Source organism: Zalophus californianus, chromosome 6, assembly GCF_009762305.2.
Source record: "Zalophus californianus isolate mZalCal1 chromosome 6, mZalCal1.pri.v2, whole genome shotgun sequence".
Lineage (NCBI taxonomy): Eukaryota > Metazoa > Chordata > Mammalia > Carnivora > Otariidae > Zalophus > Zalophus californianus.
The window spans coordinates 71372743-71497331 of NC_045600.1; the positions used below are offsets into that span (position 1 = coordinate 71372743).

The window sequence follows — 124589 nt, forward strand, 5'->3', positions numbered from 1 at the left end:
TATAGATAATGTACAGAATCATAACTTTCCTAGACCCCATCAGAAAGCTGAGGCAACCACACGAGCTGAATGCTGAACACTGAGAAGACCAGTGAAGGAAAGATGCGACACGTGAACTGTTTCACTTTTGTCAAGGTAGGGGAGGAAGAGGCTGCCATAAAAGTGGGTAGGATGAAAGCAGCAAAAATTTTAATGAATTCTTTAAGACCGAGTGTGAGCTAACATGCAATCTAGAACAGAGTTGCTCAGCTTTAGCCCTATTGACATTTTGGGCAGGATAATTATTTGTTGTGAAAGGCTGTCCCAGGCATTGTAGAATATTTAGCAGCGTTCCTGGAGTCTCCCTACTGGATGCCAGTAGTACCCGCCCCTTGCCTCCCATTGTGATCATCAAAAATGTCTTCAGACATTACCAGATATCCCTTTGGGGGCAAAATGCCCCTGATTGAGAACCACTGGTTTAGAACCATGAACACCCAGACACAAGAGAGTCTGAACTCACTCACAACCTCTTTTCCAAAGGCCTCCACCAAGTGCTGATGAAAAAGACAGGGGCAGAAGGAACCCCACATTAAAAAGCAAAGATTGTCAGATTACGTACAAAACATGACCCAGCTAATATGTGGTCCACAAGAAACTCACTCCGAAAATGAAGAAAGAAAGGGTTTAAAAGTTAAAAGATGGAAAAGGGAGATCATGCAAGCACCACTCAAAAGAAAGCTGGAGGAGTTATAATAGTACAAAAAAGTACACTTCAGAACAAAGACTATTGCCAGGGATAAAGAAGAACATTATTACATAATGAAAAAGGGATCACATTAGCAAGAAGATGTAACTATCCTAAATGCGTATGCATCTAAAAACAGAACTTCAAAATAGATAAAGCAGAAACGGTTAGAATTAGAAGGAGAAACAGGATAATCTGCCTTTATTGTTGAAGGCTTCAACACTACTCTCTCAGTAATTGATAGGACAAGTAAATGGAAAAACAATGAGGCTATGAAAAACCTGAACAATACTGTCAACAAACTTGACCTAACTGACATGTATAGAACACTCCACTCAACAAGAGCAGAATATACCTTGTTTTTTCCAAGCACACATGAAACATTCATCATGATAGACCACATCCTGGGCCAGAAAACAAGTCCCAACACACTGCACAAGATTGAAATATTGCGGGTATGTCCTCTGGCCTCGACAAGATGAAACTAGAAGTAAATAACTAAGGTATTTGGAAAATCTCTAAACATCTGAAAATGAAACAACGCATTGCTAAATACCCAGACATCAACAGTGATTTACAAGAGAAATTAGAAAATATTTTAATTGAATGAAAATGAAAACACAAATATATCAAAATTAGGGGGATGCAAGTATCACCGTTCCCTCTCTCTCTCTCTCTCTCTCTCTGTCTCTCTTCCAAAACAATCTGTATTTTGAAAAACGATCCATTTCTAGTTGATAAAACACATCTTTAACACCACCTTGTCCTGGTGTTTTTATTGAGAGGGGGCAGGAAGACAGAGTTTGATTAATTATTGTTTTGTTTTCTCTAATAGTGTTTTATTTTTTCAAGTTTTCCTGATGCCAAACGATCTGCCAAACTGATGAGATTGCTCCTACATTTGCACTTTTCAGAAGGAAAGGAAGGTTACAAGAGGACGAGGACCCTCACTGGGATGCAGACCCACACCGCGGGCCTGGCAATCCCTGGCATGCCTCGTGGGATGATTAGATGAGGGGATTCCTGCCTTCTTTTGACAGCTCGGCCTTGGAAGAAAGCCTATGCCTTAACTCCATTCTAGATGACATGGACGTCATCCACAGCCTTGACACACAATAGGTGGGGACCAAGAATAGACACATCTCACCAAATGTTATTTGTACATTCTCTCTTTTCTTTGATCAGCTTTCCCCCCTCCCCCTGGTTTGTCTATTCTACTAGTAATTTTCTTTTTTTAAGATCTTATTTATTTATTTGAGAGAGAATGTGTGCGCGTGAGCATGAGTGGGGGCGGGGGAGTGGGAGGGTGGGGAGGACAGAGGGAGAGGGAGAAGCATACTCCTTGTTGAGAGGGAGCCTGATCCGGGGCTCAATCCCAGGACCCTGAGATCATGACCTGAGCCGAAGGCAGATGCTTAACCGACTGAGCCACCCCGGCGCTCCTTATTAGTCATTTTAAAAGACCCAGCTCTTAGTTTTGCCAGTTATCTCTATGGTTTTTTCCTTTCTATGGAGATGAGAGGATGATGGTGGTGGTTTGGTCTCATGTAGCTGTTGTTTGGTTTGTTGGTTTGTTGGTTTCAGTCTCCCCCCACTCCCCCTCCACCAGCATCTCAGTTCCCCTCCAGTGGCAACCAGTGTTACCAGTTGCTTTTTTACCTATCTGTTCAGCAAGATTTGTGCATGTATGAACAACTACGTATAAATCATACTTGTGTAGTTGTAACTCCTGCTTATGAAAGAGTGGCATATTGTGCACACTGTCCTGCCTGTTACTTTCTTCATTTAATAATATATTTTGGAGATGATTATGAATCACTACATACTGAGAATCCTCATTCTTTTTAATAGTTGCACACAGCATTTGTATTTTATGACTGTTCACTGAATTGTAATCAATCTTTTGCTTTTATAAATAATAGTATAATTAATAGCCTTTTTCATACATTGTTTTGTTTGTATCTGTAGAATAAATTAGGAGAAGTGAAATTGGTAGGTCAAAAGGAGTTTGCTTGTGTTATTTTCTTCCCTATTGCCAAATTGCCAAACTGTCAGATGTTGTATGGATTTGCACTGCTGCCTATTTCATCACACCCTAAACACCGGCTAACCCAGTGTTCAATCAACTTATTGGATCTTTACCAATCTGATCATTTTAAAGTGGTGAGGGTGATTAAGAGGTACAAATTTCCACTTACAAAATAAGTCATGGGGATAAAAAGTACAACATAGGGACTACAGTCAATAATATTCTAAAAACAGTATGGTGACCACTCTTATCGTGGTGAGCATGCATAATGTACAGAATCATCGAGTCACAATGTTGTACACATGAAACTAATATAATATCAGCTATACTTCAATAATAAAAATTTTTAAATAAATGAGTTAATTAGATAAAAATGGCTTTTCAGCATAGTTTAAAATTCCATTTCTTTCCGTACTGCTGAAATTGAGCATTTTCTCTGAACATCTATTCATATCCCTGGCCCATTGTTTTTTCTGAGTTTTTGTCTTTTTCTTATTGATTTGTAGAGGTTCTTTATGCATTAGGGAAATAAGGCCTTAGCCTATCCTACTTTCCTCCAGCTTGTTACTTTCTGTTTTAACTTTACTTACACAAAAATAAAGCCCCTTGGTAGAGTCTTCCCTGGATAATTATGTACTGTTGTTTTTATTCTCATTAATTCTTTATTGTCTTAAATTTCATATGGTCTGACCTAATATTGCTACTCCAACTTTCTTCAGTTAATAATTGACCACTCTTTCTTCTCCATCCTTGTATTTAAAACATTTGCAACCACTTTTCTCCCTCCGCCTCTTGTCATGAGCCTATAACTGGATTTTGTATTGCTTTATTTAATCCAATCTGTTAGTCTGAATAGATTAGTTTACCTGCTTGTGATGATCAATAAATGTGGAATTATTTCTACCGTACGTTACTGCATTTTCTGTTTATCATCTATACTAGTTTACTAAGGTTGCTATGACAAATTACCACAAACGGGGTGAACTTCAACAAATCTGGAAACTGTTTTGTCACAGTTCTGGAGGCGGAAGTCTGGAATGCAGGTGTTGGCAGGGCCAAGTTCCCTCCTGAAGCTCTGGAGGAGAGTCCATCCCTTGCCTCATCCAGCCTCTGTGGCCATTGGCATTCGTAGGTTTGCAGCTGCACCTCTCCCATCTCCGCCTCTGTCTTCATCTGACCAGCAGTCCTCTCCCTGCATGTCTGACACTTAGCATTGGATTTGGATTTAGGGCCCACCCAGATAATTGAGGGTGATCTCATCTAGGGATCCTTAACTTCATCCATGCAAAGACTTTTTTTAAAAAAAGATTTTATTTAGGGCGCCTGGGTGGCTCAGTTGGTTAAGCGACTGCCTTCGGCTCAGGTCATGATCCTGGAGTCCTGGGATCGAGTCCCGCACCAGGCTCCCTGCTCGGCAGGGAGTCTGCTTCTCCCTCTGACCCTTTTCCCTCTCGTGCTCTCTATCTCTCATTCTCTCTCAAATAAATAAATAAAATCTTAAAAAAAAAAGATTTTATTTATTTATTTGACAGAGCGAGAGTGAGAGAGCACAGGCAGGGGGAGCAGCAGAGGGAGAGGGAGAAGCAGGCTCCCCCACTGAGCTGGGAACCCAATGTTGGACTCGACCCCAACCCTGGGATCCTGACCTGAGCTGAAGCAGACGCTTAACTGACTGAGCCACCCACGTGCCACGTGCAAAGACTTTTTTTCCAAATAAGGTCACCTTTACAAATTCTAGGGATTAGGATGTGAACATATCTTTTAGGGGGGGACTATCATTCAACCCCCTGCATACCATCCTTATTCCTTATTCTTAGCTTCCCCCCTTCTTTCTTGACTAATGTCAGATTGATAAAGGTTTATCTTTTTACCTCTGTTTATTCAGAAGATATTAGATATTTACACTAATTTGGTCAGTATCCTTAAATTTTAACAGACATGTAGCCATAACATTTTCTAATGAATTCTGTATTTTTTCGGTATTTCCATTCTTTCACAGAAAAGATCCACCAAGGGGCGCCTGGGTGGCTCAGTCAGTTAAGCGTCTGCCTTCGGCTCAGGTCATGATCCCAGGGTCCTGGGATCGAGCCCCGCATCGGGTTCCCTGCTCCGCAGGAAGCCTGCTTCTCCCTCTCCCACTCCCCCTGCTTGTGTTCCTGTTCTCGCTGTCTCTCTCTCTGTCAAATAGATAAATAAAATCTTTAAAAAAGAAAAGAAAAGAAAAGATCCACCAAATTAGTGTACTTTTATTTCCCACCGAATAAATCCCAGCCCAGTCTCTTTTGTTATTTTGTCTAGAAGTGGTGCCCCAAATTTTCAAATATCCAATGACTAAACATTGAGCATCCATCTGTAATATTTATTTATTCCTTCATTTATTTATAAGTTATAGACACACATCACTTTCCAACGTATTATGTAATTTACAAAATATATACAAAAAGACAAAAATAGATAAATCTAATATAAAGATGACAAATCCTGATATTTTCTTTCTGGGCAAAAAGAGGTCATTTTACTGATCTCCTGGGGCTCGTGCACCCTATTTTGGATACCACTTGTTTCGAGATTTCATTTCACTTTCAAAATAACACACCAAGTATGTTAATAAGAAATTCATTGCCAATTCAGAATTACATTTATGAAAATGTTTTACATTTACTATTGCTTCTCCCTTCCTCCATCTTCCCTCTCAGCTTACTTTCATTTGGTGAAGTTAGGCTTCCAGTTGTCCAGTAGATGTATTTCATGTCTTTCAGTCTACTTTTGTCTTCTTTTCTTTTCTTTTTTTCTTTTTGCTTCCCCATACTACAGAATCTTCTAAAGTGTCTTCCAATTCACTTATTCTCCCTTTGACTTTTAATTTGCAAATATTCTATCTTTTTTAAATTCTACTTTCAATATAGTATTATCATGAAATGATTAAGCACCATGGAATCAGACTGCTGCTCTGTTTGGAATCCTTGTTCCTCCACAAAAACCCTATGAGAGCTTGGGCAAGTCATTTCATTGCCATTTTCTCATTTGTGTATGGGAATAATACTATTCCTACTTCATGGGGTTATTGTGCTGATTAAATGAGATTTAGTAGCTTAATATGTTTAAAGCACCTAGATTTGTGCCTGGTACTTATTTTTTTTTCTTTAAATTTTTTATTGTTATGTTAATCACCATACATTCTATCATTAGTTTTTGATGTAGTGTTCCATGATTCATTGTTTGTGCATAACACCCAGTGCTCCACGCAGAACGTGCCCTCTTTAATACCCGTCACCAGGCTAACCCATCCCCCCACCCCCCTCCCCTCTAGAGCCCTGTTTGTTTTTCAGAGTCCATCGTCTTTCATGGTTCGTCTCCCCCTCCGATTTACTCCCCTTCATTCTTCCCCTCCCGCTATCTTCTTCTTTTTTTTTTCCTTAACATATATTGCATTATTTGTTTCAGAGGTACAGATCTGTGATTCAACAGTCTTGCACAATTCACAGCACTCACCATAGCACATACCCTCCCCAATGTCTATCACCCAGCCACCCCATCCCTCCCTGTGCCTGGTACTTATTAAGTGCTCATTAAAGTGAGTTATTTCTGGGGCACCTGGGTGTCTTAGTCCATTAAGCAAGTCTGACTTCTGCTTAGGTGGTGATCTCAGGGTTCTGGGATCGAGCCCTGCGTCTGGTTCTGTGCTCACTGGGAAGTTTGCTTCTCCCTCTGCCCCTCCCCCCCGCTCATGGTCTCTCTCTCTCTCTCTCTCTCTCTCAAATAAATAAATAAAATCTTAAAAAAATAAATTTAGTTACTTCTATTTCTAATTTTGCTGAATTGAAGCCAGAGAACATGGTTGATTTTCTCTCTCTTCGGTGGAAAATTTTATTGACGTTTTCTCTGGAGCTTGACCTTGTAAAAAATTCTGTGGATATATTCTTGAATATTTGGTTTGCAAAGTGAAGAGCTACGAACAAAGCCAGGACCGGCTCTCCCTCTAGGGACTGAAAAAAAACTGGACGAATTATTTTTAATGTATTTTTAAAGTATCTGAAAGCCATCAAAAGCTACTGGGCTCAAATCTGAGGGATCAATAGGATAGTGGGCAAATAAAACTAGAATATATACATAAAATAGAAAATTATGCAGTATGAAAATGGCGTAACTAGATCCATATATATCAGCATGGATAAATGCAAAAACATTAAGTGAAAAGTATAAGATGCAAAATACTTTATGTTGTCTGATATTCTATGCATTTTCTGTGAGTACAAATATTTGAATAAAAAAATTTTTTTAAGTCTGGAAGGAAAAACTAAGTTCATGAGTGTGATCAACTTGCGTGTGGGGGAGAGGGGTTGGAGAGTTGAGTAGGAGGGTTGTCAAAGCGGCTTTAATGTGGGTGGATAAGCACAATGTAGTAAATATGTACAGTGGAATATTATTCAGCCTAAGAAGGAAGGAAATTCTGACACATGCTATAACATGGATGAACCTTAAGGATATCATGCTAAGTGAAATAAGCTAGTCACAAAAAGACAAACACTGTATGATTCCACTTATGTGAGGTACTCAGAGAAGTCAACTTCATAGAGAAAGGAAGTAGAATGTTGGTTGCCAGGGTCAGGGTAGGGGGGGATGGGAGTTGTCTAATGGGCACAGTGCTTCAGTTCAAAATGAAAGGAGATGGTTGGTGGTGATGGTTGCCCAACATTATGAATGTATTTAAGACCACTGTACCGTACACTTAAAAATGGTTAAGATGGTAAGTTTTATGTTATGTGTATTATACCACAATTAAAAACCTGAGGAAAGAAAGGGACTTTAGTGGTACCTCTAATGTTTTAACTTTTTTTTAAAAAGATTTTATTTATTTATTTATTTGAGAGAGAGAGAGAGAGCAGGGGGAGGAGAAGAGGGGGGAAAGAGTCCCAAGCGGACTCCTTGCTGAGCTCAGAGCCTGATGCAGGGCTAGCTCTCGGGACCCTGAGATCATGACAGGAATGGAAACCAAGAGTCAGCCCAACTGACTGAGCCACCCAGGCACCCCTATAATGTTTTAACTCTTAGAAAAACTAAAAAAAAAAAATTTTTTTAAAGACTAAAAGGAAAATAGGGCGCCTGGGTGGCTCAGTCGTTAAGCGTCTGCCTTCAGCTCAGGTCATGATCCCAGGGTCCTGGGATCGAGTCCCGCATTGGGCTCCCCGCTCGGCGGGAAGCCTGCTTCTCCCTCTCCCACTCCCCCTGCTTGTGTTCCCTCTCTTGCTGTCTCTCTCTCTCTGTTGAAAAATAAATAAAATCTTTAAAAAAAAAAGACTAAAAGGAAAATAGAATAATAACAATTATGTTACACTTAGTTCATCTGTAAAGTGCTGTTAGAAGCAGAAAAGAGGGGATGACAAACTGAGCCCTGGGGTCGGGGGCGGGGCGGGGAAGAACCAAGCTCCCCACGGCCACTGTCTACCACCAGGATACAGGGAAAACAGGGACCCTAGGGTCCATGAGGAGCTGAAGTCTGATTGTTAATAACACCTACACTGGTGAGGGCTTATTGTGTGCCTTCTTTTGTGTGTATCCAGGGCTTTAGATTTGTTATCTCAATTCATTCTCACAGCAGCCTTTTGAGTTAGGTACTATTGTTACTCCCATTTGACAGATAAAATATCTAAAGCTCAGTGAGGGTAAAGGATTTGCTGAAGTGACAAAGCAAGTGAGCCCTGGAGCTATGATTTGTATCCAGGCAGGTCTGACCCCAGCGCTCAGACACTTAACCATGCCATTGCAATGTGTGTTTTCTAGTAAGCAAAAGGGAAATGTCCACACACATATCGTGATGTTAAGGTGTAATCCAAAGCAAGAGCTATGTTAAGAGTATGTGGAATATTTTGTTCATGAACATAACTGTGTCCTTATAACCAGAAAGATACAACTTGCAGATGCCTGCCCTCTGAGATTTAAACTAGTAAAAAGAAATCTTTAATGGATGAGAGTAGCTATCTAAGGAATTCACCTCAAGGAACAGATCAAAGTCAGAAGAGACATGTGAATGCCAAACTTCAATCAAGATGTCTAGAGTGAAGTCACATGAAGGCATAATTGATGAGAGTGATTTGGATTTTAAAATGTTTGTATTCTTTGATGTGGTAATTCTACTTTTTGGAGTCTATACTAGGGGCATAATACCAAATACCGAAAGGTTTTATCCATAAATATATTCACCATGAAATGAATTTTAATAGTAAAAATGAAAATCAATCTAGTTATCCAACACTAGTGAAATGGTCAGTGAAATCGAATCCCCATATGATGGAAATTGTGAGCCTCACAAACACATATGAAGAATTCGTTACTATTTAACAATTTCATATGTATAGAACAAATTGCATGAGGAAATACAGTCAATGTGCTGTATAGAGACAGGGTTACCCTCCTGCTACAAATACAAAGAGATACTGAATAAGTGTATAATAATATTAAAAATATTAGTTGAGGAATGAAATAAAGGAGATTAATAAAAGGAAATTTTATTACAAAACAATAAGAATATAATAAATAATAGGAAATTCTCAAGTCCCAGAGGGAAATAAGGAACCCAAAGCCAGTGGGGTAAGAAAGATGAAGACACTAGGGCAGTCAGTATGGACCTGGAGCTTGGCCCTTAGGGTCTAGGGCCTGCGGTTTCAATATTCACATGGAGATGGAGATGAGGTGTCAGGTCTATGAAAGGCAGGGACCTTGTCTTGGCTGGATTGATACCCTCTAAAACAGAGGCTGAAGCAAGGATGAAAGAACTGGAGCCTTACTTGATGTTATTAGCCAAGGTTCTCCAGAGAAACAGAACCAGTAGGATGTGTATTTATATAGAAAATGATTTATTTTAAGGAATTGGCTCCTGCAATTATGGGGCTGACAAGTCCAAAATTTGCAGGGCGGGCCAACAGGCTGGAGTCCAGGGAAAGCTTGATGCTGCATTTGACTTTCGAAGGCTGCTGCAGAATTCTCTCTGGCTTGCAGGAAGTCAGCCTCTTGTTCTATTCAGGCCTTCAGTTGATTGGACGAGGCCCACCCACATATGGAGGATGATGTGCTTTACTCAAAGTCCAACTCATCCAAATTTTCATCTCATCCAAAAAACACCCTCACAGAAACATCCAGAAAAAGGTTTGATCACATATCTGGGCACCATGGCCCAGACAAATGGACACATAAAATTAACCATCCCACTTGGGAGTCAGAAGCAGGGCAGCAAAGATGAGGAAAGGGGAAGCGAAGCAAGAAAGGCACAAGGAAGTGTGAAATGGTACGTTGTCATTCTGGCTGACATTTCACGAGAAGCCTCCAAGATCACAGCAGGTTACTCAGCAAGCATGTTTGGTTGGCATATGGTTCCACTCCAAGCAGGCTGCAGAGAGAAATGGCCCTTTGGAGTGGGCCACGGGAGGGAGGAAGAAGGGGAATTTATCTGCAATCTCCCTCCCATCTCCTGTTTTCCATTAGCAGAGACTCAGTCGACAGAAAGTTGACTCCCCAGTAGTTCCAGGTTTTGTCCCGTGGCCTTTTCTATAGTGAGAATCCGTAAGGCATTTCATCCAACTCTGGAAGTTGTGGGAGGAGCCCGGAACTCTGTGTTCCTGGATGTTCAGCCTAGCTGCATGGTGGCCGTCAAGGTGAAGGACCAAGTGTTCCCAGAGAGAGTGATGGTCAGCCTCTGGTCGTGTCAGCAGAGTCCCAGAGGCTGTCCATGCTGAGGAAATCTAAGGATGAACATAGATTTGCATCAGATATAACCCACCCCTCCTACCTCTCCAATCCACTCACTCTCTATTATATTGACTCCTGTACTATATGGTAGAGATTTCATTTTTTGTGTGAGTACAAGATGCCCTGCTCCTTGCCCTAGAGGGAAGTCTGTGTCTGAATCAGTCACAGAGTCCCTCAAGGTGGTACCCAATTGCAAACTTCTGGAAGAATTCAGAAACAAGAGTCCTTGCTGTTGTAGCTGGTCCCTGGTCATACCTGATATTCACTACCTCTCTCTTCTACACCCATTCTAAATTTCCCTTATTCCTTGACAGCATTTCGGCTGGCCCAAGTTAATTGCCTGGTAGAGTAATCCAGACCTTTGGGCCCTTTCTTTTCCCTGCTTCGGTGGGTTGCAGTTGCTGGGATTCCCGTGGTTATTATAGGACATAGAAATACTAAGAGACGCCCAAATAAATGTCCTGAGTTCTGGAAATTCTCTTTACTATCCTTTTGTGTAGAAACAACCCTAGTTCCTCATGCTAATCAGGACTGATTGCTCAACCAGTGCAATAAATCTTTCCTGGTCCCCTGTGGCCAGATGATATCTACCACTCCTAATTTGGGGGACTCAGTTCTCTACCAAAGGTCATACTCCTGTCACATGACCTCAAACAGCTACCTCCTCTGGGTTCCAGTACATGTTTCGTGTCCTTGTCTCTTTATGGTAGGCACAGTAATGGCTCCCAAGGATGTCCCCACCCTAATTTCCAGAACCTGTGAATATGTTAGGTTGTATGACAAGGTGAGAATTAAGGTTGCAGATGGAATTAAGATTGCCAATCATCCAACTTTCAAATAAGGAGATTATCCTGAATTATCCAGTTTGGCCCAATGTAATCACAAGGTCCTTTAAATGTGGAGGAGGGAATCAGAAGAGTCGGAAATGGAGAAATGGCATCATTAGAAAGACTTGACCAGCTGTTGCCAGCTTTGAAGTTGGAAGTGGGCTATGAACCAAAGAGTACAGGCAGCTTCTAGAAAGAGCTACTACAAAACTACAAAACTATTCTTCCTTAGAGTCTCCAGAAACATGGCGCCTGAGTTTGGTTCAGTGAGACCCATTTTAGACTTCTGACCCCCTAGAACTGTAAGAAAATAAATTTGTGCTGTTTTCAGCTACTAGATTTGTGGTCATTTGTTACAGCACCGATAGGAAATCAATATACCCCTTCAGACTTAAGGGTGACAATGATTTCCACCATCCTACTTGGTTTCCTAAACCCCGCCACACCTTTGAGAGGAGTTTAATAAGAGGACTAGTCACAATTACCCAGTGTGAGTTGTTACCCATTTCCTGCTGAGCCTCTAACCCAATACAGAGCCCAAAGCATCATTGCAGGACGTAAGTGTCCTCAGCCAGGGGAAGGGAAAACAGATTTGTCTAAAGAATTCAAGGGTCAGTGAATGAAAGTTCTTGTTGAGGTGTCCTAAAGCACCAGGGACGAGCACAGCTGCAGGTGCCTAATGAATCCCAAGTGCAGCCTCACTCACCTCTCTCCTCCAACTCTCCCCATCTTCTTTCTTGCTGTCCCAAGAACGGAACCTGGACTAGACACTGGGAGTTCTGGTTTATAATCTGGTTTACGCCATCAAGTGTCTTTGGGAAGAGCAGCTAATTCCTCTGGGTTATGATTGCAGATAATACCACTTGGAGCCTAGGAAAGACTCAGTGGGTTATGGTGAACAACTGGGTGTCTTTGCCACAAAGGCTCACGCCGAACTCTTTCATCTCTCCACTCAAATTCCCATGAAGAGCCGAGAGAGCCCTCCCTCTCTAGCTCATCTAATCTCCTCCCACACCCCTCACTCCCCAAGCCCCAAACTCAGGGGCCTTCCTTCAATTCCCAAATCCCACCAAGCTCTTAACTTTGCTCTTCCTTCTGCCTTGTCACTTAGAGCTCAGTGCCCACATCACCTCCTCAGAGACCTCTCCTTGACCATCCTATGTCATGTTGTCCCCATGTGTCCTTCCCCCCCCCCGACACTTCTATGATATTGCCCTGTTGAGAAATAATGGCCGAGAGTTTCCAGAATTAAAGGGATTACACCCAATATCAAGCGATGTAATTAAAGACAATCCTCACCTCGGCTGGAGACATCAGAGTTTTATCACAGAACACCAAAGAAAAAGAACAACTTGACAGCACTTCAGAAGTGTTACTTCAGCAAAAAAGAAAATGAGCCAGAAAGGAAGAATGGGCTAGGAGAAGCGGTAATGGGCCAAGAGTGATAAAACATGTTGGCGAATCTAATCCCTGATGGGTGGTAAATCATAACTATTGAGAGGTTAAAAGCATCGAGGAATTAAAATACTAGACAACTACAATATGGAAGGTAGGAGAAAAATAGCAGAGGGAAAATAAGGCATTCTATGTCTTTAGAGGAGGAGAAGGATGACCATATTAATGAACTTTTTACTTTTATAGAAAAATATAGTTAGATATGCATATTAAACAAAAAACTTCACCTAGCCAAAAAATGGATGTGCACACACAATGTCCTCCTTCTAACCAATGAAAGAACCAAGGAAACCTCATCAATCCAACAAAAGACAAGAAAGGAGAAAAGAAATGGGGAAGAAAACCTTGGTAAAGAAGAAATATGTCCACATACAACAGGAATGGCAAAAAAAAAAAAAAATCTACAAACTAAACTCACTTTTTAAAAAAATGGGGTGTCTCAGATGGGCTTTTTTTTTTATCCAATTAAATGCTGTTTGAAAAGACACACCTTATTTCTACTTTTGGCTTCCCCCGTGACGGCTGTGGCAATGGCCCCTGTGGAAACTACAAGGTGGGCGGCCCCTGCAGCCACAGGTTAATGGTGATAAGCCCACTATTAGTGGAGGTCAGGACAGGAAATGAGACTGACCCACGAAGTGGGTGAATCCGTTCAGATAGTGCTTTCTTTTCTGACCAGAGATCATAGTAACTTGGAAGGTGTTGCTGAGGAGAGACAATTGATAATAGTCTGTAAGGGAAGTGGCCAGCACTGGTGAAAATCCAGCTCCAGCAGCATGGGAGACAATTTAGCAGGCCACCACGATGTGAGTTTTGTCTGGGTAAGGACCTCCTTTTGTGTTTTAGGAATAAATTAGGGAGGGATGCCTGGGTGGCTCAGTTGGTTAAGTGTCTGCCTTTGACCCACGTCATGATCCCAGGGTCCTGGGATCGAGCCCCGCATGGGGCTCCCTGCTCAGCGGGGAGCCTGCTTCTCCCTCTGCCTGCTGCTCCCCCTGCTTGTACTCTCTCTCTCTTTTTCAAATAAATAAATAAAATCTTAAAAAAAAAAAAGAATAACTTAGGGAGTTATTTATTCTCTGCAGGCCTGTTTCTTTACCCATAGAATAAGAACAACAATGCCATCACTCTGAGTTTGGGGGCTGTCTAAATTAGATTCCAAAGCATGGACACGGTGAGCCATTGGCACAGAGCAGCTCTTCCTGGTAAGGAAGCCGGAGAGCGGCGATCACACAGTACTGCCCCTCCCCGCAGGCAGTACCATCCCAGCCCGGGCTGGTTCTCAGTTCCCATTTTTACCCCCAGGGAAGCTACTCTGCACAAACCAAAATTATAAGAAACTGATGTGCAAACCCAAACGGAATTTGTTTTAAGTTCGTGTAAGTGCCAAGTAGATAGTTTCTCCCTAGACTCAAAAAGCAATTTTCCTTGAGGGACCTGACTGGCTCAGTCAGTAGAGCGTGTGACTCTTGATCTCGGGGTTGTGGGTTCAAGCCCCAGGTTGCATGTAGAAATTACTTAAAAATAAAATCTTAAAAAAAAAAAAAAGAAATTGTCCTTTCTCTCACCCCTTTCTTCTCCTGGGAGATCGGGTCCCTGATGTGGCAGGACCACTGAATTCATAGATTCCTTGAAGGTCCTCAGTAGGGATTAGGGTGTGTCCTCTGTACCTTTGCTTTTGGTGCCTTCTCTTCTCATCCACCGAAGTCTCCCTGTGTTAGGATTCACTTCTCCTATGACAGGAAAATAGACACCATCTGCCCCAACTAGAGTGCAACTCCCCGCCTCGACTTGTCCCCATTCCTGCTGATCCTGCTGATCACTGCAGATAGAGCTCCTTATTCTTGTGCTTTGGGGAGGGGAGGGAGCAGTTAGGAGCACCCAGATATGAGCCTAATCCCTCCTGGAACTCAGTTCTGTCTGCATACTGGGCCCCCCAGGACCTTCTTTTGTAAGAGATTCGATGGTAAGGGCGTAAGAAAGCACCAGGTGCTATGAGAGATTAGAAGCAGAGAACAGCAGCATCTGTCTGGAAAATGTATCTTCAGACCCCAAGTCACCACAAAGAGAGTGATGGCGCCGTTATCACTATGACCTCTGAGAGACACAGACTTTACTAGGTATTGGTAGCCAGTGACCAGAGGCCACACTCAAAACTGTGGAGGGATCGCCCTAACGTGGAATACAAGTCTGTGGGGGACGGGTCCATGGGCCACAGCTTACACTGACAGCTCTGAGCACATGCTCAGGATGATGTCAATAGGTAAGGTGCCCAGCCTCCAAGATAGCCCCAGTGGTCCCTGCCTCCTGGTATTCACACCCCTGTCTCCTCCCCTGAGTACCATGGTTGATCCATGTGACCGACACCATATGGCAGGGGCATGGCATGTCACTTCTGAAGCTAGGTCATAAGAGATATCATGGCTTCTTTCTTGCTCCCTCAGATCACTTGCTCAGGGGAAAGCCGGCGGCTGTATTTTGAACAGCCCTATGGAGAAGACAACTTGGTGAGAAATGGAGGTCTCTAGATAACAACCTGAGAAAAACTGAGGCTCAGCCAGGTAAGTGAGCCCTCCCAGAAGTGGAGCCCCCAGCCCCAGTCAAACCTTCAGATGTTGGCAGTCCTGGCCAACATCTTGATTGCAACCTCACGGGAGATCCTGAGCCAGAACCCCCCAAATAAGCCAGTCCTAAATTCCTGACTCTCAGAAGCTGTTTGAGAAAAGAAATGTTTTAAGCCACCATAACAACAGATAATAAAATAACATTCTCTAGCACAATTACAAACAAATGGAGTTGAATGTCATAAACCTGACTATGTAAATATGGACGAAACTCTAAATGCATATGATGGAAAGTAAAAGTTTAATGATACTAAGATGTGTTCAATATCATGGTGGGGGAAACTGTCTTATCCAAGACATATATTGGGAGGGTTTATAAGATTTCTTTGGAGACTGCTGATACTTTCTCACTCCCCCATCTCCAGGGAGGAGAGGACAGGAAGCTGCTTACCGACATAAACCACAAATATTGAGAGGGGGCTTCCATGGCACCTGGCGAGCTTGGTGTGTGTTCTCTGCAGTTTGGGGGAGGAGGTGGGTCTTTCATGCTTGCTTAACTCGGGCCTGAGGAGGCTGAAGCTGCCTGTGGGACAGGACAGGGAGTCTACATTTCCAGGGTTTGTTGGAGAGTTGAGGATTTTCCATGGAACAAGTGTTTGCCACTCAGCAGAGGGAAAGCCGGGCTGGAGCCATTTTATGCCTTCCCCCAAGAGGACCACGTGGCCTGAGGCTCGGATTGTCAGCGTGTTGTGGGCCACCGGAACAGGACTGAGCTGAGGCGGGTTAGCAGCTAGGGGAACAGAAGCCAGGGGAGGAGAGGGAAGAAGTCTTACCTTTGGATAAAGGGTGAAATGCTGATTATTATCTTGGTTGGAGTCCTCGTTAAGATTTTTTCTTATGAAAGTTTCTGAGCACATGGGAAATTGTCTATCATCTAGATTTAATGATTGTTAATGTCTGTATATTTGCTCCACCTTTTTTTTTTTCTCCTAAGGTGTTTTGGAGTAAATTGCAGACATCTGGCATTTCACACTTCTGAGGATTCCACACTGTCTTTTTAGAGAGCAGGAACATTTTCTTGTATGGTCCAGCAACACCGTCACACATAGTGGGATTAATGGTGGTTTTTTTGGAGTCCCCTGATGCCCAATACATATATGGTTTCCTTAACTGAGTCCAAGATGTCTTTTTTTTTTTTTTAATACAGTTGATTTGTTCATGTCTAGGAAGATAAACTGGAAACTTTTAATTTTTAGGTTGAGGCTGTTATTTGTAACTTAAAGTGACACAGGACTATTCCCAAAGAATGAGTAGAACTCCATTCAAGAGTGTAGAAATTTTATCCCTGCTGAATAATTCTGAAAGGACAGAAAACAAGGGGGAAATGTGTATTTTCATAATTTACACCCCCCAAAAAAGAGGGATTTATATTTTGTGAAGGTGACAGACACCGCTAGGGAGGTGCTCTAAGAAGTGTACTCACATCTTTGTAACCCCGATTGTGTAAACACTGCACAGAAATCTTATCCATTGCTGAGGCACGTGTACACTTGTGCCAGCTCGATGCAGGGGCATGTGGCAGTGTCTATCAAAATTTTAAAAGCATACACTCTTTGATCCAGCAGTCTCTTCCCCAGAAATTTATTCTGTACATATCCTTGCCATGTGAAATGACTAAGTAAAAGGATATGCTTTGCAGCATTGTTTGGAATAGCAGAAGATGGGAAACAATCCTACAAGTCCATCAGTGTGGGGCGCCTGGATGGCTCAGTTGGTTAAATGTCTGGCTTTTGATTTCGGCTCAGGTCATGATCTCCGGGTCTTGAGATCAAGCCCCACGGAGAGGGGCTCCGTGCTCAGCGGGAAGTCTGTTTCTCTCCCTCTCCTCCTACCCCTCCCCCCCCCACTCATGTGTACACACTCTCTCTCTCAAATAAGTAAATAAGTATTTTTAAAATAAAAAATAAAATTAAAATAAAAAGTTCATCCATTTTATACATATACGAGCATATCCATGTAGTGTGTATTCATCTATATGCTATACATGTATAATATATCATGTATGCTATTTATGTGCTATAGTATCCACACAAGAATCCTACCAAGTACTCTAGGTCAGCAGGAGACTGAGGCTAAAGGTAGAGGCAGACTGTACAGTGGGAAACAGTGAAACGTGGATCCAGGTGCTGAGTGCATGCGTAGGGGTCATGCCGCTGCTTGCCCTCCTCCCTCACTCCACCTCTCCTGCCCCGGGGGTCACCTCTCTAAATGACATCAACAGACTGTCTTGTCCTGTGGCTCTGGCTGGGTTCTCAGTATTGCAGCAAGAGGACAGAGGGAGGGAGGAAGGGAGGGAGGGAGGAGAGGCGGAGCGCGTATTTGTGCCCCCGGCCTCCTCTGTGGGACGCTCCGATGGCTGTGTGGCTCGCGGGAGTCGCTGTGCCATCTCCCCGCACTGTGGCTGGCCCCGGGCATCACACTCTTCCTTGTGCTTCTCCTGTGTCCTGTCCACACTTCTGTAAACCGTCCATTCATTGTTCTCCACTCAAATGACTCACTTTATGGGGGCCCTCTATTTTCTGTCAGGGCTCTGGCTGATAGGGGATGTGAGCACTTAGGTAAAAACAAAAAAAAGAAAAAAGAAAAAGAAGTGTTTGTGTTGAGGAGGGGGACACATGTACTTGCGCGTGCTTAGCGTCTCTAGAAAGCCACACGAGAAACCGCTAGCAGTGTTTGCTTCTAGGAAAGAAACGGTGGCTGGGGGTGGAGGGCAGGACGAAGGAGTATTCAGTTTCACTGCAAACTTTTCTTTGCTCCTTTTGAATATTGTACTCTATGCAGGTATTACTTATTCAAAAAATAATTTTAATTGAATTTTTTTTCGGAAACAATAAGAAGTAAAGACTGCAGAGGGACTTGGTACCAGAAGGCTTCAGAGACAGCTGTCCCCGCAGCACGTGGATCCCTCCTTCCCCGGGTGCGACTGTCTTTCCTGGCAGGTACTCCAAGCCACCAACGGAACAAAGAAAAGAAGAAACAAAGGAATAATGAACAGGCTTCTTCCACTGCACACTACAGACGAGAGGTACAGTATTTTGAAAAAAAAAAAATCTGGCATGTTAGTTAACTCTTAGACCATTTGCTGCTACTCACAGCCTGGCGCGGGGTTCGAGCTGATAGCAGCAACCTCTCTTCGGGCATCAGTGTCTGTGGGGCCCCACATCATCCTTCCCCAACAGCGGCCAGGCCAGAGTCTGCTCGGGCTTTGTACCTAGGCCCACTTTGTGTGTGTGTGTGTGTGTGTTATGTTAGTCACCATACATGACATCATTAGTTCTTGATGTAGTGTTCCATGATTCATTGTTTGTGCATAACACCCAGTGCTCCATGCAGAACGTGCCCTCCTTAATACCCATCACCGGGCTAACCCATCCCTCCACCTCCTCCCCTCTAGAACCCTCAGTTTGTTTCTCAGAGTCTATAGTCTCTCATGGTTCATCTCTCCCTCCGATTCCTCCCCTTCATTTTCCCTTCCTTCTCCTAATGTCCTCCATGCTCTTCCTTATGGTCCACAAATAAGTGAAACCATATGATAATTGTCTTTCTCTGCTTGACATAGGCAGTAACCTCTTCAACATTGGCCCTAGGCCCACTTTTTAATCCCTCCCTGACATCCTTGCCACTACGGAGCTCCAACTCGCCTGTGCCTGGTCTTGTCTCCGCAACACAGCAGAGCCTGGCTGGGGGACTAGACAGGAGGGCCCTGCCTTCCTCCTCCTGCTCCTCAACCACGGCCGGCCCATTACTTACCAGTGTCTCTATTTTTATCGTGCTCATTATACTGCAGTGCTCTTCATTTCCATCGCATTATTGTTGGCGGGGTCATCCGGAGGCTTGGTTGCCCAGGAGACGGGGGGGGGGGGGGGGGGGGGGGGGGCGCCTCACACTCGGCTGTCTTCCGAAGGCGTGGCTCATCCATCAGATGACAAGACACTATCTGTCGGGTCTCAGCTGGTTGTAGGGTGACCACCAGAGCCCAATGGCTTGTTGCAGCTCTTCCTCCTTCCAGAAGCGTGATCCTTCCTTTCTTAAACAGAGAGGGAGAGACATATCTAGATTTTATGGACAGATACCTAACTGACAGAGAAAATAGAACAGCCATACAAATCCCCTGTGTGAATCTGTCAGGGGAGAAAGATGTCTCCGGGTAACTGGCTGCTGTATTAGAAGCACGTGGGAAAGAAACCCTCCTGCCCTCAAGGACACAGGTCCCTGGCTGCTTCCCCAAGTGAATGGGGCATGGGGGCTGTGGCTAGAAAAGAAGTCAATGCAGCTCGTTTGCATAATGGCCTCTGGTACTTTTGCCCGGGACTCAGCTGCAGTGACATGAAACAGGTTAGGGTCTCGAGGAGGTGGCCACAGGGAAAAGGGGAGCAAGGCACTGCTGTGGTGAGGAACTGATGCCCTTTGCCTCTGGCCCCGACCCTGAGGGTTCTGCCTCCCTCGCTCCACACATTCTGCACTCCAGTGGCAGGAACGGAGGTCCCCGAGCCCCTCCTGTGATTTCTCTCTGCTGGAGCTGCTCCTACTCACCCTGTGAAATCAGATCTCACATGTTACCTCTTTACTGAACACTTCCGGGACCCCTTCCCTATATCCCTCTGGCAAAGTGAGACGTGCATTCCTCTGAAGTCCTATAGCACTTCGTTCCCGGATTGTTATGGTGGGCTGTCCACCGTCTGACTCTCCCACTGCTCTTGTATGTCGAGACTTTGCTAGGGGCCTGATGCACAGTGCATAGTTTAGTTGAATATACTGGACCTGCCGTGATAAATAGAGGTGAATATGTACGGCACCTCACGACTGATGGTTTGCTTTGTGCTAGGCACCTGTGCTGAGAACTTCACAGGCACTATCCCCCTCAATCCTCACCACAGCCCAAGAGGGGCAGTTGGGTGCCATTACTCCCCATCCTACAGAGGAGGAGACTGGAAGAGGGGAAGTAACCTACTCAAGGTCACGTGCGTAAGCCTTTCTATAGATTTGCTTTCACCACACACGTCATAGCAAACTCTGAATGCTGTTCTACACCTTGCTTTTTTCCCTCTTTAACTTATTTCTTGGAGATTGTTCCATTATCAGTAGTTACAGACCGAAGCCCATTCTTCTTCACACATCCAGAATATCCCATAAACGGATATACTCTACCTTATTTACTCATCCCCTGTTGGTGGGCATTTAGGTGGTTTCCTGTCTTTTGCTATTATATGTGGGGCTATAAAATGTACACCTGCTCACAAATCTCAGCATAAGTTATATTACATTCCATGCAATCCTTGAAAATTCTGGAATTTTGGCATAACAAATGAGGTAGGGATTCAGTAAAGATGTTGACCACTACTCTCCAGTGGCCGATTATCTCACCCGGCACATAGTAAGTGCTTGTAAATGTTACCAGTGATGGTGGTGATGGTGACAACCAACTGCATCCACTGTAGCACGCATTTAGCTCGCAGCACGAGGGTTGGCTACCTGGAAGTCTTTTAACCCTCAGTGTCTAAGTCCTAAAAGTCACTTACGCATCAGAATGAATGAGTTTGCAAAACTTCCCAAGAGCTCGTTTTGGCCTGGGGAGGGGAGAAAGACACCCCATGAATATGGTGATGGGCTGCACCAAATGGTGATGACCCAGGATGGAGGAGCTTCCGAAGACACATTCTGGGTGATGTGTGCGAGGCATTCCCTGAGGGCTAGTTCGGACGAACTGCTGTTGGTGGATGCAGGCTAATTGGGTTGGCCTAGGGCTGGCGGGAATGGAAGCATGTTCTCCTGTTCAGTGAGGTAATGTCTGAGAAGGTAAGGCCAGCAGGGGTCAGACTAGAGCTCTGGATGCAGAACTGACCTTAAGGTGAGAGCATGAACGGCCTATGGTAGGCAGTTGGAAGCTTGCGCCTGTGCCTGACGGGTGGAAGATAGGGGGTCCCACAAGAGAGAAAGGTGAGCTGGGAACCTCATCAACCTGAAGATGTCTGAGCAAGATGCTCTCTTATCCAGATGGGTTGAAGGGCAAACCCTACCAGCTGGGGGTCCCAGGGAGATGAGGATGAATAGCTCTGCGGTGGGATTGCCCCTCCCCAGATAGTCAGTGTACATGACAGCTGAGGGGCAGAGGCTGCTCCCCAGCCAGGAACAAGCAGACACCCTGCTGGGCAGGGCTGGGGAGGGGGTGGTCTACAGGGAATAACTGAACAGTAAGAGCTCTGTATGAGGACTTGGTACTAAGACATCATAATAACAGCTAAAATCGACCACAAACCAGGCCCAGGTGTTAATTCATCTGATTCTCCTAACAGCTCTGCAAATTTACCCCCATTTTATACATGAGAAAACAGTTACGGAAAGGTTGACCCTCCAGAATTGAAGTCATGTAACTTACATCTATTATCAAAATTTGGTCATCTGATGAGCCCTAGGGGATGCTCTTACAGATCACCTGCTGTGCCCTAAGCTGTGGCCTTCACGAGGATCACCCCCAGCAGGATGATCAGGCCAAAGGTCATGTCTGTGACTTCCCTAAACCCCTCCAAGACCAGGCAGATCTCAGTACCACTCTGTTCCTCCCCATCCTCCAGGGTGAGGGCTGCCTAGAGATAGAAGCTGCTTCTCTGAATAACCCAACCATGTAATAGTGGGAGTGAGAGCACTGGCCTGAGAGTCAGGGAGCCCAGGGCTGGGGGATTGACGGAATGGAGAGAAAGCCGGGGAGGAAGGAAGGAGAGATGGGCAAGCCTCCTGACCCAGCTCTGCAAAGTAACCAGCCATGGCCTGAACACCAAGGTCACTGGATCTGCCTGTGACAGGCAGGCTCCAGCAGGAGTCGGGCAAACACTGGAGACGGAGGGTGGGGTGGGGTGGGGGTGGGGGGCTCATTCCACAAACAAACCTCACCCACTGGATAAGCCAGGATGTTCCAACCCGGGAACCAGGATTTGGTTCACCTCAACTTGTCAGCAAGTCCTTTGCCTCCGCCATCCTGGGAGGGGTGGCGTGATTTCTGCAAACAAAGCGCTGCTCTAGGTGTGGGTCATCTCCTCAGAATGTGCTACTTTGTCCTCCCCAGCCCCACTCGCCACTCTAGGGCTAGACAGTTGTGCCCAGCTTGGGCTTTGTCATGTCTGCTGGCCTGGTCGGGACAAGCAAAATATGCAATCAGAAAAGAATGAAGCCGGGGCGCCTGGGTGCTCAGTCGTTAAGCGTCTGCCTTCAGCTCAGGTCATGATCCCAGAGTCCTGGGATCGAGCCCCACACCGGGCTCCCTGCTCCGCGGGAAGCCTGCTTCTCCCTCTCCCACTCCCCCTGCTTGTGTTCCCTCTCTCGCTGTGTCTCTCTCTGTCAAATAAATAAAATCTTTAAAAAAAGAAAGAAAGAAAGGAAAGAGAAAGAAAGAAAGAAAGAAGAAGAAAGAAAGACAGAAAGAAAGACAGAAAGAAAGAAAAGAAAGAAGAAAGAAAGAAAGAAAGAAAGAAAGAAAGGGAAAGAAAGAAGGAAGGAAGGAAGGAAGGAAGGAAAGGAAGGAAGGAAGGAAGGAAGAAAGAAAGAAGAAAGAAAGAAAGAAAGAAAGAAAGAAAGACAGAAAGAAAGACAGAAAGAAAGAAAGAAAAGAAAGAAAGAAAGAAAGAAGACAAGAAAGAAAAAGAAAGAAAGAAAGGAAAGAAAGAAGGAAGGAAGGAAGGAAGGAAGGAAGGAAGGAAGGAAGGAAGAAAGAAAGAAAGAAAGAAAGAAAGAAAAGAAAGAAAGAAAGAAAGAAAGAAGAAAGAAAGAAAGAAGGAAGGAGGAAGAAAGAAAGAAAGAAAGAGATGAAGCTGACTGTCTTTGGCAGCCGAGACCTCAATCCTGTCAGCCCCCCAGCCCACCCATCATGCCCATCCCTTCCTCACTGCTCACTGAGGGGAAGGCGGTCAAAAATCAAGCCATCCCCCTTTCATCAGCTGAGCCCGTGACAATAATAATGTCCCTGGACCTCTGTCCTTGCTCTGGTCTGTGAGGTGCTTTGGAGCTGTGCTTCCAACCCCCGTAGGTTGTCATGGTGTCTGTGGCTCAGACTCCTCACTGGACAGAGCAGATGACTGTCTCCATGGCAATAAAAAGAATCTGGGGAGGAAAGACGTTGGCCTTGGAAATGAACTCTCAGGAGCCCTCCTGGGAAGTTAGCTCTTCCTGGGAGGTCAGGAGAGATGCCCCTCCCGGAGACAGTGTTCCTTAGCCATTTCAGCAGCCTTGGGAAGCCCAGCTTTCTAACAGTGGGGCCACCATTTCTGTGTACCCTCCAGCCATGGAGGATGCCGACTCCAGAGCCAGGGATCAGGAGAGGAGAGCATGGTTGAGAGGGGGAGCCCCTGACCTGGTCGTGCTGCTTGGCCAGCGTCCCTGCCCACCCTGCTCCTCCTCGAAGTCTCTCTCCTGTCTGACGGGACCCTGGGCCCACTCCTGCTTGCTAAGCTGTGAGCTGATACAGATGAAAACGTTATCTCCCTTGCCCCAAGATCCTCGTGCGGTATCACACCACCTTCCATAATGACCCAACACGTCTCTACTGGGCCACTACAGTCTTGGGGAGACATTTCTGCCCTGCGTGTGTGTCTTTCTCTCCTGCTCTTCACAACATGCATCTCAGCTTCCACATAGTTCAAGCTCACTGGACAGCAGGGAGGGCCCTAGGGTTCTTTGAAACTCCTAGTCCCTTTCTCAACCCGCACCCGCGCGCCTGGCATCAGGCGAGGCTGGGTTAGGAGAGATGGCCTTGGCTACCTCTGCCTCCCAGGCAGGAACCACTTCCCCACCTCCCTCAGGCACCCAGTGACTCCTTCTCTGCCCACCCCTCCCCATCAATACTTGCTTTCACTCAGGGATTTAGAAACCCATTCACACTTGAATGTGAGTAATAACGGATGAAAGTATATTCTCTCAGGGAGATCAGAAGTTGAATTGTAAGGAATGAGCTCCTAAGTGGAATTTCAGGCACCAATTCAAAGGACAAGTGCCACAAGAGTAGGGTTTGGACTTGACTCTTAGAAAGGAAAAGAGAGAAGCCATGTGGATCTTCTTTCCTCCCAAGCATTTCTTTGCACTTGCTGACTCCCTCGGACAATAAAGGGTTTGTTTTGTTTTAACTTCTATTGCTAAAGCCAAGGAATGTGATTTCTCATAAAATTCTGCTACCCCAAAGCGAGGTGTGCTGTCACCACAGGGGACTTTACCTTCCCTGCCCAATGTCACTGCTTCCTTGCCAGCAGCCCAAGCTCCCTGACCGGGAAACCCAACTGCACTGGCCCATTGTTGCCCCCGGTTTGGGGCAACAGCGGGGCGGTGACGACAGAACGAGGGATCGAAATGGAGAAGGCGCGCCCTGCCTAATTTTTGGCTGGCCCCGCTCCACTGTTCCCACCGGACTTGAGGAGACTTGGCAGGTGAGGTCCAGGTTCCATAACATCTTTATTTTTTAATTTTTTTAATTTTTGAGCTGTTACTATCTTTAGAAGAGAGAGTTCCTGAGAAGCACTTAGCACCGTGCTTGAGCAGGAATAAAGGCTCAGTCAGCGGCATCTGCTACTCTTCCTGTAACTGGGGACAGTGGGGTGGCTTCTGTTGCACTAAGGCCCCCGGGGGTCTGTGCCTCCCCACCCCCTCTCTCTGACAGGACCCTGATCAGGTGGCACTGGCAGTCACTTGGGAGATGAATCCCAAGGAAGCAGCCTGAGTTCTGGGCCTAGAAAACTCTGCCAAGAGTTTTCCCTTCACAAACCTTTCTGGAGTTCACGAGGCAGAGACGGCTGCAGCTCCAGAGTAGCCCTGGGGGCAAATCTCGCTATTTCTAGAAGGAACCATTTCCTTGTACGGTTTGCCTCTGCCATTTCCAGGAACTTGGGGTCTAAGAAGGGGTTCCCAGAAGCAGGAAGGGCTAGACACACCAGACTGAGCCTCCAGAAGAGGACTTCCTTCATTCACCATTCATTCAGTTATTCAGCAAACCTTCGTTGAGAAGTTTCTGGATGCCGAGCTTCCTGCTAGAGGCTGGGGCTTCCGAGATGCAAGACCATCTCTGGAAGGAGAAAACAGAACACTGTGACGACAATGCGCACGCCCTGCGGCAAGTGCCATGGCAGCAGCTGCCCTGGAGGCCAGCTTCTGGCAAAGGCAGGTGTGTGCACAGACCATAAACAAGAGAGGGCGCAGCCTGCGGGCGGGACGGGGAGCCCTTCCACCAGCAAGAGTAAAGCTCCCGAGGGCAAGTGGTGGTTTAAAGAACAGAGGGACAAAGGAGACAGGTCAGCATCCAAGGAGTTGTACCCCACACAAAGGAATTGGCCCTCATCCTGAAGCTGATGGAAAGCCATCTCTACCAAAGGACCTACTCTCTACCCCTCAGTCCATCCCCTCAACACTGTAAAAGCTACAGCTTCTGCATCAAAGGTGGTATCCCCATCCATCCTGGAAGTGAAGGGAGAATCTAAAGCAACCAATAAACCTCTCTGTCAATAAAGTTGGGACCGCTCCTTAAAAGGCCACCAGCCATGGGGCTCTTTCTTCCCCTGTTTTGACTTACTGAAAAATGGTCCGCCCGGTATCCTGAGTCACCTTTATCATTTCACTGAGAAAGTTCCGTAGCATCGCCCTGGAGTTCCAGGTACAATAAATATTGGGTGGACAGGTGGATAAAAGGAAGGACAAATGATAAATGCAACTAGCACCAAAATTGGTAAATATACGTACCTGCTTGTACGTGCACAGACTGTCTTTGGGAACTGTGATGGCCCGGGAGGAAGGGAAGTGGATTCCAGGGTTCAAGGGTAGAAAAAGAGACTTACCTTTCACTATTCACCCTTTTGAAGTACCTCGATTTTTTACCACGTTCATTTAAAATACTTGAAAAAATAAATGTACAGACTGCCAAAACCTTCCAGCGAAAGGCTACCAGGAACACACTGTAGTCAAACAAAATGGGGTTTACTGACTCTTAGCAAATGAGGGAGAACATACCCCATGGGCAAGTATGGAGTTTTTCAGGAACAGAATATTAGAAAGGACTTATCATATTGGGCTTGTGTCAGGTGATGTTGAGGAGCATTCACAGAGGCAAGGCTTTGCTCTGGATTGGATACTGGTGTAATCCGACAATTGGGATCTTAATCTTAAGTATGTAGAAGGAGAGAAGAAAAGAGCAAAGTTACAGGGGCTATTGACAAAGCAGCCCCTGGCACTCATTATTCCGGATGGAGGATGGATGTTCAGATTTTTGTGGTTTGGACAGTCATTTGTCCGTGTTCAGACATGATTACAGAGTGATCTTGTTTTTGTCTTTATCCATCAAGGGAACAGAGTGGGCTTGTCGGATGTCTGTATCTCGCAGAATTGTATATGTTTAATAGAACACTCTGGCCTAGCTGGGAGGCCAGGCCGTCAGCACCAAGAGCCAGCTGACCGTGCCAAGACAGCTCCAGGTGGCCAGGGGCTGCTCCTCTCTTTCTCGGCACTTTTCAAACTAAAGGTACAGATATCAATTCAATTAGTTGTTTTTACTCTACTGCCTGAGTAGTATAGAAACTGAGCTAATTTTTTTTTTAAATATGGATTCAACACTAAGTAATGATCGCTTCAGCAGCTTTTTGTGAGATACCAGAAAGCTTTAATACAATATATTCTAACCCCTGAGCTGGGGCAGGTCCCTGACGATGGGGCCACTGGGGGTTGGCATAGATGGTCAGGCTCTCTGACTCATCACCATGATAGTGAGGTCGCGTGGGCAGAGGTTGGTGTCAGCTCCACAGATGTGGTCAGCTTGGGCTGCTATAACAAAGTAACATAGACTGGGTACTTTTTAACAAGTAGGACATTCAGTTGTTGAGAGGCAGCAGCTCTGTTGGTGCGTGATTAGTTTAAGAGTTTCCTCTCTCATCTTCCTTTCCTGTCTTCCTATCTCTTCAATCTTTTGGGAACCCTGTGGGACAGTCACATGAACCATTCAAACCAAACTGTATTTCTCACAGTTTTGGAGGCTCAGAATCTGAGATCAGGGAGCCAGCCTAGTCAGGTTGTGGTGAGAGTATTTTTCCTGGTCTGCACGGATGGCCATTTTTCTCACTGTATCCTCACATGGTGGAGAGAGAGAGATGTCATGTCGCTTTTCTAAGAGCACTCATTCCATCATGAAGGCCCCACTCTCGTGTCCTCATCAAACCCAAATTACAAAGGTCCCATCTCCAAAGGCCATCCAATTGGGGATTCAGGTTTCAAAATATGAATTTGGGGGTACATAGACTTTCAGTCCACAGCACGCCCTGTTCAGATCCAGAAGCTCCTGCCCTGGAAAAGAGAACTTCTTAGGGGATCATCAGTGTGGCAGGTAATGGGCCAAGTGAACCTGGCACAGGACTTTCTCATGACAAGCTCAGACTGAGGGTCAGGGGACCTAGTTTCTGGACCACTTCTCCTACCAGCCCACCTCATGATCAAGCCCCTTCCCCTCCATGGCCTTCAGTTGCCTCATCTGTAAAACGGCAGGAGAGAGAGAAGGTGGGAGTAAACCAGATCTTCCATATGATCTTTTCCTTGATTCTGAGGCATAACTGCTCCCAAGGCAGGTGATGAGCTGATTTCAACCTCTTCTGGTAAAGGCAAGAGACCAGGTGCACTGGAGACAAGCCAGCAGATCTGGCTAGAGAATCAGCCTCCATGACAAGCAAGTGGGTTTAGATCTTATGGACACTCGGAGGGCTACACCTCCCCACACCTGCATCAGTTCTTAACCCCCAGCAAATGAAAGCAAGACAGGAGGGGGCACTGAGCCTCCCTGAAAGATTTGACATGGAATTAGCTGATAAACTTCAGGAGGACAGTGAAAAGAAGAAAGGAGGTAGAAGAGAATTCTGGAAATGGCTCCATCTGACGTGGGCTGCTGGGGTCTGTTTCAAAGTTAGGTGGTGGGGGTGATGGTTTCTTTTGCTTGGCATCCCATACTCCCTCCTTCTGCCCATTGAAAGAAATTCTCCAGATGTGGGTTAACGGTGTTGTCTGTAAGCTGTTTAAATTGGCCAAGGGGGCCATTTGCTTTGGATGAAAGATAGTCATCTTCTTGGTAAAATCTGACCCAGGACATTCAAGACCTCCAAATGCCTGGTGTCCCAGTTGGGCTGGCTGCTGAGGTGTCCATTCAATAAACTCCAAAGCCCCACATCTCATTCCCACACCTGCGGTGCTTCAGGTCACCAAGGACCCATCCTTACCACCAGCATCTTTTGTCAATTGTCTCCAGAAGCTGGGTCACGAGAAATGGGACCAAAAGAGGCCCTGGATTCCTTCCCTCCCAGGACCTCACATTCTAAAACCGTCCTGATTTTTATGGAGAAGTAAGGGGAGTTTTAAAGTTAATATGTAAATTTAATGGCATTGAGGGTTGCAGTTTAAATTTTCATTTTTTAACAAGTAGAACATTAAGTTGTTGAGACGCCACAGCTCGTTTGGTGCGTGATTAGTTTATTACGAGTTTCCTCTCTGACCTTCCCTTCCTGCCTTCCTATCTCTTCGATCTTTAGGAAATGCTGTGGGACAGCCACACGAACCACTCAAACCAGGAACTGGAGATTTGAGATACGGCAGCTTGAAAGCCTCCAGTGAAAATTTCTGAAGGCCGTCCCTTGGGACAAGTGGATTAATTGTTATTTGGGGAAGAGGAGAGATTGTGTTTCTCTCTGGGGCCTCACAGGAGCAATGGTTTGAGAGTTTTGTCCCTTAAGCAAATGTGAGACCTTGGATGGTCCTAGAGACCTCGTATGGGACACTTTGGGTGCCCTGACTCACACCCTCTTGCCGTCATCTGACGGACTTCTGATGTGGTTGGGAGGGGGTCATTTCTGATGGGTCTGACTCACTGCACTTTGGATGGCTTCTTCCTCTTTGACTGGAAGTGTGGAGCAGTTAATAATCCCCAGGGGCAGCCACTGGTGGCTGAGAGATGAGAGGGCATGGATAAATGCTCCACCTGCCATCTTTAGGGGGGACACGCATGCCTGAGAGACGCTCTGTGCTCTCCTTGGGAGCTTCAGGGAGCTGTGGCATGCAGTGGCACCCTCCCTACCCAACCCTTCCTTTCCTGCTCACCCCCTCCCTCCTGCTCCCTCAGATCTCCTGTCTGAAAGCTCTTGTCTTAGGCTCTACTTACAAGAGAAACCAAAGTAAGACAGACATGCCAGAATCAGGCTGACAGAGCCCTGGCCATCACTTTGTCGTGGCAAGTGGCTGACAGACTTGGATTCAAAGCTCAACATTACCTTCCTATACATATCTACACAAGCTGCATGTATCTACACAAATTACCTTCTCTGGAGCAGGCAGCAATTAGGAAACGTCAAAGGTCCTCGTTAAAATGATCAGCAAAAGGGAATGCCTGGGTGGCTCAGTCAGTTAAGTGTCTGCCTTCGGCTCAGGTCATGATGATCCCAGGGTCCTGGGATCAAGTCCCACATCGGGCTCCTTGGTCAGCGGGGAGCCTGCTTCTCTCTCTCCTTCTGCCTGGCACTCCCCCGCCTTGTACTTGTGCTCTCTCTCTCTCTGTCAAATAAGTGAAATCTTAAAAAAAAAATTTTTTTTCTAAACATGTTATTTAAAAAAAAATGATCAGCAAAGGAAGTCATTTTACCCACTGGGATTCATGAGGACCCTCCCTGAATGGAGGACAGCATCTTTTGGCCTTCAAGAGCTAAAGGGACAGAAACTCTAAACTTGAATCCAGCCACCCAAGGCACACAAGAGCCCAGACTGGCAACTTCAGTCCCCCCACACAGTGTCCCAGCCCCGCAGGTGAGGAAGCCCAAGGGCACCTGTGGCTGTCATCTCCTGATCACTCTTTTCCTCCATTTCCATCTGATTCCCAGTCTTTCATTTATCCTGGTACTCAGCTAATGTTTCCCCTGCTGTTCAATTGCCAAGGGAACCATTTGCTTTAGATGGAAGGCAGTTCATCTTGGTAAAATCTGGTGCGAGATCTTCATGGTAGAGTCAGATGTGCCAAGCATAGCCCTGGGCATTCAGCCATATTGGTGCTCACCTCACCCCCACAGATCCCAGCCTCCACAGAACCTCCAGCCCACGACACTGCCTCCAGCCACTCTGGGACGACCCCTTCTTCTCCAGCACAGCCCCAGGACCCTCAAGCTGCCCTCCCACCCGTGAGTCCAGCCCCCACAGTGAGGCCTGAACAGACACAGCCAGGGAGGTTCAGCGGGACGAGGGACCCACTGCCAGAGTGGTCTAGAAAATAAATAAGAAAAAGCTGAGCCAGGGACTGCAGCTTGTGCCACTTCTCATTCCCATGGGGCCACAACATCCAAACAAGGTTGGGTGCCCTCAGGACTCATCGTAACACAGAGAATCCTCAGGCTGGATTGCCAGCAACTCGGTGTGTCATAATCCTTACCTGTGGCTGTTCCCAGACACGCTAGAATTCTGCATTGTCCTGGTACTGTTTTCCAGATCTTTCTTTAGGAATCAGAGATGAAGGGCTTAACTTGAAATGTATAAATAGAGACAACGTGCTCCCAGGTGGAGAGTCAGATATTCCAAGTCCCCAGCCCCAGAGGCTAATGATTCTGAGGATTTCCGTCCCACAGCTGGGGGAACTAGAAGCTAAGTGGTCCCACTCACTCCTTTCCCCTACTAACCCGGCTCCATTTCCTGCTCTCCCGCCTCCCCAGTCCCTCAAGCACACAAATACCCCAAGCCAGCAGAAACCCTCTGATATGCCAAACTTGATGGTGGAAGTTGTTTCTTTTTTCACTTCTTAGCCCAGGTGAAAGCATTTGAGTACCGCCCAAGGGCTGCTGGGAACGAAGTAAATACTGAAGTTATTTATCCCAAGGAAGTACTTATGTTGGGGTATCCATGACCTGCAGCCCCTGGCTGGAAACTTGACCTGAGGACTACAGGGGGAGGGAGGGGACTCAAACAATCTGGCCCTGGTTCTCACCCAGCCATTCCAGAGCCCTTGTCCACTTGGAAGGCCGTGAGGCAAGGAGAGCCCGGGGGCAGAGCACAGGGGCCTGTCCTCCTCTCTGCCTCCTGCACCCCTCCCAATCTGGGCGTGCCCTGGGCCCAGGGTGGGCTTTGCTGGACACTTCTCAACAGAGGAAGGGGTGAAGGCCATAAATCAAGTGCAAACTGTCCCTTCACACCCCATCATGTTCACCTGCTCTCTCTCCCAGCCCCTCCTCCTTCTGAGGTCAGTCCCACTCCAGCAGGGACACACGCACGCTCCCACAAACACAGAGCATGTATTGCTGACGCACCAAACCCCTCTCTGGGCGGTGCTCCATTGCAGGCAAAGTTCCCTTCTACTTGGGCCTCGACTCCCTGCCTCCAGTGCTGGGTCCAGAACCAGGGCCTTCCTTCCCAGTGCCATGCCCTCACCCTTCTCCCGGGGCTCTCATCCTGAGAGGGAGCGGGCTCAGCAAGCCCCTGCCCCACTCTCAAGCTGCTCTCTCCCCTTGGGGGTCCACTCTGGGTGTCCTCCTTGCAGGCCTAAAGACCTGTCCCTGCTTGCCTGGCCACTTCCCTCATTGTCTTTCCCTACACTCTGCCCTCTTAGAGTGTAGGACGAGGTCATGGGGCTGGAGATACGATAACAAGGCTCTGCCGATTGCCTTGGCTATTCAAGAGCTGTGGGAGCCTCCAGTGAGTCACCTCTTTGGGCTGGGCCTTCTTAGCCATAGAAGCCTGTCCTGCTCTGTCTACATCTCCCCCCCACACCTGGTGCCCAAGCCCCCCACCTTCCACAACTATTCCCCAAGACCGATGCCTTCAGTCTGAGCTTTATGCTCTTGGTTTACTGTTGTACTCTGATTCCTCACCTCAGAAGCCTCTGTCAGGCCTCTTCAGGTGGCCTCCTAGCCCAGCACCTGTGGCCTAGACAAGTCCCAACCCTAGGGAGACCTCACTGTTCCCATTTCTGCCACAGAGTACCTAAAGCCCTTTTAATTTCCTAAGTGATAAGGATGATAAAGGTGTCTTTTTTAAAAATTTTATTTATTTATTTGAGAGAGAGATCACAAATGGGGGGAGGGGCAGAGGGAGAGGGAGAAGCAGACTCCCCGCTGAGCAGGGAGCCCAACGTGGGGCTTGATCCCAGGACCCTGGGATCACGACCCGAGCCGAAGGCAGATGCTTAACTGACTGAGCCACCCAGGCGCCCTGAACTGGTAATCTGGTAAGAAAAATGGTTTTCTGAGTTCTGTGAGCCACTGCAGCAAACTCATCGAACCCAGGGAAGAGGTTGTTGGAATCTCCAAGCTATAGTCAGAGCACAGCTGACAATAAGGACTTGCGCTTAGCAAGTGGAGTGGGGGATGGTCTTGCAGAACTGAGCCCTTAACCTGTGGGGTCTCACCCTATCTCCAGGCAGATGGTATCCGAATTCAGCTGAATTGTAAGTCACCCAGCTGCTGTTAGAGAACTGCTTGGTATGGGGAAAGAGCCCACCATGCCTTAGAATTGAGTAAAGAATTGTACCCCTACCCTACTCTTTTGTCTTTTTTTTCTGTACCCATGTACCTACTAATACACAGTGTAATTTATTTTTTAACATGTTCATTGTTTATTGGAGATCTCCCCCACGAGTGTAAACTCTGCAGGGAAATGATCTTTGTTTTGTTCACGGTCGCCCTCTGAGTTCCTAGAACAGTGCCTGGCATAGAATGGTACTCAATTTATTGAATAAATGAATACATTCTGCCTTATTAATTTATCTTTAAAGATTTTATTTATTTATTTATTTATTTGAGAGCAAGAGAGAGAGCAGGGGGCAGAGCAGAGAGAGAGGGACAAGCAGACTGCGCAGAGCCTGGAGCTGGACGTGGGGCTTGATCTCACAACGTGGAGACCATGACTTGAGCCAAAATCAAGAGTTGGACACTCAACCAACTGAGCCACCCAGGCGCCCCATTTCTGCCTTATTTACTGATGAGTGTTTTAAACCCCTGTTCTCCTACTACAAGGGAGGAACTTAAGAGAGGTTGGGTCTTTTTTTATATTTGTGTTCTCCAGGGTGCCTGGCCCAATGCATGGTTTGCCGTAGGGAACAATAAATGTTTTGGGTTTTTTTTTAAGATTTTATTTATTTATTTGACAGACAGAGATAGTGAGAGAGGGAACACAAGCAGGGGGAGTGGGAGAGGGAGAAGCAGGCTTCCCGCCGAGCAGGGAGCCTGATGCAGGGCTCGATCCCAGGACCCTGGGATCATGACCTGAGCCGAAGGCAGACCCCTAATGACTGAGCCGCCCAGGCGCCCCTGTTTTTGTAATTGAATGAGACTCAAGACAAAGACCCATGCCCAAGAGGTCCAGAGAGGGGCACTGGTGAGCGTGTTCAGTGAGTTGAAAGCCAGAGGTCAGTTGGAAGCCTTGTCTCAGGTCCTCCCTTGGGACCAATTCAGGGCAAGACTTATGGATGGCACGAGAGGAAAAGAGGTGTTCTTAGGGCCACTGTTCCTGAGTCTGCTGAGCCTTGGATGTGCACACACAGAAGGATGACACCCTCGAACATGCCTCAGGACAATAGAAAGGGCCTTTACCAAGAGGAGACAACCTTAAGGAGAACTTCACACTGACTTCCCTCTATTGTATGAATTAGAAGTTGCAAGATTGTTGGGGGGGGGGCTTTTTTCGTCAGGGACTCAAAGTGTGTGGCCCAGAAAACATGAAGAACCACTAGCCCACAGAACCCCAGGGGGAAATGCCAGAATCCTCCCACCCCCTCCCACCTTGCTCAGCCTCCACCAGCCCCCTCAGAGAATGGAGCAGAGCCTTCTGAACACTCGCAGGCCACCACCATGGGTCCGTGAATGGGCTCAGGGCAGCAGAAGGCAGGAGACAGGAGAGGCCTGTCCTCAGCCTCATTCCCCTTGGCTCTCCCCTTACCAGGAGTTTCCAGGCTTGAGGAGAAATTGGGGTTTATTTTAGGAAAGAAATGTTTAGAGGACAAGTGGCAGAGAGAAGGAGCCGGATCCTTCATGGGCCTGAGTCTCTGCTCCTGTCCCTTATGGTTCCTCCAAAGTGCCAGCGCCATGAACTCAGTCGGCTCCACAGCCCCACATCAAGAACCCACATGTTGGTTGGATCACAGCAGCTGAATCAACAGCAGAATCAACAGATGAGAACACTGGGGTGGGGGGGGGTCCTGCCTCAAGCCTGGCATGAACAAGCCCCTAGGTTGCTTGTCTGGCAGAGCTTCAGACTTTACCCCCCTGACCTTAATGATCTCCCAGCCCACCCGTCCCCAGGCTCCTAAGCCCAGACCCAGAGCTCAGGGCCCCCTCATCCCCGTCAGAGCCGAGAGGAAAAGCCGGCCACCACAATGTTCTCGCCGGTTATGTAGCTGGCATCCGGAGAGCACAGGAAGGACACAATCCCTGCACAGTCCTCAGGCTGCCCTATCCTGCACAGGACAGAACACGTGTCAGGGATCTCAAACTCTGCTGCTCTGGTGGGAGTGGACTCCAAGGAAGGACAGGGCAGATTCAGCCGGGCCACTTGCACCCCGCAGGGCTCTGTGGAACCCAGACTTCAGCTAAAGGAATGGCCAGTACACAAGGAGGGGTTGCCCCGTGAGACAGACCAGCCACCCATCCCCAGCTGTACCCAGATTACCAAGGGTCCACACCCCACTTGCCTCTGCAGCTGGTATTTTTTCTTGGAATCGTTCCAGAAAACCTCATCCTTGTGTAACTAGGCAAAGGGAAGACGTGAGAGAGTCAGGGCTGCTAAAACAAGGAGCTGGGCGGGGCTCCAGATGATCCCGCGACAGAGCACCCATGGCAGATCGCCTTTCTCAGGGGTGATGGGCTGAGTCATGGCTGACTTCAAAGGACAATGAGGACCTCAGCTGTTAGGGACACTCATCTGAGGCTTAGCCCTTAGTCATTGGGGAGGTTTCCACCAAGCCGGGCTGGGAAATGGGGGATACGCCCGGGTCCTCACCAGTTTGCTGAAGTGGGTCTCTATTATTCCTGGAACTAGGCAATTCACCCGGATACCCTTGGGGGCCAGCTCCAGTGACAGTGTCCTGGTGAGGCCCAGCATGGCTGTCTTACTGATATTATAGGGGCCCAGTTTCTGGGAAGGGAATCAAGACAATGATTAGGATATGGGAAAGCAGGGGCGCCTGGGTGGCTCCGTCAGTTAAGCATTCGACTCTTGATTTCTGCTCAGGTCATGGCCACAGAGTCATGAGATGGAGCCGCACCATTGAGCCCACATCATCCATGGCTTGGCACTCAGCAGGGAGTCTGCTTGGGAATCTTTCCCTCTCCTTTTTTTTTTTTTTTTTGAAGATTTTATCTATGGGGCGCCTGGGTGGCTCAGTCGTTAAGCGTCTGCCTTCGGCTCAGGAGGCAGACGCTTAACGACTGAGCCACCCAGGTGCCCCTTTCCCTCTCAAATAAATAAATCTTTAAAAAAAAAAAATAAATAAAAGGATCTGAGGAAGCAGAGGAAAGTATCAATTGGATTTCTCACCTACAGATAATCCCACCCCTGGCCCAAGCGCAGAGCTCAGACACACTCTCCCCAGCCTGATCTGAGAACAGAAGCTGGATCTGAGGCACCCAGCAGCCACACGGGCATCAGCTCAACCTAGGGCAGGAGGAGTGAGGTGGGGGTCTGTCTCAGGCATTGTCCCTGCGACATTCTGGGGACCCCTTCCGCTAATCCTACCAGGAGCACCCAAGCAAGCACTCACCACATGTGGTATATAGGCTGCGATGGAGGAGACCAGGACGACTGCCCCTGTCCTGAGAGGAGACAGACACAGGAGGAGACAGGAAACCAATCACTTACCGTGGATTGAGGTGCTACTATTATTTTAAAAAGATACAGAAATCAGAATGATACCATTGTAATGACTCTAGTCATGGAATAATTCAATCCTCATGGCAGCAGCAGGGTTCCTGTTACTAGCCCCCTTTCAGAGCTGAGCGAACAGAGGCTCAGCAGGGTTTAGCTGCAGAGCCATGAGTGGTGGAGCCGGGACTCCAACCCCATCTCTCTGAACCTATGCCCACGCTCCGAACCATGACACTCTCTGCCTCTCCCCGGGGAAGCGAGAGCAGAAAGCCAGCTGCTTGGGGAAGGGGGCAGAGTGGGCTTGGTGAGGAGGCCCCCAGCGCTGACAGTGAATGCCTACCAATGGGCCGCCTCTGAGAAGCAGATGGGACAGGAGGAGACAAGAAATGAGAGTCAGTAACTTTTTCTTCTATCCCAGCCACTCCCGGGCCAGTTCCTAAAGGGGACGCCCAGAGCGAGTGGAGCTGGTCAGGGTGAATTTCAAACACCTGAGCCTTGGGTCAGGAAAACTCTCTATGAAAATTCTCTATTTATGGAAGAGGCAAATTGGAATATGAGACCCACCATTCAGTAGACAGGATGAGTTTCCCATTCATCCCCTGAGCAAGCACTGAGCGCTTGCAACATGTCAGAGAGCAGACCCAGGTTCTGAATGCCTGTACGCTGTCCTTGCCAGGCTGTGCTGAAGTGAATCTCACTGAGTGGAGGCTGGGAGGAGCCTGAGCCAGGTTGCAGACCCAGGCCTCCCGGAAACCCTCTGGAAGGAAAGGGGTAGGCTGCTGTAGGTGTGTGTGTGCGCAGGTGTGGAGGCAGGGTGAGGACCCTGCGTGGGAGACTCAGGTATGCAGACACTTTCCGATGAACTGGAAACACATCAGAGATGCTTGTGTAGGGGACCCTCTTTCACCTAGACCCCAAATTTCCCAACTCCACATCACTGTGAGCCCAGAGGCTTTTGCCTCCCCCAGTGGGAGTTTCCCTGCAGGGTCCTGAATCTGGGAGTCTGATCTGTTTCCTGCGGAGGCAGGTGGGAAGGAACGGTTGCAGCAAGGGCACTCAGGGACTTGGGATGTACTTTTCATGCAGGATAGTGCCGGGAAGCTGGTAGCTCTGGACTGAGGGGCCAGCAGACATGCACTTTCAGGAGGCTCTGGTGGGGGCTGACTGTCCACAGACCCCCATCAGTTCCAGACCTGCTTTGGCCACTCCAACGCCAAGGGACTCCTCGTTACTAAGCAACCCTTGTCATACCTACTGCATCTCCCTTGTTCCTTAGCAACCAACCCTTATGTAACCCAGTTCCCTCGAGTTAGGGGTCGGTATCTATAATGATCAGCGAATGGGTGCTGCTCAGGAATTATGGAGATATTTCAGATGAAGTATCAAGCTGTATCCATGTCATGATGAGGTAACCAGATGCTCTGCCTTAAGAGAGACAGCTTGGTTTCAAATTTATGTCTCTCCTGATACCATATTTCCAAAGTTACTCTTTGCAGGTCCTAGACCTCCTCATCTTTATGTCCTAGCTGCTGTCACCCTGCTCACTCTCTCTCATGCTGTCTCTCCTTTCTGCAAGGTCATATTTATGGCCTTTCAATTTGAGGGGATGAGGGGTTTCAGCTTCTGACTGTTCTACCTTCCCTAAACAGGACACCAGATTCTAAACACTGTTATGGCCCCTGGGGGACTTCTCTCCCCCAAGCCACGGAGCCCAGATTAACCCCGTCAAGTGTCAGGGGAATTGGTCTCCTTGGCTGGGAGGGCAGCAGGAAAAAGAGAAATCGCTTTTTGTCAGGATGGGCTGCCCCCTGCTGGAAGACCAGAGTTATGGCACTTCTGAGAAGCTGGTCCCATCTCAGCAAGTCTATGGCTGTTCCCTCTGTGGTCTACCACGGTTCTTACCAAGTCCTGCTCTTTGCTAACCTTACCGTGAGGTGGTTTGCAGGACAGCTGTCCTACTTGTAGGGAAAAGTAGCCCTGGTCTATTGCAGGTAGCATGCAGAGAGACTAATCAGGCCTCATCTGTCTCCCGTGGTCCCATTTTCCCAGGGCCTGAGACAGCAGCTTCTAAGGGCCCAGGCTCTCACTCACTCAGCCCTCATTCCCACTTCTGCTTTTCTTTGGAGTAGTCAGCTGGGCCAGCTAGGCCCGAGTCGACCACAGGTCCCGGGAGCTCAGAGTGGTCTCTGAGCCTGGCACTGCCCATTCTGATTCCCCTTACCATGCTGAGCAGTTCAGATGCCCAGAAATGGAGGTGGGAAAGCCAAGTGGACACACCCTCAAACTAGTCCTATCTTGGAGGTGTATGGCCTTCACCAAAGAGAAAAGAAAAGGGAAAAGCAAAGAAAACAAAGATTAGGGGCGAGACATGCAATAGTGAGAAACACTGGAAATCAGGAACAAGAGACGAGGGAGATGTCCACAGAAGGTGTGGGATTTGGGCAAGTCTGTTCCCTACTCTGGCTCCATCTGCACCTCGGTAAGATGAGGCGCTGAGCTGAGGGGCCCTAAGGGCTCTGACAGCCCCCAAGAACTTTGTTAGGAGAGTCAGAGAAGAAATAAAGGCAGCTGCACACAGAGCCAGGGAGAAAGAAGCATCAGCACAAAAATTTTAAAAAGCGAAGGTGGGCAGGTCCAGTGTCACGGACCCCCAAGCTACACAGCCCTACTGTGGGCCATATTGTCCCTGCCCCAGCCTTACTTGGCTGTGCTCTTGTGGTTCCTGAGCACAGGTCAGGAGCCCTTCCTCTGTGGAGTCTGCAGCTGAGTGTAAGGAGGTGGGTAGGTGACAGGCTGGGTTTCGGGCCCTGTGATTCTTCCCAAAAAACTCAGGGATTTGTGGAATTTACAGTCCTAGACCTATGAAAGGTGGTGATGAGAAAAGGCCTCCCGCACAGCTGGGAGTAGCCTGGGGGAAAGAAGAGGACTTGTTGCCTGAGTAATAGTCTGCAGAATGCTTGCGTGTACCTGTTACGGAACCTGGGCTGGATTGCCCAACGGAAGAACGAAGCGGCACCTGGAGATCTTGGAGGATAGGTTTATTTAATGCCGGGGGGCTCAGAGAAGAGCGGTCTCCAAAGGTCTGAGCCCTGAGCACAAAGGGGGCAATTTATACACTTCTACTACCACATACCTCTGGTGCGTGCATGAAGCGGAGCAGGGAGAAGAACCTGGAAGAGCCCTGGGGCAAGGACTGGGACTCGCTCGCTGGCTCAGTCGGCCATCTTAGGACACAGATTTTCCTTATCATTCCCTCCTTGGACGCCCCTTTAAACACCTAGTTTAGAGGGCATCATTTCTGTTTGACTCTGAGGGTTGACTGCAAGGCTTGGGGCGAATACGGACTTAATCATAAACTTAACAGCACACCAGGTAGCAGAAGACCAGGACTGACTGGGGCCAGGAAAACCATGGTGAAATGCGCTCAGGAGCAGACAGCAGAGGGCCAGTAAAAGTGGGATCCATGACCTTAGGTAGAAGCCTCTGGGGGAAAGTCCAGTCGGGGGGGCAACAGTGTAGAGTCCAACTTCCAAGATGAGGGAAATCATGCCGATGAGAGCCAGGGACCACGGTAAGCAGGTGTCCATCAGTCAGTGGGGTCTCGTCGAAGGTGAAGCCGGAGTGGGTTCGTGAAGTCTGGCTGGACTCTCCACTGGCTTGGCTCCTCATCCGAATGATAAGCTTTTTTCTTTCTTCCAATCTTTGAAGCAAACTGAGTCCCCCGTCTGGAAGGAGTATACCTGAGACCCTAAGGAGACTGGGGCCCTCTCAAAAGTGTACTTTTGTAATTTATTTAGGGTGGCCCCCAGGGCCTGAAGCTTCTCCTTTATCCCTTTATCTCCAACCTGATGCAAGTTTCCTGGAAGGATTCCCAAGCCCGGGGGAGGGAGAAACCTGATGTCCCGGGCATGCAGCAAGCATGGGGAGAGCTCGGGGTAGCAGATCCGGCCATGGGAGTTTAGTCTCCTGACAAAACTTGGCTAAGGTTCTCTTGAGGGTGTGATTCATTCACTCTACTTTTCCTGAACTTTGGGGCTGGTAAGTGGTGTGGAGTCTCCAGGTGATGTTGAGAGATTTGGTCAAGACCTGTACAATGTCTGCCACAAATGCAGGTCCATTGTCACTATGGATTGTTAATGGCAGGCCGAACCGGGGCACGATCTCCCACAAGAGGACTTTAGCTACTTCCCGGCTTTGTTCCATCCTGGTCTGGAAGGCTTCGACCCACCCAGGATATGTGCATACTATTACTAGGAGATATTTGAACCCCCTGCTCAGCTGCACATCTGTGAAGTCTACCTCTAGATCTTCAAAGGGGGTTGCTCCCATCGTCTGGACACCTGGCAGAGGCCGTGGTACAGACTGAGCATTATTTTTAGCACATTATGCATTGTTCACTCATTGCTCGGCATAGTGCCGACAGCTGACTGATGTAGTAGTGCTTTTTGAGAAGGGCCTCTATGCCATTTTCCCCAGATGAGTGAGTCAGTGGTGTTCCTTGACTAGATGCCCTCCAGTTGCTCTTGGAACAAAGATGCGCCCGTCTGGCATCATCCACCATCCCTTTTCAGTCAGGGTGGCTCCCTCAGCCATGGCCCATTCCTTTTCCTTTTTAGTGTAACTGGGTGGAGGGACTTCTTCTGGGGGTGTTAGGGCCATGGTGAGGGAAGGGGCTCTGTCCACGTCCTCACTGGCTGCGGTCTTGGCTGCCTCATCTGCCAGACGATTTCCCCACACTGTGGGGTCGTCTCCTTTCTGGTGTCCCTTACAATGCAGGATTGTTACTTCCTTTGGAAGCCAGATGGCTTTGAGGAGTCTCAGTATCTCCTTCTTGTTCTTGATAGCTTTTCCTGCTGCAGTTAGGAGGCCCCTTTCCTTGTAGATGGCTCCGGTATCGGGCCTACCGAGAGTCAGTATAGATTTTGACTTGCTTGCCTTCACTGAGGGTGAGGGCTCAGACTAAGGCATGTAATTCAGCCCGTTGAGCTGACCATCCGGCTTATAATGCCTTGGCTTCTAGGACTTCAGTGGTTGTGGTTACTGCATAACCCGCTTTCCGGGCACCCTCTTGTAGGTAACTGCTACCATCACTGAACAGTGTGAGCTCTGGATTCTTTATGGCTTGATCCCGCAGATCTGGGCGGCTCGTGTAGACTTCATCAGTCACCTCAGAGCAGTCATGGTCTGGTTCCCCCTCTTCCGTGGGGAAAAAGGCCGATGTTGGGACCAGGTCTTCACCTGCCACGTCTCCTCGAGTCCCGTGGGAACAGCGGAGCGGGGCTGGCCCGAGGCGCCCTGGGTGGGAGACGGCTGAAAATTAGGCAGGTCGCGCCTTCTCTGTTACGATCCCTCATTCCGTCACTGCCCCACTGTTGCCCCAAACCGGTGGCAACAATGGGCCAGCGCAGTTGGGTTTCCCAGTCAGGGAACCAAATGTTCGGAACCTGGACTGGATCGCCTGACGGAAGAAACCAAGCGGCACCCGGAGATCTTGGAGGATCGGAGGTTTATTTAATGCCGGTGTCCTCAGAGGAGAGTGGTCTCCAAAGGTCTGACCCTCAAGCACAAACGAAGGAGGCAATTTATATACATCTACTTCCACATACTTGGCACTTTGGGCGCATGCGCAAAGCAGAGAAGGGAGAAGAACCCGGAAGAGCCCCAGGACAAGGACTGGGACGCCCTCGCTGCCTCGGTTGGCCGTCTTAGGACGCAAATTTTCCTTATCATACCTACCAGAGACCCATGGTCCGTCCGGTCAGTCCAGCTGTCCCCAGACACTCACACAACAGAAACAGACCCATGGGTCTAAGCAGGCTCCAGACCCCACCCTGTGGGGCCTACAGGCTTAGCTGGCTGGGGAGGCAGAGCTGGGTACAAAGCCACCAAGATGTTTCTACATGCACCGAAAAGAGACTGCAGGCCTCAGTCTCAAAGCCAGTGAAACAGGCCCTCCCCGCTGGATTGGGGATCAGGTCCCTGGCACTATACAGGATTAACAGTGGTAGAGTGGGTGGGTGTCCACCCACCACCCAAGCTCTCACCTGGGTCCAAATATTTGAATGAGCACCAGCCTCCTGCCAGGACTGTGTTAAGCACTGTGAACACCAAAATAATGAAGGCACAGTCCCCACCCTTGATAAGCTTACAGCCTAATGGAGAAATCAAATAAATGTAGTGCAGAGTGCTACATTTTAAAATAGAAGTCAACTTGAGGCTCACCCAAGGAGAGGGTGGAAAAAGCCACATAGAGATGCCTATGGATATTTCAGAGGAGGTACCCAGGCAGTTGGATAAAGCATCCTGGCACTTAGGAGGGTAAGTCAGAGATCAGAAGAATGATTTGCAAACTATCGGTATGGGTGGCAGCAGCCTCATAAATGGATGAGATATCCCGGGAAAGTGAAGAGGAAGGAAAGTCAAACCTGGAAGAGTGGCAGCCAGCCTCTAAGATGGTCCCTGTGATCCTTGTAGGTGGATATTCACCACCTTGTGTAATCCCCGGCATAGAGGGCTTGGCAGAAGTAATGGTATGTCACTTCTGAGACAAGGATATGTAAAACTGAGTGTTCTGTCTTGGACCCTTTCTGTCTCTCCCCTTCTCCTTTGGGTCACTCCCACCTGCCATGCTGTGAGCACCCCTGTGGCAAGACTCACGTAGCAAGGAACTGCAGCCTGCCAATAGCCATGTGAGCAAGCTCAGGAGCAAACCCAGTTGGCCCCAGTCAAGTCTGGAGAAGACACCAACTTCACATCAGCCTCATGAAACATCCTGAGCCAGAACCACCAGCTACATTGTTCTCATTCCTGACTCTCGGAAACTATGAAGTAATACATTTCCAAGCTGCTAAGTGTTAGGGGGATTTGTTATGCAGCAATAGATAACTAGTACAGGGATCTTGGAGAGAATTAGCTCATTGAAGAGACAGAGCAGAATATGCTTTTAAAATATAAGATTTTAAAAAATAAGTTAGCCACAGGTAAAACAGGGTTGCATCAATTCATGAACAAAGAAATCAAAGGAGCGGAAGGGAAGGTTCAGAAATAAATACAAACACACTTGAGAACTTTACAAGTGATAAAGGTGGCATTTCGCAGCAGTGAGAAAAAAGATTTACCAATAAACGATGTTGAGACAACTGGCTAGCTCTCTGGGGGAAAAGAAACTAACTTAAATCTGTGCCTTTCATACAACACACCAAAATAAATTTCAGATGGATCCAAAATTTAAATATAGGGTACCTAGATGGCTCAGTCGGTTAAGCGTCTGCCTTCGGCTCAGGTCATGATCCCAGGGTCCTGGGATCGAGCCCCATGTCATCAGCTCCCTGCTCATCAAGAAGTCTGCTTCTCCCTCTCTGTCTGCCCCTCCCCCCCCGCTTGCGCTCTCCCGCTCTCTCTCGCTCTCTCAAATAAATAAAATCTTTTAAAAAAATTTTAAATGTAAAAAAAAATGAAACCATTAAAAACTACAATAATTCTTGGGGCACTTGGGTGGCACAGTTGGTTAAGTGTCTGACTCCTGATTTCGGCTCAGGTCCTGATCTCAGGATCTTAAGATCAAGCCCCACGACTGGCTCAGTGCTGGGCCTGCAGCCTGCTGAAGGTTCTTTCCCTCACCCTCTAAACTTCCCCCCAGCTTGCACACACACTCTCTCTCTGTCTCTCTCTCAAAAAAAAAAGAAAAAGAACCCAAAAAACAAAAAACTATAATAATTCTTTTTTACCTCTGCATGAAAAAAGACTACCTAAGCAAAGTCAAAAGAAAAGTACAATTTATGTGATGTTTTAGACTAGACAAAACTAATAGATAGTGATAGAAATCAATGGTTGTCTGAGTATAGGGACACAAGGGAATGTTCTAGGGTGAAAGATTTTTTTCTATATCTTGATTGGGATGGTGGATACACAGATATATGCGTTTGTCAAAACTCCAGGAACTATATACTTAAGGTGTGTGCATTTCACTGTATCTACAGTATACTTCAGTATACTGTAGGGTTGATTCAGTATTCAGTATTCAGTAGGGTTGATTTTTAAAAGAAAAAGTGAAAGGACAAACTGAGGGCAAACACCAGTAAGTATGATGTTTTATAAAAATAAGATTTTTCTATGGGAATTGATAGTCCTGGATCCCAACATGCTTCCAACCCCTTTCCTCTCCAGTGGTGACCCTTCCCCAGCTTCTCCTAGGCATAAATGATTCAAAGCTGAATTCCTACAACATAAGAGACTATCTTCACAGAGTTGAGATCTATATGAGGCAGTGCATTACTTTGCTTTGGTCTCTACACCAGTTTGAAGCATCCTCCAATCTTGGTTTCTTGGTTGGTGCTGGAATTAGACTGAATGTTTGTGTCTCCCCAAAATTCATGTTGAAGTTTAGTCCCCAATGGGATACTTTTAGGAGGTGGGGTCTTTGGGAGGTGATTGGGACATGAGGGTGGAACCCTCATAAATGGGATTAGTACACTTATAAAAGAGACTCTAGAGAGGTCCCTTATTCCCTCCACCACGTGAGGACACGGCGAGAAGACAGCCGTTTATGAACCAGGAAGCAGACCTTCGATAGACACCGAGTTTGCCAGTGCCTTGATCTTGGACTTCCTAGCCTCCAGAACTGTGAGAAATAAATGTTGTTTAAGCCACCCAGTCTGTGTCATTTTTGCTATAGTGACCTAACCAGACTAAGACAGATAGGTTAGTTGGCTGATTGGTCTTTTGGAAGGTTGGTTGGTTCACAGAGTGGGGAGATGGAAAAAGCAAGAGAGATTTCTCTATGGGCAAAAAACTGTAAGAGGGAAGAAAAGAAAAAAAATGAAAAGAGAAGAAAAAGAAAGGGAACACTGAAGAAAAGAAGGAAAACACCTAAGAGGAAAAAAAGGGGGAAAAAAAAAAAACCCTTAAAGGTCTGTCCATTTGAAGAAGATATTGACCATGGTGAAATTTCATAAGACAAAAGTGGGGAAAACAATGGGGAAAGTGGTTATATGTGCATTCCCCTGAGGGGGAGGAAAAGAGATGATAGAGAAGAAAGTCTGGCAACGACCTGTTAACACCCCAAGGAAACCCCTTAGTAACCATAGCCTTTGGTAGCCATGGGGTGGTGTAGACAGACAGGGGCCAGGCTAGAGCTCAGAAGCACGGGAAGCATTACCAGGTCCGTGATGCTGCAGGAGAGTTATGCTAACCTAACTCCAGAGGCCACAATTTGTTGAAGACATATGTGTGTTCAAAAACAAAGCAAAAATTCCCATTACAACATTTTATAACCTCCCTCCAATTCATTCCCTGCTTAGCCTTTTCGCCACAACATCTCAAAAGCTTGACCAGCTGCAAAGGCATTTATCAGGAGAAAAGTCCACTTGCCAGGATAACAGCCACCAACACTCTGCTCTCAGAGCTCCTTAGCTTATCCTCCGATGAGCTCTGACTCACAAAGGTGTCACAGCACACTCGAAGGAGCATCAGCAAGCTGCCAATGGATCTGGGTTCTACTCCACATCTTGGCACCTCCTTGATGTCCCTTTTATGAGACTGACAAATTTAGCAAATAAAAGGCAAACAAACCAGAATGCCCAGTTAAATGTGAATTTCAGATAAACCAAAAGCAATTTGGTAGTGTAAGTGTATCCCCAAAACTGCATGGGACATGCTTATACTAAAAAACTTATTCCCGGGTTATTTGAAATTCAAACTAACCTGGGCCCCCTGTATTTGAAAGCAATCTCCGTAATGATACCTGAAGACCTCCCCTGTTTGCCATGCTGGTGTCGCCATCTTGTATACATATGACGAAAGTACAACCATGTCACTGGGTGGCACCTTTACAGAATCAGCGATGTCTTTTCCCTTGCACCTCACCTTTTCCCAACGTCCAATCACCTACATCCATCCTCAAGAGCTCCATTCCCCCACCCCACCCCACCCCTGGAAAAAAACCCCATAAATACTCGGCTCCCTGCATCCTCAGGAATGTGGATTTGAGAAATTTTCTCCTGACTCCTTGCTTGGTGCCCTATAGTAAAACTCTTCCTCTCTGCCACAAAGCCAGTGTCAGTGTTTGGCTTACTGGGCATCGGGCCCCTTGTCCGGTAACCCCCTTGTGGGTAGGCGAGCGCAGGCAGGGTCACCATTGGCCACCTCTCAGCCCCCGCAGATGACTGACCACTGTATGACAGCCAGGGACACCCTGTAAGAGCTATCATGGCAGGTGTACAGGGCTGGGGGTGTTTTCAAAGTCTTCATGATTTACATTCATTTGCAGGTGCCCCAGCAAATGTTTATTCAGCACCTCTTATGTGCCAGGGACTGCTCTAGGTGATGGGGACACAGCAGTGAGTTTAAAACAAAAATCTATTCCTCAGGGCACCTGGCTGGCTCAGTCAGGAGAGCATGCAACTCTTGATCTCGGGGTTGTAAGTTTGAGCATCACGCTGGGTATAGAGATGACTTAAAAATAAAATCTTTAAATAAATTAAATTAAAAAGTCTATTCCTGGGGCTTCTGGGAGGCTCCGTGGGTTGAGCGTCTGCCTTCGGCTCAGGTCCTGACTCTGAAGTCCTGGGATCGAGCCCCGTATCAGGCTCCCTGCTCAGCTGGGAGTCTGCTTCTCCCTCTGTCCCTGCCCCCTCTCTCACACACTCTCTCTCAAATTAATAATCTTTTTTTTTTTTTAAGATTTTATTTATCTGACAGAGACACAGCGAGAGAAGGAACACAAGCGGGGAGGGGAGGAGTGGGGGAGGGAGAAGCAGGCTCCCCGCCGAGCAGGGAGCCCGATGCGGGGCTTGATCCCAGGACCCTGGGACCACGACCTGAGCCGAAGGCAGATGCTTAACGACTGAGCCACCCAGGTGCCCCTAAATCAATAAATCTTAAAAAAACAAACAAAAGTCTATTCCTGTAAGGAGCTTACATTCCTGTGGAGGGAGACAGGCAATCCACAAAGAAACACAAAGGGACAGGTTCTGACAAGTGCTTTGAAAAAAAATACAGCAAGGTGAGGTCAGGGAATACGGGATGCGGTGCTTGTTTCCTATTGGGCCACAGGTCAGACAAAAGGTGAGAAGGCAAAAAGTGAGCAGGACCTAAAGGAACAGGGGAGGACAGAATGTTCTGGACAGCAAGGAAAACTAAGGCAGAGTCAAGAGATAGGGCGTTTGCTGTAGCTCAGGAAACAGCAAGGAGACCAGGGAAGCTAGAGTGGACAGACCAACGGGAAGGATAGGAATGAAGTCAGGGAGGGTCAGGCTTCCTGGCCATGAGAGGACTTCCACTGTTGCTCTGAGTGGAGGGCAGTGATGCAGCTGATACTCACTATAAAAGGTTGCCTGTGACTACGGTGTGGAGAGGACACTGTAGGGGGTGAAGATGATCCCTCCATTCTTAGAACAATGTTGCCATAGATAGGAATACAAAGTCAGGGACATCTGGATGGCTCAATGGGTTAAGTGTCTGACTTCCTCTCAGGTCATGATCCCAGGGTCCGGGAGTCTACTTATTCCTCTCCCTCTGTCCCTCCCACTTCCCCTTCTCTCTCTCTCTCTCTCTCAAATAAATAAATAAAATCTTAAAAAAAAAAAAAAAGGAATACAAAGTCAGAAAAAAAAGGGGGCGCCTGCATGGCTCCGTTGGTTAAGCCCCATGTTGGGCTCCTTGCTGGGTGTGGAGCCTGCTTAAGATTCTCTCTCCCTCTCTCCTTGCCCCCCAGCCCTGCTCATGCTCTCTCTCTCTCAAAAAAAAAAAAAAAAAAAAAGTCCAACCCCAAAAATATAGGCTGGTGCTCAACTGGCTGGGTACCATGAATACTAGAAGAAAAGCTGTGGGTCAGAGTTGGCTACACCCTAACCATGAATTAGTAGTATGATGCCGTGTGGCAAACCAGGCAATCCTGGAATATGTGACATCTGACCCACAACGAGTGGGACACGGACTGTGCCATGTTTGGTACATACTAGGCCCTGTACCACACAGTTGCCTTACGTTCGAATGCTTCCCACCTGCCCTACAGCCCGAGCTGCACACAGGCCTGGTCCTTCCATAAGCGCTTTCTCCCAGTGTTTTCCCTTCTCTTCTGGCTGTGCTTTTAGTGCTGTCATTCATTCAGCAACGACCATGTGCAAAAACTTAACGAAGAGCGCCAGGAGAGAGTCTCGGATAAGTACTTGAAGCTTGAATCTTTTGTTAATTGCATCGAGCTGCTGTTGGCACAAATCTCTCTTTTTAGCCCCTTCTGGTTTATCCTCTCACGGACGGCTTTTCTCCACCTCTCAGCTGCAGTCTTGGGACATATGCCTGCCAGACAAAGGTCTTCTCTATGGCCCCAAATCATTGGATTCAGTTTGGGTCAGGCCTGGCGGCCTAGTCTCTGTCTGCACACAAGTGAAGATAAGCAGGGCCAGGGTGGACAGAATTGTGCAGGGAGTCAAGGGGTCTTTAACTTCTCCCCTCTTACCTCCTGACAGGTTGGGTCCCATATGGTCAGAGCACGGCCAAAGTGTAAGGGGCCCACGGCCAGTCTTTGTCCCTTTTCCTTGTAGGTAATGGAGAAGAGAGTCCCTGTAGAGCCCTGGGTCCAGAAAGAATGAAACCTTGAAGCAGGAGACACTGAGTGGCTGAGTCGGACCAGAGACTTGAGCCAGTTTCTACCCTGCAGAGGAGGAAGGAACAGCCTCCTTCTCCAATGCTTAGAGATGCCAGCCTTAAGGATTCCCAAGGGTCTGGGGCTCTGCATCCAGCCTCCTGCCCCAGAGCCCCCAGGCAGAGTCCTGCGGACTGGACACAACCAGCCAAAGGCTCTGAGGGACCGCAGGAGCTGGGGACGAAGCCCCCAGCCCAGACACTATGGCAGAGAGCCCCGTGTTAGCCGCACGGCCTCTAACCAGCAGGTTAGAGGCAGGGGCAGGGAAGAATGGGAGGCCAGGAGCAAGGGCCCACCCACTCTACCAGGCTCTGCCCCAGGCTGTGCAGCTTCATGCTCTTCACGCTCATGAGGCGTGACTATGCCCAACAGAACAAATAAGAAATCTCGGTCCCAGAGAAGTCACACAACTTTCCCAAAGACGACACAAACTACAGACTCCAGAACCGGCTCAGACACCCAGGCTGCTGAGAAGAGCCCCCTGGAGCCTTGTCAGGGGCCCTGGCCACCTGTGTTCAGCCTGGGGACAAGCTCAGGCCTAACATCCATGTCGCGTTGATCATGAAGAGTTACTGGACAGTTGAATGTCAAGTGACTTCACACCGCCACCCCCCCCACCATCACCACCACCCCACACCCCCGGCCACAGGGGCCCCAGGCCTTCTGCCCTTCCCACCCTAAGCTGACCAGATCCCCAACCCAACTGATAGTGGGTTTTATAAGCATGCATGCATTCCAAGGGGAGGAGGGTCCAGCCCAGTTGGAGCTACCACAGCTGCTAGAGGCTCGTCCCAACCTCTAGTGTGTTGGGCTTCTTTGTCCCCCGCCCACCAGCATTCCCTCTTCTTCCTGCAGCAGGTTCCCACGCCGTTGAAGGAACAGTCCCCAGCTTGTCACAGTTTTGCTGCACCCCCACACCCCATCTCCCCTCTCCCTGGCTGCCTCCCCCTCACAAGGGTGCCTATTTGGCTGGAGTAGCTTCAGCTTTGGGTTTCAGAACGAATCCAGAAAACCCAGTAAGCCCAGTTGGGACCTGGGAAGAGGCCAGCAGCCCCAGAGGTCATGTGACTGCCTTTGGCTTCTTATTGCTCCTCAGGCTTTGCCTAGCACCAAATTAGGGTCCCTGCCCTCTAGGGCCCATGGGTGGGAGATGGGGTGGGGGGTGCAGCATAACCACCAATAATACAATGTAAGAAACTCCAGAGCTGCCCTAGGTGTACAGTCCCGTGTTCTGCTTGGAGAGCGATCCATGCCACAGAACCGGGATGTGCTGGCTGCCCAGTTCTCACTGAAAGGCGAAATCCACTTCAACCTCTCCGCGTCTCACTCGATGGATCAGCCTGCACCATCGCGTCCTAGTGCAGGCTTGCTGGGAAGCTCTGAATCAAACAACAGATTGGACAGGTAAATGTGTTCTTCCACCTAACACTTGTGAAGGGGCCCGTTCCGGTCTCTATGGTTACCAAGAGCAACCTTGCCCAGGAGGACCTGGAGTGTAAACAGCAGGAACTGCATAATGGCTGCCGGGTCTGGGAGGACTGGCAGGAGAGGCAAGAGAGGAAAGGCTGGGGTCCCTGCAGGCTCCGGCCGGGGGGGGGGGGGGGGGGGGGCGGTGCAGATGAAGGAAACTCTTTACCTGAAAATGAATTTCACAGGTATGGAAATCTCCCCGCACTTATTCTTGGCATACAGCATTTGGAACAGTCGTTCCCAGTTTTCTTCAAAGATGTCACTTTTAAGATGTTTTCAATTTTTCTATTTTCATCGGAGAGAGTCCCCTAGATGTGAATGTGCCTTTAACATGGGCCAATTTCCCCATTTAATAAGGAAGTTCTGTGAGAAGAAGCAGTTGCAGTTTCGAGAGGTGAAACTACTCTGGAAGATAAGACGGGTGAACTACTGAGTCCAGAGTGAACACCAGAAACCAGGAAGCCTGAAGTCCAATGTCCTGTATGCACATAAGCGTGAACACTGTGGTTCAAACCGGCTGCCTCCTTCCCTTCGCCTGGCTGCCAAACACAATTTGCTGTATCTTAATGTACGGAGAGAAACCATTCTTATGAGATAAAATGGAGTACTAAACGTGGAATTTATTTTTCCTTCATGTCCGCTGTGTTGGATGACTCTGGCCTTGACTCCGCTTCTCCGAGCCCCCAGCTTCTCTCACTACACGGGGGCTAGCCTGCGCTGCTCTGAGAATCCCAGGGGCCCTAACCCCACCGCCCAGATGCGCATGCGCAGCGGCTGTCCCTTAGAGGCCGCCTTGGGGAAGTAAGATCAGAGCAGCGCCCTGGCCGAAAGTAACCTGGCTGGTTTCCTCTACCTCTTGTACATCTTGTCCCTGCCACCACCCATGGCTCAGAGGTCTGGGTTCCAAGACTGGCCTGGGACCATCCTTGCTTCCCCGATCCTCTGCTCCCTGTGCCAGTCATTTAAAGCACATAAACACGTGTACCTCGGTGTGAGCAGGGGTACCTCAGTGTGTAGCCAAATCTAGTGCAGCCCCGCTGACAGCTCGGGTGGCTGGAGTACAGACCAGCTCCCCTCCCCCATCCTATCCCACTCTAGGGAAAATTCAGGCTCGTTCTCTCAGCTCCATTGGATGATACAGAAGGTCCAACTCCTTAGCAGCATAACCCCCGAGACCACCCCTGTCTCCAACACTAAGCTGCTCCCTCACAACACCCACAGAAAGCAAATGGGCTTAGGAGGGATGAGGAGGTACCAGAAAATGCTGGACTTGAGGGGGCGCGGATCCACCTTTCAGAATCTCACAAAAAATATTGTCCTCTCCCCCAAGGAAAGGGTGGGAAATGGATATCCATGCCTCACTTGTCCATTTTCTTTGGGTCCCTCAGTCCATGGACCCCGGGCTAAAAATCCCTGCTTCCTACTGAACTCGGTCCCACAGAGAGTATAGAGAAAGAAGCAGAACCGAGTTCTCAAACACCTTTCCCTTTTCAGCAAGCCAAACCTGGGAGCAGAGAGAGGCGGGCGTGATCAGGCAGGGGACAGCCATCCAGAAGATTCTGGAATCACTGTCTGAGCAGCAGAGGGGAGCTGTGTGGGCAGCCAGCAGTGGCCAGACAGAGGAAATGCAGGGTCTGGCTGCTGTCCATTCTTACCCTCGCTCCCACCATCAGGATCTCTGGCCCCATCCTGACCCCTGGTGGCTGCCCATGGGATGAGGCCAGCACTCTTCCCAAGTTCCACCTTGCCTGGTCCCAGCATAGCAGGAAAACGGAATCCCCCACCCCACAGGTCCTGGCTAGGATCCCCAAGCAGTATTTTTTTAAAAGATTTTTATTTATTTGACAGAGAGAGACACAGCGAGAGAGGGAACACAAGCAGGGGGAGTGGGGGAGGGAGAAGCAGGCTTCCCGCAGAGCGGGGAGCCCGATGCGGGATCATGACCTGAGCCGAAGGCAAACGCTTAACGACTGAGCCACCCAGGCGCCCCAAGGAGCCCCAAGAAGTACTGGCGTGTTTCCTAGGAGTCCCTCAAGAGGGTTTACTCCACTGTAGTCCCCAGGTGACTTCTCAGTGTAAGTCCAGCAACCAAACAAATGTATATAAAGAAAGCACTGTCACCTGTTAAGTTGGCAAAAGGTGTGTTACAAAAGGGGTGTGTGTGTGTTATAACTAAAGGTCAGTGCAGGTCAGGGTGCAAAAGACCAGCACTCTCCAGCACAATGGGTGAGAGTACAAATTTGCACAACCCTTCTGCAAGTGATCCGAGCAAAAGAAATCCAAAATCTTACAAAGTGTTCCTACCCTCTGCCTCAGTAATTCTTCTGTTAGGAATCCGACTTCAAAAAATCAACACTCAAATAACATGATACCCAGAATTTGAATTGAATGGGAAAGGAAAAAACAAGATGAGCCGAGCATGATCATCGCTGAGGCTTGGTGATTGATGGGTACATTGGACTTCTTTATTCTGTTTTTTGGTTTGGTTTTTTTGTTGTGGGTTGTTTTTTTGTTTTGGGGGGTTGTTTTTTTTTTTTTTTTTGGTCTACTTTGGTTTATGTTTGAAATTTGCCATGATAAAACATTTTTAAAAGAAAGCATCAGAGATGCAAAGATTTGTATAAAAGATGTTAATTTTTAGGAGCAAAAAACTGTGCAAACAGCATAAAAGTGCTATGCCGGGATGGCTAAACAGATCATGCTGCATCCAAACAGTGGAATATTATGCAGCCATTAAAAATTCCAGGCTGTTTCAATGCCATAGAAAAATGCCTACAGCGTAATGCAAAGCAAATAAGCAGGATACAAAATGGATATGCTAATTTAACTAATTATATTAAACACCGCCTAGAAGGAAAACTATATGAAAATACACTAATATGTTTCTTATACAGTGAGACTAGGGGTGATTTCTATTCTTGATATAGTCCTTTATTTTCTTAGTTCAACAATAAGCATGTTTTACTTTTATAAATAGGGCCCCAAATTGCCTTTGTTGAAGTACACCAACTTGGGAGTCTGAGCTATATTCAACTCCAAGGACTCCCGTATACTAGCTGTGCAACGTTGAGCCAATTGACATCTGGGTCCCAGATTCCGCACCTATATAGCTGGCATAATGCCAGCCTATTGTTCAAGCCACCGTTTACCGGGTATTTACCATGTGTTACGCACTATGCCCAAAGGGTCTTCCCCTATATATAATCCCACACACTATTCATACATGATTGTTTCAGTCCTCACAATTAGCTCTGGAGTAGATTAGCATCTTCCCCTCTTAGAGCTTGCGTACTGTGGCTCAGAAAGTTAGGGAATGTGCTCAGGGTTACCCAGCTAATCAGCAGTAGAGTCGGGATTCAGACAGAGGTCTGTCCATCTGTGAAAGCCCAGATCTCGGCCTCCAGCCTGGGCTGCTTATGGTTACAAGTTTGTGGGAGGACTGAATGCAGTGATGCCGGCTAAGTGCCGCCCACAGTGCCTGGCTCGAGCACAGAGCTGCTCTATCCTTGTTCCCCTTTCTAGGACCCCAGCATAATGACAAATTGTGCCAAAAACCAGTGCACCTTCCAAAAGTGTCTCTGCCTGAGGAGAAGGGATTATAGGACCTGTAGGGACAGAAACAGATTGGGGCTGGAAGGCTGCCTCACCCAGGGAGGTGGCTGGGACCGTGTGCCCAAGTTCCAGGTACTTCTGTCAGTGACTTCTTCAGCCCTACGTGTTGATTTGCAGCCTAGAGTTCAGTACAGAGTCGCTCTACCAACAAGGCATCGCTCCCTACCTTCCATTACCCCTCCCACCCTGTCTTCCTAAAGAACAGGGCACAGGTCTCACCAGGCCTATAGGTTGCTTTTCTTCTCTTGTTGTCCCTCTTTCTTGGAGAAAAGAAGGCTTGAATATCTAAGGATGAACAAAGCGATGGAGCTTGGCCTGCTCCAGAATCCCTTCTGGATTCATCATAAATGCCTCTTTCCCTAGAGAGCCAGCCTAAGTTAGTTTCCATCCCTTCTCCCTATTTCTACCCCTCCAACCTGTTACAGCACTAACTACACTAGAGTTGCTTGTTGGTCATCTGTCTTTTTCACTAGTAAGCTCCATGAGGGTGAGACTGTATCTCTAGCACCTAGCAATGTGCCTGGTACACAGCCAACTATGTAAATGTTCGCTAAATGGAGAACTGGAGGGAGGGAGGAAGGAAGGGAAGGAGGACTTCTCTATCACCAGTCTTCGCCCAAGTAGACCCACAGCTGCCCTGTTCTGTGCAAAGGACTTTGAAGATGTGGTCCCTGCCCTGGAGACTTAAAAATATACACATTCCTCCAATTTTGTATCCACCTTTAGGAAAATAAATTGCAAGGGACATTCCTGTTTATTCCAAACCTCACACTATCTTACCAAAGTACTCAAAATGGAGCTCCTGAGTCTGAGGGAGGTTCCTAAGTACATGGAATCCTGGGAGGAATTACAGAGCTCAGAGGTCTCAAGTCTAGTGTTCTGGGGCGCCTGGGTGGCGCAGGTGGTTGGGCATCTGCCTTCGGCTCAGGTCCTGACCCCCAGGGTCCTGGGATCGAGCCCGCCCCAAGTCCCTTGCTCAGCGGAAGGTCTCCTTCTCCCTCTGCCCCTGCTCCTGCTCTCTTGCTCACTCTCTCTCAAATAAATAAAATCTTAAAAATAAATAAAGTCTAGTGTTCTAGCTCTGCCACCTCTGCCATGTGACTCTAGTGAGTGACTTTCCCTTCTGGGCCTCAGTTCTTTGTGAAATGGAGTGGATCAGACTTTGTACGAAAATGAAAGCAATTGAGTACGTCTATTTACCCCATTGTGGGTAATTGGACAGTGTCTCCCTCCTAAATGCTTAGGAGTGGGATAGATGCAGCATCTTAGCAAGTAAGCTGAGGGGCAGGGAAGATAGTATGTGCCTACTTCTGTCTGTAAACAATAAGGCCCAGGATGTGCTGCCCCTCTCGTGAGTGGTTGGAGGGTGGGAGGCTGAAGGGGGCTTTGCCACAGTAAGGGCCCACCCGAACATGTCTATGTGTCTTAGTCTCTAGGTTTGCAAAAGCCTCCAAAGCCCCAGAGTCTTCATGGCACTACCAAGCATGGCCCCTGTTCCCCATTCAAAAACAATTCACCCCTCATGCCACCCCTTCCCCTTCAGAGGGACAACCCAGGGAGAAATCGTTGGTGGGGGGGGGGTCTGGATAAGCGCTAGTGGGGCCAGCCTTCCTGCAGGGCCCCATTTCAAGCTTCCTCAAAAAGTGCAAGTAAGGGAGGCTTCTGGTCACCCTGCTGTGGTTACTTAGGGAGGACGGCGGACTTGGAGGACACAGGCTTCCTGGCTTCCAAAGGCTTCCTGGCTTCAGTCCAAGCAGCTGGCAGGTTCATCCTTCTCCCTGGAGGCCCACAAACACCACTTCCGGCCCTCCTGCCTCCGCTTGGGCTCTTCCTGCCTGGATTTCCATGCCCATACCAGCCCTTCCCTGTGCAGCGCTTTCTCTCTTCCTTACAACCCTTATTCGCTCTCACTCTCCCTATTTCTTTCCCCCTCCCCCTCCTCCCCTGCTTCTCTCCTCCTTGCCAACCCTCAGCAGCCCCAGAATGGGTCTCCCCCCTCCCTCCTTCTCCAGCAGCATCTCTCCCTCCTTAGCTCTCACCCCTGCACCTCTCTCTTTGTATTCCTCTCGCCCTCTCCCGGCCTCGCCTGCATCTCTCCTCCCCCGCCTGGCTTCGGCCTCCCCCAGCCTCCCCATCTTCAGCTCTGTCTCCTCCCTCTCGCTCTGCTCCCCTCCTCTCTCTCCCCCCCACCCTCGGTCTCACCCCACTCCCCGTCGGCATCCCAAGGTTTCTCTCCACCCTGGGGGTCTCTGTGCCTCTCATTCTCCCCTCTACCTGCCTCCTTCCTCACCTCAGGTTTAGCGGGAACCCATCTTTTCCAGCCTGGGCACCCCCCCCCAAACTGCTAACATCGCCACTGTGTCTTCTTCCTCTCCTCCTCTCCCCACCCTCTCCTCTTCTCTCTTCTCCCTGCCCCTTTAAATCTGCCTGGCCCAGCCTCCCCCGTGATGCTGGGATGGAGCAAACATTGATTTGTGCTGGGATGGAATCGGAATTTTGATTTTTTTTTTCCTCTCCCAACCATAAGAAGGAAAAAAATAATAAAAACACCCCCTTTTGATAGCCCCCTCTCTCTTCCCATCCAGTTCCCAGCTCCTCTTCCCTATCTCCATCCAAGGCAGATTTTTTTTTCCCCTCCACTATTCTCATTCCCCCCCCACCCCTGCCACTACCTCGCCCCCCACCCCCACCGCCTGCTCCTCCAGCTGGGTAGAGAGGGGACTCTCTCTTGCGGCTCCCCCACCTTCGGTCTCTGGGTAGGAGCAGTCTCTCCGGAAGGGGAGGGGGCTTTGGCTTGTCGGGACGAGGTGGGAGTGGAGGTATCCTGCCATGGATGCTGTGCCTGGGAGGCAGCCTGAGCCCCAGCCCACATGGTGAGTAACCTGCCCCCTCCCTTCCGCCTGTCTGCCCATCCCCACCCTCGCCTTTTCCCGCAGAGCCTCCTCCATCCCCATCCTTTCTCCCACGAAACCCACTGCCCACCTTGCTCCGATGCCCCCCCTCACATTTCCAACCCCCACCCCTTGCCTGGGAAGCCAAAGAACCAGGGCAGAAGGGTCCTGACAGCAGCCAGAGGAGCGGGTGGCCTACGACTCTGCCCAGCCCCCTCTGAGGACCACCTTTCCACCGCCCCCGCCAGCAACTGTCATCCACACTCGACACTTTGGGGTTCTAGGCTGGAGAAGCGGGACTACCGCTTGGGGTTGGGGCCCCAAGTCCTGGGAGGGGTCCTCTACAGGGAGGGAGGGGTGGGGGGAGCCCCCATGCCTCCAAAGCTTAGGAGCTGCTGGAAGACGCTGCCGAAGGGTGGGGGGTTGGGGGGCGGTGCTCATGCCCCGGAGCCACTGGGCCAGGGAGCGGCGGGCAAAGAGGAGGGGCCTCGCTCGCCACTTCCCCCCTCTTTCTCCGCAGCCACTCAGGATGAGGGTCCGGCCCTGCCAGCCCGCGCTGGGGCCCCCCCCGCCCGGCCCCGGTCTAACTGCCCCCGCCCCCAGGCCTCGCCCGGCTCGCAGGCCCCCAGCCGGCTCTCCAGCCCCAGGATGCGCTGAGCCGCCGGGGGGCTGAGGCCGCGCCAACTACATGCATGTCCCCCGGGGGCAAGTTCGACTTTGACGACGGGGGCTGCTACGTGGGGGGCTGGGAGGCGGGGCGGGCACATGGCTACGGCGTGTGCACGGGGCCCGGCGCCCAGGGCGAGTACAGCGGCTGCTGGGCGCACGGCTTCGAGTCACTGGGCGTCTTCACGGGGCCCGGCGGACACAGCTACCAGGGCCACTGGCAGCAGGGCAAGCGCGAAGGGCTGGGCGTGGAGCGCAAGAGCCGCTGGACGTACCGCGGCGAGTGGCTGGGCGGGCTGAAGGGGCGCAGCGGCGTGTGGGAGAGCGTGTCGGGCCTGCGCTACGCCGGGCTCTGGAAGGACGGCTTCCAGGACGGCTACGGCACCGAGACCTACTCCGACGGAGGTGCGGGGCCCGGCCCACTACTGTCTGTCTGCTCGTCCGCGTGCGCCTCCGCGTCCGCCTGTCCCGCGTCCGCCTTCCCCGCCATCGGCCCCCTGCCCCGCTGTTCTCCTGTACGCCTCCCCCATCCATATGCGCCCCCGGCGCCCATCTTGCCGCCCTCTCCTCCCATCGCGCACTCCTTCCTCCCACTCTCTGGCCCCTGCCTGCTTCTCCCTCTCCCCAGTCTGCAGTCTGCCTGCCCTCACCCCTTCCCTGTCTGCCTGCCCCTCACACCCCCCATCTACCTGACCCTCACCCCCCCATCTGCTTGTCCCTTCCACCCCTCCTCTCTGGCTGTCCCACACCTCCCCTCTCCCCCCACCCGCCTGTCCCTAACACCTCTGCTCTTGCCTGTCCCCTCACATCTCCTCAGTCAGCTTGCCCCTCATCGTCCTGTCTGCTTGTCACATGACTATCTTAAACCCCCCATCAGCCTGTCCCTCACACCCTCTGGACTAGCTGTCCTTCACACACCCCAGCCTGCCGGGCCCTCCCCCTTTCGCTTGTCTACCTGCACGACTCAAAACCACGGATCTCCTGCTGCTATCTGTCGGTCTTCGCTCTGCTCTTCCACACCTTCCGACCCAACCTGGCCCGTCCCCGATCCTAGTGCTCTTCCTCGACCTCCACGCTAACTGCCCCCACCTCTCCCTCCCAACACTTAAGGCCTCCAGGGGCGCTTGGGGCCGAGGGTGCAGGAAGCTGCGGGTCCTGACCCTTTCTCCCCGTCCTACCCCGCCCGCAGGCACCTACCAGGGCCAGTGGCAGGCCGGGAAGCGCCACGGCTACGGGGTACGCCAGAGCGTGCCCTACCACCAGGCGGCGCTGCTGCGCTCCCCCCGCCGCACCTCCCTGGACTCAGGCCACAGCGACCCCCCGACACCGCCCCCGCCCCTGCCCCTGCCGGGTGACGAGGGAGGCAGCCCGGCCTCGGGCTCCCGGGGCGGCTTCGTGCTGGCCGGGCCGGGGGACGCTGACGGCGCGTCTTCCCGAAAGCGCACCCCCGCGGCCGGCGGGTTCTTCCGCCGCTCGCTGCTGCTCAGCGGGCTCCGGGCGGGCGGGCGCCGCAGCTCCTTGGGCAGCAAGCGGGGCTCCCTGCGCAGCGAGGTGAGCAGCGAGGTGGGCAGCACAGGACCCCCGGGCTCCGAGGCCAGCGGGCCCCCGGCCCCAGCTCCGCCCGCCCTCATCGAGGGCTCTGCCACGGAGGTGTATGCGGGCGAATGGCGCGCCGACCGGCGCAGCGGCTTCGGCGTGAGCCAGCGCTCCAACGGGCTGCGCTATGAGGGCGAGTGGCTGGGCAACCGGCGGCACGGCTACGGACGCACCACCCGCCCGGACGGCTCCCGCGAGGAGGGCAAGTACAAGCGCAACCGGCTGGTGCACGGGGGGCGCGTGCGCAGCCTCCTGCCTCTGGCCCTTCGCCGGGGCAAAGTGAAGGAGAAGGTGGACAGGGCTGTCGAAGGCGCCCGTCGAGCCGTGAGCGCTGCCCGCCAGCGCCAGGAGATCGCCGCTGCCAGGTGGGCATCCGCTGCAGAGGCCAAAGCTGGGCTAAGTGGAGAAGGTACCCTGGGGACAGTTGGCGGGGCGGGGGGTGGGGGTAGGTAGTGCCTAAAGGAGGACCACGACCCAAGGCTTAGGACCTGGTGGGGAAGAGCAGGCCTAAGGCCAAGCAGTTGTAGCCCTGGGTGTTTGGAGTGTTTATATCTGAGGCTACAGGTGGATGTGGGTGTAGCTGTGGGTGGCTGGGTATTTGAGGGAAGCCGTGTTAGACTCTAACCGTGTCTTAGTGTCTTTTGTGGGGATGTGTGTCAATGTTGTGTGTGGGAGTAGCAAGGAGCGCCGGCTTGTGCAGGCTCAGAAACCTGTCCCCAGTGCTCCTCTTGCAGCTGGGAGGAGCAGCCCTGGGCAGAGAGACAAGGAATGTGTATTCCTAGCCACATCCCCGCCTGCCCACAGACTGATGTTATTTCAGCCTTGGGCCTTGGGGAGATCTAGTTTGTACAGCTGACCTATCCACGTGAGAAGATAGTTGCTCTCAGCTTTGCTTCCTCTGCCTCCCTTTACCCAACTGATGAAGGTTTGAGGGGAGGAGGCTCGCCTGTAAATGAAATTTTCTCTCCATAAATCAGATTACATGTCCATGCATTATCTTATTATCTAAAGTAGCACTGTGCAGTAGAAATATAATGTAAGCCAAATATGTAATTTTAAATCTAGTAGCCATGTGAAAAAATAAAAACAGATAAATGATTTTAATTATTACATTTTTTTAAAAGTAAGCTCTCGGCCCAAAATGGGGCTTGAAGTCAAGCAACCCCGGAATCAAGAGTCCCACACTCCACCAAGTGAGCTAGCCAGGTGCCCCATAAATAGTACATCTTTATTTAAACCAATATATCCAAAATTTGATCATTTCAACCTAGAATCAACATAAAATTACTAACGAGGGACTTTATATTCTCCCTTTTTTTTTTACTAAGTCTTTGAAATCTAGTATATATTTCATGTTTATATGCATCATTTCAGATCAGACTAGCCACATTTTTTTATAAATTTTTTAAAAGATTTTATTTATTTATTTGACAGAGAGAGACACAGCGAGAGAGGGAACACAAGCAGGGGGAGTGGGAGAGGGAGAAGCAGGCTTCCCGCGGAGCAGGGCTCGATCCCAGGACCTGGGATCATGACCTGAGCTGAAGGCAGACACTTAACCACTGAGCCACCCAGGTGCCCCCAGACTAGCCACATTTTAAGTGCTGGATTAGATAGCACAGATCTAAAGAAAGCCAAAAACCCATTTGTAATGAGGTTCACAGACCTCTGATTTATACAACTCATACATGTGAATTTGTGTATATTGGATTTTCTTTAAAAAGGAGGGTACAGTTGAAGGATTTTGTTTAAATTTGAGACTGCTTCAGAGGATCAGATACCAAGATATGTCCAAATATGCTGCAGTGAATTTGTAAAGGGGTGACCAAGGTGTCTGTGTAGGAATGTGTCATACCCAAAGTAGATGCCTGAGCCAGAGATGTCTATCTGTAGCTACATCTCAGTGTCTAGGTGGTTAGAGTCCAGGACCTTAAGCCAGGGAAGGGGGAGGGCAGGGCACCAGGGAGCACGTTAGTCTAGATGAGGAACAGGCATGGGCAGGAAAAACTGATCTCAGTAGCTGAAAGATCAGTCAGTGGGAGGAGGCTGGTTGGTCTCCCCAGCAACAGGCCTGGCAAACCTGATTGGTTGCCAGCTGCCATGGAAACAGCAGAGCCTCAGCAGCAGGTGCCTCTGCCAGGTAGCCTGAGCCTGGCCTGATGACTGGATCTACTGCCTCAGACTTGCTCATCTACACCCTCCAAACTCAAAAACACAGCCTCTTGTCATTGTTGCAGTTTTTGGCTGCCGACAGAACTCCATGCAACCCAAGACTGTGATCGTCATCCCTTGCACTAAACCCTGAGACCAGTTTAGTTTCAGGGCAAGGCTAGTTATATAGAGTCTGACAGCCCAAAGAGAGAAGAACAGGGTTATCTGAGGTCCCTCCAAACAGGCTCGAAAAGTCCTTGACCCAGCAGGTTTGAGGGGAGGAGGCTGACCATATCTCCCTAGGTACATAAAGAGGGGGTAGCCTTAAGACTACAGTGAACACCACCAGCCTTCTTCCTACCCCGGTACCCAGACTGCCTTCCTAAGCCAGATAAAACAAGCCTGGGGCCAGCAGAGGGGTCTGGATCCATTTAAGCCCAAGGATATCTGATTACCTTTACCTCTGCCCCGTTGTGCTCCACCTTCAGTCAGTATTACAGAACTCATTGAATGATCACGGGCATCTGCGATTAACAGCAGACGGTGAAAGGGAGGGGAAACTGAGGAAGCATCTGACATTAGAGGGAGAACTGGGAAACCACCGTGGGGAAAGGACTGATAGTGCTTCAAGGCTGCCTGTACCCAGGGAGCAGGGCACAATGGGAGGGGCATGTGGAAGGGAAGGAAACTAAGAGTTTCCTTGGAAGGTATAGTCACAACGGTGAGAAATGCATGGTGGCTGGGAGAGGGAGTAGAAAGAGCAGAAAGGGGGGAACCCAAGCTTACCCCAATTCGAGAGCTCAGAAAGGATGCGATGGTGCAAGGAGGAAGGGGCAGTGACCTAGAGGTGAGAAGAGTGTGGTAACAGACGAGGCTGAAGAGAAGGAGCCTGTGAAACTGTCACGTCAGGAAATCTGCAGGGAAGGGGCAGGGTTACGTTAGGGGGGTTAGCAGTGGTAACGGGAAAGGAGGCAAAGGCTCCAGGCACAGGGAGCGGGTGGCCCAGAACAAGGGGCAGGGAGAGCGAAGCTGCTGGGAAGGCTCAAGCAGGTGTGACTATAGAGAGGTGTGCGGAGGGCATGAGGTCTCATCTGTCCCTGGGAAGGGAGCAGGATGGGACTGCGATAACGGAGTGGAGGGCGGCCGGTGGCTGTGGCTGGAAGAAGGGACGTGATGGTGGCAGGTGTGAGGGGAGCCGGAGAGTGTGATGAGAGCAGGCACAGCCCAGGTCTAGGAGTGGTAAGCAGAGGCCAGCTGCCCCGCCAGGCCAGGGAGCAAGGTGAGCAAGACCAAGCCCTCCAGAGGTGACCTCCGATCCAGAGGATATGATGTGCTGGGGACATGGACCAGGGGGCTGGAGCATCTGAGCAGGTCTGCTAAGTCCCTGTCCCCGGAACCCGACAGGGCGGCAGATGCCCTTCTAAAGGCAGTGGCAGCCAGCAGTGTCGCTGAGAAGGCTGTGGAGGCAGCTCGAATGGCCAAACTGATAGCCCAGGACCTGCAACCCATGTTAGAGGCCCCAGGTGAGGCGTGGGCGGCCTGGGGAGCTGGAGGGGCTCAGGTGTGGGGAAAGGGGAGGAAGTCCCTGCAGAGGACTGGGGATGGAAAAACCAAGGTATGCGGGTCCAAGGGGACAAGGGTGGGGGCCAGACGCAGATGTTTGGGGAGCGGAACTGGGAATTTATAAAATAGGGTAATAAGGACTAGGGGTCTGGGGTCTGGGGTCTGGCTGTGAGAGGCTTTAAGCCTGGGAGGTGCTCAGACGGGGGGATAAAGCTCTAGCTTTTGCTGCCCGAGGCCAGTCAGGCCTCTCTGATCCTTAGCTATCCCTGCCGCAGGCCGCAGACCCAGGCAGGACTCGGAAGGTTCCGACACAGAACCCCTGGATGAGGACAGCCCTGGGGTATACGAGAATGGACTGACCCCCTCAGAGGGCTCCCCTGAACTGCCCAGCAGTCCTGTGTCCTCCCGCCAACCCTGGCGACCCCCTGCCCGCCGGAGCCCACTGCCTCCTGGAGGGGACCGAGGTCCCTTCTCCAGCCCCAAAGCTTGGCCCGAGGAGTGGGGGGGCCCCGGGGAACAGGCAGAGGAACTAGCTGGCTATGAGGCCGAGGACGAGGCTGGGATGCAGGGGCCGGGGCCCAGAGACGGTTCCCCACTCCTCGGGGGCTGCAGCGACAGCTCCGGAAGTCTTCGAGAGGAGGAAGGGGAAGACGAAGAGCCCTTGCCCCAGCTGAGAACCCCAGGGGGCTCGGAGCCTGAGCGCATGGCCACACCGGTCCTGAGGGACCCGGCCTCAAGGGGTCCTGAGGCCGGGTGCCTGACAGAAGAGCTTGAGGAGCCTGCTGCAACCGAGAGGCCCGCCCAGCCGGTGAGCTGCCCTCCGTCCCCACTTTGTGGCCCCTTTTCTCCTCAAAGCCTTGTCTCTCATCCTTTCCAGACCTCTCTCTGATCCCTTCAGGGGCTCTGATTTGGACTCAGCTTCCTTCCTGCCTGCCCACTCTTGGACCATATCCCACCTAAAAAAATAAATAAAATAAAAAATAAGGAACTTGTGAGCTGCAAGCAACCTTAGAGACCTTCACCTCCAGCTCCCTCATTTGACAGATGGGGGAACTGAGGCCCAGAGCCCTTAAAGTAATTTGCCCAAGGTTACCAATAAGGAATGGTAGAGCCAAAACATCTTTCCCTGTTCTCCTTCCATATCATTTCCAGCTCCTGGTTTCCTACTCCACCCCCACCCCCACCTCCACACTTTCTCTCTTTGGTGCCCAGAAATAAAAAAGGAAAAGCTTGTTCCCTCCCTACCCTGACTCTCCCTCCCTCTCCTGGGAAGAAGGGAAATGGGAAAGGAGGCAGAAAACCTGGAAGGGTGGAGTTTTCCCAGAAGCCTCTACTCTGATTGGACTCCAGGCCTTCTCCTGTTTCCTAGCAACCACATCCTCACCCCTTCATCCCTCTCTGCTTTACTGCAGTACGGACTGCTGCTGCCAACGTCTGCTACTAAGGCCAGGCACCTTCTGCCTGGGCCACGTGACATGCTAGTGGGCGGGGAGCGGAGGGAGGGGGAGGAAGGACCGTTCCCGACTTGAGGGAGCCAGAGGGAAGGAGGGGCCCTGCCTGGCAGGAGGGAGGTGTTTTTTTGCAACCCAAAAAAGGTTGGAGATGCCCCTGCTCTGACCTCTGGGGAGAGGTGCCTGGGACCCTTCAGCTTTGCCACCTCTGCCAGGGCAGGAAGGTGGGACCTGTCGCTGGACATGGTCCTCAGGGACTGAGACTGCCTTTCCCCCCCCATCTCTCTAGGGAGCTGCCAACCCCTTGGTGGTGGGAGCCGTGGCCCTCCTGGACCTCAGCCTGGCGTTCCTGTTCTCCCAGCTCCTCACCTGAGGCTCCTGCCCAGCCTAGTTCTGGCTTCGGTTGCTGCCTCTTCACTTCTTTGACCTGCCTTTTTCTCTTTTCCTCCACCTGGTTGTTTTTTCTCCTATCTTTCTTTCTCTTCTTCCTTCTGTTTCTTTTCTGTCCCCCTTTGGTTTTGTCTTTCGCTTTTTTTTCCAGCTCTCCTTTCAGATTCTCTCATTTATTCTGGATCTGTCTCTGTCTTCCTCACTCTCTCCCCCACCCCACCCCACCTCTCTCTCTAGATTGTTTACATATGAAGGGCTTTTCTCGCTCAGAGTCTCTCTCTTCTCTGAGACACACAAATCTAAGTCAGACCATTGACCCGTGTCTTCCCCGCCTTTTCTTTAGACCTGAACTTCGATGAGGGTGGGGGTTTGGTGTCCTGAGGAGTCTCCTGGAAGCTGAGTGGAAAGGAAGAAGAAAATGGAGAAGGGATGACTGTATACTGGGCAAGGCACTGGCTGAGCTGCTGTGGCTCCCTGACCCAAGGGGCCTGGTGTCCCTGCGAGGCCTAGTGAAAAAGTTGGAGGAGGTACGGCCTCCATCTCTGACCTTGGAGGAGCCTATCTCACCTCCAAGCAGTGAGCTAGGTTCTTGCCTAACTCCATCCTTCCCTGAAGGAGATAAGGGAGATGAAAAGTAGAATGACTCCCTAGGATCTCCCTCTTCCTTTCCTCAACAGCCAGCCCCTCGTCCAACCCCCTAGGGTGGCATGCCTTGTCAAGAGCAATGTGTAAAGGAAAGAAACCGTCCAATGCAGTCACATCTACCCACTGACCTCTCCCACCCTCTTCTCTCCCCCTAAAAGTTTATTTGGTTGGTCTGGACTCACTTGTGGCCTTTGATTAGATTTCTAAGGGGCCTGAAGAAGACATTTCCACTGCAGAGGGTTAGAAGCGCTTGAGCTAGGACCCTACTCCCCAACTCTGGCAGTTGTGGCGTGGGGGTGGTGGGGGGAGGCATTTCTGGGGAACACAACCAGCCTAGATAACAGGAACTGGCAGAGCAGCAGAAGCTGTGACAAGTTTAGTAGTCTCTAAGTGGGTTATATCCCTTCCCCCGTTACATCAGAATCTTGTGAAATGGGAAAACCACAGAAAGAGGGATCAAAGGAAGCCAATCTCTCACACACTTTCCAGGCAGGGCAGATGTGGGAGTCAAAGCAGGGTGAGAGGTGGGTGGAGAGCCCTGTTTGAGGTTGTGGCTGATCCCTGTTAATAGCTTTCCCCTGCGGGCAGGAAGCCCTAGGAAGAGGGGGACCCCTCTGTAGGGTCCCCAGGGGATCTTTCCTCCCTCCCCTGCATGAGGCAGAGGCAAGCTGCCTGCCAACCCCCTCCCTCAAGGAATGGCCTTGCCTGGGAATGCCCACCACACATACCCTCTTCTTTTTTTCTAGTCAAACTCTGTTTACTCCTTGGCCTGCCTCCTTCCCTCCCCTCTAAACCTTTACTTCTGATTTCTATTTCATGGAATTTGGGATTGAAGTTAAACTACAACAGTGCCGCCAACACCAAGTCTTGCAGGAAAAAAAAATACAAAGAAATTTAACAAAAAAATATATTAATAAAAAAGTTCAAAAAAGGGGGGGGACTGTCATCTCCTTTGGGGTGCGATGGTTTCAAATCCAAGCTCTCTTGAGGCTCTCTGGGTGGTGAGAATGTACAAAGAGGCCTCTTGGGGAACCCCAGGCCTGCTATGCAGTCTTGCCACCAGGACAGCTCCTTGCCCTCAACTCCAAAGCCTGAGGCCTGAGGTCAGAGGGTTCTAGACGGCTCAGCCGGGCGGCCCAGGAGGGGCGGGGTCCCGTGACGGGGGCGGGAAGAGGGAAGGACCAGAAGAAGGACCAACCCCCGTCGGGCCCGGTACCAGGAAGCGCTGGGGGGAAGAGGAGCGGAGTTGAAACAAGCCAGGTGAGGCTGTCGTTAAGGCTGGCGTCCTGGTGTGAAGCTGAGGCCGCCTGAGCTGTGACCTTGGGGAGGAATCCCACGGAAGAGGTAGCGCAGGGCCCTGAAAGGAAAGCAATGGCCGAGCTAGGGATGGGAAGCCAGGTGGGACCGGAGGATTGGGCGGGGGGGGGGGGCAGGGGGGGTGGAATAGGCGGGGTTCTGGCGCATGCTCTGTCTGAATGGGCGCGGGGTGGGGCGGAGACGCATGCGTAGTGGGGATCTCCTCCCGAGGTGAGGAGCGGGCGGAATGTGGTAAACCCACGTGGGCAAAGGTAAATGTGGGCTCAGCTTTAGGATAGCTGCAGGACCCGGGCCTTCAGGATCGTGGCACAGAGCGAGTCTGGGCTGGAAGGCCAGGTACTCCCGGCCCGAGAGCTTCAAAGCCCTCTCCATTTCCGGGCTCTGCCCCTTCAGGATGGTGGTGTCTTCGCTGAAGCTCCAAGATCTAATCGAGGAAATTCGTGGGGCCAAGACGCAGGCCCAGGAGCGGGAGGTGATCCAGAAGGAGTGCGCCCACATCCGCGCCTCCTTCCGCGATGGGGACCCTCTGCACAGGCACCGCCAGCTGGCCAAACTGCTCTACGTCCACATGTTGGGCTACCCCGCCCACTTTGGACAGGTACTGGGCAGGGATGCCTCCCTTCTGAGTTTGATGAGGAAGGCTAATGGGGCAGGGTCTTGGACACCTTCACCTGCTTGTGCCCTGATTTTTTTATTCTCCAAAGTTTCTGAGCCCTCCCTCACAGCATGCACTGCCCACCTCCTTCCCTATTACAACCCCTGTAGGTCATAAGCTGGACTGAACCCTTCATTCTCTGGCCGGCCCCTTTCAAGCCACCTCCTTTTCTCTCCCACCTCCTCGACTCCTGGTTCCTTGAAACTACCCACTAACTTTGAATTTCCTAAGCCTTTTCCTTTGCTGAAGGGAGGATGATGGGAAATGGTGCTACCATAAATTAATCTGGTGGTAAAGAAGATAGAAAAGGGATGTTAGTGCCTTGAGTTTCACCCCTGCCCCTTCCTGGTCTGCCCCCTTCCCTGTAGATGGAGTGCCTGAAACTGATCGCCTCCCCCAGATTCACAGACAAGAGGGTGGGCTACCTGGGGGCCATGCTTCTACTGGATGAGAGGCAGGATGCCCACCTGCTCATTACCAACAGCATCAAGAAGTGAGAGGGTTCTGGGAAGCACTTGGAATCAGGGAGATGGGAGAGTGGGAAACTGGGAAGTCCCAGGGGGCTGCCTGATGTAGGTACTGGGAAGGATGGATTTCTCAGAGCTTGACTGACCACCCTCCCGACTCTGCAGTGACCTGAGCCAGGGGATTCAGGCAGTACAAGGCCTGGCCCTGTGCACTCTGAGCACTGTGGGCTCTGCTGAGATGTGCCGGGACTTGGCCACTGAGGTGGAGAAACTGCTCCTGCAACCGGGCTCCTATGTGCGCAAGAAGGTGAGATGGCAGGACTCTAGGCACTTGCCCCTTCCCCCCGAAACTGTCCTGTTTGGCACATGTTAAAGGTGGAAGGTCCATCCTGGCAGACTCCTGCCCCTTTTTGAGCCCCCTGATCTCTGCAGGCTGTTCTGACTGCAGTGCACATGATCCGGAAGGTCCCCGAGCTCTCCAACATTTTCCTCCCACCCTGTGCCCAACTGCTTCATGAACGCCACCACGGTAAGGCCACAGGGCTCTCCATCCCCTGCCTTACCTCTGGCTATGGACAGAAGTCAAAAATAGGATGGGAACACCAGCCACTAGGAGCAGGGTAGCATGTGAACATGAACACACACACGCAGTAGACTCTCCTGTGCCCCTGGCCCACCATTCACTGCCCCCCCCCCGACACCAGGCATCCTGCTGGGCACCATCACGCTGATCACGGAGCTCTGTGAACGAAGCCCTGCAGCCCTCAAGCACTTCCGAAAGGTGGGCTGGTGAAAGGGGCAGGCCCTGGGCCAGGAAAAGAGGGGCCGTGGGGTTGGAATGGGTCTGAAGGTTGAGAGGATTAGGAAGAATGCCCAGTAAGGCTGTGCCCTCCCTCCAGGTGGTTCCCCAGCTGGTGCAGATCCTCCAGACTCTGGTGACGACGGGATACTCCGTAGAACACAGTATATCTGGAGTCAGCGACCCCTTTCTGCAGGTGGGCTGACCTTGTCCTGCTGTATCCCTGGAACAGAGAGCCTAGCAGTAAGCCCATGGCTAGCGGCCACCTCCCAGAGAACACTTTGGGCCAGTGAGTGTCTTAGGCAGGAGGGTGGCAGGCCCAGGATCGCACAGGTCATCCCAAGACCAGTGCGGGAAGCGGGGGATACCTAAAGGTCAGAAATCCAGTTTGGTAACAACAACAAAAAAAAGCCTGTCTCCAAATCCCCTGGCCTCACAATGCCTCTGCTCTCCCAGGACCCAAGGGACCTGTGCGGGGGGAGGGAGAGGGAAGCTCTAGGAAACCAGCCAGGCCCCTCACAATACTTTCTTCGGTGCTGGATTTTTCTCTTCAACCCAACTCCTTACCCTTTGAACCCCTCCACCTTTCAATTTTTAACCCATCTTAGGTCCAGATACTTCGTCTGCTTCGGATTCTGGGCCGGAACCATGAAGAAAGCAGTGAGATCATGAATGACTTGCTGGCCCAGGTGGGGGGCTGGAGAGTGGGCACTGGTTAGGTGTGTGGCTCTGAGATCTTACCAGCCCCAGGCACCCCTCACATGACCACCCACCCCACGGTGGCTGTATAATCACGTCTCCGTTTCCCTCTAGACTGTGATCTCCATGAGGACAGGGACACGGTCTGTCTCAGTGTGGTAGCCCCTGGCACATCGTGGGGGCTGGGGGAACTTTGTTAGATGATGAAGGGATGATGCGGTGGGTACCTTCCAGAGACCTGAGGAGAGGACAGAGCCCCTTCTAGTTGCATCTTCTCTCCCATCCACTCAGGTGGCCACTAACACAGACACCAGCCGAAATGCGGGCAATGCAGTCCTGTTTGAGACAGTGCTGACCATCATGGACATCCGCTCTGCAGCTGGCCTGCGGGTATCATCCCATATGCCTCTCCCACTGCGGCCCCACCCACCAACCCCAGCCAGGCAGACAGGTCCTATTCACTGGTTTCTCCTCCCCACCCATCATTCTGTGCCCTGCAGCCGGCACTCCTTAACAACGTGCTCGTTCCCTGACTGTCCTCAACCTTTGCCTCCTGTAGGTTCTGGCTGTCAACATTCTTGGCCGCTTTCTGCTCAACAACGACAAGAACATTAGGTAATCATCCCAGGTGTCTGGCTGGGCTGTGCCACTGAGCCCCTGGTCCTTGGCCCTCCTCCTTCCAGCGTCTCTTGCTTTACCTGCCTCTTATTCCAGGACTAGGACGGGATGGGGCAGGGAGGGGGCTGAGGACCGCGGTGTGATAGGTCCTCCCCTCCTCTGGCCAGGTATGTAGCCCTGACGTCATTGCTGCGTATGGTGCAGTCCGATCACAGTGCTGTGCAGCGGCACCGGCCCACTGTGGTGGAGTGTCTGCGGGAACCCGATGCCTCTCTTAGCCGGTGAGGAGGACAGAGGAACAAGAAGGCAGGGCAGAGGGCCCAGCGCCTGGTAGCCAAGACCTGGACCGGGTCAGAGCAGCTGAAGTAGAGGGATTAAGGAAACAGGTGCCTGGAGAAGGAAGGGCCTGAGGCCTAGCTCAGGGTGACCTGGCTACCCTGTATTGACGACGTCTTTCTCCTGCCAGGCGGGCCCTGGAACTGAGTCTGGCTCTGGTGAATAGCTCCAATGTGCGAGCCATGACACAAGAGCTGCAGAGCTTTCTGGAATCCTGCCTCCCTGATCTACGGGCCGACTGTGCCTCAGGCATCCTGCTGGCAGCAGAGAGGTGAGGTGACAGGTGCCCAGAAGGCAGAGACGGTAGAATCTGGGGAGGGTCAGTACCGGGGCTGAAGAGGCTTATGTTCCCTAGGTTTGCCCCAACCAAGCGCTGGCACATAGACACCATCCTGCGTGTGCTGACAACGGTGAGGCAGGGACTGATCTAAGAGAGCTGGGAGGGAGTGGGCAGGGTTCCTCACCCTGAACCCTTGGCCACATTCACCCCCTCCAGGCAGGCACCCATGTACGGGATGATGCGGTGGCCAACCTGACCCAGCTGATTGGGGGTGCTCAGGAGCTACACGCCTACTCTGTGCGCCGCCTCTACAGCGCCCTGGCAGAGGACATCTCCCAAGTACTATTCCCACCACCAGACCCAGGGCTGCCCAAGCCTCCCAGCCCTTCCTGGGCCACCTACTCCCTATACCTGATGCCCCACTGTTTTTCCCTGGAGGTCACAGCTACCTGTTTAATGGAGACACTCAAGGACAGAGCCCTGTTTTTAGTTAAACACCGGGACTTCTGTCCTGGCTCTAGTACCTACTGGCTCTGTAACTGCAGTTGACTAATTTAACTCTCCTTCTGCCCAGTGTACTCAGCTCTCTACCCTGTCTGCCTCCCAGAGCTATCTTGACGATCAAATTGAGATAGAGCTCTTTCTTTGTGTGTATCGGGTTTTTACTACCTTGAATGCTGAGTGGATTAACAGAAGCCAGCCACTATCTATCTACCGTCTTTTTTCCATATTACTTAAGTAGGGTGGGCAGAAACCACGTATACCTTCCTCAAGGCGGGGACCCTCCTGCTTGGTTCTCACCCAGCTCCTTTTGGGGGGGGCATGTAGTTCTGACGCTTGGCCACCAGAGGGCAGAACACATCCAGGAGCCAGGACAGAGCTGGCAGGGCTGGGGGGACGGACAAACTTACAAAACTGTGCAGGAGCCTTCCCTTTCCCCACCTCTCCAAACCCCACAATCTCTGCACTGCACAAAGGGATGTCACAGGGCGTGGAAGTGGGGAGGGAACCCAGAACCTGGCCTGGCATCTTTCTTGTCCCACGCAGCAACCACTGGTGCAAGTGGCAGCCTGGTGCATTGGAGAATACGGGGACCTCCTGCTGGAGGGGGGCTGTGAGGAAACCGAGCCCCTTCAGGTGAGACCGACCTCGGGAGTACACTGAGGAGGGCCTCAGCGGGAGAGGCAAGATGCCCCACAGTTACTGCCTGTGTCCCCGCAAAGGTGGAGGAAGAGAAGGTGTTGGCACTCCTGGAAAAGGTGCTGCAGTCCCATATGTCCCTACCGGCCACCCGAGGATATGCCCTGACAGCCCTCATGAAGCTCAGCACCCGGCTCCGTGGGGACAACAAGTAAGAAAGGGTCCCGGCCCCTCTTCTTGGTGCCTCCGGTGACAGATGTCCCTTCACTGTGCCCACCAGTTTCGGAGTTTCTCTCCGTGCACACACCCCGAGTCCCCCAGTCCTTAGGTTCTTCCTCCTGAGCCAGGTGTTGTGGGTACCCCCCTGCTCTGTGCAGCCTTTCCCTTCCGTGCCACATCCTGGAGTTGAAGGGCAGGCTGCCCTCCCACTCACACGCCACCCTGTGGCCCAGCCGCATCCGCCAGGTGGTGTCCATCTACGGGAGCTGCCTGGACGTGGAGCTGCAGCAGCGGGCCGTGGAGTACAACACGCTCTTCCGGAAGTACGACCACATGAGGTGCGACTGTCACTGTGCCGCAGTGTAGGACCCAGACCCCTGCCTGTGCCCACGTGGCCTCTCCCCAGTGCCCCTTTCTGGGTACAAGGGTCTCATCCTCCCCTTCGTCCTTCCTCCTCCACAGTCAGAGCCTCCCACCCGTAGTTGACTGTAGCCAAGGTGGCTCCCAGCCCTCCTCGCTCACCGCAAACCAGCCACAGTGTGCCAGTCCTAGGAAATCAGAAAGGCACCCCGACCCACCGTGTGCCCAGGGTTCTGCATGGTCTTAGCCATCCTCCCACATGCTTCTTACGAAAAGCCCGGGGTCCCCCCAGAGGGACACACCTGTGTTCCATCCTCTCAGGGCTGCCATCCTAGAAAAGATGCCTCTTGTGGAGCGAGGTGGCACTCAGGATGAGGAAGCAAAGGAAAGCAAAGAGGCCCAGCTTTCGGAAGCAGCCCTTGTCCCCACAGAGCCACAGGTGAGAAGGCCGGAAGCCCCCGAGGGAAGAGGACTTGGTCTGCCTTCCACACCTAGCCCTGCTCCTTCTGCCCTTTCCCCCAGGCCTCCAAGCTCTTGGATCTGTTAGATCTCCTGGATGGCACTTTTGGGGCTACCCAGCCCCCACCTGCTCTGGAACCCTCCCCAGGAGGCACCTTAGTACACCTCCTCGACCTGCCCTGTGCGTCTCCAGCCCCAGGTAAGCCTCAACAAAGGGGAGACGGGAGACGTCTTAAGAAAGGGAGGGGTGGAAATGTGCTGCTTCTCCTTCTTTGCCAAGAACTGGGGTCTACGTGCCCTCTTCCATGCTGGGAGTCTCCCATCACATCCCCATCTTGATAAAAGAGTTCATTAGCTTGTGCCAGTTCCCTCCTGGATACCCCTCAATGCCTTCCCTTTGTTCCAGACTTCGTATCCTGGCCTATGGGGGCCAGCTTCCTCCCAGCCCATCTCCTACACTTTCCCACTCCCTGCTCCACTGGCCCCTCTCAGTTCCTCAGACCGTCTCACCCAAAACCCTTGGTAATCTGTGCTCCTTTTACATGGAATGTTCTGTTCCGTTTTGTTTTGTTTAGATTTTATTTATTTGAGGGAGACAGAGAACATGAGCAGGGTGAGGGGCAGAGGGAGAAGCAGACTTCCCCACTGAGCAGGGAGCCCAATGCGGGGCTCTATCCCAGGACCCTGGGATCATGACCTGAGCCGAAGGCAGACGCTCCACCAACTGAGCCACCCAGGCGCCCCTACGTGGAATGTTCTTGCCCAGCACATCAGATGACTGGCTCATTCTCATTCTTCAGGCCTCAGCTAAAATGTCAGATACCTTCCTCTACCATTCCTATTTAAGTTATTCCTCCCAGTTACTCTGACATAGTTTATTTTCTTCATAGCACCAAGTAGTCTGTGATTATCTTGGTGGTTTTCGTGTTTATTGTTTTCTCTGCCCATTAGACTATAAGCTCGGAATAGGGACTTCATCTTCTTGTCCACTTTGTCACTAGCATCTCAAGCACTGCCCTGCACCCAGTGGGCGCTCCCTTAATTTCTGTTGAATGAATGAATGAACTTGTTATCTTCCCCATACATTGAGCTGCTTCCCTCTCCATACTCCAGCTTCCATCCCAAATCTCAGAGTGTTTGAGCGTGAAGGACTGCAGCTGAATCTGTCTTTTGTTCGACCCCCTGGAACCCCTGCTTTGCTCTTAATCACGGTCACTGCTGTCAACACCTCAGGGGCTGACGTCACCCACTTTGTCTGTCAGGCTGCTGTGCCCAAGGTTTGTAGAAGACCAGGGTTTGAGGTGGCCTGGGCACTCCAGGAGAAAGGCTAAGTAGAGGAGGTGGGTGGAAAAATGAGACAGGAAGGGAATGATGTGCAGAGATAAGCACTTGGGGTGTTATGGGAAGAGGTTGTGAAACTGTTGGGTGTGGAGGGGTTGCCTCAGCCCAGAGTTGCCTTACTGTGCTCTGCCCAACCTCTTGTGTTCAGAGTTTCCATCTGCAGCTACAGGCCCCCAGTGGGGACACAGTCCCAGCTCAGGGTGGCCTTCCAGTGACCCAGCTCCTCAGAATCCTCAATCCTAACAAGGTGAGCTCAGGAGCACCCACCCCCTGTTGATAAGGCCCAGGGACAGAAATCACAGGAGCTAACCCTGGTCTCTACTCTCCTATTCCTAGGCCCCCTTGAGGCTAAAGCTGCGCCTCACCTACAACCACTTTGGCCAGTCGGTACAGGAGATCTTTGAGGTGAACAACTTGCCCGTGGAGATGTGGCAGTAACTCAGCCTCCACTCAGTCTGAAATCCTCCTGTATCCCAAACTCCCCAGGGTCTCGGCCACTTGGAGCCTGTACCTGACGACTACCAGCAGGTGGCTCTCTGGTCCTACGTTTGCCTCTGCAAAAGGGGGGGGGTCTCCACCCCCCATAAATAATAAAAGCCCAATAAAGCCTGAGGGGGAAGACCATATTTGGGTATATTTGAGATAGAAAACATTTACAAATCATAGCAAGGGAAGGTTTTTTTTTTTTTTAAGATTGTATTGTTTATTTGAGAGAACGAAAGCAAGAGAGATCACAGAGGGGGAGGGAGAAGCAGACACCCCACCGAGCAGGGAGCCTGACGCGGGGCTCCATCCCAGGAGCCTGGATCATGACCCGAGCCGAAGGCAGACACCTAACCAACTGAGCCACCGCGGCGCCCGGGGAAGAGTCGTCTTATCCAGGATGTCTGTATCTTCCCTTGAGCCTTAGGAACTTGTTTCAACAAAGAAGGGCTCTTTTTACCGTCTCCAGGTTGGGGAGCAGATTTGCCCCTAAACCTCCACAGGAGGCACTCTACCATCTGGGCCAGAGTAGGGCACAGTAGCAAAGTGAAACCAGAACTTCCAGATGTCTAAAAGGGATTCCCACCCACTTCCCCAACCTGCTGCTATTCCCCACACCCCAAGGCAGGGAATTTCCTGCTGCCTCCCCTCATCTCTAACTCAGCTGTCAGGCGGTTTAGGAGGCGCTGGCAGAATCAATGGCATCGACCAAGGGAGGGGGGGGTGGCAAGGGATTTTCCTGTGCTTAACTACTGATCACGGCTAAGTGGAAATCCTATAAACACGAGCGGAAATCAATGGAGGCTGCTTAGCGGCCAGGGGAGAGGGGCGGCCCACAGATTGCATCTGACGGATGAGGGAGGGGGCAGCCAGGGAGGGCTCAAGGAAGGATAGCTGAGGGTAAGGTGAAAGAACAGGCAGAGCTAGAGAGAGAGGAGTCACTGTGGGGAAGAGGCCAGGGGAAGAGGCACAGTGTGCTCAGGAAGGACCCCTGTTAGACCCAGAGTTCTCTTTGCTGTTGAGGAAGTGACACCCTAACCCAAGCTGCTGTCTGGAGCTTTAGTCCCCTGTGGCCTCTCCCTGGGGCTGTATACTTCTAGCAGGTGCTGGTAGTCCTGAGGCCGGAAGCGCTGTAGGTGCATGATCACCTTGGCAGGTGCTGTCTCCTGCGCCGGCACACCTGCAGGCCAAAGAAGAAATGAGGAGAGAAGCAGAGCTGTAAATGCTTTGACTCTGCTCCCTGCCCTCATAGCCAGACCCCAAAGTTGATTCCAAGGCAGCACTGGGATTCTGAATGCCATTCAACCAGTTTCTGTAACCCACCAGCGCACACCCTGATTGGCCTGTGCCAGTGGGGCCTACAAGGGCCACGTCGGGTAGGAGTGAGGCTGGGAAGCCAAGCATGAACCGCTCCTCCAGCAAGGAGAAATGGTGAAGAGGCGCTCAGGTGCCATGTAGACAGAGGGTGCCTCCATACCCACTCTTTTCAGTTACTGCTCCTGTCCCCCAGTCAAGATTAAAGCCCATGTAGGCAGGCCAAAGCTCATTAGGTTGATGATAAAGCACATGCAGAGATGCACACAGAGAAACAGGGATAGAGAAAGGAGAGAAGCAGCAACAACCATGGGGTGGGATTCATATAGAATTCTAGCCTCTATATGGTATGGAGCCGTGATAAGTCAGTGTCTTATTGTTAGAGCCTGGCAGCATGCTGGGCATATAGCAGGAAACTCAACTCTGTATCTTTGCTGAGAAAGCAAGAGCAGCACTCGGCCACTTTTAAGTCCTCATGGGATGCACAACCCCATACTGCTGTGGCTGAACTGTCTACAGAACAATCTGCCATGACTTGTCCTGTTGTCTGTCACATAAATACAGTGTTCTTGCCTTTTACTCAAAGCCAACGGGACAAATGAAATGAGGATCTAGAGAGTTGTAAAAATAAGAGGACAGGATTTGGGAGAACGAAGGATGGATGGAAGGATTCAAGCAGAGAACTGATGCAAACTTGGAGCGGCTGGAGGTGTGAGAACTAAATGAGGCAAGGACTAGGGGAGACAAGGAAGGATCCTATCCAGTTAGGCAGCTTCTGTAAAAGCAAACTGGGCCCTCCAAAAAATTGCCAAGACAATCCCCGTTACAGAAATAACACCAAGCCCCTCCCCTCTAGCTGGTTCAGTGGGTACATCCAAAAGAGCAGTAGGGAAGGCAAGGAAAGCACAAAAGGGCCTGTCTCCCTCACCGAGCATGCTGCTGAGGCTGTTGATCTTGTCTAGGGCAGCTGGGACCTCAGCCTTCTCGTGCACCAGGGCTTCTACCTCACCCACAGCGTAGCCAAAGTCGGCTGTATCCAGGTCCACCCTGAGCGGAGGCTCCTCTTCATCAGCTCCGGATAGCACCAGCTTCCAGGCACTACGCTTAGTCACAAAACTAGCTACTTCCTGCAGCCCCAGTGGGCCCAGCACAACAGCCACACTTCCAGCCCCCAGGATGTCAGCCCCCAGCACCTCACAGAGCTGGGCCACAATTGCAGGCTCAACTGTGAGTTCCACATACTCAGTGTGAGGTCCTGCGACCACTGCCACGCCCGGATATTTGAGCTCCCATCCGCTACCCTCTCGCTGTCGCAGCCAGTGGTCAGCCCGCATGAGGCTCAGCTCAGGGGTATCATAGTAGCTGTCCCGGAAGGTGACCCGGTGCTCCAGGGTGCCCCCCAACTCCTGCAGCCGCTTCTCTGTGTCAGGGCCAGGAATGAACTTCCGCTCCACCTCAATCAAGGCCTGGGCCATGCTACCTGCAATCACTAAATCAATAAACATTTGCTGAGCTCCCAAGGGTGCTCAGCCTTGCAGGGTCACAATTCGGCAAACCGCCCCCACCCAAGAAGAATTTATGAGGCACACGCTGTCACCGAGCTCTGTGTTGGGGCTACAGCTCTTTCTCCCTGCCTCAGTGATGCATGGCCCCCGTCTGGCTCTGGTATCTTAAGGTTCTGCAACGGTGACAGATACCCTTACACCCTTGATGATGTACTCAATCCAAAGGGTTCCCTAGAAAACTGTAGTGGGTGTCCTCCTTTCAACACTCGCCCTCTATACCTAGCTACCCCAGGTGGCCAGTGGCTCACTTCGCGCAACGACCCCGCCCTTCGCCACAGCACCGGCCCGGCGCGCGGAGCCTCGGGTCTCACCTCAAAGCCCGAGGGTCTCCCACTCGCGGGACCTGGAGATCGGCGAGGGGAGCCTACGCCACGCCCGCGAGGAATGCCGGGAGCAGTCCCTGGCCTTGGACCTCGGCCCGGATCTCTGCGAACCTGGCGGGTCCCAGCACGAGCGGCCATATTAGGCCCAATGTGGCGGTGCCGAGGACGGGCCAGGGATCGAGAGGCCCGCTACGTGATGGGGGTCCGCGACCTCAGGGGTGGGCCGGGAGCGCAGAAGTCCCCCGGCGCTCTGCTCCTCCTGCCTGACCCCTGCCGGCTCCCGGGGGTCGGCCCGGGTCTCAGGCCTCAGGCTGAGCCTGACACCTTGGGGCCCGGGTGCATGATGGGAGGTGTAGTTCCAAGGGGAGATTTTGCTTTCTCGCGCCACCCTGTCGCTATGGTGACAGGAAAGCTGCGGTTACTGCCCGCGGGACGCAACCTAAAGTTGAGCAGGGGCGGTGCGGACGGCCTGATGGAAGAAGCCGAAGCCCAGTCGGGTCTCCAGCCCCTTCACTTCCTAGGCAAATAGGCCTGAAATCCAAGCCACTTAGACGCTGTCCAAGAGATATTTTATTGACTATTATGGCGGCCCACAGAATACAAGCGAGTGGTAATGGGCTGCAAAGGGGGATAACTAAGACCAGTTTAACTACTCAGGAGTTTTAGAGGGGATAATACACCCTGCAATGAGTGTTTAGGGTAAGGTTGAAAACTTTCAGAGAAGGAACGGTGTTTTGGATAGGAACAAAAGACACGACAGGATTTCAACAGACACCCAGATGGAGACAGGAACAGCATGAGCAAAGACCAAGAAGCTGGAGAGCACCTGGTCAGTGTATAAGAAGGAGATGAAGCTAGAAATACAGTTGAAGGGCAGGGTGGAAATGGCCTTGAGTGCCAGCCTGAGGAATTTGTCACTGAGTTGCCAGTGGCCCCTGAGCAGGCTTTGTCTGGAGTGGGAGAAACTCTCATGTTTGCTTAAAATACAGGAAGATGTGGGGGTGGCCCTTTGACTGCTTTGGGAGATAAAATAAAGAAGAGCTCCTTCTTAATCTCTCTGAGGGCTATGATTACCTGGAGACTGTGTGTCTGACCCTCTGGGTGAGGTAGCTTGCTGAGGAACAGTGGCTCTTTTCAACTCCTATGATAGGTGAGAAGTGCCAGGTTCTTAACATCTGTCATCTTCCCAGTATGTTTCTGGAAACAAATGACCTGTGGGAAGTACTGTGGAGAGGACACTGATTTATAGACATAGCATCTTGAACTTGGGATGTCTTGAATGCATCTCTCTTCCACTCCATAACAGGCACCAGCAGTCAGGGAGAGGAGGGCCCCCAGCCCCTAGCTCCAATCACTGGCCTACTTTTCATCCATCCTTCGATTTTCAGTTTTCTTCCCTGGGGAAAAAGACCTCTTCCCCTGAATTATAAGGTCCTCTTCCCTGAGTTATAAGGTCCAATTCAGTGGGGCAGAGGGCAGACTCAGGAACCAGACAGACCTGCGGTTGACTACCAGCTTTGATTTCCAGGTGTTTGGTCTTGGGCAGGTTACTTCACCTCCCCAAACCTTTCATCTCTCCTTGGTAAGATGTGGACTGCCACAGTTATGGGTGGGGATTCAATGATAAATGGTCACATCATAGAGCCTCAAAATGTTAGTTTCTTTCTCCTTCCTCTTTTCCTATAAACTCCAAGGGTTCGTTCGTTCTTTCTTTCTTTCTTTCTTTCTTTCTTTTTCTTTCTTTTACTTTTACTTTTAAGAGAAGTAGTTTACAGCAGCTATTGTGAGCTCTGGAGTCAGACCATCGAGGTTTGAAACCTGGCACTGTCACTTACGGGCCATGTGACTTTGGGCCACGTAACTTCTTTGTGGCCTAGTTTCCTCAACTGTAAAATGGGACTAGTTGTGAGGATTAAGCAAGTTAATGTACATAAAAGTGCTTGCTTGGAACTGTTCTGTGCACTCAATAGATCTCTACAGTTATTATTAGAATATAAGAGAGCTTATGACCTGAAGATGAGGACCAGGAGCCAGAACCTCCCTTTCCTGACCCAACTCTGGGTGGAGGGGACAAACGTTCTCGGAGACTTCATAGTAACTGCTGTGGAAGAGAAGGTTCTAGTACCCCATTGGAAAGGTGGGGGACTGGTAAGGCAGGAAGAAGGGAGTGGAAAAGAAAGATAGGCCTGGGGAGGCTCTGGGAAGCTGGTAGAAGCCCAGGCTTACCCTAGAGCCGATTTAAAACAACAAAACACATGTATGGTTTCTGTAGGCAGGAGGGAGAGGAGAACACGGGAAGTAGTTTAAAGGCGCCTGCCACCTTGGCAAGCACTGGCTTGGACCCAGTACCACAGTCGAGCAAGGTGGCTCCGCCCGCTGGCTTCGCCGGCCTTGGGGCCTCGGTCCCGCGCGCGTACGCCGCGCTTGCGGGCAGGCGGGTGGGAGCAGGGACGGACGGACTACAACTCCCGGCACTCACCGCGGCGGGCGGGACGCTGCACCTGCTCAGTGGGGCCGCCCCGGGCGCCTGGGTATTGATTATTCCATTGTGTGGGACGCCTCGGCTCCAGCCAGTGAATGAGGCGGAGGAGTGAGGGCGAGGAGGAGGAGGAGGAGGGCGAGGAGGAGGAGGAGGAGGAGGGCGAGGAGGAGGAGGCAGGGAGAGAGCGAGTGCCCAGGGTGAATCAATGGAAACCCCCTCACGAAGCCGGGAAAACACTTCAGCCGCAGCCAAATAGCATTGATTATTTTCCTTCACTTCCCTCACCGCCGTGAATTTATTTATTTATTTTTTCCATCTCCGTCCCTGACGCCCCGGAGTGAGCGCTGGAGGGAGGGAGGAGGAGGGGAAAAAAAAAAAGGAATCAACACATCGGAGAAGTCCCTTCCAAGAGCCGCCCCCTCCCCTCCCCGCCTCGCGCTGCTCGGCGGCCGCGGTTCGACTCCCGTCCCTGCTTCCAGCTGAGGTGTAAGTGCATCGATTTCCGATGCTGCTGGGTTGGTTTTTTTTCTCCTCTCCCTCTCTCTCTTCTTCCTTTCCTTGCTCTTTGGAAGCTGGAGACGGAGGGGAGAGGAGGCGCTCGGAGACTGCCGCTGGAGGGCACGGCGAGGGACGGGAAGGGGCTGGGGGAGGGGACACGGACGGACGGACAGACAGAGAGCCTGAGGAGAAGGAGGGGCAGCGGTGGGGGGGAGGGGTGTGCGAGGGAGGATGGGGTGGGGGAGAGAGATGCAGGGGTGGAGGGAGAGACGAAGAAGGGAAAAGGCATCGAGGCTGGACCAGGAGCCAGCCGGACAGACGGAGGAGGGTAACGAGAGCCTAGACGGACCGCGCCGAGCTGTGCGGGGAGCGGGGGTCCCGGAGGGAAGGGGAGGCCGGGTGAGTGCGGGTTCGGAGCTGTCAGCCCGGAGGGGCCTGGGTCTCGGCTGCCCCCCGCCGGCTGCGGGATCGGAAACCGCGGCAGGCGGGCGGGCTGACGGATGGGCTAGCGTGCTGGGGGCGACGGTGGGTGGGGGAGACGTGGATACTCTTAATCTTCGATCTTCGTTTTTGCCTGAAGTTGAGCTTTTTTTTTTTTTTTTGGAAAGGTGCGAGTAGTGAGGGGAGGCCACTGCTCCACTCAAGGTGAAGTGTGTCTCTCCTGGCCCCCCAACTCTCCATCTGCTCTGCTCTTGTCTGCCCCCCTCTCAGAGTAGCCCTATCATTTTTGAGCACTCGACCACGCGTGGTCTAGGGGTGCCTGTAGCCCCGCTGATCTGTGTCCATGCGTCCCTGCCTCTTGATTTTGCCATTCTTCCCCCTCGTTCATTCTCTCCAGCCATCCATCTCTGGGTCTGTGTGTCACTGTCTCTGCATGTGACTCTTCCTATCCGAGTGATCCTCTCCCTGCGTGTCCCTGTCACTATGTGTCACGCCTTGGCTGCCTGACTGGTCTAGGACTCCATGCCCTCTTCTTCGGAGTCCTTGTGATATCCCTGGCCTTTTCAGGCTACTTTTTTCATCCTTATCAGTCATGATTGTGGCAGTCACTGGTCAGGGGCCTGGAAAGAGTCTGAGGGATGGGGCAGATGTGTCTCCCTGAAGGACTCAGTTACCCTTTCAGCACAGCCAGGACAGCATCCTCTTGCACCTTCACCCAGGAAGCTTTGGAACTTCTAGCATTGTTGACTATCTCCTTTGCCATGTGCCTGTCTCCCCCACCAGAACCTCTGGTCTCCTGTGTGTCATCTGCCTCTCCAGGAGCTTCCCACCACAAACCTCTTCCTTGCTGACTTGATTTCCTCCCTTCCCTCATTTTGCCATTGTATTTTTTTTATTTCCCCATTTTGTTTCACCCCCGTTTTTTGCATTCCTGTCTCCCATGATCTCCCTTGCCTGTTCTTTACCTTTGTTCCCATAACATGCCCTCTGCCTACCTTTTCTCCTTGGTCACCCTAATTTCCTTTTATCCCTTATCCTCTCACCCAGCATTTTAACCTCGGCAGCAGAAGGTATCAGAGAGCAAGGGGCTGGGAGAGGTGGGGAGTATGGTTTGTGAAGGCACATAAACAGGCCAAGAAATCAATTTAATGGGCTTCCAGGGGCATATAACCCCTTCATCAGTCAGGGCCATTATGTCCATTAACTGTCAACTTTGATTTTGTAAGGGGACATTCTCTAGGACTCTGAGCTCCACCCTGCTTGGTTGCCTCTCATCCTTCAGTGCATTCTAGATATCAGTGGCTTTTTCTTCACTTTCTAGCTCATCTTCTTCCTGGGCCCCTGTTATTATCATATTTGGATTCAGCATGATCCTTTACGAGGCTGTTTTCATTCATATGACAGAAGCTATCTTATACAAGAGGCCAGGTTCATTCAGCCTAAAGAATGGGAAAGGTGGATAGAGTCAGGAGAGTTTACCTTGTTTTAAGCCCATCATTGTTTTCCAGCCCTCCGAGCTTGGAAGGGTAAGAGAAGGAGGTAGATAGGGGCAGAAGATGGAAGATTTCAGAGGTGAACAGTGTTCCAGAAAGGAAGGAGAGGCTGGGTACAATAAATGTGTGGGGTAGAGAAATGCATGACGTGAGGAGTGTGCGAAAGGAAGGGAAGAAAATCCACGCGGAATGGGGGCAGGGAAGGAACTGAGGGGTGATTAATGAAAAATTGGGAGAATGAAATAAAGCACGAGTTCAGAGCGATACAGAAGATGGACAGAAATGATAGAGTATTCCCAAAGAGGAGGTCAACAGAAAAGGCAATATGCAGTGAATACAATGGTAAAGTGGGGGAAGGGAGGAATTGAAGAATAAGATGAGGTGAAAAAAGAATATGGTACAAAGAAGGTAAATGGAAGGCAAATGGAGGAGTGCTGAAGCAGATCAGAGCCACACAGAGCTTGGGAGGGGGAAGAAAGGAGAGGATGAGGTATCAAAGGGAACAAATGCCTCTGGTGTGAGAGGGACACAGCGTGACCGGTGCAAAGAGAGCACCGCAGGAGGGGTGATTCGGAAAAAGGCATCGCAGAAATACCACTGGGTGAAGCCCCGCAAGGGAAAGGTGCCAAAGGAGAGGCAGAGCGCGTGCAGAGATGCTGGTGAAGAGACGGGGAAAGAGACCTCACAAGCATCCGTTCCATTGGCCACATCCCTCACTGCCCCACTAGAGGCCTTTGCTTTTCATTCCCAAGCCAGGGGGACACAGGCAAAGAGATGAAAAAGTAGAATTCCCATTTACTTTAGCTGACAGGAACTTGAATCTTTCTAGCCCCCTGAGAACCAAAGACCTCAAGCTTCTGATGTCATAAATTGCTGGTGTTGCCTTGGCAACCTGACAGGGTTCCTCCCTCCATGATGTCAGAGCAGCTGGTGTTACCTTGAGACCCACAGAGGAACAACTTGCTGCTTTGCTGGGAGCTGTACACGGACAGGGACAGGGCCGGAGTCTGATCTGTAGGATGCCTGGGTCTGGGTCGGTAGCTTGACCTTGCCTCCCTGGAGCTGTTCTGAGCTCAAGAGTGAGACCTTGTGAGTGCCTGACGTTCCCTAGAACCTTCAGGAGCAAGAGGAAGGGACCTTGGGAGACAGGGGGCATTAAGGATCAGGTGGTAGGACTGAAAGGCAGGCAAAGAAGGAAGAAAACTGGAAATGGCAATTAGGGAACGTGAAAGGAGAAGGGCTTTGTGAGCAGGGAGGAGAGTTGTTGAAAATGTAAGATGAACCTAGCTCTGGGTTTAGGCGTGGAGACTGAAGCTGGAAATGCAGAAGAGAGGAGATCAGGGCTGTGTGAGTGTAACCTGAGGTAGGGCTAGAGAAAAGGGCAGGGTTCTGAAAGGCCAGAGGGCGCAGTGGAATTTGGCTGGGGACGGGGGTGAGGGGACTGAGTGGAGAGAGGAAGCTGTTGGGTGAGAGACCCAGGGTTAGTCATGATGGCCCTAGGAGCAGAGGCCTTGTCCATCTACTTTCCGATTGTTTCCCAGCACCTAGCCCGGCGTCTGCCACATAGAAGATGCTGAATAAATATCTGTTGATGGAATGTTGAATTAATCGGGAGAAGCTAGGGAAAAGAGTTGCCTACCTTCCTCTCACCCCAAGCCTCAGGCCTAAGTCTGCATAAATGGGCAAGTTGGGAAAGCAGAAACTGAAGGAAAGGGCTGGAGGGGAGTTCACTGAGCCCCTGTGAGACCTGAGGTGGAGAGAGGAGAGATTGACTAGGTTAGGGGCACACTTGGTGTTAGCCAAGGGCGGCCACACTTAGAGGGCTGACTCTAGGGGCTGATCTGGGGAGTCTTTGGAGAGATGATGGGAAGAAAACATGAATGAACAGTCTCAGGAGCCCAAGAGGAAGATGCAGAGGAGGGTAGAGAAAGGAGGGGGTTTCCAGAAAAGGTTGGGAGTTGTTTCTAAAGACAGAGTTGGCAGATTTGAATTGGAAGTAGCATCCCCACCCTACCCCATTCCCAGTCATGAAACCGCAACTGAATCAGCCCTACCCCTGCACAGCCCTCCAAGTCACAAAGAGTTCATAAGTCAATACCAGGCCTATCCTATATACGCTGGGCCAATCCAGGCAATTACAAGGAAGTCAGCATTGGCCAAGTGGGCCAGCGGGCAGGAGGCACAGACCTGGATGTAAGGAACCCTGTGAGGGATGGCCCTAATGCCTGACTGCCCGTTGTTGAGAGAGTCCAGAGGTATCTAGAAAGGGATGGGGTGGGGCAAGAGATGAAGAGCAGAGCTCAGCACAACTCTGAGGGAAATCTGCAGAGAGGTCTCAATACACAGAAGTCTTAGAGAAAGATGCACCGGTCCGGGATTATAACCTGTCCTGTTTCTATGGTGGAGTCAGAAAGCCCCTGAATGGGTTGAGGACTCTAGGAGAGAAGACCTGGAAGGGAGCAAGCAAGTGGGGAGCCCTAGTGGGGGGTGGGGGTGGGGAGTCTGGCTTTAATAAGAAAGGCCAGGGCAACTGGAGAAGGGGCTGGGGGGGAGGGGGTAGCCTGAAGGGAGGGCGGTGGCGGTTGGATGCACTGTCAGCCACCACCATGGACTTGGGCAGCTCATATTTTGCAGCAGGCGACAGGCTGTCGACACGGCGGTCCTTTACCTCACCGTTAGAAACTCATTTCATTGATTTTTCCATCTTTCTTTTCTGCCTTCTCAGTCATCCCACCACTCACTTTCCCAGAGCCCCTTGCCTCTCTGGGGAAAGCCCCAGGGGACTGCCCGCCCACCCCTCCTCCACCCCAGGCTCTTGAGACAGGGGTGAAAGATTCAGAGGGCCCTTCCGGCACCCTGAGGTAATCCCATTGGCTCTCAGTAGCCCCTCCTGTAGGAAACTAGTCCAGAGACCGGGGGCCTTTGGATGGTTGTTTGGTGTGCCCCATGTAAGGGGTGACTGGGCTAAGATCCACCTGTTCTCCTGTCACCAAGCTATACCATTGAAGTGCAGGCTGCATATACCTGGAAGGAGACATCTTTTTCTAAATTCCTGCCGAGATAGCTGGGTATCCCTCAGATTTTTTCTGTCAAAGTCAAGTGAGAGAACAGGAGCTGCCCCTGTGTCTGGGCAGGAATAAGGGATTCCATGAAAGCGAAGGTTCCAGCCTTGGAATCGCCGCAGGGATACATCCACCTGCATGGTGCTGGCACGGCCGCCTGTGCAATTAGGACATAGTAGCAAGAGCTCTGTTCTGAGAGAAGGTAAATGTATGCAGGGCCTCACTCAGTGTAGCGCGCCGATGTGCAGGCAGTGGGGCAGGAGGGGTGTGGGCCAGAAAGTTTTACTTCAGGTGTGGACATTTCCCTAGTGCCTTCTCCGGTCACAGCCAGCTACTCTCAGCCTCTCTCTTTGGGGCTGGGATGGGAAGAAAGGTTCAGAGTCAATTGCCAGTCATCTGGCTTCTCAGTGAAGGAAGGCAGAGGGTGGGACGACGGAGTGTTAGACTGGGTTTCCCTGAGGAACTGATGGGATACACGCCATTTCCATCGTCAAATCTTTCAATCCTGTTTTATTGGTGACCCCCCCCCCCCACCTCAGTCTCGAGCCCAAGGCCCTCTGGCTGGCTCTGTCCTTTCTCTCTGGTCTTGGAGGTGGTTTCTCAAGTCTGGGATGTCTGAGTCTAGATTCTGCTGCTTCCTCTGACTCATGGGCCTGTTGCCCCCATGGCAGCTGTCTTCCTTTCTGTCCAGCCCTTTCCAAGTTCTGGACCACTGGCCTCCTTGGGCCTGAATGCCTTCTTCCATCTCCAGCTTCTTCTGGCTACCTCATTCCCAAAATCCAGAGATAAATCCTGGTGCTTCAGAGAAAGGAGTGCACTTGAAGTTAGGAAGAGAGAAGGCCAGGGGAGGCCAAGGAAGGGGTGCAGGATGGATGGGGCAGGGAGTGGGAGAGGCGGGGAGAGGCAGAGTATAACTGAGAGACGGAGTCCGAGGTAAAAGCCATGTGACTTGGAGCTGGAGTGAAGGCCACAATTTAAATGAAAAAGGAAGGAGGGCGGTAGGCTGTGCAGCGGGGAAAGAAATGGAGGAGCAAAACCGGGCGCCCGACCCCCTGCCGGGAAGCGAAGACAACCGGGAGGGGGAGGGAGGGAGAGTGGCTGGCGAGAGGCTTCCAGCGGAAAAGGCAGCCCCGGCTCAGCCTCCGTGGCAGTCCTGAGTTCAAGCCGTGCTGGCTTTGACCCTTGTGGGAGGAACTGAAGTGGCAAATTAACGACGATAATGAAGTCACTGCTCCTTGTTTGTCTTTGCTGGTTTCCCCTTGAGATTTGTCCTTTGGCCAGACGGGGCAACGTGGGGGAGGGGAGGGCCAGCGGCGGGGAAGGGCGGGGGAGGGGCGCGGAGAAGACGACGGGCGAGTGGCGATGCGGAGGCCGAGCGGATCTGAGCGAGGAGGAGGGAACCCAGGCACGGGGGAGGCCGAGGGAAGGGGACGCGCCAGGAGCAGGGGAGAAGAGTGGGGAGCGGAGAGATGGGAGGGAAAAGAACAATGGGGAACAGGGCAGGGAAGCCTGGAAGGAGGAGCAGAAAGACCAGGCGGGAGAAGGAAAGGCGGCACCGGGAAATGGCGAGCCGGAGGGAAGGAACGTGGCCGGGCTGCCGGAGCTGCAGCTGGCGGGGCCAGTGGGCGGGGCCTCATCTCCATCTCTAATGGCTGTGAAATGAGGTTAGCTCCATTAGAGGCGGCGAGAGTGTAACGGGATCACACTCATTAGGGCTGGGCCATCCCAGTAATTACCACCACCCCAAACACGCCCGCGCCAGCCGGGCCGCGGAACACAAACAGGCACGCGGCAACACACCCGCACCGACACCCCGCCGCCCAGCGGGCAGCCGCCGGCCCACGCGGGCAGAATCGGGGCGTCGGGGAGACCCAGCCGGAGGCTTGAGAGCCAGCACCTTCACTAACCCCGAAGAGGGGCTGGGACAGACAGCGCTCCACCGAGGCCCTCAGCCACACACACTGTTAGAAAGCAGTAAACACACACGTACACCCCAACTCAGCAAATAAGGCACGTGGATGAATAATTATCGTTTCCACTTACTGATCACAAAGTGCTGGCCTGGATAATGATCATCTCAATGGACACAACTCCATGAGGAGCTATTCCCCATTCTGTATATGAAGAAAGTTTTTAAGCAACTCACCCGAAGTCACTTACATAATACAGACTAGAACTAAAATTTTGATTCCAAGTCCGTCTGACCCTAAAGGCCGCGTTCTTATATAATACCATACGGCTTGTCTTGAAGTCCATATGCTATTATGGAAGCACATATGTAGACTTTAAGAGACATTATCACAAATGAATACACATATCCTCAACTCGACCTTTTGATATCTAGTTCCACCCACACCCCCAAACACAAACACACAAAAGGAACGGCCAGGGCCCCTCATTGACTGCCCTGTGAATAGCGCCCCCTGGAGTTGCACAAAGCAGTGGTCCTGATCTGGCCCATCTGAGAAACTGAGAGGGGCCATCTGACCAACATCTTCCAAGCTGAAAGAGGACCTGATATGCTCAAGGCGAGACACACATAAGGGCAGAGTAACACAAAAAAACCCGCAAAGACCTCATTCAAAATGCACGGCAGCCCGAGTTCAGAAGCTTGCAAATTGTGCTGGGGTCAGGCTACCTGAGTCCAGTCTGGACTCTACTTTCCAAGTGGGAGACCTTGGAAATCCTTAACGCATCTAGGTCTGGTTCCCTGTTTGTAAAATGGGAATGAGTAGCTATATGTGTTTCATCAGACTGTAGTGGAGAATTAGGTGATGCAGTGCTTGCTTGGCCAGGGCTCAGCATGGTGCTGGCACATGGTAAACATTTAAAGATATTATTATTAGTTGTTGTTGTGACACTATTTAAATGGAGTCATTACCATCACAAGGGTTCATGTAGACTCAAAGAATCAGATTTTATTTATATACACAGTCACTTACAATTGTATTCTTCCAAATAATTATAAGGAATTGTGTGTAATTCCTTTTGAGTGCAGAGAGATCAGCAGTCTTCTACAGAGGTCACCCCTGCCAGGATCAGAGAGGATCCTGAATCTGAACTCAAGGGCACTACTCCCTGCCCCTCATACAGAAGAAGGGTTCAGAGCTGGCTTTGTGGGGTTGTCTGAGCCTGAGTCTCCCGGGTGCACCTACACTATCACAGCTCCATACTGCTGTCCTAACAATTGAGGTGTCATTAAGGGAGATGCATGGGCAAGAGGTCCACTCCTCTCCAGGACATCCACCCCTCCAGCAGCCCACTCAACAAGCCATGCAAATGTGGATGGATGTTCAACTAGCAAGCTGTGGTTTTAATCCACAGTTGCCCTTTGACCCCTGTCTTCAGCTCCCAGCCTTCCCCCCCCCCACCATCTTCTTCCTCTCTGTCTCTCCTTTCTCCTCACACCTCACCTAGTTCCCTCATGACCACCTTAAGCATCTTGCAGGGTGTGAGACACAGCCCCCTTGCTCCATCCCTCCCAGTGGGGACAGGCCACCTGCCCAATCCGATGTCAAAGCTGGGAGGCTTCAATGAGATTCAGTAATCACATGTGTGGATCAAGATCTGGCCCCTTCCCCCAGCTTCTCTACCTCTCCCTCTTTCTCCCTCTTACTCTCTGTCTTAGCTGTCTCTTTTCCCCCATGACACTCCTTCTCCTGAGTGTCTCATTCCCTGCCATTCTCATTCTCTGTCCTGTGGACAAAACTTCTATTGCACAAAGTAAACACTGCCAAATATTTGGGGTAGGGGGAGATGGGGAGATCTAGGAGAGGTAGGTAGGATTAAAATAGAGGAATAGATACTCCTGAAACTAATATTATACTATATGTTACTTATTAGAATTTAAATAAAAACTTGAAATATGAAAAATAAATAAAGGGGGTACCTCTTTTTGTTTTCTTTTTAAATAAGAAGGTAAGATTTAGAGACAGAAAATAATAGTTTTAAATGCAGGGAGAGGCCATATAGTTTTGATCCAAGCATGAGCTGCTTCTGCACCCAGGCCAAATGTGGGCCTAGGCAAGACTTCCATTCTCTGCTCTGGGATGATGGGGTGTCTCGAGGCCTGGCAATCAAGAGGGCCAAGTGAGAAATGAACTCTGCTGCTGGACACACTTAGATTTAAATCGTGTCCACTGAAGACGCTGCCCTCGGTTTTTGAAATGGGCAGAAATTAGAGGATGAGTCCTGGTCAAGAAGGGGCAAGGCAGGGGTGCCTGGGTGGCTCAGTCGTTAAGCGTCTGCCTTCAGCTCAGGTCATCATCCCAGGGTCCTGGGATCAAGCCCCGCGTCGGACTCCCTGCTCGGCAGGAAGCCTGCTTCTCCCTCTCCCACTCCCCCTGCTTGTGTTCCCTCTCTTGCTGTGTATCTCTCTGTCAAATAAATAAAATCTTTAAAAAAAAAATGAAGGGGCAAGGCAGAAGGAAAGTTGTCACCTACCTGCAAACACCTTGCTCTGCTCTGTGGGCGGAGCTAGCCAAGAGAGAAGGAAAAGAACTAACCTGACCATCCAGTGTGTGCGCGGTCACATAGTCTTCACAGTGGGCCAGGAAGGAAGGGGTCATTCTTCCCATTTTCCCAGATAAGGAAACAGACAAGTAACTTACCAAGGTTGCACAGCTGGTAAGTGGGGGAACCAGCACTGAACCTGGATCTACTTGAATCCAAAGCCCATGTTCTTCCCCTGCCTTAAAAATAAAGCTCATCAAGTCAGAGTTTACTTGCTGTTTATACCAAAAAGTCCCCCTGAGACAGGGCACTCACTCCATCTTTCCTTTTTCTCTTTGAGACCCTCTTCTCCATGGCCGAGGCCTCTTGAAAGCAACAGGTTGAGGAGACAAAATGGGGAGAAAGGCCAGGGCAAAGTGAGAGCAGTGCCGTAGGCACGAATTTCAGAGAGAGGAAAAGCGAAAAGGAAAGGTCCTAAAAATTGATTCTGAATAAGGGAAAGGGGATAGATCCAACATTTGGAAAAGTGAAAGGCCAGAGTGTTTGGCGGTCTCTGATGCAGAAATCATTGTATGCAAATTTTAAGCAAATGTGCTGGTGCCCTCTGGCTGACTTTCCTGCGAAAGCCTTTGCCTTGTCCTTGCGTTTGGAGAAAAGAAGGGAGTGGGGTTTTGCTTTCTGGTTTAAGGAAGGGAGCGGGAAGAGAAAGGCAATCTGTCCGCCCACCCCCACTCCCATCCCTACCCCCGCCCGGCCTGTCTTCTTGGTGATGTTCCTTCCGTAGCCACTAGGGAGCAGTAGTGTTCCTTTTCCTCGCGTAGTCGCTGGGGCCGGGAGGGGGCGCTACCCAAGGGTAGTTCCCGTCTCGCCGGGCTCCGGAGGGAGCGCCCCTGGCCGGCTTTGCCTCGGCTTGCACAGGCGAACCTGAACCCACGCCCTAATTCCTCCTCGGTGAGGGAGAGATTCTTTCTTCGGGTCTCCTTTCTTTGGCCCTTCCTTTGCCCTCGCTCCTTTGGCTCCTATAATTTTCTGGTCTTAAGTCTCACCGTGTTCTGCCTGTGTTGCGTGGTCTCAGAGCCCACCTTTTCAGATGGCCATAACTTCACACCCAAGCCTTTTGGTCCATCTCAGAACCTCTCTCTCTCTTCCTCTCTCTCTCTCAATAGTTTTCTGGGTCCCCCTGTCTGTCTTGGAGCCTCCGGGCTCCCTCCTGTTCTAAGTACTGTGTGTCTGCCCAGTGAACAGGGAGCACACATCAAGAAGGAGGAATTCTTGTTCAGCTATTTACTGGGTGTCTTTCCGTCCACCTCCCACGGACGAATATGTGCAGTTCAGGGGCAACCCCTCCCTAGCTGAGCTTTGAAAGTAGCACTTCCATCCTTCCTTTCTCATCCTGAGCAGTAGCCAGGGACACGGCTCTGGAAAGAGGAAGAGGGTAATAGGAGGAAAAAAAAAATCTCTTCTATTTCTCCATAGCTTTCTCTCCGTCTTCCCCTTTCTCCCCTCCTCCCCGTGGGAGGGAAGGAAGCATTAGGGAGGGAAATGGGATGAAGGGGCAGCAGGGGAGCTCTGGAGACTGAGGGCCATTTTGGAGCTGGAATATTCATCTCAGGGGATGACTACACCCTCAGAACTCTCCACCCTCCCTTGGCTCCAGGCCTGCCTCCTCCCATCCCCCTCGGTGGCAGCAGCCTTGTAATTTAAAGCTCTCTCTGTCGCCTCTAATGTGATCCTCTCGTTTTATTGACTCTCTCTGCCGTCCGTGGCGCCCCTTCACATCAATCTCCGCTCTAATCACACCGCCGCCACTGCCTGCTGTCTCCCCCAACCCCTCTCCTCCTGGGCCCCAGCCCTTGCTGCCACCTTTCCTTTGACGGTCCCCCCACTTCCACCCTCCGCCTGGTCCGCCCTCTTCGCCCCTTCCCTCCCCCAGAGGCAGGAATGCCAGGACCCTTGAGGGTCGCCTTCTCCCCTTCCCCACATCTAGGATGTGCCCCAAGGGAGAGGAGACGCCCTTAAGGACAGCCCGGACCTGCAGGAGGAATGGCAGTGGTCTGAGGGGGGACAGGACGCCTGGCCTGGGGGTGGTAGGTGGAGGGTGACTTTTTGGTCTGTCATCTGGTTCTGCATCATCTCCAGCAAGAGCTGCAAACCGAGTTCCAGGTAGGAAGGGCAAGGAGAGGGACAGAGACCCAGGGAGGGAAGGAAGAAAAGAGTGAGGAGGAGGGAATCAGGAGGGGGAAAAGGTGAAAAACGAATTGCAGCAGTTAAAGGTTTGTAATAAATAGAGGGTGAGGGGAGAAGCGCAGAGAAGAGCGGGGAGTGAGGAAGGGGGGTGCACTGAGGCAGAGATAAATTTGCAATTGAAATTCTTTCCTGTAGAGGAGGAGGGGGAGGTGGGGAAGAGATTTGCAATTTTAAACAGCTGCCGACCTCCCCTCGGCTGTCTGGGTCTCACCCACAAGCTAGCCCAAAGCTAAACTCCTTTGGTTTCTAGCTAGCAATCAGCTGGGTCTTTTTCCAGGCCTGGGAAATAAAGGCTTTAGAGAGAGGATTTGGGTTTTAGGTCTTCCTAGCACCTCCTCTGAAGTTGGATCTGGAGTTGTGAGGCAGGAGGAAGCAGCTGATCGATGTGATGTAGGCACAGTGGCCCCGCGGGGACTGAGCACCACCCAGGTCAGCCCTCTGTGGCAGGGCCCGGGAGAAGCCCCTCCGGCCCAGCCTCAGTTCTTCTCACCAGGTGGGGCAGCAGAAGCATGGTGGGTCCTCACTGTGGGGGGTGACAGTGGACTCTCAGACCCTCGTGAGCCAGATCACCTACCCCCAAGGGGTCCATAGGAGGGACACCTTTCTCAGATGGTGTTGGGCTTCTGCTTTCTGGTTATGTAGGATAACCCCTCCATCTAATTCCTTTACTTCCCTCTTGGTTCTCCAACTACCTCCCCCCTACCACCCCCAGCCCTCCACCCCTCGCCCAGGTGCTGATTTGCATTTTCATTAGCATGCTGATCCAGCCCCACGCGGAGCTCCTTAATGGCTCCGTCTTCACGCCTGGCTAGCCTCCCAGGAGGAGGGGGGAAGTGGGAAAGGGGGCCTGCAGGCTAGGTGGGGCCAGACTGAAGACCCAGTTCTAATGGAAGAATCTGAAGGTGAGGGTTAGAGGTGGCTCAAGCAAGGAGAGGCCACATCCCTTCCCAGCACTGGGCTGAGCGCTGAAGGTTAAGTCATTAGACACTGGCTGATAGCAAGAACTGGAGAGGATGCAGGCCACTTGGGACATTGGGAGAAGTATGGGATGGTGAAGTCTGGGGAATTGGTGAGTTGGGTGGGGGTGCGGCGGGGAGGTGGGGTCATCAAGGTAAAACTGTTGGGCATGGGAGGCCCGGTGCTTCTAGTCAGCTGGAGGGAGCCCAGGAATCCTGACTGCTAGACCTTTGGAGGCGTGTTTGGTCTGTATTGGGTCTGAGGACGATCCAGGTAGTTGGAGGAGCCCAGGTCTCTGTGCCCGCCAGTCCTTTTCTAGTTTCACCTCCTTGGACCTGTGTGATAGTCAGCAGCTCACTCAACCTCTCTGTGTCTTTGGCTGCCTCATCTGTAAAGTAAGGTGGTTGTTAGATTAAATGAGATTATTGATGAAAGCATTTAGCACAGTGCCAGGACCGTGGTATATGTACCTGGATAGCTTTTAATAATATTACTGTTACTTTTTTTTTTTTTTTAATCTCTTGGGGAGAAGGAGGTTAATCACATGGAAGCTGTTGTCTTACAACAGGCCAGGGAAGCCCCAACCTATTCCACATGCTGTGACCAGAGATGGATGATCTGGAGGGCACCTGCAGGCCAGTGAAAATTCACTGTGGCCTCTCTGGCTAGAGGACCTTGACTTAGGGAAACTACCCCTTCATCGAGTGGAAAATCAGAGGGTCTTTCCTAGAGTTCATTCATTCAACAGATAATGTATTGACTGTCTGGCAGGCATCTTTCTTGGTGGCAATGATAGAGTAATAAATAAAGCAGAGTTCCTGCTCTCCTGGAACTTACCTTCTAGAAGGGAGAAATAAGTAAACCAGGAAATACCAGGTAGTGCTAAATCTCTGAAGAAGGTAACCCCGAGGGCATGTTAGCCTCTGTAGGGCGGGAAGGCCTGTTGGAAGAGGTGAAACGTAAGCAGAGACCTGAAGAGCCACTAAGCAGAGGTCTAGGGAAGAGTCTTCCTGTCAGGCTGAGTAAGCTGTTTAGCTTAGGCAAGGCCCTAAGGTGGGAATGAACTTGGCGTGTTTGAGGAACAGAAAGGCCAGTGGGCCACTGCTAGCAAGCCAGGCAGGATGGAGGGTTTTAAGATGTGTCAGAAGTAGGTAGGCACCAGATCAGATAGGTCCTTTTGTAGATCAGGGACGGAGTTTGGATCTTATTCACAGTGCAGTGAGAAATCATGGATGGGTTCTAAGCAGAATATAGTACAATTTATGTTTTAAAAGATGTTTCTTTATGATACCTGAAATGTGCTTTAAAACAATATAGGAAAAGGGGAAGTGGGTGAGGATATGGCTGGAGCAAGACCAGCCAAGCTGTCCCAATCAGGTGGCTTTTGAAGCTGAGTGATGAGTACGAAGGGGTTCCTGATATTATTTGGTCTACTTTTATATAGGTACATCTGGCATTTTTCTTTTCAAGATTTTATTTATTTGAGAGAGAGAGAAAGCACGAAGACAGGGAAGGGTTAGAGGGAGAAGCAGACACCCTGCTGAGCCGGGAGCCTAAGGCCGGGACTTGATCCGGGCACCCGGGATCATGACCTGCGCGAAGGCAGATGCCTAACCGATGAGCCACCCAGGCGCCCTGGCATTTTTCCTAATTGAGAATTAAGGGAAAGATCATTCTGGCTGCTGGAAGGAAGGAGACTGGGTTGTAGGGGCCGTAGTGGAAGCAGAGGCCACCATGGGGTCCGTTGCCCTGGTTCAGGAAGGGCAGTGGCTGGGGCCACCCAGGTGCTAGTGGAGATGACGCTGGCGGGGGGACAGGACAGGTGTCTGAGAGGCTGCTGTCCGGTTGCATATGGGTGGGGGCAAGAGGAGCCTTTTAGGTTTTTATTGATTTTTTTTTAAAGATTGTATTTATTTATTTGAACGAGAGATTGAGAGAATGAGTGGGAAGAGGGGCAGAGGGAGAAGCAGACCCCCAGCAGAGCAGGGAGCCTGACCTGGGGCTCGATCCCAGGCCCCTGAGATCATGACCTGAGCTGAAGGCAGACGCTTAACCGACTGAGCCACCCAGATGCCCACCTTTTAGCCTTTTAGCCTAAGCAACCAGATCAATGGAGGTATCAATTTTGGAGATAGGAAAGATGGGAGGAACAAGTTCAGGGGAGAAATACAAGAGTTCTGATTTTGGACATGTTAAGTTTGAAGACTTAGCGCTAAGGTGAAGCTTCACGTTGGCAAGCGGGTACCTGAGTCTGGTGCTCGGGGAAGAAGAGAGTGGGGCTGGAGTATCTGGAGGGTTGACTGCCTGGCTGGGTGTCTCTCCTGCCACCTCACGGCCCCCCCTCTCTCTCCACGTTTCCCCCCCACCCAGGGTTACTGGCTGTCACGCTGAAATGAACCCCCGGCACCCCTCCGTCTGCCATGGCTACCCTTAACGCATCCTCTACCACTGATACCACCCCCACTCCTGGGCACGATGCCCCGTCCCCGCCTCCGGACACCTCCTTCCCCAGCACCCCTGCTGATCCTGTCACCAAAGATCCCCCTGCTGCCCCCTCCAGCTCTGAGAGCATGAGGCCCTCAGAGCCAGGGGTACAGGCCCTGGAGTCGGGCTGTGGCCTCATCCCACCAAAGGAGACTGGGGAGCCCCAAGAAGAGCCTGGCTGTGGTGGCTTCTCACCAAAGGACCTAGGAGTACAAGAGGACAAGGGGCAGGAGGAGGAAGGAGGAGGGCTCCCTCCCGTGGACCTAAGCAACCATTTATTCTTCACAGCTGGTGGCGAGGCCTACCTCGTGGCCAAGCTATCCCTGTCAGGTGGCAGTGAACTCCTGTTACCAAAGGGCTTCCCCTGGGGTGAGGTAGGAATCAAGGAAGAGCCCAGGCTGCCCCTCCTTGCCCACCCACCCCTTGCACTCCTCACTGCCCTTCACATCCAACATGGCTTTGACCCAATCCAAGGCTTTAGCTCTTCTGACCAAATTCTGTCCCATGATACCTCAGCGCCATCTCCGGCCACCTGTGAGGGAAGGGATGGAGCCTTCTGGAGCTACCGGCTGGCTCCAAACCCCCCCGGAGATCCCAAAGATGGCCCTACGGGGAGCTGGGGAGGAGAGCACAGGGCACTCTTCTGGCTCTGTGTCCTGTGCCGCCTGGGTTTCAGTAGGCCCCAGGCTTTCGTGGGTCACACACAGTCTCATGGGGTGAAGCTAACCCCTGCTCAACACCTGGGCCTGCCCGGTAACCCAGCTGTCCTCCAGGCGGGAGATGAGGGACCTGCAGCCCTCCTAAGCTTTCTGGAACCAAAACCAGCTGCTCAGCCCCCTTTAGAAGCCCCCCTTGACAATAGCAGCACGGTGGGCACAGAGGCAAATGTAGCCCAGCCCGAGGGTGGCCCCCCTGAGGCAGAAGCCCAGGCTCCTGTCCTGCCTGCGGAAGTCACGACCCCCAGCCCGCCCTCCCCGCCCACAACCCCCGCCACCTGGGACCCCAGCCCAACCGAAGCCAAAGAATCGCCAATGGCAGCAGGTGAGGCGGGGCCAGATTGGTTCCCCGAGGGGCAAGAAGAGGATGGAGGGCTCTGCCCCGCCCTCAACCAAAGCTCACCCGCCTCCAAGGAGGGGGGCACTCTCCCTGCCCCAGTCGGCTCCCCGGAAGACCCCAGTGACCCACCGCAGCCCTACCGCCTCGCCGAAGACTATAGCCCGGGCCCTGCGGCCTTCCAGGGCCTCAGCCTGTCCAGCCACATGTCTCTGTTACACTCTCGCAACTCCTGCAAGACGCTCAAGTGTCCCAAGTGCAACTGGCACTACAAGTACCAGCAGACCCTGGACGTGCACATGCGCGAAAAGCACCCCGAGAGCAACAGCCACTGCAGCTACTGCAGCGCGGGGGGCGCCCACCCCCGCCTGGCCCGGGGCGAAAGCTACAACTGCGGCTACAAGCCCTACCGTTGTGACGTGTGCAACTACTCCACCACCACCAAGGGCAACCTCAGCATCCACATGCAGTCGGACAAGCACCTGGCCAACCTGCAGGGCTTCCAGGCGGGCCCTGGTGGCCAGGGCAGTCCCCCAGAGGCGTCCCTCCCGCCCTCTGCCGGGGACAAGGAGCCCAAGACCAAATCGTCCTGGCAGTGCAAGGTGTGCAGCTATGAGACCAACATCTCCCGAAACCTGCGCATCCACATGACCTCCGAGAAGCACATGCAGAATGTCCTCATGCTGCACCAGGGGCTGCCGCTGGGCCTGCCCCCTGGGCTGGTGGGGCCAGGCCCCCCGCCCCCGGCAGGAGCTGCCCCCGCCACCCCCCCTGAACTCTTCCAGTACTTCGGGCCACAGGCCCTAGGGCAGCCTCAGGCTCCCTTGCCTGGCCCCGGGCTGAGGCCGGACAAGCCCCTGGAAGCCCAGCTGCTTCTCAACGGCTTCCACCACCTCGGAGCAGCTGCTCGCAAGTTCCCCACAGCCGGTAAGCAGGCTGGGCTCTGCACCTGCTTCCCCTCCTCCCTTCCCCGGGGCCCAAACTCAAGTCTCTGCTTCCTCCCAAGGGCCGCCTCCCCCCCCTCCCCCATGCACTCGGTAATCCCAGCTGTCCCTCAGCACTGTCCTCATTTGCCCACCCACCCCTTTCCTTCCCTGGGCCACTCATCTGTGTCTGTCCGCCAGCCCCTGGCAGCCTCTCACCGGACACCCACCTGCCTCCGAGTCAGCTCCTGGGCTCCTTGTCTGACAGCCTGCCCACCTCACCGCCCCCAGATGACAGCCCGTCCCTGAAGGTGTTCCGCTGCCTGGTGTGCCAGGCCTTCAGCACAGACAGCCTGGAGCTGCTGCTCTACCACTGCAGTGTGGGCCGAAGCCTCCCGGAGGCCGAATGGAAGGAGGTGGCCGGGGACACCCACCGCTGCAAGCTCTGCTGCTATGGCACCCAGCTCAAGGCCAACTTTCAGCTCCACCTCAAGACCGACAAACATGCTCAGAAGTACCAGCTGGCTGCCCACCTGAGGGAGGGGGGCGGGGCCATGGGCTCCCCGTCCCCGGTGCCCCTGGGAGACGGGGCCCCTTATGGCTCTGTGCCCCCGTTGCACCTGCGCTGCAACATCTGTGACTTCGAGTCCAACAGCAAGGAGAAGATGCAGCTGCACGCCCGGGGTGCAGCCCATGAAGAGAACAGCCAGATCTATAAGGTAAGAGTGGGCCAGGGAGGGTCTGGCACTCGAGGGGCCCCGGCACAGAGCCCCTGGGGAGAGAGAAGAATTGAAGGGCATGGGGGTGGACCAAGGAGATCCCCACGAGTGGGAGAGCGATGGGAAAACCCAGGGTGGCAGGCTTGGATAAAAATGGCAAGTATGTACCAGCATCATCAACTCTTTGGAGACGGTTGTGGAGAGGAGACCAAAGGTTGGTGGACTCAGAGAAAATGAATCCAGCACTTTATTCAGTTTTTCTGGTGTTTGGGACTAGAGTCGGGAGTGGGGAGGTAAGGGGGGTGTCTGTCTGCTTAGGCCATCTTGTGACCAGTTCAAGAGGATGGAAGCAGATTCCATTCACCTACCAGGAGGGAGGCCAGGATTGGTAGGAGGAAGAGAAGGAGATGGGGGAGAAAAAGCACTAATATCCAGGTGGCCAGAGGAGGGAAAAGGGCGTGCTCAAGAGGGCAGAAGGGATGGGCAGGGAGGGGCTGCTGCTGGTCAGGCTCCCGCTGGGGAGGCGGAGGGGGCCCCTGAGATCTAGAGGGCCCTGTCCCTTCTGGCCTGAGCAGCCTCTTTCCACGCTTCCAGTTTCTGCTGGAGATGGAGGGAGCCGCGGCGGGGGCCGAGCTGGGGCTCTTCCGCTGCCTGCTGTGCGCGTGGGAGACCCCCTCCCGCCTGGCTGTGCTGCAGCACCTGCGCGCGCCGGCTCACCGCGACGCCCAGGCCCAGCGGCGCCTGCAGCTGCTGCACAGCGGCCCCGCGGCCGAGGAAGGGCTCTCGGCCCTGCAGAGCATCCTGAGCTTCAGCCACGGGCAGCTCCGGACTCCTGGTGAGGAAGAAGGGGCTGGGCGGCGGCATGCGGTGGGAGCTGGGGCTGGGGAGAAGGGCATGCCAGTGAGGAGAACCGGGTCTGTGGGCAGTCGAGAGCAAGTGGAGAGGAGCCAGCCGTGAAGGGCTGATAAAACCGGACTTGGGGAGCAGTGGGGCAGCCCAGTGAAGGGGGAAGTAGGAGGCTCGTGGGAGGGAGGAGGCAGAGAAGGGCGGGGACTTTGCTGGGTGGAGAGCAGAAAACGGGAAGGGAGGTAAGGAGGAATCACCCAGTGATTCCGAATGGTGACCAGTGTCCCGGCAATGCTAGGTGTTGGGCGGCGGCAGGAGCTGGTCAGGAAGGAGAGAGGAAGTAGGAAAACAGAATAGGATGCACTTCGTGCCGGGCCAGGGCGTGTTGGAAGGAGATCGGAGATGGGAGCTGTGGGCCTGGCCCGAAGGCAGCAGGGAGAGGAAGCCCTTGACGAGCTCCCCAGCCTCTTCCTGTCTCCTAGGAGGTCTTCAGCCCGAAGGCTGGGCTTAGGGTCCCCCTTAGGCAGCTGAGGTTGTACCAGCAGAGACCGGGAACAGCCAGCCAGGCGCCATTGATCCAGAGGGTGCAGGAGAAGAGCCTGGAAGGGGCTGTCAGAGGTGGGCACGGGCATCCGGGCTTTGTAGGGGCCAGCGGCGGCGGCGGGCGAGGGTGAGGGTGCGGGCAGCAGGAACCAGGAAGAGGCAGCATTGACTGGTGCTAATTGAATTGCCAATATGCTGGCTGGAGTTAAGTGCCGGAGGGGCCCGGATCAATAGCTAATGATCCTGGCGCAGGGCTGAATGGAGTTAAGGAACTTTAACACTTTAATTAGGCTGCCATCGAAAATAAATTCCTACACATCTGTCAATTCTTACTTGAGTGGTAATCTCTCCCAGCTAGACCTGCCGCCTCCTGTTCACCGCACTTGCTTCCATTCGGCCTCACCTTCCTTCTCCAGTGCCCCTCCCTTTATGTTTCTGGGCTCCCTGCTTCCAGGACCAGTCAAGATGGGGAGCCGAGTTGGCCCCATCTCTGCTGCCTATGGCCAGACTTGTTTCCTCGTCTTGAAATGACGGGGGCTGGGCTCACAGACAGCATCTCTTAGGCCCTCCTAGCTCTAACCCGGCCATTTCTCCTTCATCCTCTATTTCTTTTTGGCAGCTTTTTGTCCTCTCCAGCCTGTTGGCTCATCCATCCATCTCTCCTTCTCCTGGCTGCTTGTCCCACTTCCTCTGCCCTAGGTACTCCCTTTCCTGATGCTTCACTCTCTTAAGCTGACTCTCCCCTCCTCCTACACAGGGAAGCCTCCTGTCACCCCCTTAGCTGAGCCGCCCACCCCTGAAAAAGATGCCCAGAACAAAACCGAACAATTGGGTGAGTTGCTCAACTGGTCCGTTTTCCCTCCATCCCTGCCCCCCCCATACATTCTGAGAGGCACAGGGGACGTGGCAGTAATCCAAATGTCCGGCAAGGCCTCCTGGGTGTGGGGAGCCAAGCTGATGCAAGAAAGGACTCACCAGAGGGAAAGGGGGGGCCCCCAAAGGCTCAAACCTGGCCATCCCGCTAACCTGGGGTTGGCCCCACCGGGCCTCCTCTCCCGGAATTGAGGACGGCGTTGTCCTTTTCTGCCCTTTCCCCTTTCCCCAGAGTCCAGCACCTACCCTGGAAGCTCTCTGCTACAAGTCAGGTCATCTTAAGGGCTGGGGGCTCTGGAAAGGAAGAGGTAGGGCTGTCAGATCTCTTTAATCTCCTCTCCTTTCAGCTTCTGAAGAGGCAGAGAACAAGACTGGCCCTCCAGGAGACAATGCCAACCAGACCACGGTCAGAACCGGGATAACTGGGAAAAGCTGGGGTCGGGGGTCTGGTGTTACTGAGATCTGTTCATATTCTAAAGCCTAAAATTCTCATTGGTAGAGCTTTACACAGGATTTCAGACTAAAGGTAGACCGAATTCTGTCAGGCCTGTGACTTATCTCAAAACACCACACTGAGAAACGCCACCTAGGGCCAGTTATGTGTTCAGCACCACACAGCGGGTGGAGCACAGAGGGACAAGGGAGGGCAGGACTTGAGGGAGAAGGGGAGACAGAAGCAGTATCGAGGTAGGAAAGGCTGAAAGCAGGTGGAGAGAAGGCGGAAGACACAGTGAAGAAATGAAAAGAGAAAGCCTAAACCACAAGACTAGCTGCTGCCCAGCTCTCTATTCCTGTCAGGAACAGAAAGACGACTAGACCTGTCATCTCCTGCAGAAGGCCCTGAGCCTGCAGGGAAGCATCCAGGCACCTCCTTCCTGAGGGTAGAGGCCCCAGCCCAGATAGCAAACTCTGCAGCTCTCCAAGTCACCTGGCCTCGGGCCTCACCCTGGGCCAGGCAGGACCTGGGTGGTTTAGCTCTGTGGCTCTAAAGTGTTATTCTGAGGGGACTCCCAGCCTGGGTCCTGAGGTGCCATGCTGCCCCTCACAGCTCTCCAGATGGGACCGCAGCACGCAGTATTCCTGCATTCCCACAGACGACAGTGCTGGCCAGGCCCTCCTCCTCGCTCCTGTTCGCTCCTGCAGGCCCATTCCAGGTATCTGTTCCTAGGGCCGAGGGCATTAAAATGAGCATCTGGATGCCTTTCCTTTTGGGCCATTACCTCCTCCCAGTTCTTGGGCTTGGACCAGTGGCACCGGCCGGCAGGAGAGGAAGTGAGCCAGGGAGAGGAACTGCAGGCTGGAGGTCAGGCAGTCAGGTGACTAAGGCGGAGACAGGGCCTTCCCTCAGCCCCATCCCTCTGGAGGTGTGGGCGGGAATGCGCCAGCAGAGCCAGGCCAGAATTTTCCTGGGCCGCTGGGGGAGCTGTGGTGTTTGTTTACATTAAGAAGAGGAGAAGGAAAAGAAAGTGGGAGCTGCTAAGCGTCTGGGAGAATGAGCCGGCTTCTGAGCAGACAGGTAGGGAGGGCCCCTTTTCAGGAGACACTCAGATTAGGGACCTCGGAGAGGCAGAGTGAGCAGGGATGAAAGAGCCCCTGGATCCAGATGTGCAGAGGGCAGGGGAGCCATTTCATGGAGAAGACACCGGCAGGGTGGGGGTGGGTAAGAAAAGAAAACTCAATCCGGGGGAGGAGGTACAAGGCCATATACTGTTAGCTGGAGAAGTGAGCGAGGCAGAAGAGACCGGAAAGACAGGCCAAGGAGAGACAGAGGCCAGAATGGAGGGAGAGGCCTGAACAAAGAAGGAAGGCAAGGGCAAGTCTAGCTTAGGCCTTTGTCCCAATCTAAGGGAAACGAGGGAGGAGCCAGCTTCTTGCCTCTCGCTGGATCCCTCGTGATGCCTTCGTTTGGGGCTCACTCCTAAATTGGGCGTGGGGATCTTGCTGTGTTCACGCACACACAGGGCTGGGTGATGGTGGGCCCCCCCCTTCCCTGATGCCTCCTCCACACCACCCCCCACCCGTGTGTCCCCAGGTGTTTTGCTGTCCATACTGCAGCTTCCTGAGCCCAGAGCCCGACCAGGTGAGGGCTCACACGCTCTCCCAGCATGCAGTGCAGCCCAAGTACAGGTGCCCGCTGTGCCAGGAGCAGCTGGTGGGCCGGCCTGCCCTGCACTTCCACCTCAGCCACCTGCACAATGTGGTGCCCGAGTGTGTGGAGAAGCTGCTGCTTGTGGTGAGTACTGGCTCAGGGAGGACCCAACCAGGAGGCCCCGTTCGGGCCGGGTAGGAGGGGAAGAAAAGGCAGGGGTGTCCAGGCAGGTGTGTGTGTGGCCGGGAGGGTGGTGGTGAGGAAGCAGCACTTCACAGGTTTGAGGGGTAAATTTTAGTGTTGGGGGGATACTTAGAGCTTGCCTCTGCTCACCGGTGAGGGAGCTCAGTGTTTCCTTCATTTCCATTAGGGTCCAGACAAGAGCTGCTTAACGGCAGGCACAGGCTGCGGCACGGGGAAGAGCAGAAGTTAGGGGGCGTGAGTCCAGGACGAGGGTGGAGGCCTGGACAGGGGCTGGGCACAGGGTGGGCGCGGGTGCAAAGCAGGGTGTCAGGAGTAGCGGGGGGTGGGGGTGGGGCGGGGCAGTCACTGGGCTCTCTTCCATTACAGGCCACAACTGTAGAGATGACCTTTACGACCAAAGTGCTACCTGGGCCCACTCTGTGCCCGCTGGGGGATGCCCCAGAGCCTGCGCCCGGCAGAGAACAGGGAGCAGGTAAGAATGGGGATGGCACACCTGCCAAGGTGGCAGGAAAAGGGGACCTGGGCTCCACATCCCAAGAGGGTCTGAGGACACCCGAGGCAAGGACCAGTTGCCCTAGACGTTGAGTGGGTGGGGTCTGACTTTAGACACAGTTCCGGTCTCACGGCACCCTTCTCTCTCCCGCAGAAGGCCCTCACCTGAGCCCTGAAGCCAGTCCTGATCCTCTTCCTGAGCCTCCCCCGCCCTCAGCCGAGGCCCCAGACAAGCCCCCGGGAAGCCCTGATCGATCCCCTTCTCCAGCCCCTCGGCCTGATGCCCCAGTGGAAGAAGTGGCCCCTCCACCCACCGTGGCTGAGGAGGAAGAGGGCAGTGTCGGGGAGCCCCGCCCTGCAGAGCCTGCTCCAGCTGACTCTCGCCACCCTCTGACCTATCGGAAGACCACCAACTTTGCCCTGGACAAGTTTCTTGACCCTGCCCGGCCCTATAAGTGCACTGTGTGTAAGGAGTCCTTCACGCAGAAGAATATTCTCCTGGTCCATTACAACTCTGTCTCCCACCTGCACAAGATGAAGAAGGCTGCCATTGACCCATCCGGCCCTGCCCGAGGAGAGGCAGGTGCCGCGCCTCCCACTGCTGCCGCCACAGACAAGCCCTTCAAGTGCACGGTCTGCCGAGTCTCCTACAACCAGAGCTCCACCCTGGAGATCCACATGCGCTCAGTTCTGCACCAGACTCGCTCTCGGGGGACCAAGACTGACGCCAAGGCTGAGGGGCCAGAGCGGGGCCAAGAAGAGCCCAAGGAGGGCGAGACAGAGGGGGAGGTGGGCACTGAGAAGAAGGGCCCTGACCCTGGTGGCTTCACCTCTGGGTTGCCCTTCCTGTCGCCTCCCCCACCCCCCTTGGACCTGCACCGCTTCCCAGCCCCCCTCTTCACCCCACCAGTCCTGCCCCCCTTCCCTCTGGTGCCCGAATCACTGCTTAAGCTCCAGCAGCAACAGCTGCTCCTGCCCTTCTACCTCCATGACATCAAGGTGGGGCCCAAGCTGGCACTGGCTGGGCCTGCGCCCCTACTAGCTGCCGCCCCTCCCCCCCCGCCCCTGCCACCCAAGGCTGAGCTGGCTGAGCGGGAGTGGGAGCGGCCCCCCACGGCAGAAGAGGGGAATGAGGCAGGGCCCGCCTCACCCCCCACCTCGACGCCCAACGAAGCAGCCCGCACTGCAGCCAAAGCCCTTCTAGAAAACTTTGGCTTTGAGCTGGTGATCCAGTACAATGAAGGAAAGCAGGCTGTGCCCCCTCCCCCGACCCCCCCCCCCACCAGAGGCCCTGGGGGGTGGGGACAAGCTGGCCTGTGGGGCCTGTGGGAAACTCTTCTCCAATATGCTTATCCTCAAGACACACGAGGAGCATGTCCACCGCCGATTTCTGCCCTTTGAGGCCCTGAGCCGTTATGCTGCTCAGTTTCGAAAGAGCTATGACAGCCTATACCCACCCCCTGCAGAGCCCCCCAAACCTCCTGATGGGTCCCTGGATTCACCAGCTCCCCACCTGGGCCCTCCATTCCTGGTCCCAGAGCCTGAGGCAGGGGGGACCCGTCCCTCTGAGGAGCGCAGCCGGGCAGGACGCTGGCCCCCAGAGGAGGAAGAAGGCTCCAGAGGGAATCTGCCTCCCCTAGTGCCTGCAGGCCGCAGGTTCTCCAGAACCAAGTTCACAGAGTTCCAGACCCAAGCCCTGCAGTCTTTCTTTGAGACCAGTGCCTACCCCAAGGATGGAGAGGTGGAGCGGCTCGCAAGTCTCTTGGGCCTGGCTAGCCGTGTGGTGGTTGTGTGGTTCCAGAATGCCCGCCAGAAAGCACGCAAAAATGCCATCGAGGGTGGGCCTGTGCCGACCGGAGGAGGCAACGGGGGAGCCTCTGGCTGCAGGCGCTGCCATGCCACCTTCTCCTGTGTTTTTGAGTTGGTGCGGCACCTCAAGAAATGCTACGACGACCAGCCCCCTGCAGAGGAGGAGGAAGAGGCAGAGCGCGGCGAAGAGGAGGAAGAGGTGGAGGAGGAGGATGCAGAGGAGGAGCAGAGCCTGGAACCCCCCGCAGCGCCCGAGGGTCCCTCACCAGAGCCCCCGGAGAGGGAAGAGCTGAGCCAAGCAGAGGCAGCAAAGCCAGGAGGCAAAGAACCTGAAGGGAGGGCCCCTCCCTCGCCTTCCCCAGTCCACACCTGTGACCAGTGCACCATGGCTTTCCCCAGCCAAGACCTCCTGACCAGTCACCGGCGGCTACACTTCCTGCTGCCCGTGCAGCCCAGCGCGGCCTCGCACCTCCTGGATCTGCCCTTGCTGGTGTTTGGGGAGCGAAGCCCCCTGGTGGCAGGCACTCCGCCGGCACCAGGGCCTCCACTCAAACGGAAGCATGAGGAGGGCAGCCTGTCCCCAACAGGCAGTGAAGCAGGGGGGGGAGGGGAGGGCGAGCCACCCCGGGACAAGCGCCTGCGCACAACCATCCTGCCGGAGCAGCTGGAGATCCTGTACCGCTGGTACATGCAAGATTCCAACCCAACGCGCAAGATGCTTGACTGCATCTCTGAGGAGGTGGGGCTCAAGAAGCGAGTGGTGCAGGTCTGGTTCCAGAACACCAGGGCCCGGGAGAGGAAAGGCCAATTTCGAAGCACCCCTGGAGCGGTGCCCAACCCAGCAGCCAAGCCCCCCATCACGTCTGCCCCGGCAACCTTCCCCAAGTTCAACCTCTTGTTGGGCAAGGTAGATGATGGGACTGGGAGGGAGACCTCAAAGCGGGAAGCACCTGCTTTTCCCTACCCCCCGGTTACCCCTGCCGCCGGGCCCCTCCCTTTTCTACCACCTGGGAAAGAGGCCACCACCCCAACACCAGAGCCACCGCTACCTCTCCCACCTCCCCCTCCACCCAGTGAGGAAGAGGGTGCAGAGGAACCGGCTAAAGCTTCTCCAGAGAGCGAGGCTTGCAGTCCATCCGCAGGGGATCTCAGCGATTCGTCTGCTTCCAGTCTGGCCGAACCAGAGTCCCCTGGGGCTGGAGGAAGCAGTGGAGGAACAGGAAGTGGGGCTGGGGTTCCAGATGGGATGGGCCAGCGGCGCTACAGGACCCAGATGAGCAGCCTGCAGTTGAAGATCATGAAAGCCTGCTACGAAGCCTACCGTACCCCAACCATGCAGGAGTGTGAGGTGCTGGGGGAGGAGATTGGGCTGCCCAAGAGAGTCATCCAGGTCTGGTTCCAGAATGCTCGTGCCAAGGAAAAGAAGGCCAAGCTGCAGGGGGCAGCGGTTGGCGGGGCTGGGGGCAGCAGTGAGGGCCCCTTGGGAGCCCAGCGCACTGACTGTCCCTACTGCGATGTCAAGTATGATTTCTATGTCTCCTGCCGAGGCCATCTCTTTTCACGTCAGCACCTGGCCAAACTCAAAGAGGCAGTCCGAGCCCAGCTGAAGAGTGAAAGCAAGTGCTACGACTTGGCCCCAGCACCCGAGGCACCCCCGGCTCCTAAGGCCACACCTGCCACCACACCTGCCTCTCTGCCCCTTGGGGCTGCCCCAGCCCTGCCTCGCCTGGCCCCGGTCCTCTTGTCTGGCCCAGCTCTGGCCCAGCCCCCACTGGGCAGCTTAGCTCCTTTCAGTTCAGGTGAGTGGGCAGTTGGGAGGGGTTGAACTTCAGAGAGCCATCTCTCTCTAATGACATGCCCCTCTTTTTTCTCCTTGACTCTCCCCACCTCCAGCCTCCAGTGGCCTTCCTTAGTTTCAGGCTCTTGGCGGGGAGGTGGAGAGAAAAGGGAGGGAAGGGCGCATGGCCGCTCGGTGGTGGGAGTGGGCGAGGGTGTGGCTAGAGGTGGCCTACAGCAGGAAGGATGACAGGCCAGGAGGTGGCTAATCCTTCATCACTCCTTTCATCTTCCTAGGCCCTGCAGCCTCCTCTGGCCTCCTCGGCCTCGCCACTTCAGTCCTGCCTGCTACCACAGTGGTCCAGACTGCTGGCCCAGGCTGCCCCTTACCTCAGAGACCTGTGCCCGAGCAAACTAACACCTCCACAGCAGGCACCACTGACCCTGCCCCAGGCCCCCCTCCTGAGCCCTCTGGGGACAAGGTCTCTGGTGAGCGAAAGCCAGTTGCAGCCCCCACCAACGCCTCCACTGATGCCCTCAAGAACCTCAAAGCACTGAAGGCTACTGTCCCAGCCCTCTTGGGGGGCCAATTCCTGCCCTTCCCATTGCCCCCTGCGGGGGGGGGCCACACCACCAGCTGTTTTTGGCCCCCAGTTGCAGGGGGCCTACTTCCAACAGCTCTATGGCATGAAGAAGGGGCTATTTCCCATGAACCCTGTGATACCTCAGACCCTCATCGGACTGCTCCCCAACGCCCTCCTCCAGCCACCACCCCAGCCCCCCGAGCCCACAGCCACAGCGCCTCCAAAGCCTCCTGAACTGGCTGCTCCAGGGGAGGGGGAGGCCGGGGAGGCTGATGAGCTGCTGTCAGGCAGTGCGGGCATCTCCACTGTGGACGTGACCCACCGCTATCTGTGCCGTCAGTGCAAGATGGCATTTGATGGGGAGGCCCCAGCCACTGCTCACCAGAGATCGTTCTGCTTCTTTGGGCGGGGCCCTGGGGCTTCTGTGCCCCCCCCACTGCGGGTGCCCATCTGCACCTACCATTGCCTGGCATGTGAGGTGCTGCTGAGTGGGCACGAAGCCCTGGCCTCCCACCTGCGCTCCTCGGCCCACCGGCGCAAGGCGGCCCCACCCCCGGGGGGCCCACCCATCACCATCACCAACGCCGCCACCGCTGCCTCGGCTGCTGTGGCTTTTGCCAAAGAGGAAGCAAGATTACCTCACACGGACTCCAACCCAAAAACTACTACTACCTCTACACTTCTAGCTTTATAAACAGATAAACCAAGATGGGGGGAGAGGGGAGGGCCTCAGGGCCCCCTCCCTTACCCCAAGGGGTGTCTGGTGGGAGCTCACATCCCTCCCCCCCACCCCCGCCCCCGCCCACCTCACGGGACTCTTTCAGTTCCCACCCTCAGTGGGCTTCACATGCCCCACCTCCAGCAGAGTCCTGCCTCTGCTCCCCTGCCCGCCCCCCCCGCCCCCAGACACGCTGCTCCTCTGCGGCTCCTTGCCCCATGTCTTCACAGACGCACACCCACCTTGTCATCCTGATGCTCCGCTCATCTCTGCCCTGCCCACCACACACGGTCTATCCTTGAATCATCCTCCACTACCTTATTCCCACTGGATTCACCCCCCAACACAGTCAACCCCCGCAAACACACATATATGTCAGCCCATGCTGTTCACTGACTGAGAAAACACCAAAAAAAAAAAAAAAAAAAAGAAAAAAAGAAAGAAGAAAGTTAAAACCCAAGACAAAGAAGGGGGAAGGAGAACAAACTTTGCTACTCCCCCTTCTCTCTCCCTACCCCCTTGTCTAGAGCGCCACACAGCTCACAAACTTTCCAAATACCCAGTTGGCTCCCAAGGTTGGAGCCTGGGATGGGCAGGGAGCCCACAAAACTCTAACCAAACTGGAGGTTGGCAGGGGGAGAAGTGCTCACAGTTCACTCTCCCCACACCCCTCCTTCCTAACCCTCTCCTCGCCTGACCAGGAGCCCCTGCGGCCTGGACTCTAGGGGAAGCCGCCGCCAGGAACCCCTCTGCCAACCCCCCCCCCCCGCACCCTGGGAACTGCAGTAACTTATTCTCAAAGGCTTTAAACACAGAGATCCTCTCAGCAGCCGTGGGCCTGCCCCTTGTCCCAGCCCTGCCACGTGGGGGTCCAGCCTCCGGGACCGGCGCTGCCCACCAACGGCAAATCCAAAGTTCTTTTAAAAAAACTGAAACACACACACAACCAAAAAAAAAAAAAAAAAAAAATGAGAGAGAGCACGCGCGCACATGTGCACAGGAGAGAGATGGAGACAGAGGAATGAACTAAAGTAAAACATAAACTTGGAAAATACAGAAAAAAAACTGCAAACTCTCCCATCAAACAAGTGTTTTTTTGGTATTTTTTTGTTTGGTTTTTTTTCCTGTTTGTGTCCCTTTCCCCTCACGTTAAGGGTTTCTTTAAACCACTAGTCTTGGAAAGAGCAAATGGCTTTTAAGTCCTTGCATGGGTACAGTGGGACAGAAAGCCATGCAGCCTGGCCCTGGCCATACCCAGCTTCCAAAGCCGGGGCTGGCCACGGGGAAAAGAGCCTGGAGACTGGGGAGGGACCTACCTTTGCCCCCTGAGTTGAGTATCAGGACTGCTAACACCCCTTTGTTCCCAGCCGCTAGTTAGAAAAGTCAGTGTTGTCAAATGTATCTTGGCGGTCCCAGGAAGAAAAGAGTGCAAAGGACTGCGTGGTTTCTGAATCGTGGGTATACTTCCCTTTCCTGCAGCTTATCACGGTTTCCTCCCCTTCGCTTCTTTCACAAACCCGAACTTCTATCTCCGTGTCCAGTGGCCCCTTCACATTCCTGGTCACTTGAAATCCTTGCCTTTGCAGGGACCCTTGTTCCCCACCTGTGTTCTTCCCTCCTTCTCTGACCTTGCCCTTCCTCCCACCAGTAAGCAGCAGCTGCTGGGGGCACCGCCCAAAGAGTCAGAGGTTGTCTGGGAGGGCCCTGGGGCTCTGGAGCTGAGGACAGCTCAGGGGGTGGGTGGGCAAGGCAATGACCGAAGCACAAGGTGAATCTCTGACAGAGTGCTATCACCAAGGGAAACCAACGAAAGCAATGAGCTAGAAGAGGGTTCCCTATCTGTAACCTCATTGTTTCTGCCAGCATCAGGTGGTGATCCCAAAGCCCAGCTAAAGTGGCACAAGGTAGAAAAGCAGGTGTTTTATTTCAGCAAAGAAAAGCCTGCAAAAGCTCCCAGTCCTCCAGTTTCTGCTACTGCCCTCGCCCGGGCTTGGGGTGGGTCCCCTCTCAAGGTATTCTCCTTGCAGACTTTCTCCCTTCGGGCTTCTTCCACTACCATCATCCATTTCATATGCGCCCACAGTTCAGTCAGCCCCCGGATTTCCACTTCCTGGCCTGTCACTCTGCCCATGAACATGTTAATACCGAAGCAGAGGCTTATGTGCCGAAAAGATGGGAAAATCAGCCGAGTCCCTAGTGCCCACATGTTCTGTGAACCTCACTTCTGATCCAATCCATTTCTCAAATTAAGAGCTCCGACTCTAGCCAACCAGGGTAGGGGGGAAGCAGTCCTTCAGTGATGCCAGGTGTAAATACAGGCCCTACTGTGCTCGTGCTCTTGCCCCCCTTCCTGCCTCTCAGCCTCTCTCCCCTGGCCCTCCCTTCCTATCCTTTTCTTTTCCCCGTGAAACTCTGTGTAAGACTATCTTCTTAGCAGCACGTGTAGGGGGAAAAAAGCTTTTCCACTGTGTGCTTTCAGGGAATGTGACTTGTGTGTAAAAGTTGAAAACAAAACAAAAATTAGAAAGAAAGATAGGAGGGAAAGAGGAAACATTTTAAAGAAAACCAGGGCAAACGCCTGGTAGGGGATGATTAGAGGCGTGGTGGTGTGCATTTTTAGGAGTTTACAAGCAGGACAGGCTGGCTGTCGTTTGAACTGTGAATATTTTTACCAGGAGTTAACATAGCCAGAAATCCCTCCCCTGCCTCCTCCTGCCTTCTGGCCTGTTCCCTTACACAGGGACACCCTGGTCTAGAGATATCACGTACATGCACAGTAGGGGACAGAAGCTGATTCTAAGGCATTGTCCTTACCAGGAGCCCTGTAACTTGAGAGATAAGAGTCTGGCTGACCGTGGAGTCAGGTATGCCATTCCATGTTCCCAGTGACTGGAAGCCTTCCTCCCCAATCCCATTCTCAAACCAGAAGTCCCCAGCAGCTCTGCTCCTGCTTCAGAGACGCTCAGTGGGCTGTTCTGGTGGAAGGAAGGCCAGGTCATCAGGCCCTATGCAGAATGCTAGAGGTGAACACCAGGTCACCCTGGGTAAACCCTGTTGCTGTTCCTGAGAAGGAGACCCAACTTAAAATGCCTGGCACATCGACTTCTATCTTGAAATACAGGCCCCACCCCAACAACCCTGAAGTGAGCTTAAATCCATGGCTCCTAATATTGGTCTTCCACGGCCTGGGGCAAAGGCCTAGGGTTTCTGACATACATGGGCCCTGAGGCATCCAAATTCTGGTCCAGCCTACTTACTGCTAGGATCAGTACCAGGAGACAGGAGGTGGAAGGGAGCCTGGCTGTTTTTGCACTAAACCAGAATCTGTGTGGGGACGGCTTCAGGTACCCCATTCTCAACTAGGAACAAAATTCAAAGTCTTCTGGAAGAATATGAGAAAATCTAAAGCCGCAGCAGCCAAATGGGGCAGAGTCTGCAGTAGAGCCACAAAGAAGAAACCCTTCTTCCCTCAACCCTCTAGCCCTTTCTGCATTACAAAAGCATGCACAAGAACCAAGAAAGCCAAGTATTCCAGACCCAGTAGCACCCATCTGCTTAATTCCTTCTATCTGTTAATTTCCTTCTTTTTGTTCCTTAGCTACTTATACGGCTTATAGATCACCAATTCCCCAAACCTCCACCAGCCTGGTTGCTTTACGGCACATTTTCTCATCCAAACATTCATCCCTGTATAGAAATTCACACCTGAAATACAGAGCTATGTGTATATAACTGCCCCAATGAAACAAGACCGCACACTGTCAGAAACCAGCAGAGCCAGGCAGAGAGAGCTATGGGGATACACACATGCCAGCAAGGATGGGCACCATGGGTACAGAGGCGCAAGGGATATGCCCCCAGCCCTATCACCTACACCTCCCATAAGTACAACCAGCCTCCAGGACATACTCATTTTCTTCACATCCAACAGTAGGTGAGAATAACTTATAAACAGTCAGGGGAAATGTAATCTGACTGTTACATCAGGAAGGGTGACCAAATGTTGCAATCCATGGGGAAAGGACCTTCCATTCCTCTGCATTGTGACACTGGGGAGAGGAGAGGTAGAAGAGAAACCAGGAGGAAACTTTTGGGAAAACTAGAAACAGGAATAAACTGGGCTGGGACCCTGTGTCATAGGGCCTTTCTCTCTAGGCTGCAGTGAGAAGCTCAATCCACCAGCTGGGCGCAACTAGTGAGAAACTTCTAAGGCCCGAGGATGTCCTTGAGGACTAAGGAAGAAATGCTCCGACGCCAAGGAGGCCCTTGCTACAAGAAGGGCGACAGACCCAGTCTGCAGGACTACAGCCTGGATACCTTGTGAAAAGGGCAGATGAAAGAAAAACCAGAGAGAGGACGTTCATAGAAGATCTAGACCGTGGCTCATAAAGTCTGGAGAGGGATGGGAAGTGGTCTCCAGGGAAAGCCTCCAGGGCGAGACTATACTTTATGGGAGGACTGTAAAATTAGGTGAGGACCCACCCTGTCATTCTCCATCATACAGAGGGCCCAGACAACCTTCCACACAAAGGATAAGCAAGGGGTAAATGGCATTACTCCCTGTCAGTAGTGTGAGCCCGGTGTTTCCTGCAGCTCTCCAGCCACAGAGAGGTGTCTGGTTAGAAACTAGTGTGGAAGCAGGCTGATTTTAAGTGGACCAGAAGGAAGGTGATGGGGAAAGGTGACCCAGTACTGACTTTTTTTTTTTTTAAAGTAATCTCTACACCCAATGTGGGACTCAAACTCATGACCCCAAGTTCAAAAGTTGGATGTTCCACCAATTGAGCCAGCCAGGTGCCCCCCTGGGGTTGACTCTTAATCTTACCAACCACCACACACACACTTTTACACAAACAATGGCTAAAACACTGGAAGAGGTAATCAGTAGGAACTCAGCATGCCCTACATCCACAGTCCTTCCCTGATATCCAACCTCACACCATGGCTTTTCAGCTGGACTTGACTGACCCACACTGTGCTCATTCCCACCAAGTGCTCAAACAACAGCCTCATTTGCATCTTGCTAGGTATCTGCAGTAGGCTAGGCCCTGTACTCTGTCCACCCCTCCTTCCACTACCCAGGACCCAGGCCTGTCTCCAAGAAGAAGTATAATTAGGACTCGTCCTGTACCAAGCCACCGAATCCACACAGATCTTACTGGACCACAGAGAGCCATCTCCCGGCCGTGCTCCTAACATAGTGGTTCTCAGTGGTGAGGTTTCAAAAACACAGGGCAGCCAGCCATCAGAATTTGGAAGTGTTCTGTAAGGTGAGAGGCATGGTTCTGACAAGCTAAATCGGCCTGATTTGACCTCATAATCTGTCCAACTGTTCCTACCCACAACACACTGACACATATCTCACAACACACAGACCACAGGCATGACAGCATAAGACATGCCTGTGGTTGGGGAGGAAGAAGAAAGATGCAAAGGCCTAGAGAAATCAGACTAGGTTAACTGTCCTACCGTGACTGCTGCATCTTAGAACAGTCCCTCAAAGTTCTGTCTACCTGCAGCGCGGTCACCAGAGTGCTGGCTTAAAATGCACATTTCTGAACCACACTTCGGATTCTCTGAATCAGAAACTCCTGAAGTGATCCCATGCTCTCTGGAGTTCAAGAACCCCTGATTTGGGCTGCTCAGCCCATATACATCTGTGACCTGCCCCTCACTCTCCAGCGCCCAGGCCCAACCCTGCTCCACCAGGGGGTACCACCAGGGGCCTAGCATCACCTCAGGTTTGTCTTCTTCATTACCCTGCCTTCACCCCCACCTCCACCATCTGGGAAATCTGACTGTGTCTTCTGCTTACGTTGGCTGTTCTTGAACAGGAGAAAAGAAACATTGTCCACTCACCCATTTGCCTGAGTGTCTCCCTGCTTTTTCCTCTGCTGTGGAAACCATCTCCCCTCTTCTGAAGTTGGCATCCACTTCCAGAAATGCTGAAACCAGAGCTCCCCCAACCCTAAGCAGCTCAGTCCAGCATGGCAATGGCTTGACTTCCCTCTGGGCAGGTCCTATCCTCCATCAGAGCCACCAGTCGCCCTCAACATCACCCAGAGCCAACTCTTCTGAGTATCTTCCTAGTTACTAATCCACGGCTTCTGGCTAGGAAGGAAAGCCCATCCTACTAGAAGTTCTTCCAGATGGAGGCCCAAGGTCCAGTTGTTGTGGCACTGCCAAGGGCACTGCCCCTGGAGGCATAGGGGTGGGCTCTGTCACCACAGATGCTGGGGCCTCGCCTCCTAAGAGCCTTCCTTTTCATGAGGGCTTATTGCTGATTTGTGGTTTCCCTTCCAGGGGTGGACTTCAAAGACATGGATATTTATCCAAATTCTACCTAACTGGGGTGCCATTGAGAAATTCCGAAACACTGTATCTCCCCGAACAGTCTTTCTGGAAGGATAAGTCCCAGGTGCCTCTGTCTTCCTTATACCTGCCTACCTCTCTAGGTCTAGAGCACCTCTTCATTTTTCTAGGACTGTTATTGAATATGGGCCTTCTAACACGGGAGAAAGAACTGATTCATCTCAACCACAGCTCAGCCAATCACAAGGCAGATGAAACGCATACAGGTGCTAACCACCCCACTACCCAGCAGCAAGGCCAGAGGGTCCCTCCTTCCCACTTCTCTTTCAATCTCTTCTGGCACCAGCTTTGTGACAACATAGCTGGCTGGCCTCTCCAGCTCTCATTCACCCTCATGGTATTTTTTTCTGTCCTCACTGCCCAGAGAGGCGTACAGGCCACTGGCCTGGAGCCTTGGATTTGGCTTCTTGCCTGAGCCCTTGTCCCTGTGTGCTCCAGCTTCCCTTGCAATAGCTGCTCAAACACTGAGTGTGGTAGCAGCCTAACTCCCTTTCTTGGGGGCAGTGAGGCCGGAGGGAGGTGGGTGTCTAGTTGGGGTTGGCTGGAGTACTGACGCAGCGGGCTGCTGAGGGTCCCCATCTCGTGCCACCCCCCAACACAGAGCTCTGCCCGATGCCCGGCCTGCCTATGTGCGCCGCCCCCTCTCTCTCTGCCGCCAAGTGGCGGTCGTGAGCATGTTTGGCGGCTTTGGGTTTGCCGCAGTGCCAGGATCTGAGACACTGTTCACGTGCCAGTGCAGCACTGCCAAGCGTGGCAGCATCTAGCTGGTTGGGTGCCAAGCAATAGGACCCAGATGGTGATAGAGAGATGAAAGAGGGGTGGAGGGGGGAGGGAGGGGGAGGAGAGGAAGGCACCAGGGAGAAAATCAGATACCTCACTTGTTAGAGTGGAAAGTCCAAATGGGATCCCCAGAAAGGTGCCCTTCCCATTCTAGATCCGAGCTCAGCAAGCAGGCCCCACCCCCGCCCTCAGCACGCTCACGCAGGGACATACACAGACCAGGCAAGAGGAGCTGGCCATCTTCAGCAGGAAACTGGCCGGGGGCCAGGCAGGACTGCCAGCGTTCTCCATCCTTCTTCCTTGGGGTCTTGGCAATGGCGCGCTTCCTCCTTTGTGTCCTCACGCCTCTCTCCCTCTGCTGCTCCACTCCCCATGCCTAAGAGGGAACAGGAAGGAGGTCCTGGCAGAAAAAAGTCTGTTCTCCCAAACAACTCACACACACACACACACACAGAGACACACAGAGACACACAGAGACACACAGAGACACACACACACCGACACACACACACACACACACCGACACACACACACACACACACTCCAACATCTCACCTCCCTTCGCACCCCTGGCACAGCCACCCTCTCAAGCAGATTGGCAAGAGGCACGGCCATCCTCCTCCACTCTGCACAATGCCAGAGCCTGTGCCCGGCTCCTCAGGCAGTGCCAGCACCCACGGCCTCACGCCCATGTACCCCTGCTTTTCACGGAGGGCCAGAATGCCGGCCCCGAGGAGCTCTCCCCAGGGAGCAGTGGCACAGTCCCTCATCCTGGCTCTTAGACACTTCCTGGGCACTTCCCTGGCTACTCTTTCCCCCACTTTACTTTCCCAGACCGGAAGAAGGCTGACTACCCCCTAGTCCCACCGTTTCTCAGAGCTGAGCTCCAGAGGGACAGCAACATCATTAGCATACCCCTGCCCCTCCTCTCTGCTTCCTGGGGCCCCTGTTCCCAAGGCGCCAGCTTGGGTACCGGCCTGACGAAGGTGATGCCAATGGCTCCCAGGCAGCGGTCCTCCTCTCAGAGGACCGGGGCTCCTGCCGCCCCACCCCCCCCGCCTCCTCCCATCTCCGCGGGCACAAGAGTGGCAGCTGCAGTGCCCACGCCTGGAAGCAGGCAGCACGAAGCAACCCGTGCACTCGCTTCTGCCCTCCTGGGCCCCGACCCTCTCCCCTCCTTCTCCCACTCCATCCCTCTGTCCTCCTGGTTGGACTCTAGATTGGCCAGCGCAGTGCCAACCCCCACCCGTGCCCAGGAGGCTCACATACAGCACGCGCTTCTGCGTACATGTACACGCGCACACACACACACGTACACGCACACGGCCCCACAAGTGCCAGGCAGCGGTGGCAGACACACAGCAATGCATAGTGACGGGTATACCCAAGGAGGCAACCCGATTCGGCACCTGATCCAGCACCCGTTTGGGATTGGGTGGGTAGGCAGGCGGGCAGGCGGGCGGAGGGGTGATGGAGGCAGATGATGGCCCTAGGTTGGCAGCCGATAGAGCTGGGAGAATGGAGGGAACAGATGCTCTTTGCCCAGCCTCCCTCCCTCCCTCTTGGAGATCAGTGCCAAGCTGGGGGGATGGGGAGAGGGGAGGATGGGGGAAGGGTGGCATTTGGAAAGCTGGCAGGTGGGGGGTGGGGGGGTGGGGGGGCCTGGGTCCGCCCAGGCTGGGCCGTGCCGGCACTGGCTGCCGCCTCTCCACTCTGCCATCTGTCTCTCTTCTCTCCCCACCCCCTTTCTCTCTCTCTCTCTCCTTCATCCACAGCACACCGAAAAGAAAACAGGGTCCTCATTCCGCCCACCCCCAACCTCTGCCAGACCCCCTCGCCTCCTCCCCACAACTCACCACACCATACCACCACCAAGCCATCTGTGCTCTCTCCTCCTGGCTCGGTCACCTTCTTTCACTCGCCTTCGCCCTCATACCAAAACAGGTGAAATGCTTTAAAAATATATATACACATATATTTTAAAAAGCAACTTAAAAAACCCCACAATTTTCTTTGAGAAGGTCCCGTCCTCCCGAGTCTGGGTCCTCGGTGCCAATATTTATGGAAAGCAGAGGGAGGGGACCCTGTCCTCAGCTGGTGCCCATGAATCCCATGCCAGGGAGGAGGGGTGGCTGGGGTGGGCTGGGGGTGGGCTGGGGTATCGGGAGAGCTCTCTCCTCTCTCTGCGCCTGTGGTGGTTTCTTTTTTTTCTCCTCTTCCACTTCCGGAGCAGATTCAAATAGATCTAGAGCCTTCCCCACCCCCAGTTCCCAGGGCCCCTGTGCCCTTCTCTCCCTGCTTTTGATTTTATTCCTCGATCACCCTTTCCTTTTTTTTTTTTGGTGTGTGCGTGCGTGTGTGTGTACGTGTGCGTGCGCGTGAGTGTCTGCATCCATGGCGGTGGGCACCGTGCCAGCCACCACACCGCCATCTGCGATGCCTTCTGCAGCCTCCGCTCTTTCTCCTTGCCACCTCCAGCCCCCAGCTCCCCTGCACCCCAGCTCTCCACCCCCCCATCATTAATTAGCTACTGAATTAATTAAATTGTGAATGCTAATTAACATTCCTACAGGGCAGGCTGCCAGGCTGGGAGGGCAGCGGGGGTGTGAAGAAGGGATTGGGAGATTGCGATGGGGGAAGAGGAAGGAGAGCCTGTCTGCTTAGAAGAGCAGGAGGAAGACGGAAAGAACCCAAAAGGACGAAGGAGAAAGAGGGTAGCGTGGTGAGACATGCGTGTGGAAAATGTGGTGTAAAAACAGAGTCTAAGGGACTGCAACCCAGCCCTTCCTGCCCAAATAAGACAGCCAACTCCTCCTCCTCAAGCTTACCTTCCATCCCACGAAGTATATACTCCTTAGGTGGGGGACTCCAGCAGCTTTCTTCCCGTGTCTTACAGAAAATCAACCCCAAACCAGAGAGTCAACAGCTACTACCTGTCAATCCAGCCACAATGATCCTTAGACCAGGTCACCACCGAGAGGAAGCTCTGGGCTCAGAGAAGCCCATGTTGACTTGTCTTTCTCTACCTCTCTGTCAAGGTGAAGGGGACAATCTGTGAGCATCTGCTGCAGGGAGGCATGGGGGACTAATATGGGGAACCCTGAGGGGTGTCCATTCAATGGGAATTCAATAGCAATTAGCAAAAAATCATTGGCACTGCCTGCAAGGCTGCGCTAGGGAGACTGTGACAAAAAATTGCCTGCCTTTGGGATTCCAGAGTAGGAAGAGTAGAAACACTCCTACCCACCTTGAAGGTCAAGAATTTGTGACCTTTGTAGAAAGAGTAAGGGCCACCTGACTTGCAATTGTTACTATTTTTAGAGAAAGAGAGATGCCAGTGCAGGGAAACTTCTTTCTGTGGGTGCTCTATGAAACACTAATCTGATGGGCTGTTCCTTAGAAAAATGAATCCCATGATCAGATTTGTTTGGAAATTCTGTTTATTCCCCCTCTAAGAGATTCAGAATGCATAATGGTGTGTTAAGGCTCTGAGAAGTCCTGTGAAAAAAGAAAATGTTGAATGTGTTTAACCCACAGATACTCAAACTCATTGGGCCATGGAACCCCCATTTCTATATTTTCTAATTTAATTAATTTTACTCACACAGAAGCAGTGTTCCAGTTTGGGGAAAGCTCTCTTAAGTGATCAGGTGTGGTTGTGGCCTGAAAGCTGGCAGACTAGCTGGCCCCAGGTCAGCTGCCTCCTAACAGTCCACAAATAAAGGAATAGCACCCAGGTTCTGGTCTTCTAAATGGAATACACCAGCCATAACAATCTTTAGAACCACAGACCTATACTTTCAGACCTGGAGAGAGACCTTAATAACTATTTGATTTTATAATAGAAGCAGCTGAGACTCCGAAAGGTGAAGTGATTTGCCCCAGGTCACAGAGCCACTAGATGATAGCACTGACATCAGGACCAGGATTTCCCAACCTCTAAAATAGGCAAAGACTTAAAAGTCTGGGACCAGGCTGACGTGGGATTTATCAGTTACCTATGCTCTTAAAGAGCTTCACCCAGATCCATTCCCTCTGCGGGCCAAGGCCCGGGCCTGGTCTTTTCCACCACTGCCCTCTGTCTTCACCCCCACCTTTGGAACCCTGCAGCCTCTTCCTGCCTCTGGAGAGTCTATCCTGTCTTCCTGTGGAAGTGGGGATGGGGGCAGGAGTTTTTGTTCCACAAAAACTGCATCCATGGCGGTGGGCACCATGCCAGCCACCACACCGCCATCTACGATGGCGAAGTGTTTCTGATACCATGGATTCAGAACTTGTCTTCTAGGGTGCCCCCATCCCTGCCCCCCACTATATACTATTGGTTTCAAGCCAAAGCTTCTATTCCCCCATGACCTCAATCTCCTTCTGGTCAAGAAACCTCAAATGCCTCCTGGGACATCTCCTGCTGTATTCCTAGCAACCTTCCCTTTGCCTGTCCTCACTTTGGTGTCTAGAGTCCCTGAGGTCCCTTAACCTCTCCATCAGAGTCCTCGAGAGGATAGGCTGTCTTTGAGCTGGAGGGATACCTGACTCACCAGTGAGGAGGCCCTGGAGCCAGCTTCAGAGACATCCCAGGGCCCACAGCCCCCCTGAGCTTCTGAACATCCATCCTCCTGCCACAGTGTGAGCCCCTCTTTTCTCTCAAGGCCCTTTGGGGAACTTAGAAACAATGGAGAAAGGTGGGAGTCTAGCTTATTTCAAAGTTGAAGAACACTACTGAATTGTTTTTGCTTTCTGGGTCCTACTGTGTGAGCCAGCCCCACTTTCCACCCCCACTCCCCCATGGGTAACCCCCTGACAACTTCGTAAGAATGATGACTCTCTTCACAAGATAACTCACCAGCCCATTTTAAAGGGAGAATAGCTTTGAAATACAAGTTTGATTTGCCAAAGAGATTTACATCCAAATATCCAGGAATAATGAGGTCCTTCCTTTGGATCTTTAAAAGTCTATGCATGCGCCAGCTGACCCCATTTCCTTCTTCCTTCCCATGTTTCTGATGGGATAGCCCTCTGGCACCGGGCTGACAGAGCCACATCAGAGTGTGACCCACTGTCCACCTGCTAACTACACCTCTAGCTGAGGAACCACCCAATAAAGGGAGGACGAAGTGAAGTCAACTACCCAACTAGAGCGCCAGAGGTAAACCTAGATGTTCTCACAGGACACATTTTTTAAAGAAAGTATTTCAGGGGTGCTTTTATTATTGGGTGGCATCTTTGCTAAATTACCCCCCTCTCAGTGGTCGGTGACAGAGGCCAAACTCCAGCTCTCCAGGGTCAGGGATTTCAACCCGGTTCACTTTCCCTGCTAGAGCCTGTTTTACCTCTTGAACACCCAGGGACTGAGCCACTGTCAGTAGCAGAGGCTCTCCAGAGCTGCAATATAAATGATGATTATTCTATTATCAAATAACATTGCCAAGCCTGGCCGGCTCCCTACAACGGTGGCGGCAGAGGCAAGCTCCAAAATTCAATATTCATAAACCGTATATTGTCTTCTAGAACCATCACTCTCTTTGACAGCCACTCTCTAAGCCTCCCACCATTAGCGGCAAAGAGGGAGATACTGGTTAGTGATGGCCCTGGTGGGGCGGGGGGTGGGGGCAGAGGGAAAAGCAAAAGGGCCCAGAAATCTCAGGGAAGATGAAGTCCACAGAGCCCACCACAGCCCCCAACACAAACCAGCCTACTCTGACCCTTCAGGCTCTGTCCTGACCTGTCCTTCTGGAGGGTTAATCTGAAACAAAACTGCCCAGAAAAATCTAACAGGAAGGGGGCCTACAGTCTAGTCCCATCTCTGCCACGCCTTCGATGGCACTTCACTTCCCCGTATTCACATGAAAGAGAAGGGAAGGTGCCTACACTTCAGTCCAGCACTAACCTTCTCTAATACGGCAGCTTAGCACGTCTTCTAAAATTACTGTCTTATTTCTTTTAGGTCCTGAGCACCCTCACAGAAATAGGGTCATGGGAGTAAGTTTTCTAGGAAAATGGTTTAAGACGTTGAGCCCCAGACTTGAGGTTAAACCAGATCTGCTCTACACCCCCCAGCCCCAGAGAGCACTCTCTGTTCTTTGCGCCGGTATGCATCTCCTCAGATAGATGCATAGCCAGCTCCCGGGCCTCCTCCTGCTCTTTGCCCAGGAGGCCTACCTGACTGCCCTACTTAGTACTGACGCTTGTCCCCACCCAGCCCCTTTACCCTGCTCTACTCTTCTTCCATTGCATCTATTACCCCCTAACATATAATTGACTTATTTACATAATGTTTATTGTTTATTTTCTATTTCTTACCTCTGGCATGTAAACTCCACCAGAGTAGCGATATTTGCTTTATTCATGAATATATCCCAAACACCAATAACAATGCCCGACACATAGAAGGTAGGTGCTCAATAAATATTTGCTGAACAAATGAAGCTAAGGTTAGAATGGTTCATGTTTTGGTCAGACCCACCTGCCTACCTCTGCATTTGGGGCTGGGGGCAGGGAGAGATGGGTTGCCATTTCAGTGCTCTCCCCCTTCTAGCAGGATGGCCGGTGGATGCCCCATGTCCTCCTCCATCCCCATCACAGCCTGAAGAACATGCCACTCAGGAAAACCTGGATATTTAAGTGGGATGTTTACTGCTGAACCCCAAGCACCTGCCTGACTTGCATTCAATCAGATCATTTAGCCCTCCTCCAGACTTCAGTGTCTCTCTCAGGCCATCCCAGACTTAAAAGCCCAATCTCTAACACCATGATTCTCCAACCTGAGTAGGCCTAAGACTCACCCGATAAGCTTATAACACTTACTAGCAGACTACCTTCTAAGACTGATTCAATTAAATGTGGAAGGACCCAGAAATATGCATTTTTAAAGACTCTCCCCAATCCTCAAGGTGACTGTAATTACAGGTGTTGTTTGGGCCACACCATGAGGATCTCTGGTGCGGACAGAGAGCTAGCAGACTTATTACATGAACCTTATTGCTCTCTCTTCTCTGATTCTACCTAACTCCAGTATGTGGCTCTGCCCAGGATGAGGACCAAAAGAAATGGACCTGTGCAGTGGACTTGCCATTTTCTTTCCGTCAGAGCTACAAAAATTTAAGATAGCCCTTGGAGAAATCTGGGGAAAAAAACGAGGAAGTAGAGGAGAGCGGCAGTGTGGAGCTAAGGTGAAGCATGTCTCATGGGTAAGGCCATGTCCCAGAGTGTTCTGACTCTGCACCTTCTATTTTTGACAGGCTCTTTGGCCATTAGGTGCTAAGTTTAAATATCTCATCTTGGAAAGTAAACTGATGAAAATGAGCATGTCTAGACTGATGGAAGTCTGTCCATTTTATATGGGGATATCTAGCATAAGCCAGGGGACTGGCCTAGGCCTCAGCTCAGCTGGAGTGCTTCCAAGTGCCAGACCCAACATAGACTATTGCCCAGACAGGCGCTAATGGACAGAACTGAAGGGTATTCAACTTTCCCATCATCAAGGACACTACTCCTTGAAGCAACTCTGCCTGTCTGGGAAGGGCGACCCTTAAGCAGATGTTCCCAAAAGGATGACACAATTACCATCAATTAAATCTCAGCACAGAGGTTCCTGGATCCTCTAAGATAGAAGCTTGGAACAATGGGAATAAGCCAGCAGCAAGAAGGGATATCATGGCTGTCCCAGGGTTCTAGGAGCAAGATGAGGGCTCTGGGAGCCTAGTTGTACAGGCATCTAGGTGGAGGAAGCAAAAAGGGATGGGGAACACACCCATTAGGTCTTCTTCCTCTTCTTTGGCTCTTCCACTTTTTGGGAAACTTGCTAAAGGCAAGCATTATTCCTGCCCATTCCATAGACATGGAAGACTGAGTTACTCAGACATAATTTAATCCCAGGTCAACTAAAAAGGAGCCCTGGGTCCTCTGCACCTCCACTAGGTTAATCTTGTAATTGTCTGTCATTTGGAGGTCTCTCGAGGCCAACTAGATTTCCTTCAACGGTAGCAATAATAATAGAAACCAACATTTACTTAGCACTTCCTCTATAACAGGCATTATGTTAACTCATCTAATTAAACAACTCTGAGATAGGGACTATCATTACACTCATTCTACAGATGGAGAAACTGAGGCAAGCAGAGGTCAGCTTTGAGAGGAGTAGATGGAATTCCAGTCAGGCAGCCTGGGCTCCAGAGTCCATTCTCCTAACTGCCTGGCTCACCCACTGATTCTGGGCCTAGAGATGGGATGGGAGTTGCCCTAAGTGAAAGATTCAAGACTGGTCTAAGTCTCCTGAATCCCAGGGCAGTGCTGGAATGTGAGTTCTTCACCAAAAACCAAGAACAGAAAAGTCAGTGGGATTTACACACACCCTCAGTTAGAGGAACTTTTAGGCCCTCTAGCTAAGTTGGTTCTCTAGCATCCTATTCTAGAAGCTTTGAGCCTGGGATACTTCGAGTCCAGGGGGTCTCATGTTTCTATATTTCACTATCATTCAATTAATGAACACAAGGAACTATGAGCAGATCGTTGTTACACAGTATAAAGTATAAGGCAAAGATATGCAGAAGGCAGAGCAGAAAGGGCCTTCACATATATATATATACCACCTATACCCCTTCTGCGTATGGAAACGTTATCCTGAAGGCTATCAAGAGAAATGGAAAGATTTAAGCAGGGGAAGGATGGTAAAATTTGTGCTTCAGAGAGATGACTTTGGTGGCTCATCAGAGGCTAGATTCGAATGGGGACAAAACTGGAGGCATGAGATGAGTGAAGAAAAAGATGCTGAAAGACACTCAGGTCCCATGTTTGGTGATCAGGAAGGGAATGGAATCACCTACTAGGAGAGTGACTAAAAGTAGATTTGGTGGGGAAATAATGGAGTTAGCTTTAGAAATTAAGTTAAAAGCCTGAAGTTAGATAGTCAAGCTAAAATAAAGTTTGTTTACGGGTGCCTGGGTGGCTCAGTTGTTGACTGTCGGCCTTCAGCTCAGGTCATGATCCCAGGGTTCTGGGATCAAGCCCCGAAT

The 124589-nt window shown here is 52.1% G+C and overlaps 4 protein-coding genes and 1 long non-coding RNA gene across 10 annotated transcripts; 3 read left to right on the top strand and 2 right to left on the bottom strand.

The window, feature by feature from the left end:
- Positions 1–12084: 12084 nt before the first annotated feature.
- LOC113908747 lies at positions 12085–15835 on the bottom strand. Its single transcript, XR_003515584.1, has 4 exons — positions 15797–15835; positions 15388–15493; positions 14350–14514; positions 12085–12196 (listed from the first exon to the last, which is right to left on the bottom strand). It is a non-coding gene; the product is annotated as an uncharacterized LOC113908747 (long non-coding RNA).
- A 40182-nt stretch (positions 15836–56017) lies between these two features.
- On the top strand, positions 56018–66240 carry JPH4 (junctophilin 4). 2 transcript variants are annotated; one of them, XM_027572899.2, is made up of 6 exons: positions 56036–56829; positions 57368–57918; positions 58703–59474; positions 62665–62783; positions 63099–63631; positions 64564–66240. In XM_027572899.2, the coding sequence occupies exons 2-6, from the start codon at positions 57540–57542 to the stop codon at positions 64645–64647; spliced, it is 1887 nt and encodes a 628-aa protein (XP_027428700.1). In that variant the 5' UTR covers positions 56036–56829; positions 57368–57539; the 3' UTR covers positions 64648–66240. The 2 variants fall into 2 exon arrangements, 1 of the variants encoding a protein (XP_027428700.1); XR_003516095.2 differs by lacking the exon at positions 64564–66240 and having other exon boundaries at positions 56018–56829; positions 58703–59518; positions 63099–63235.
- Positions 66241–66394: 154 nt separating this feature from the next.
- Positions 66395–74625, top strand: AP1G2 (adaptor related protein complex 1 subunit gamma 2). 5 transcript variants are annotated; one of them, XM_027572893.1, is made up of 22 exons: positions 66395–66653; positions 67020–67224; positions 67650–67774; positions 67914–68055; positions 68181–68277; positions 68453–68529; positions 68648–68743; positions 69156–69236; positions 69538–69636; positions 69806–69861; positions 70032–70145; positions 70331–70471; positions 70556–70610; positions 70697–70819; positions 71528–71617; positions 71704–71831; positions 71998–72177; positions 72521–72638; positions 72722–72857; positions 73772–73935; positions 74148–74246; positions 74336–74625. In XM_027572893.1, the coding sequence occupies exons 2-22, from the start codon at positions 67021–67023 to the stop codon at positions 74435–74437; spliced, it is 2427 nt and encodes an 808-aa protein (XP_027428694.1). In that variant the 5' UTR covers positions 66395–66653; position 67020; the 3' UTR covers positions 74438–74625. The 5 variants fall into 5 exon arrangements, with proteins under 5 accessions (XP_027428694.1, XP_027428695.1, XP_027428697.1 ...); XM_027572894.1 differs by having other exon boundaries at positions 72073–72177; XM_027572896.1 differs by lacking the exon at positions 70697–70819.
- A 77-nt stretch (positions 74626–74702) lies between these two features.
- On the bottom strand, positions 74703–78041 carry THTPA (thiamine triphosphatase). Its single transcript, XM_027572900.2, has 3 exons — positions 77673–78041; positions 76725–77285; positions 74703–75662 (listed from the first exon to the last, which is right to left on the bottom strand). Exons 2-3 carry the CDS (start codon positions 77269–77271, stop codon positions 75517–75519), a joined length of 693 nt encoding a protein of 230 aa, XP_027428701.1. The 5' UTR covers positions 77272–77285; positions 77673–78041; the 3' UTR covers positions 74703–75516.
- A 17355-nt stretch (positions 78042–95396) lies between these two features.
- ZFHX2 (zinc finger homeobox 2) lies at positions 95397–111397 on the top strand. Its single transcript, XM_027572892.2, is given in 11 exon segments — positions 95397–97780; positions 97978–98495; positions 99090–99330; positions 100642–100716; positions 101105–101163; positions 102790–102990; positions 103417–103522; positions 103697–104814; positions 104816–107150; positions 107425–107744; positions 107746–111397. Coding segments are annotated over 11 exon segments (7677 nt in total). The 5' UTR covers positions 95397–95736; the 3' UTR covers positions 108406–111397.
- Positions 111398–124589: the final 13192 nt, after the last annotated feature.

Excerpts from the sequence above, each read along its gene's own strand:
- THTPA (XM_027572900.2), bottom strand. The coding sequence starts at position 77,271 with ATGGCCCAGGCCTTGATTGAGGTGGAGCGGAAGTTCATTCCTGGCCCT. Across the intron at positions 75,663-76,724 it reads CAGCCTCAGCAGCATGCTCG|GTGTGCCGGCGCAGGAGACA; the intron begins GTGAGGGAGACA and ends TTTGGCCTGCAG.
- AP1G2 (XM_027572893.1), top strand. The coding sequence starts at position 67,021 with ATGGTGGTGTCTTCGCTGAAGCTCCAAGATCTAATCGAGGAAATTCGT. Across the intron at positions 69,862-70,031 it reads AACAACGACAAGAACATTAG|GTATGTAGCCCTGACGTCAT; the intron begins GTAATCATCCCA and ends TCCTCTGGCCAG. Across the intron at positions 74,247-74,335 it reads GAATCCTCAATCCTAACAAG|GCCCCCTTGAGGCTAAAGCT; the intron begins GTGAGCTCAGGA and ends TCCTATTCCTAG.
- JPH4 (XM_027572899.2), top strand. The coding sequence starts at position 57,540 with ATGTCCCCCGGGGGCAAGTTCGACTTTGACGACGGGGGCTGCTACGTG. Across the intron at positions 59,475-62,664 it reads CAGGAGATCGCCGCTGCCAG|GGCGGCAGATGCCCTTCTAA; the intron begins GTGGGCATCCGC and ends GGAACCCGACAG. Across the intron at positions 62,784-63,098 it reads ACCCATGTTAGAGGCCCCAG|GCCGCAGACCCAGGCAGGAC; the intron begins GTGAGGCGTGGG and ends TCCCTGCCGCAG.